The sequence below is a fragment of the Agelaius tricolor genome, unplaced genomic scaffold, assembly GCF_023055355.1.
Source record: "Agelaius tricolor isolate 1412-34295 unplaced genomic scaffold, bAgeTri1.0.p SCAF_1, whole genome shotgun sequence".
NCBI lineage: Eukaryota > Metazoa > Chordata > Aves > Passeriformes > Icteridae > Agelaius > Agelaius tricolor.
This window is the reverse complement of record NW_027269261.1, coordinates 58,277,722-58,421,900: the sequence shown is the minus strand read 5'-3', so window position 1 is coordinate 58,421,900 and position 144,179 is coordinate 58,277,722. Positions and strand designations below refer to the sequence as shown.

The following is a 144,179-nucleotide window of genomic DNA, read 5'->3' as shown; positions in this document are numbered from 1 at the left end:
GGGAGCAGATTTCAAAATCCAGGTGCTTCTACTCAAGGCTCACCTCTGCCCAGCTCTGGGCTCCCCCTCAGTCTAAGACCCAGAACAATGAAGGAAAAGAACCAGAGAAAATGGAATGTAGAGAATGAGGAGAGAGGAATCTTCGATCCTGACCCCCTGAAGCTCATAACAGCATCACTGTGCAATGCAAGGCAACACTGATGTGGACAGATTTTTAAGGGTACTTATCAAGAAGTTGAACAGACCTGATTTTGGGCTCCTTTGTCACACACTCAGTCTGGGTTACTCAAAGGTACTGCTGCACATCGCAGAATTCATGAGAAATTTTTATTTTAGGCAGCTGTGACTAAGATAAGCCTCAGTGCTAACAAAGTAAACTGTTATTAAGTCACTCGAACTCTGTGATTTCTGACAACAATCAAAAGCCAAACTACCTTAGTATCCCAACCAGTGGTCTTTTTCTCCAAAAGGGAAAAGACTGACTCACACCCTATGAGAACCTGTGAAAATCATAGTGATAGGAGGAGGAAAATTAGCATCTTTTCAAAACAATTTGTACGTATTTCCTGGTAGCTCAACACACTCAGTTGGAAAAGCTGTAGATGACAAACATTCTAATGACCTTTCTGCCATAAAACTTACCTAGGTGAGGTCATGATTCATATAGTTATGCTCCAAAGCAATAATGCTGTCTGATCTTACTGTCCCAAGCCTCTCCAAATTACCATTTTATTGTTTTGTTCAGACACTCTAATTTATAAAGGAAGGAAGAAAAGTTACTGACAAACTGTTCAAGGTGTTGTATAGACAGTGTAATGAGATCCTGGTTACACTGTACCTCTCCCTGGAGAACAAATCAACTCAGAGTGTCTTCTTGTGGCACAGACCTGCAGTAGAGATTTTATCACAGGCTATTAAAAAGCACTGGGGATGGTTTCTTCTGGTTTTGTTTGATATTACAGCTTTGTTTTTTTAAAAAAAATGATACACTGTGGCAGTGAGAGCTGCCAGAGGAGCAATTCAGAGAGAAGAACACCAATTACTGGGTACTTTTAGTTCATACTAGGTTTAACAGACATAAGTTCAACACCCCAAAATCAAGAGAGAAGATATACCAAATAGAGAACATCAGATACCTCATAACCAGCCCACTTTTGTGTTAAGCCTGTCTCTTTGGTTTGATTGACTCATGTAGGCCAGGGTCAGTCAGGGCTGAGCAGTGCAAAGGGAATCCAGCAGCAGTCACGCGGCTTCCCTCACAGACAGGCTGGCAATAGGTTGACAGTGTTGTACAATCAAGTATAAATGACTCAACACAAAACTTGCAACTTGGAGCTTATAATTGCTTTGGCAATCCATTTCCATGGCAGCAGCTACCTTTCTGCAGCTACTTCAATGATTAATAATATCAACTATTATTACCAAAAGACACCTCTCCTCATGACTCAACTACCAGAAACACTACATGTGCCAAGTGTTTAGAAATGTTACCTACACTCCTGAACAGAGTCCCTATTGACATATGATTATATTCAGTATTTCCATGCTTTCAAACTTTTGTAATGAGTATTTGAAGGTCAAAGAAAGAAGAATCATCTGAGATTTACTCAAATAAGCCTAGCTCAGCAGCTTCTATGGCATAGGAAGAATAACCACAGTAATGCAAGGAAGAAAAGGAAGCTCAAGGGGAGACCTAATCATACTCTACAACTACATGAAAGGAGGTAGATTGTGAGGATTGGTCTCTTTTCCCAAGTAACACATGAAAGGAGAAGAGTAAACAGCCTCAAGTTGTTCCAGGAGTGGTTATATTGGATATCAAGAAAAAGATTCTTCACTGGAAGAGTTGTCAAGCATTAGAACAGGCTGCCCAGACAAGGATTCACTATCTCTGAAGGTATTTAAGAGTGCACATGTGGTTCTTGGAGCATGGTTTAAAGGTGGGTTTGGCAGAGCTGGGTTAACAGTGGGACTCAATGACCCTAAAGACTTTTCCAAACTAAACAGTTCTGTGATTCTGTGTTGGCTCAGAAAGTGTCTGCACTGGTGTCTGCTGTGTGGGCAGGAATTACACAGCAGGGACACCACTGAAGAATCTGTCATGAACACTGAGCATTCCTACCTGAGTGAAGCACTGAGGGTGTGAAGAAGGCAAACAGAACCATACCAGTGTCACCCTCCTTGGGACAGGACCTGTGTTCACATCACATCTGCCAATTCACCTGGTGTCGTTTCTGTCTGGTGCAGCATGGATGCCCTGAGAGCTGCTGCCTAAAGGTGCTTTAGAACACACATATGATAAAGAGGGGGAAGGATCTTCAGTCCTTTCTTTTTTCAGGCAGATGAAAATAAACCGATGAAAAATACATCACTTGGCCAGTTATCCCTCCCAGCACTCATCTGATTTATTTCCCAAGAAAAAACACTAGTTTGTTTCTGCTACTGAAAGGTTCCAGAAATCTGGTGGGGACAAGCTCTGATGACTAATTTATCTGCTGCTTTATTCACAGCCCACATCAGGTTTCTGGGTTTGGGAATGGGAACAGTTCAAGAAATATTATCTCTAGAGAAGCATCTACAGGAAATGTTCTGCAAGACTGATTCTCTAAAAAACAAGCAGGATTTCTTTTGAATAAGAACAATTTTAAAAAATATTTTAAAAAGTGCAATATTTATTCCAATATCCTTCAAATTAAAGTAAGAAAAATGCATTCAGTTTTAAACTGAAGCATTCTGTGTTGAATCAAACCAGAAAAGGTTGATTAATTTTTTCCATTTTGCTTTGGTTTTAATCACAGATGATTTTTTTTTTTAATCAGCACAATTTTATCCCAGGGAATTTAGACTAAATAACATTAAATCAATTTTAATTAAAAGCTTTAGCTATTTCCCTGCAGGTTTGTTCCAAAATCAGAAAGAGGCATGGAAGTTATTGGCGCTATTCAGCAAATAAATTTTTACTAAAAGTGTAGAAAAATTTGGGTTGGAGGGAATCTCTAGAGGTCATCTGGTCCAATCTCTCACTCACAGCAACAGTGAGCCTACTGAAGGCCTCCTCAAGCTGCATTTTCAAAATCTTCAAGGATGAAGAGTCTCTAACCTTTCTGGCATTAAATTGCCTTTGTCAGATATGTTGCTCCATGAAGTAGTTTTAGTGGTGGTCTCCCACTGTGGGATGTCACCTGCACAGTTATCAGAGGTAAAGTTATAATGGCTGCAAGCAGAACAAACTTCACCTGTTTATTCCTCTGGATTAGAAGTAAACATGAACAGCTTTTAGGGAAGCTTAAACCTTCAGTGAGGTTTTCCTGAGCTGCAAACTTTCACAAACTCTTCTTCAGGAAAGCAGCAATTAATGTCCTCATAAACAGCAACAGTTCATTAGCTTACCAAATCCTCATTCAACTTACTCTTAGCATTATAATTAAAGAATACTAATAGCTTTTATCCAGCACATCCCTGAAGTAGGATCTGAATCAGACTCTGGAGGAATCAATCTCCCTTTGTGTGGAAGGAGCTGCCAGTCAGTGAGGGGGCAACCTTGATTATTTGCCCAGATAGGGTTAGGAGGCATCAAGGTCAACATGTATGTCTTTTAGGAAACATATGCCCTGTACTTTCATCCAGCAGTTAAAAAGAAACTGACAGTTTGCCATTGTTTTCCTTCTTTTCAGCTGAAAGAATCAAGCAGCTGTAACTACAACAGCATAACAGGAAAATACAAAACCATTTAAATCTTTTCTCTTGTTGCGCATTTCCTGTTCATTTTTGGTGTACTCATTTCCACACAGTTACCAAAAATTTCTCAAAGCTTCCAACAGTACTATCGTAACAGTTTAAAAAGCAAGTTACATCCAGGTTTGTCAGATGCCAATAAAGACTCAACTGTTTTTCATCTCTAAAAATAAAGCCCATGACTCCCTACATACCGATAGTGCACAATGGACCCATGATAAGCAGCAACATACCAAAATTCTGGAGTTTTTTTGTTCTGTAATCTGCTTGCAAACTCCTATTCAACTGGGATCTTCAGATTAAAACCTTCGACATGTTTCAGATACTGATACTAATATCTGGTAGGAGTCCTTGACAATTTTCTTCCCTTGATGCCTCTAGATCCTTCATCTGGCTTCCTTCATTGCATATTTCTTTCTGCTCACCTTCATGGTCCTCCCCGCATCCCCTGCTTTCATCTGTTATGCTCCCTTTTTTCCAGCCATACAGACTACTTTGCATTTCCCAGTATTTTGTCCTGTGTTTTTTATTCTCTGTCCATAATTGCTGCTAACATTCTTTCCTGATGGGCACACTATCATTCAGTCTTGAACATCCACTTCTCTGAAGATGTCTATAAACCATAGCTCTTCTCCTGAGAAATGCTGATTGACCAAATGAGTTAGAGAGAATGGATGTTCTTGGGGGTGAGACTGGAGTCAGCAGAGCACAGAGCAGAAGCAGCAGAAGCACCTTTCTTTGAATATGGTGCATTTGGCAGCAGGTTTCTGAGATCATAATTTTCTAATTATCTGTAAAATGCCTCATTAATAATAGTAATAATAACCACAGTAATCAGTTCTGTCCAGTTGATCACAATTATCAGTCTTAAAATTTTCAGGGAGGTTTTTCCAAACTGGCAGCAGTGCACAGGGCAACAAAACCTCAATGCTTTACCACTCCTTGCTTCCTGTTTCTGGAACAGTCATCCTGCAGAGCATCTCATCTTAACAGCCTCATGCAAGAAGGGTCAGTGTCTTTTGTACAGTTTTAATTGGCTGGAAAGTATTTTCCGATTCTCAAGTCTTTGAATTCCAGCTTTGCCAAACAAAGTAGTCCCAGCAGGGTCCCAGTGGTTATTTCTGCATTGCTTTATTTGAAAGGCTCATTCACTTGAGAATGAATTATAACATGTGATAGTAATTAGCTGCGGAAGTCTCATCAAATTCTAAATAAATTCCTTGTGATCAAAATCATATTAGGTAAATAAATACAAAAAAATTGATAAACAAAGGCTTCTGCAGGAGTTCATTGTATGAAGAAAAGTTAATGAAAGTACTGTGTCCTCAAGAACTTCCCTGAAGAATGGAAAAGCAGTGGGACAAAAAGGCAGCAATAACAGCAGGATTAACATGCTCGTAAAAGGAAACAGAAATTAAAATAAGAGAGAATTGACGAGCTGGCCAGAGGATGTAGATGGCAGAAAGTTGACTCACTCAAAGACTCCTGGGCCTGGAGGTTACATGATCACTCCTCAGCCTTCTTTAAATGCTCTGAGATGAAGTAGGCTAGATTATTTGGTGCAAAAAATACAGACCTACTGATCTCAGTCTACCTCACCAGTGTAGTTCTGTTTTACACCAGATGAGAACCTGTCCTACTCAGTAGACTCATTCTTGATACCAGCAGGTGTTTTGTTGGCTTTACACCAGACATTACAGAACATCTCTTGCCCATTTAATCCAGATTTTGAAATAAAATAATCCTAATCCATTTGGTTTTTAAAAAAATATTCTTTACACTCCATGCAGGAAGCTGGGGGGGTGGGGAAAAGGGGAAGGGCAGAGGCAGGCCTTTTGCAAAAGGATGAAAACCATTTGAATTTTCTATATTGTGTTAAAAAGAAAATGAAGTGTGAAATTTAGAGGAGCAAATTTTCTCAGTGAAAATCAAAATCCACTGGACTATGATACAAGTCTCAAGTTATCCCTTAGGGGATTCATAAATCTGTTAATTTGAGGAAAGATACCCTCTAGGGAGATAATACTTTTAATGGAATTGACAAAACAAGTGGAAAATGTCTTTCCAGTCAGATTCACACTCTTTACTCTGGAGGAATGAAGACACAACTGAGAGCTCAAGGCAAGGAGTTTTCTTGAGGTTTCTTAAGAACTGGAAGCTGGAATAATCATCTTAGTCATCAAAAGATGAGTATTTAATTGGACCAGCTATGTCCTGGATTTTAGAATCAGAGCATGCAATGCTACCTATGAGCCATATTTATTGAAGACAGCTTTGTCGTTTGGAAGAATATAAATAGAACCTTCCTAAAGCAGAAGAATTTTCTGTCCAAAAAATCTCTTTCCTAATTTGAATGTGGAAAAAACAAATATGTATAAAAGCAAACAACTGAGGAGCAGCAGGTAAATAAAAGGCCCTTCAATGAAATATTTCTCCTCTTATTGCACAAAGGTTTCATGCTGTTCATCCAATAATGAATGACCACACTTCCAGTCTAAGGATATTTTCTCTGAAGGATATTTTCTCTGAAGAGAGTGCTATTCAGAAGACTTCAGCTCCATCTCTGAAGCAAGGTACCTAGCTCTGTGTCAAATAAAATAGTGCCAAATTTGTTGCTGTGATGATGGGACAGTCCTACAACAAAGACCACACACAAGACAAAGCAGCCTGGTTTCCTGAATGGTACTTTGCCAAATCATCTATCTCTGGGCATTAGGGAGGAGAAACATTGAAACTTTCAGCAGGGAAAAAGAACATTTCTCTACAATGGAGAGGGGAAGAGCTCAGTCATGTCAGGGTTGGATAAATTCAGAAGCTGGAATGGACTGGGCTCTTTTCTGCATCTGTGATCTTCACCAGATGAATCAATATGAAAACATGACCAAAAACTTGATATTTGGCAGCCAGCTGACTGGATTTGCTAATAAATCAGTCAGAGCATTTATGAAGGTCTTTGTGATGATCTTCAAGATTCAAGAATAAAATTCAAATTTCCTTGAATTACATCTTCAAACCAAACAGACAAAATACATTTTTTACAACCTTCTTTCAAAGCACAACCATGGGTTTTCAGCATGATATAAACCTTTCCTCTTACTGGAATATGATATTCAAAGCTACAAAGCGCTTTCAAACAATATTATGTTTAAACCCCAAATCTCAGAGCAGCAAGGACATACTCAGAGTTAATATAGCCAAAGCATTCTTGACACCACTTCATTTTTCCCAGTTGGTGTGCACACTGTCTGCATGCCAATAGTTCTTATACAGCAAAGTGTGCCTGGAATAAGGCTCTAGGCCAGCTCTCAGAGCTGCTGGAATGATCAGGCAGGAAGGTTTTGCTGCTAGGTCACTAATTAAACACTAGCCTTGAGATAATAATGACTAATCTCTTTTAGCTGGTGTTTAATAACACGTGCAAAGCAGGGCAGTGGCTTCAGCCCTGTTTCCAGCAGCTAGAAGTGACAACACAGAACGCACTAGCACACCAGGAAATTTGTTGGTTAGTTTGTTTATTTGTTTGTTGCATTGAAAGTCTCCAAAGGCAGAAGGATGTAAAGGACATGGAAAAGAAACTCATCAGGCACAACTTTGACATTTGCTAATGATGCAAAATGTAAGAACAATGGCATGGATGAGCTTCAGGACTATCCATAGGCCTAATTAGCTGTCTCACTCACTGTTCTGTCAGGTCAAGAAACTGTATTCTAGTTTTCTTACACCAGAGCCCAAGAAAATCAGTCTTTTCTTCTACTGACATGTAAAGAGGGTCAGGACCTATGTTCCCTCTCTCCCATTCCATTGTCCTGCAGCAACACATGCTACGTCCTGTTCTTCAGGGATGTCCTCTCTCATCTCCTGTCTAAAATCCACCTTCTACACCTCCAGCTCAGCCCCATTCCATCTTCTTTAGAAAATCAAAGGCTTTGCCTTGATTTGGAGAAGCCCTGAGCTGGGGGTAGGAAACCTGACCTGCTCCTGTCCCAGTGAAAGGGAGAGCTCACCCACCCCATGCTGTGAGTCTGTCTCCCCGCACGCCCACCCCAAGCTGGCTGTCATGCACCACTGCCTGATGTCTGACTGTGGGACCTCCTCCACCAGTCCCTCTGCAGAGTTTTCACTGTAAGAGTTCATAAAGGAATTATTCTATTATAAGAGCTTTGCACTGCCAAGTGAAACATTAAATCCCACAATTACTTACAATGGTATCTCTAAATGCAATTTGAAATCCCTTTGGCATTTCTTCAGGTATGCTGCCCTTTTTTTTTTTTCTTTCTTTTTTAATAAAGATTAAACTGCTAGAAAATTTACTTCTGAAGACTTGACCTTGGAAAGAAATTCAAACCCTTACATGCCTAGACTGTGCAGTGGAACCAGTTACTTCCTCTTGCTAGCTCCAGCATTTCTCAGAGAACTCAGTTTAAATAAAGGAAGCTGGTGACAAGGAGCAGTCAGACAAATGTGTACACTTAGGATACCTTCTGTCTAGAGGATTTCAGCTTTTTTCCTACACTCCTTTGATGAAAATATGGAAATGTCAAACTTCCAAAGCAGCCTGGACTTTTCTCTGTACCTCTCAAGAGATAAATGTACTCAAGACCTGGTTAGGAAATGACCTTTAGAAAACCCACAAGCTGTACCCTGCAAAAACTTACCTACTCCAAAACCCTTGCTGACGTAAAAGAAGAGAAAGAACATGAGCTGTTTTTCAATATCAACCCCGTTAAATGACATCTTACAAGCACTTCAAAAAAGAAATCCACTCGACTATACAACAGCTGTAGGAATTTACTTTGCAGGCACGCATTAAGGCACACTGAGAGCTGTGCTCAACATTCCTGCCCAGTCACATGGAAGGAAGCTGGCTGCTCCTGTGCTCACACACGTGAGGCAGGAGCCCTTGGCTGCAGCCTGTGGAACGCTCGCCCGTGACACGTGAGGTGGCTCTCCCCCAACACCAGACTTCCCCCTGGCTTTTCCTTCCTCCTGCAAATATCAATCCCACAGTTATCCACTTCTTAAAAATATTTTCATTTATTTATCACTGCTATTTTGAACTATATAACGAATTCTAAACCTGTCTCAGCATACACATGAAGGGGTCTTTTTGAACGAAAACCTCGGAGGAGACAGGGAGTCTGGAACAGCCATCTTAATGCTGAGGGAGCCTTGCAGCACAAATCCTCACAGGCTGCTTCATTAATTAATAATCTGTAAGCATTTAATTGGTACCACTGGATATGTTCAGAACATAGAGAGTCTGGGAAATGAGGCAGCAGGGGTAGAGCTCTTTCAGGAATGCACAGGAAAACTGTGAACATTTCTGTATCTTGTAGCCTGACACTGGAACACAGCTCTGCCTTCCACATAACATACAGGGTGTTTCTGTGGGGTGCACATATCTCATGTTTACTTCAAAAGCTGTTGTTGGTATTCTTGGGGCTGTGGAGCAAGAAAGGCCCACCCTTGGGCCCTGCCCAGAGGTCCCAGAGAGCAATGGAAAAGTTCCTGCTGACTTTGAATACAACTTTTCCTTAGCATACACTCAAGATGGGGGATGGGTTTTCTGTCTAAGGGCTTGAGGGTGTGCTCCAGCCAAAGGTTTTGGTGTCAGTAAAACCTTACCCAGCTGAAGGTCATGACAGTGCCCTTAAAAAGTCTTTTATTACCTAAGGGTAAGTGTTAGACTTGTTGAGGACTGTTTCTAAAGCATCAGGGCAGAAGGCTGAGCCCCATTAGGCACAAGCACATCACTTCCCACTCTTCCTCTTGCTAAATATGTGCATGACATAAAAGGAAGCACATACCTTATTTTCTGAAAAATATAGGTGACCAATACAAATTAGGGCTGCTGTAAGCAGGATTGGAAAGCATCTTGGTGAATTTACATCTTCAAGTGTATAAAATGTTCATTGATTCAAAATCCTTCATTAAAGTACTGATTTGCTTCCTCTACAAAAGGAACCATGTCCCTGCATTGAGGCAAACTCCCAAAGGAGACAGAGTGTAGGAGTGTGAGCATAGCTGCACCTTCCCAGCTGGACTGGCAGGTGTGCCAGCTCTGTAGAGGCAGCTCAAAGCTCAGAGCTGACGCCAGGCCAAGGTGGAAGCTGCCATGGTGCCCACTGCAAGACCAGAAGGACCTGTGACATGGGAGACAAAGGTGTGAGAGGGGGAAGGGAAGATGCCTACTGCATGAAACCTCCCCTCGGCTCCTTGCCTCAGAACAATCCCACTGCACAGAGCAGGGACAGGACTCCTTCCTCCTGCCACATCTCCAGGAAGGACCCAAGAGGACTCAGAGCTTTGCCTTGTGGAAAGCTGTTGCATTCAAAACTTTTTAAAAAACACACTGCAGTTTCAGAGAAGACATGTTTTGGTTAAAGTGCTTTGTCAGATGATTTCCAACTAACTTCAATTACAACAAGAGCTTTCAAAACTCAACAGTCCCCAGTGTCTTGAGTTGTTCTGCTAATCTTTTACATGGCCTCTCCTTCAAACTTCAGCTGGGCTAGAGCATGACTAACATTCTTCTTCTGCTAAACCCTCTAATTTGAAATCTTCTCTGCAGTTTCCTACTTTCCTGTGACTGGTATGAAACAAAATTTAAGCTCTGTGCCCACATTATTCAGGTTGTTGCTGACTAAAAGTCCCCCTGTGCTGTCTGACCTACTGACTTTGGCTTTCAACTACCCACTCACCATCTCACCCAGGTCTTTACAGACAGCTAAGAGGGTGATTCAGCTTCTGGGTGATGTGAAATGGTTTCTATTTCACTTTGCACCACATGCAGCCTAAGAGGGGAACTTGAGCCCCACTCCCTGCCCTGTGAGCAGAGCATCATGCATGGAGCAGGCTCTGGACAGGAAGGGTGTGGGGGTCTCCAGGCAGGGCAGGTGTGGGGCTGCTGATCCCGTCTGTCAGAGTGCTCAAGGCACACATGGTGGGCATGCACTTCCAGGTAAGTTATCCTGCATAACTTAGGTTGCCATACACGAACCTCCTTCTCTGTTCATGGCCTCGTTTTTCAGCTGGGCCTTTTGGAATGTTGGCCTTTCCCTGCCTCGAGTGTGAGTCATGGCAATATTGAGGTGAGCACAAAATGCCTGGCTTCCCAAATCAGGGCACCTGATCCCACATGCCTGGGCCCAGATACTCACTCAGGGAGGGAGCTGCGCTCTTCTAAAGAAAGATGATCAAATTCAAGGTTGAGTTGAAGGGCAGGATTGCTTATCTTTTCAGCTAAGTTCCAGCTAATTCCCACCTTAAGTACATAAGGCAACAGTCTTCTATATCAGTCTCTATGGTTATTTAGAATTTGTCTGTACAGTTTGCATTAGGAAATCTGATTAATTTGTCTGCCAAAAAGTATCTGGCAAATATGAGGTTAATGTAAAGACAAAAGACATTCCTTTGAATGCTTTACAGAAGTGGTTAAGGAATTTACATTATTTTTTCAGAGGCATTACCTTACACCTGCTGAGTTATGACAGACAGGTATAATAGCAAGGACATTCTAACAAACAATGACTCCTGCTGAGGTAAATAATATTTGCTCCTAAGATAAACCAGGCAGGCTACGTTCTGATCGTCTGCTGACAAGACCTTGTAAGTGTGTATAATAACTGCCAAAGACATAACTTCCAGAAGGCAGTGATGTGTTCTCAATGTGTGACAAATTTCTAATCTTTTGTGATTTTGCCACGTTTTTTTCTTATATACCCACTATTATGTTGAATTTAGTGATAAATACTACTTGTGGACAGCAACACTTAAGTCAATCATAGCAATCAGTGGTCACAGCACATTAGCACCATTACAGACTAGAGGGCAATACAGCAGAAATGATTACATATTTTATATTAGACACTCATTAGATTACTCTTTAAATTACACCCACCTCACACCTCCTTTCTCCCCTGCTGCCCCAAATAAAGAAGACAACTTAAAACCTAGAGTGACAAAACTAACCACTAGAGTGTTAATTCAAACATTAATCTACTATTATGAAACCTGTGCAATCACTTTCTCATAGGAGAAAGAATTATAGGCCATAGGAACACCAGTTAAATGTATCAAATGGCACTATAAATATCTTTTCAAGCAAGAGAACATCTGATAAGTAAGCAGTAGAGAAGAAAAAGGTTCTTTTAGGGATATTGGAAATTGTTTTATATATGTTCTACTTTTTCACATAATGTTGTTTCTGTCAGATCTTTCTCTAACTGCATTTTAGAGCAATTTACTAAGGTTTTATCTCTGTTCAACCTTGTGTGGCAAACTTTGCATGCCCCCACCTCTCAACACCTGCTTAACAGTACGGTGAGACTGCAGGTGCCTTCAGACTCCTGATGAAATTCTAAATGCAAGGGAGGGGAGAATTTAGAAACTGTAAATGGACACATCAAAAAATACAGCCAACAAAAAAATCCGTGCAAGGTGTTTAAAAAAATTTTTCAGAAACCTCTCTTCCTTGCCTTACTCATGGCATTTGTTACACTGATAGCTCATTTCCAATAATAGCAGCTGCAGAGTTTGTCATACATGATTAGGTCACACATGGGGAGCTTTCCCAGCCTAATTCCCTGTGCTTATCCCTTCTCCTAGCCTAGATAACTTTTTTTTTATTGACCCAATTTTTTCTTTCTTCCTTCTTTTTTTTTTTTTTTTTTTTTTTTGTTTTAATTCAGAAAGTTCTGCATGCTTTCATTCATCTGAGGACTTACATCAATTCTTTATCTGTGCTCAGCCTCAATTCTGCTCTGGGGATACAGCTCTGTGTACCCAGCTCTGCTCCTAGCTACACAGACTAGCCCAGTCTATAAAGCCTTTATTCAGCTGAAAGTCCTCTAAAATAATCAGCTCCCTAATACCAAGGCTGGCTTCCTTTTCCTAGAGATGCAAAGCCGAGAAGTTGCCAGAAATTTAATTTCTGGAGATTTAATTACCAATTTTAATTTCAGATATATCTGAATTCTGATGTCTTCAATGGGAAGGTTTCTGACTTAACTTGTACCTACACTTTGAAGTTGACAGCATTTCCTGTCTCACCTAAAGTATCAGCTTTTTAAGTGCATCTTCTTGTCTTGGTGGCCAGTACCGCTGGCTTTGAGGATGTACTTCTTAGACCCAGGAGGTTGTGGACACCCCTTCTGGAGCTGGGCTCAAACTTGTTCAGCTGCTGGTCCTATGCAGTGACATAGGACAGAATTTCTGAGTTGTCTGATCTCTTAATTCTCTTCTGACAGTACAAAGTTGATATTCATAGTTTGGGGATGTAGCTAGAGGGTAATTTTAAGGGGCAAATGTATGGTAGTGATAACTGATCAATGACCAATGTTTTACTGCATTAAAGAAGAAGCAAATTCATAGCAGCCATAGGTTCTATTCAGTCAGGTCTATCAATAGAATGCTTTAGTTTCATACTGCTGAACTTCCTGAGCCACATACTTCATAAGAAAAGGAATGAATCTGACCTCTGGGTATTATTTGTAGCTCTCCAGTATTTGTAATTGAGCCAAAGTCTTGGACAATGTTATCTGTCTAACATAGTCTTGTATTTTCTATAAGTTTTGCTATGGGGCCTACCATTTTTTACAGAGATTTTCAAGAGGCTCATGGAGCAGAGTTCATCTGTCAATAGCTATTACAATTCTTTGAGCCTCTGTTGTGAAGAAGTGTGCTATTGTCTTTTGAGCATCTCTTAACACAAGGTTTTTAATTGTTCTGCTAAATCACTTTCCTAAGATCTGAGTCACTAATGTTGTACATCTGGTGCTGTCATTCACCTTCCAAAATAGTGATAGATTATGCAATTTCACTGTTCTGATTGGTAACAAGCCAAAAGATTCATTATATTATTCATCCTCTTAAGATGCAACCCTCTCTCTAAAAAAAAAAAGCGAGATTACTTCAGCTGGCATAACATTCACTTGCCCTAAAATTTCTCTGATGTCTCCTGCTGGTCCAGATATTACAGATAGAAAATGCCACTCTGGCAATTTGGTGCAGAGAAGTTTAAACTTTAATCTAAGAAGGCAAGATTTTCACTGAAGCATAGTGAATGGTAAGAATTTTCTATACCAAAGCTGATCACAGGTTTTTCAGAGCATTTGTGAACATCTCTGATCTTTGCAATTAAAACAATGCTATGCCTACACTGCAGTCACCAATCTCACTTCTTGAACAGCAGATTAGAGAGCTCAGTGTTGCCTAACCTGCCATTCCCAGCAGCCACCCCAGGCACCTCACAGGGCTGACAGGCAGCACAACCCTGGCTGACAAACTACTCCAATGAACTAGGCAGCATTGCTGGAGACCAACCAGAGCAGTGGCAGGAAAGCTTCATTTTCCCACGGAGCACTTTTACCTTTTATTTCAGTGCTGCCTTTAACGGCTCATTTAAATTGTGCTGAGCAATTGTGACGTTCCATTAAACCAGGTCCAGATGTTCCCTTGCTCGAGCCCTGTGACCACCCCCCCCTCACATATCACAACCTCTTCATTCTGAGCCAGCTTCCCGTCTCACCCTCACGCTCAGCAGCTGCTGCCAGCACTGTCATTCCCTGATGCCAGCTTCCAGCCTGCTTAGTGGCTCTAGGTGACATTGCAGCAGATGTCACCCTTTAATAAAGGAGAGAGGTTATATATATATTCTCCTATCTAGAAGAAAGGATGGCCCAATGTATATGCAAATAACATACAAGTGAATTTCACCCTTTCATAAATACAAATGATTGCAGTGCCTTGAGAAACTGAATTCAATTAAGAAACATTTACATCACTGTTTTTTGCTCTGATCCTCCTCTGTTACAGTTCTCCTTGGAAATCTGCCTTCCTAGCAGAGAGCTGCACTGGCATAGGCACTTTATAAAAGCACTTTGCAGAGGCAGCCACTTCTAACTTGATACCTGGGCTATTACATAGCAGTTTTAATGAAATCATGTAATTCAAAGGAAAAATTAGAACAGCTTCTGCTTTCCTCTTTTAAAAACAAAGTTTTTAATGATGGAAAGCAGACACATATGCTTAAGGGAATTTCACTGCGTGCAGTCAGTGGAATATGTGAAACCAAGAGCTGTTATGGGAAACACAGGTAAGAGGGTCACTGTTGCCAAGGTTTGCATGAAACATAACAGCTGGTTTTGCAGAAAGATTTCTTTTTGTATTTCACTGCTACTTGATTTCTCTGTGGTCTGCTTTCTACTAGACCAACACCAGATAATCCACTGTTTCTCTGGTGTCCTATGCAATCATCTCTGGAATTTAAGATTATTATGTTGCTTACCGTAACTGCCTGTCCCTTGGTTAATGACCACAGTTACAGATGAACAAAAAGCCTTTCATGTACTTACACAATCTGCCAGACCCACGGCAGTATGAAGCAGGGTTCAAAGTCCAATTGGTTCTAATTCCACACACTGGTAATTTTCACAGCAGCTGTCCTCTGATGATCTTGCAGAGCCTCCCTATATGTTCATGGGAGGCTCTGATTGGTAACAAGCCAAAAGTGAGAGTGACATGACTCCTCCAAATGCAATAGCAGACATAAGTGTCTTACCACCCATACAGCACTCACTGCCTAAGAAAGGCACATTCTCTGAAGAACATCATAACCATCCTGACTATTGCTACTCCCACCACAATGGCAGCCCCCAGAGCTATCAGGAAATTATGAGAGTTAGTTTTGATGAGAGAGTACTCCCAATAATGAGAGAAAAATACTTGATCCACATCATTTCAAGTGAGAAGAGACATATCCAAAAATAGATGGTTAACCAAAATGTGAATCAGATGTTGAAAACTTTGAGAACTTCCCAGACTCTGGGGGCAGAATTGAATTTTGGTTCCCAACTGCTAGCAGTGTTCATAAGACTGCAGATAACCTTCCTGAAACCACATCTACCACACAGTCTTCTGCCACAGAATCAAACTGTACACAGATGAGTCTTGGGTGCTGCTGGCTTTGTCTAAGTTACAATGGAGGCTTCTCTATTTTGCTTACACCCAGGCCTGTCAGCCAGACCAAAGAATGAATGGCAGCGTGTTTGCACACACCCTAACATAAGCGATATCAGAATGTACTCCAGGTATCATTTATCCTGAACATGCAAGTAAATTATACAGCTCAGACAAAAGTTTTTAGGGCCAATCTGAATAAGACATGGGATGAATGAGCACTTCCCAGGATGGAATCCTGTGCTCTCCCCAGTTGTGTCCTAGCCCAGTGCTAAAAGGAGACGTGGTTGTGACCCCTCCCCCTTACACCTCAGAGTCCCTCTGCGTGGCAGAAGGCAGCCAGAGCATATCCAGGGCTTCTTTAGCTGTCAAAATACACCTGTATTGCAAATATAATTGTGAAATGCCAGAGTCTTCTCCTGAGTGCTGCCATCTCTACAGCTTCTCATAAAGTCATCTGACATCAGAAAAACTCTGCAGCTCTCAATGCTCAGCCTTTGCATTAGAGGTGATCAATCTTTAGCCTTTGAGGAGGCATGATCCACTAACACTATGGCAGAGATCCTTAGAAAATGAGCATATGCCTCAGAGAGGAGAAGAGAGTAAGCCCAGATGCTGGTTTTCTTATGGTTCTACTGCATCATTTTATAGTGGATGCCAGTATGACAAATTGTGGGATTTTCATATACCTACTGATGTAAGCAGCAAATCTGTGGCACTGCAGACAACAGAAACTCTTTAAAACTGTGTCATAGAACAGCTCTCTTAGTGAGCTTATAGAACAAAGGTGCACAATGAAGTGTAACGCTGCACCATTTCTCTACCACTGCCACTTCCCAAGCACACCCTGTCAGGAGGAATCCACTCACTGGGCTGCTTCTGATTCTCATTTTGAAGTTATTATTGCAAGTGCAATCCCCAGCAATGAGGTAACAGAGGTATTTTAGTTTCTCTGTGGGAGGCCTCTACATATTAGGCTTGTGATTGCAGGGATCTTCCAGAGCATTACACCTCCCTTGCTGACAAGTGTATCACATCAGAGGCATGCTGGAGGGGTGGAGAAAGCAAAATGATGCTCACACAGCAATGTCACCCACAGCATCACTCTGCTCTGGTAACATGGATTGGAACTCCTGCAACCAAACTGAGAGGAGCTGAATTTCTATCAAAGGCACAGCCTCAGGGAAGGAGCCTTACAAAAGGAATCCTATGAGATATATGTATACGCATATATTTATATATATGTGCATGTATATGTGCGTGTGGATATGCATTTCTGTGGGTGATGCCATATGGGATGCTGTGCCTCTGGCTGGCAGCCAGCAAGCAGTGGTTGTTAGAGCCTGGAGTGAAAAACCTGCCAGCTTCCAGTGCAGGGCTGACTTTGATGCAAGATTGTCCTTGAAAGAGATAAGGAAGCATGAGGATAGTTAACCTGATCATAAGCAGGCCACTGAACTGTGTTATGATTGAGCAGGTATTATAGAAATGTTTTTCCTTTAGTTAAAATTCCAGTCCCACAAGAACAATTGAAATTTCATAGACTCATTTTTTATGTGTAATGTTAGGCTGTAAGATGAGTGAAAAGAAAATCAGTTCTGCTTCAAGCCCACAAGCTTTCTACAGTTTCCTATGATAAAATATTGTTTCTGAGGCACATTGTTTCAAGGAAACTTGTTTTCCTGGAAGTGTCTGGGAGTTTAGAAATAATCAAGAATAAGACAAAAAATCAAAACGACCATTAGGTTCACCAATCAAGCTAAGTAAGAAGAGAAGCTTTTGAAATCCTTCAAGCAACAGTTACAGGAAAAAAAGGAAGTCCTCAGAGACATGACTGACAGTTTTGTCATTTAATCCCAAAAGCTGATTTTGTAAATTTTAAAATTTTATGCAATTAACTATGGTCACAGAAGGCTGTTTGGGGGGTAACCTGATTTAACTATCAGTAAGACATATATGCCTCTAACATGCAGTACAGGGCAATTAAACTAAAACCTTTGTTTATTAAAGGTGGGTTATAAAGGTGAGTGCCAGTTTTTACTATTAACAGTATTTAGCTTTATGTCATTATTTTTTCCTTGAGAAACAAGCAAAGCCATTTGCAAATCTGAGTGAGTGAAGCCTTGCCATGCCTTTGCAGTCATTAGTGCCCCTTCCCTGCTGAAGACACCATGCTGTGCTCTGTACACCAGCACAGAGGGGTAACAGGACCTTGCAACAGCAGCAGAGAGGCTCATTGTCAGGCTAGAAACAGGACCAGGGTAACCTGTCCTTGGCATGCATGCTACATCCAGAGGCTCAATCTGAGTCTTGCTTCCCATCTAACACGAGCAGAAATAAAATGAAAAATGCCACAAGGCTTCAGACTACACCTTATACCAATATACCTGTCTCCCAGATGGCAATACCCTCCTTCCTTTGGGTCACCCAAAGTGGGCTGGCTTCTCCTTCCCTCACCAACAGGAAACAAAGAGCAAAGCTCAGCTGTGTCTGTTTGGTGGCAGCAAGGGCACACCAGGCACAGAGTCAGCCCATTACTGAGCACAGCCTGGCCTCCTCGTGCCCATGAGGAGGATGTGCAGCATCCTCGTGGCAGTTTAAGCAACCTGACCTACAACCAGCACATTCTTGTTACCAGCAGGAGCACAGAGATGGTTTCCACAGTCACCCAGTTCAGCCCCTGGCATAATGGTTATTATGAAATGCAACCTGAAATCAATAACATTAAATAGAGGAAAATGTGTAAAAGGGCTGGAAGTGAAATTCTGAGGTTAAGTTCTAACTTTACTACCTCCAGGTACAAGTATAGGGACTTGAGACAGACATTTAACATTATTTTTTCTACCATATCTAGATTTCTAAGCATAATTCTACATTTCTCAAGGCCTTTCCAGAAGAAAGAATGAAGATGAACTTTATGAAACAAGAAAATTTCATCTGGAAAAAAAGGACCATTTTATACTGAGAGAGAATAGAGCTATGTAACTGCACATATTCATTTAGAGCAGGGAATATGGTGAAGCAAAACAAGGAAAACTAAAGCACAGACATGGTTATCAGTATGAAATCTTCCCATTTACTTCCCACTGTGTAATTTATTCATGTCATAGCATAAGGGAACATCAAGAGAAACAAGGAAAAAAGTGGTTTGTCACAGTTCAATCAGTGCTGTTGAAAAAGAAAAAGCCATCTTTCTCCTCTAGGCAGCCCTTAATTGTTGACACAGTCCAACATTCCTACAAGGATGCTCATCGCAACTTCTCAAAAATAATTAGTGTGGATAATATTCACAATTATCAATTTCAAAAAGGCCAGAGGAACTGAGACATCAGTGTGAATCCCAGCTTCCTGCTGCACAGCATTGGAACAGCAGCAGACCAACCCAGCCCGTTCACCTCTCATTATGCTGCTGATGGGGAGTCGTGTCCTCTACATCCCCCTCAAGCTCTCACAATGAGGAGGAAACAGGTATGCAGTAAGGACAGTCTCTCTTTGTTGAATATTTTATGGGAGTGGAGGGATCCAGCCACTCTATTTCCTTCCTCTGCCTCCAGTGCAATGAAAAGGAACTTCAGGGCAGCAGAGAGTAATGCCTGAAGAATTTGATTCCTCAATTTTTTATGCCTTTTAAAAGTTCTTAAAACCCTCATGCATAAGGATAATGGCATTTTCTACCAAAAGTGCATTGCTGCTGACAATGGCAAAGCATTGAGTATTCAGCCCCTGCTTTTATCCGATTCCCCTCTGTAATCTCCCAGATAAGAGCAAGCAAAGCGTTTTACTTGTAGACCTTTCATATCCCTCCTGGGAAATTAAAAGTTGCAAAAATCCGCTGTGGGATACTGGGAAGCTTAAGGGAGAAATAATGAATGCTTGTTAGTGAGAAGGGAAGAAGTCTGAGGAACCTGAGGACAGAACTGTAAGGAAAGTCAGCCATGACGGAATGGCTCTGGGGAGGAGGATGTTAGCCAGCAACACTGAACAGACCATTATGTTCATGGCCTTGAGGGACTCCACCCAGAGGTAGCAGGGAAAGTTTCTGCAAGACAGGAGGGAGACAAAGTTGCTCATCCCTTTCTTTCAGATTCATGAGAGAAAAGGAGCATCGCACCCTAAGGATGGCTCCATGCTGAAGGACAGCAGTAACCCATCTGCCTGCAAAACTGTTGAGAAGGGTCAGGCTTTCCAACTGAACTTCATTTCAAGTAAAGAATTTACTTTGAAGAGCCACATAAATTTGGCATCCCTTCATTTTTATTGTTGCAAGTTATTTGCAGCGGAAATAAAGAACAATGACAGAGAGGATATACTCAGTTTTTGAAGGAATGTTTTATTATTTATAGCTGAGGAATGAGCACCAACATGTTTTACATTTCCCACTTGCAGATGTTGTTTGATGCCCGGTGTTAATGTCCAGGTTGCCCACTGTAGCCTACCTGTGGCTCTGGGCTGCTGGGCAGTAAGAGTATTTCCTAAGAGTTAAGTACACTCACATGGACTGGGGCAGCAAGTGCTCCCAGCAGAGGTCAGCTCCATCTTCCCACCCTACAATGCCCAGCACTGTATGAGACTGATGCAGTAGAAAAAAGCAGAGGGAATATGTACAAGGGAGCTCAGAGTCTGGGAAAAATACATTGGGAGATGAGGGGCGAAGTGAAGAGCTGAATATCAGCTGAGAAACATCACCTCATGTGGTACCATAATCCTTACTTTTACTATTACTGATTGTTCTTAGCACTCTGAAACACACACAGATCCATTTCAGGTGAGTCTCAAACCATGAGTGTAACAACATCCTGATGTACAGGGTTCAGGCAGGGTCCTGTGTGCTAAGACAAGCCAAAACAAGAAGTCACTCCTTATGTGTCTGTCTATAATAAAATGAATCTGAAAATTCAGAGTGTGTTATTGAATAGCATGCAGCCATTAGTGAAATATAAATCTATTTTTCTAAAACCTTAGATGACAACTTTCTAACCTGAATAAAGATGGCTATTGACCTTATTATAGTAATATGGGTATAATGAGTACTGCATCCAGAGAGTAACCATTTCCTGGGTACAACATATGGATGAAGAGGTCATCTTCCCCTCTACAACTTAGCCTTGCTTCATAAGCAGGAACCATGACCGAATCAAAGGCAATCAGAGAAAGTCCTAGTTAACAGTGTTCACACTTCTGTTTTTGAATAGCTAATTTGAGGATAATCAAGAAGAACCTGACTGATAATGATTAAATACTTCCAGTTAATTTGCAACCAAGTAGGCAGAATATTATAGAATTTTAATTGGAGACAAATGGATGATTAGATCAAGACAATTCATACCATGGAGTGCCAAAAGTGATGAATGAGGTGCTAGCTGTTGAGAAATTTTCATGCATCTGAAAATTTCAGATGCATGTCAGTGTCTTATTTTTTTACTAAAGCTGAAATTGAGGTAGTTCATTTAACCATGGCTGACATCAGTTTCAGGCAGAATTATGGCAAACTAGGCCAGGAGTTTATGACTAACAAGATTGGAGTGCAATGGAAAAACAAGCCCACTGGAATGTGGGCATTACAGTGAGATTTCACATCTGTTTGATAAAGTTACCAGCACTGGTGTAGAAAATTCTGGTAAAATCAAGAGAAGTAGCAGTACAAACTTGTGATGAAGGAAATGCACCCGTAGCCCTACAGCCCCTCAGGTAACAGAGAGGGAGTGACACAGATGTGGTTTTACATGCCCTTTGGAGCTGGGTTGCAAATTCAGTTTGGAGACTAAGGACCAGAATGGGAGCCTGACACTCTTTATGGTATGGATGTTTCATGTGGTTATAAAATTAAGAGTATCGTGGAGTATGGAAATGGCCTTTGATGCCAAAGTTCAGACTGATACAAGAAGATCCGGCAACAGCATAAGAAAGGAAAAAGGAGGAGGGAAATATGCCAAAAATTGCAAATTAACAGTTATTTATAGGAATTGTTTGGTTGATAAGAAAGGAACTGTGGTTGATAAGAAACGAACTGTGTGGAAGATACACACACTGTCAGATTCTATCAGGTTCATAAATCCTCCCCTTTTGACTAATAACCTTAGCTAGTAAGCAAAAGTCTTAGAGGCATATACACAGTTGGGAAATGAGCTTTTCAATGCACAGGTGGGCCAAGCCCCAGAGGGAATCAGCCCCATGTGGGACTGGGACAGGGATGCAAGAGGACACATGGGACCTTATGGCTGGCTCCCTGGAGATGGGAATCTAAGTCTAGGCCAGAAGAGATCTGCAGCTGCCAGCTGAATCTGAAAGACACTTTCCACAGATTAGACTTGAAGTACTCCCACTTTAGAAGGGCAGAGATGGCTGACCTGACTTCAGGCTCAGAGGGAACTTAGAACATTTGTGATGCTGAGCTCATCTCCAAATTCAGGCATGCTGGTCATGAAGCAGTAACAGAGACTTTCTGTATATCTCAGTGAAGAATTTACTCTGGTGTTGAAATTTATTATTTAAAAATAACCAATGCTATTTCACCTTTACATACAACTATATCAGGACATGATTTTCCCAGGCACTGATTTGTGAAACATGCAAGATAGATAGATATGAAATATATATAGCCAGTGATTATTGGCCAAAAAAGTAACCTTCAGATTCCATTTGCAGTACAAATCTGCCACAGTAATCAATAAAGGCTTGTTAAATGCTAGTGAAGAGAGAACAAATGGGGAAGTAGCATACCAGAAAGATACCATTTAGATTTCAATTAGCTGTCAAACCCTTCTCTTTTTAACCTCCAGCAATTCAGCATTGTTTGGCATTGTCATTTGTCTCCTTTACTTACATAGTCACTCTTTGAATGCCTGCAGCAGTCTGATGGGAAACATTAGTGGAAAAAGATATTTCTGAAAAGACTTTGTTGTGTTTGGAAGAGCCCAATTCAATAGCACTAAGAAGAAAATGTGATTCAAGAGGGCCACATACATGCTTACATTTTTATTTTCAATCACAAAACCAGAATGAGAACTAAAAAAAAGGTTTGGAGTGTTACTTTTTTTTTTTTTTCCCAAACAGAATTTTAGTAGAGAAGTGGGAAAAACTGACTGAAACTGGTTAAGAACAGCATATCTGAGCAGTATTGTCTTCTTGTTACCTCGAGTTCCCTCTTCTGAATATTCTTCTGGCTTTAGCACATGCCCAGGATACAGCACAGTGCAGCAGTGAATGCCTCCAGCTTTGAACAAGCTTCTTCAGGCAGCCCAGCAAGTCCAACAGACTGTGCTGAACTTCATGCTCCCACTCTGGAGAGGTCAGGCTCACCAGCAGTGGGTCACAATATCAGCAGCAAGATGGTTGCTCACAGACTGAAACTGTCCACAGTGATGCCACAAGTCTGGCAGTCCCCAGGACATGGGTACTGTTCCCACATGACACCAAAAAAGTAAATGTGCTGTGTTATAGTTCTCCCAAAATTCAAGATCTTTTGAAGAATTCAACCAGCCTTACAAAATGCCTCTCTTCTCAGACAGATCCTCTGTTACAGAGGAGAGAACAATTTTTAAAGAGGGAATATTCTCCATTCAGTGGGTCTCTGTAATATAATTAACCATTAACATGATGAGGAGATGAAGCCCCCGAGGATGGTGCAGCCACATACCATTGCTCATTAACTACCAACAGCAATGCAAACTGAAGCCTAACTGGCAGGATTTTTAAACTTAATAATTTGACATTTAACAGCTAGGAAATGCACCCAAAGGAAAAGGATTGGCGAGTCAGGGTGGTCACCAGGGAGCAGGATACTAAAAAAGAAAAACAAGTAATGATTCATAAACTGCTGTAGTGCCACTGAATGTAGCAGAGCTCTACTGGTCCATGTAAGCTCAGGCTCTGTCTGACAGGACCAGATCCTGTCAGGTCTCTACAACAAATAAGTGGGCCACACTGCCCACATGCTAACTCCTCCTGCTGTCCCACAGATTTTCCCAGTCTATCCACCCCTGCACAGCTCCTTTGACAGCATGGTTTTGCAGCACAAATATACACATGAAATACTGCTCACTATTGATAAAGGATCACACTGTCATTTTCACCCAGGACAGGTGCCAGGGAACTACTGCTCAGTCTAAGTGGGGAAGTAAGATATGCTTCAAGGAAATAAATCATAAGCAGTAAATTAAATACACTGAAAGTTTCCTTGAAGAGTCATCTGCAAGCCCTTGTGCTTATCCAGTGCTGACTACACAATGAAAAGCTCATTTGATTAGGAAAAAAGGCTGACAAATCCATGTGACTAAGAAAAACACGTCCTGAGGAGGCTGTCCCTGCTACAGTACAAGAAAGCACATTGTGAAACCACCGTGATGTGGGTGGGAGAAGCAAATTCCAGAACTGCAGATGGTATGTGGCAGCATATTGATCACAGGACTGTCCCAGCTCCACACAGGCAGTTTGCTTGAAGGAAATAGAAAACAGAGAAGCAAATATTCCTGCAACACAGGAACTATTCTAAATGGTTCATCACCTGCAAGAAATTGTCCACCATGGTTAGAGCTGTTTAGTTTATTCAAAAAATCTTCATACTCCTGGGGTTTGGGCTTTTAGACTACAGAGACTGTGAAAAGGACTTTCCAAATCAGCTGTTAAACTGCAATACATTTACTTTAGCTCATTATATAAAAGTAGAGGTTCTGTTATTATAATAATGTAGATTCCTTTGTTTGTCTAAAGCCCTATGTAAACTGTTAGCTATGTAGCACTAAATTTCAGAAGACTTGACCTTGTTCTTCATAACAAAAACATGTGGTAGGGAACCTCTAAGATGAAAGGCCTGCATTTCAACCCATGCACCATATTCAGCTGTAAAAACAGTCTTCACACTCCTCTTGAGAGCTATTGAGCAGGTTTAGCAGTATACTGCCTCAAAAGGAATTGCTTTCATGGCCCAGAGAGCCAACAACCCTGTTTTAGCTCATAGTGAGGGAGAAATCTGAAGGGAATGCTGCTGAAAGGCCATCACACACTGGTAAGTGGAAATGGGAACAGATTCAAGTACAGACATAAAGTTTTTGCTCCTCATGACTGAGGAGCATATGGGCTTTTTGCCCACATTTCAGGCTTTGTTTGACCCAAATCTTCCCAAGTCACGCACCTACAACTCACAGCCTGAGTTCAAACACTTAAGAGATGGCAGCACCCCCGAGTCCAAGAAAGCAAATTACATCTGGAAATGACTGCCATGCCTTCTGGGAGACCTGTGGTGAGTCCTGGACCTGCCTCTGATCCATCCAGAGTGCCTAAACAAGCAGACTCAGGTCTGCAACATATCTGCAGTATACTCGATACTCAGCATCTCCAGAGACTGGGATAGATTTCAAGCTGTGCAGAGATGGTGAACAGATCCAGTCCTTGATCACACACCCAGGAGTTATCAAAAACATGTTCTGCTTCTCCTGCCATGTCTTGTCTGACTTGCCTGCTTGGTGGTCTTCAGTTCCCTGAGGTAAAATGACAGTGTTTCCTATCACTCTTCTCACACCTTTGCAGATAGTCACAGTGAAATTTTCTTGTTAATGAACATCAGAAACAGGCCTTATTGGAGTGAAACATATGCCATAACAGCAACAGAGAACTTCAGGATGAAGAAATATCTCCAGCTCAAACCAGATTTTGTCAGTGCAGATGCAGATTCAGGCTCCATCAGCCTTTCCCCCAAGCTCTATCCAAAGCAGGCAAAAATACTGTTCTGCTTCCAGCTGGATCAAGCAAACAGCCAGCCAACAAACAAACACGCAAAGCTCAGTGATTTAATTTTGTAATAGCCAATTTTGCTAAACAGCTATTCCACAGCAATAGGGATGATGTTTCATATCAATACATCATCTATACAGGCACCCTGACACATTTTTGTAAGGATGAAAGATTAAGGTTTGTGGTAGTCTATTTCTGTTAGGCAATTGGACCAACTCTCAGAATTATCAGATGCCATTTAACTTGGATGCCTTGTAATCTGGGGGCCAAATTTAGGACATATTGACACAGGTTTTCGGGTTTCAGGCACCAGGTAGTGGCAAGATGGTTTCAGATCAGTGGAAAATACAAGCTCTCCACACCTCAGAAAGGATACTGACCTCTTTATGTTTTAAACCAGGTGATACAGATAGGGGCAAAAGATCAAAAGACAATCTTTCAGGTACACAAGCTTTTGAATGGAATGAAAGGAAACTCTATTTGCCTGCTGCTGTGCACCTGCAGACTGAGTCACATCACAGGGCAGATGTACTCTTTTACATCATGGCTCAAGGAGCTGAAAAAGTTGTTTGCTTGTTTTACGTGACAGCTACTGATGTCCTATTGAGAAACAGAACCACTCTCTTTTAAGCTTCTTTCTTTGCTTTAGTCACTGGATCGTGCTTTCTCTGTTGGAAGAGCTCAGTGAAGAGTGGGAGGGCTGAAACACAAACACCAAATGGTCGGACTTTTCCTCCAATGGCACTTTAAAAAAGTAGAAAGCCGTGGTGAGGGGAGCCAGATGATAAAATAGAAATACAAATGTACTACGCTACTAGAACAGTGGGGAAATAAATGAAGGCAATGAAGGAATATGCCTGCTCAAAATGTAGTCATGTCCCAGTAAAAATGTACCCGTATAGAGCAAGGCACACTTTTGGTTCTATCACAAGTCTACAACCTCATGAGTTTAGGACCTCACAGACAAATATTAGCCCTTACTGAAATAATTTTAAGTATTTCTAATGATGTGTACTGAAAATTTCTATGGTCCAACTTAATGATTAGGTGCTAGATAACTTAATTTTTAAAATTCTAAATAAAGGAAAAAATCCTCCTAATTAATTCTAGTGCCTGTTAAATTGTTCCAGTACTAATTTGACACATTCCCAACTAGGCTGAGCCATTCAGTATAGGTTCCTGCAGTACAGATAATAATATTATCCTGTGCACACTGTTTGTTACCTCAAAAGCTTTTAATTCAGGCCATAAAAAACAGTTATAGATGGAACAACAGGGCCTCATGGGCTTGGAGAGGCTAGAAAACTGGCAGACAGTTGTTTCCTCCCCAGCATGGCCGTACCCTGACTGTCTGGGCAGGGAAAAATCCTGATAACAGGTGGAAGTACACAGAAGTGAAAGCATCTCTGTGCTGTCAAAGATCATACTTATGGCTTTCACTGAAGAGCTGCGAGCTGTAAACTGTGCATTCTAGCCATTCTGCCTTCATTTTTAATAAATAAAAATGCTCTCTTGCAAAAATCAATGACTCAGGGAAAGGTTTGTTTGTTCTCTGAGTGATTTGGGAAGGCAAAGGAGAATGCTGTTGGGGAGTTCTTGGCACAAGTTTACGGTGTGGAGACAACAGACTGCAATGGAAGCTGTGAAATATTTAGAAAATTTGAAAGCAGATTGTTTTATATTGTTCTTGTCTCAAATGATGTGTGGATGGTGTTCACCTCCTGGTGGGAGGGACGGGGGTGAATGGCTGAGGAGGGAGCCAGTGGAATTCACACACTCCGGTCCTGCTGGCCTCTCCTTTGTTTTGGTACAGGGGAGGATGGAGGGTGAGGAAAGGGCACTGCTTGTACATCTGAGAAATAAAGAGGTTTTTTAACTGTTAGGAATATATTGTCTTGTATTAATAGTTTATGAGCAAGAGGTAATAGGGAGAAAAAAGGTGGAGGTAATTTTTACCCCTGAACCAGGCAGCACAGGAAAGCACATATTTAGATGTGCCAAAAATTTTTGCCATATTAAATTTTGCTAAAATTCTGCCCATTTTGCAAAACAGAAGCTGTCATTGTTTTGACAGGAAGGAAGGAAGAGGGTGGGGAAGGGGAAAAAAGTAAAGAAGAGAGGAAGAAAAAGTACATGAGAACAGACACATGTAGCACTTCCCAAACAGTTCAGAAAAATACGCATAGCTTAAGAAGAATTAGAGCGCTTCAGGAAGTTTGGGGTTCAATTAGGATCACCTGGCAATTTAACCAAAGCAGCCAGTCCATAGTGACCCCTAGTAAACCACCCCAGATTTTCACAGATTACAAGAGGGCATTTTCACATGATTGTTAGCCCTCCAATTACAATCAGTGATGCCTTGCTTATGTAAAGTTACTCCTATTACATAGAAGTAAAGCAGATCAAGGTATTAGATAAACCAAAGCCCAGTTGGCTTTGTTTCTCAGCAGAAATCTTGTATTTCAAGATCACTGCAGTTCAGGCTTCCAGGACTCCTCAGCTCAGAATGCAATGGGCTGACAGTGGCTGTAGAAAAGAGCCAAGTTTTCACCTTCCCTGCCTGCCACTGGCTGCAGCAGTCACAGACACATGGCAGGAAGGGAAGTGGAACTGCCACATGTGGTTACAGAGCAAATTGTTTTTGCATGGTTCATAGCAGCACTACAGGCCATTGCTTAGGGGGAAAGACTGTTCGGCAATATCCAGGCATCTAGAATTTAAATTCATACGGAGTCAGATGTGTGCTTCCCAATGCCCTGTGCCACAGAGCCCTTCTACATAAACCTTCCTCTCCCCTAGACTGAGAAGGAGCAGGCACTTGCCTGCCTAGTGCACATGCAAGTTCTCATCACATCCTGCTCAACCAGAGGGATCAGTGCTAGATTTCAATATTTGCAACCTCCATTTCATTCACTTATGTGATCTATGGGAATGCTTAGGGGAGTGATTGCACAAGCTAGTCTAAAAAATAAGGTCAGCCAATGCTAATCTGCTGAGAAACTGGCAGCCCTACGAGCTCATAGCACCAGAACTCATTTGCTTTCAAAAGCAGCAACGTCAGATGCAAACAAGATCAGGTCAATAACCTCCAGTTTGGTGCCAGTGTACATCATGGTCAGACCAGAATGGACAGTCTTGCTAAATGGGATAAAGTGCCTTATCGTATCTACCCTGGCATCTAATTTCCAGGTTATCCCCTTGCTGAGTTTTGTATCCTGCATGCCTTAAATATCATCATGATGTGGCTTAACATAGCTGGGAATGTCTCCATGGTAGAGTTACCAGTTCCAGGCATTTGTTTACTGCACACTAATTGTGTCATTGAGTCACTAACAGTCTAATATATGTGATGCACTGGCTGGTGTCTTTCAATGCATGGTAAACCTACAGTAGCGTTAGGTATTGCTGTCATTATGGCCAGCAAGAGCTCTGCCAATAAGTTAGGGTGACAAATCTTAGCTCCTTGTAAAAAAATATAAGAAAAGTTGTTTACTGCTGTGTTCACATTTTCTTGTGCATTTTTACTGGAAGCAGTCAGCCAGCTATTAAATTAGGCTACAACATCTGCAGAGATGGAGCTTATGCTTACACATGTGGGCAAGGGTTTTACATTTTTACCTCACAAAGTTGTCACACCAGAGACTTGGTTGCAATCATAATCTCACACTTGAGTGCAGAGAAACAGTGTCTCTTATCCTATTCAAACTTTCAGTCCTGAGCTACAGAGTTTGCATTTTGCACTCTCAGTTCTGAAAACACAGGGTCAACAAAAGCCAGGAACAAGTTTGTGAAATAGTTTTGATTGATGACGGTAAGTTTGTTCACAGTACATTGCCTCACTGAGCAGTAGGAGGCATTTCTACAGTGATGAGTCAGTGTCTGTAGCTGGAAACTGAAGCCTAACAGCAGGTTAATACAAAATCAAACACAAAGGGATCACCAAGGACTAAAAACCATGCTAGCACCTTCAACACCAAAAAGTTGCTGCAGGAAAATATCCTTAAGTATGCTCTTGTCACATATCCCACAAAAGCATTTCTCCAGACTAGCCCTTCATGGCTTTCTGAGGGAACTGTTGGCAATCAGGACTCCCAGGTGTTTATTTAGGGTTGTGATTACAGGGCTCAGCTCCAGTATTCTCTGAAGTACTCTCTGAATGGCAGCACACAAAGAATGCCTGTTGCCCTGAACTCTTCTCATGCAGATTGGCACATGGACATGGTGGCACTCTCTGAGACACATCTGAAAGCAAAAAGTGATGCAAGCCTGCATCATAATGAGACATCAGATGGTTAGAGGTACATCAGGTTCTGTTAGTGGGTTACTAAACCCTTATGGAACAAATAGTACATTTAACCAGTACTTCCTGAAAAGACCGGGGGAGCAAAATAATCCAATTTATTTCCTGTGTTCCCTTACAGGTCTTGCTTTCTAAAGACCCATTTTTTTTGGCACAGTTGTCTTGGCAAAATTCAGTGGTTTAAATACTTAGTACAGATGAACAGTCACATTTTTCATCATACACACATTTGGATACAGATCTCTCTATTTTTCTCTTAAGAATGGATAGTAGGTGTTATCTTTGTTTATGGTTTAAAATGTAAAAAACACTCAGGTGCAGCATATGCCAAGAGGGGCATCTGAATTAACACACAGCTTTGAATGAAGCACTAAGTATTATCCCATGTTTCACTTGTATATGCCTGCTCAGTCCTTCCGTGCTCATCATGGAATATCCATTGACTTAATTCCATTCAGCCCAACTGAGCAAAAAATTTAGCAGGTAGAAACCTGCCTACTTTACAGTGAAGATTGGGAGATACTTGTTGGTTGGATGATTTCAAGTATCCAGCTTGAGAATGTTTTCATCTGTCCAGGTTTTGAGCTGAGATAATCACATTTTATTGGCTCTACACCAGAGCAATTCTCCCAATTGAAATATGATAGCTAGAACACTCATCTGCTGAAAAACAGTCCATCTGGAATGATGAATCATCAGCTCTTGTCTGCCAGTACCCACCCGTACAAAACGTATGTGTCAACCATCCTTTGGATTTACCGAAAGTGGATTTACCACACTTGTTTCCAAGGAATCCACTAAATTAAAAGCCCATTCATTAAAGTACAGCTTTAATTCATTACAGGCTCTTTCATGCCCTGTCATGTTATGGATATTCCTATTTCACAATCCAAGCAAGCAAAACAGAACAATCCATCCTTTGATTTGTCCAAACATTGACTTGAGTTGATGACAAATATCCATCATGGAAGAAATAAGAGCTTTCACATGATGCCTAAAAAAGAAATGTTCAAATGGAGTAACTTCAGTAAACAATTTAAGTTATTTTGAACAAATATTTGTGCACATCAGGAAACAAAACACTCATTTTATTTTTCAGCTACTCATTATAAACAACAAAAAATGAAGAACTTTTGTGAATTCAAAACCACCACCAACTCCCTTCTTTCCCCTGATGTTTGTAAATTGTCTGCAGCAATGTCCCACGTCCGCTGAGCAAAACTGCTGATAGCTGTCAAAAATGAGACAAATGGTACTACAGAGAAAATCTTAGACTGAAGACGAGGTGATTGACCCTTCCATCATGCACTGTCTGAAAAGGGGCTGCTGCTGATTTGTGAAGAGGCAAAACAAAGGAGCAGGTTTTTCTGATTCTTGGGCCAAAGGGCTTGCAGCACAGTTTGTATCTCTACCCTTCACTCAGAATAAAAGGCCAGAGTGTGCTGAGCTTGTTACTCCCGGCTGCCCTTCGAGCCATGGAGCAGATTCAGTTTAGCCTCAGTTATGTGACTCAAAAAAGCAATATAATAATAACAGGATACTTGTAAAAGCTGAGGGAATTTTAGTGTCTTTAAAGTACCTCCTCTCCTCACATATCTTTTTCTCTCTCTCTTAATTTCCAGATTGAAAGTTCCCTGTTGTTAATGGCTTTTGGTCTTGACTTTTTAAACCCTGCACAGAATGTTTTAAGCTCTCCTATCTAAGTGCACTAGATCCTTTAAGGGGTTCAGCCCTGAGGACATTGACTCTCTATAAACAACAGGAAAATGATCCATCTGTTAGGAGGGAATTGTATTGCAAAACCATACACAGCAAAACTTTCATTTTGTGTACATTCCATGGCTGAGCTGACACCATTTTCTTTAAAAATCTTTTGTTTCTTTCCTTTAATTTGACTCACAGTTTGCTCCTTTGCACTCAAAGGCTGTTGGTAGAAAAGGAAACTGGACTATAATAAACAAATACAAGAACAGCAGAAGTGTCTTGGTACATTTCTTTGGTTCTAATCTTGAAAAAGTTTTACCTTTAAAAGGTCAGCAAGAGGGTACCTACTGATCATACTGGACATCATTACTTAGGTAAAACAACTCTTAAATTCATTTTTACTATGACTCATAATATTTAATATGGAACCTTTGAAATAGACTCCTCTTGCCTTGACTCACTCTTTAAATTGGCTGAAAACTCAGGGCAAGGGTCTGCTCTCCAACAAAGGGATACCAAAGTCAGATAAGCCAGTCCAGGGGCAGCAAAACTACACCCTAATTTTTCCTAACACCCTCTGGCAAACATTTGTCTGACAACTTGACAGGTGACTCACCAATACAGTGAAAGTTACATTATGGGAAAGTAATCCCAGAGTGCAGAAAAAGAGAATTTGTGGCATAAGAGGGAGAGAAGGAGCTTTCTAGCAAGCTCAAGCCCACTAGAATAGGTGGTCTTGGTTTTTCAGCTCAGCTCACAAGGGATAAAAAGAGAAATTACTTCAGCCACTTAGTTAATCAAGATTGTATTTAACTACCTCAGGTGGGAACTATCAGGCCTTAGTGAGCCTAGACCAGTTAAAAGACATGGGAAGTATGTATGAATTACCCAGATGGAATAAAGAAATTGAGTTAGATAGACAGACAGAAAGAAGGATTTAGTGTAACAGCGTCACTTCTTCTCTCTCAGTTTCTCTGCTCTGCCTCCACTCTTTTCTCACCAAGAAATGGAGGCAAAGAAAGGGTCACAGTACTCCAGAAACCAGGACAGCTGCTGCCAGCAAAGAGGTAAGAAAAATGCATTTATGTAATTTTATGAACATTTTGCTTACACAGGAAATTTAATCAGCAAAGACATCATGTACTTTAGGACTTCCTAAATAGCAGTATTATCTATAAAAGGAATGAATGCTATTACATGAATTCCCCTTCCGGAGGCAGAAGTACATTTCATCCCCTTCACCTTCTTGGCATGCCTTTAAACCCCAAAGTATTTACAGGTAGTGCACTCCAGGGCTACTGAGCACTGAATATTTGATTTGGGCAGCTCTTAACCTCTTAAGCTCTTCTGAGTACCATATGTTGTGTGATTCAAGAGGTGAGTTTTAAAAACTCTAGGTTCTTTCATACTAGTGACTTCCAAATCACCCATTGCTCTACAGATGTGGTAGCAGAGCTCCTGCCTTGTGAAATACCCTAAAATCTCTCCTCTTTCAGAGTTACACAACTGAAAATCACATTATAGGTCTGAAATAAGAGAGTCTTTTGTTCTAAACTGCAGTATCCCCAAACATTTCCCAACCCCAAATCCATTTGGTGAAAAGAGGCAAAGCCATGTCCATATGCTCTTTGGAAAGATATAGATCTAGTCAGGGTTTACGTTCAGGCTTTCTTGACAATCTCTTGTGGTGCCAGAAGAGATACCAGGAGGGGAAAAAAAAAAAAAAAGACTGCCATAAGCTGACTTATCCTGTTATATCCTGTTATATTCTTCTCTGAGTTTTTTTATACAGCTAGCTTGCTGGAAAGCTCTTTAGGGAGCTCCATGTCACTGCCACATAGGAGCTAAGGAGCTTCTTAGCATGTCTTACAGGACTCTGCAAGTCCCTGGGGCTTTACTACAAAAATTAAAATATTATGAGAAAGACTGCTTATATTATCATTGTAATTCTTAAAACAACACTTCTTATTTCCTGCTTATCAGGGAAGGAAGAAACTAGAAATAAATCAACTACATATTAAATCCTTTGAATCTCCCTCTTTTTAACAGTTAGACTACACAGTACCTGTAATGTTTGAACAGGAGCCTCTCCTACCTACATATCCATATTATATATATATAATATCTATATGTAGAAGCACGAAAGTCAAGCTTGTTTCATGTACATAAATTCCTTTCAACTTTGTCAGAAAAAACATATCCTCTCCTTTCATTCCTGATCCTGAGGACCCCCCTTTAGCTTTATACCCCTGCTGCCCTAATTTTCAGGGCATTTCTTTCAGGGTTAGTCCTGCCTGCCTGTTTGATTTCTTTCCACTTGGCTCACCATATTGTGAAGGATGTTTATGCACAGACAGGTGAGACTTGTTTAGCTCCTCACATTATTAACTGACAGGATTTGTAACAATGACTACAGCCACTGATGTCACTGGTACCCCAGCTGGGATTTATTCCCATGGGCTCCAGAGCTAGCCAGAAGAGAAAATGCCACTTCAGTTAGAAAGCAGGCTCTGCAAGGGGACTGTAGTGTTCTTCCACCTGTGTGATCCAGAGAGGACAAATAAAAGATCCTCTAATCCCAGTATGTGACAACAGAAATGAGGAATACAATGCTGTCACAGAGGATGAATTCAGACAGTGACCAAACAGAGAAACAGATGAATTAATGGGCAAAACCTATTCTGTCTTGCAAAATCAGTGTAAATAAAAAGAAACAAAAAGCATCAGAAAGGACTGTGAAGATATTCAGGCAAAATTGTTCATCGGCATTTGATGGATGTTGTGGTATGATGGAAACAGCAAGTCTTTAAAAACAGCACTGGCACTCTTCAGGCCATGCATCCAGTGAATGACTGTTGTGTTGTGTCTGTATAAGTTGGGCTGTTCTGTTCCCCCCTATCATGCAATGGTTCTGCCCTGGTTCTCCCTTCCCTCCCTTGTGCTGCCAGTTATCCCAACTCCTCCCCAGTTGCTTTGGAGATCAATGTACCCTTTCTCAAATCCCTCCCCAGTGCCCTGTCCATCACTCGGTGCTCCCACCCTTCTCTCTAGAACTCTCTAGAAACTTCCAGCTAGAGTGTCGAGTGATTGGCTCAGGGGCCGGGCCCCACCTCAAGTTATCCCCATTGGTGTTCTCCCTATGTCAATCTTTTTTATCCCACTCCCCTCTAAAACTCTATTCGTCCAAAGACTGACTCCTCCCCTGTGCCCCTCCCTCCTTATCAGCTGTTGCAACCTTTCCCTCTTTCTCTTTGGCTGTCGGTTCCCCTGAGACTCAAAAAATCTGGATTCACCACAGCTGGAGAGCGCTCTCTTCTTGTTTCTGCTGACTGTAGCCGTAAGCCAAGCCACGTCCTACCACAAGGTCACGCTGCTGTCATAGCACAGAGCGTTTGCCTTAGGTGCTGTCCCGAACTATGGAGATCGGGATAGTGCCCCCGTACTGCTAGCGGTGCTGGATAGCTGGCCGGGATGCCCAAGAAGGACCATCGTCCTCCAGCTGGACTGCTTCAAATGACAGCATCCAATGCAGCCTTTTCTAGATGTTCTCAGCCCTTTTATCCACTTGAGCAATAAACTATTACTCATTCATATGCTATCGTGTCAGTAATTCAGTGTGGGTATCACTACACTTGCTGGGGAATTTCCCAACAAAATAGATTTTTATTGAAGACTGTTGACCACTCAAAACCAAGAAATTTTAGGCAAATTGTAGTGAAAGACAGGAGCTTGTCCAGAATTTGTCCTGCCACTTTGCCTTTGGGGCATCTTATGGTATCAAAGGTTCCAGCATCTCAGCTTCTTGAGCATTTTGCCATAACCAGGACTAGCTCACCCACAAGGTCCCAAGCTTTCAGGCTTCTTGACTCGATTTTGGATCATAAGGAAGAGTCTCAACTACCGGATCTCTATCAATTTTTCTTCCTCTATCTGTTTCCCTTGCATAGTGCTACAAAAAGTTATCCCAGATGATCAGCTTCACTTAGTTCACTTTGCATTTCACTTTTTCAGGACTGCATTTTAGTTTTAGGAACAGCCTATGCTGCAAAAATACAGAGACACTACAATTTGTATAAGGCAAGGAGCTTTCTACTTGAGAGCAAGTTACCTCCCAAGACATTGAAGGACAAAAATTGAGAAAACTTCTCATTTCACCTTATGCCAGTGTAATATTTGTTGCAAATATCTGAAGAGACAATGTCTTCTTCTCAAGGTGAACATTAAAACTTGATGGGCAATATGCTGGCCAAAATAAAACCACACAGCCATATTAAGCACTCTTAAGGCAAACGAGCTCTGCTTGTTAAGCATGCTGTTGAAAGAACCAGAATGAGAATTAGAAGTGTTTGAAGACATCCCCTCAGGGCTAAAAAGAACAAGCTGAATTGAATTTGACTTGTACCATGAAAAGTACACTGCCTAGAGCCCTAGCAGCAGAAAGTCAGTAAATGAAAGCCGTGCTATGCTTGGGCACTACAGGAGAAACAGAACAAATGTACAGCACATTAATTATGTCTGTGTAATTGCTCATTAATCTGAAAAGAGAGAAGTGATGTTCATCATTCATCTACTTCAATGTATGACATCAGAATAAATCAATACTTTCATAAGCCTGACAAATTTGGGGAAGAAAACATTGTGTTCTGAAACAGAGAAAGCCTGCAGATTCTACTCCAACCCATTCCAGTGAGTGACAGAGGACAAGCACAGGTGTTTGTTGCCCTGAGAATTAGAATAAATCAAGGGCGCAAGGGGAAAAACAAGGAAGGCTTCCTCATTCTTCACTGATTTTAGGTTACAACAGGGAAAAAAAGAAGTCCAGGTTTTGATCTTATGGAAAAATTGACAAGTTTACCCAATTATGTACTTTGCACTGTTATTATTATTTTATTATTTGTTCAATTCCTGTTCTCAGGTGTGGATATAATATTGAAAGAGAATAATAGGAAATCAAAGTTATCATCCTGGAGTCCAGAAAGGATTTTAACTGTTACCACATTTTACTACACATACAACTATGCCACAGTGAAAATTGACTACTTGTTAATAGCAGCACTGTATAAAACAGACTGACTACAAGCCTCTTGGGAAATCTTCTGAGGATTGTAGTTCTCCTCACATAAGTTGTTAAGATGTGAAGCTGAAATACACAAGCCAAAGCTCTTAAGCAGGCTCCTACTAATTTATCAGGTGGCATCAAATAAACAATCAACACTTCAGATTAATTCCCCATATTCTAAGGGAATGTCAGTGTGGAAAAACACATCAGATTTTTTTTTTTCAAATACTGACCAGATGTCTGTGTGTGTGTGTGTGTGTGTCCCCAAAAAGAGGGAAATTAAAGTTTTAAAATCCCAGCCTTTCAACACTAATTTGCCATTAAAAAAAAAAAAGAAAAAGACAAGAAGAATGCTTCTTTTCCAAAAATGAAAGTTATTTTGCTATTTCTGTTAGAAAGAGGTAGGTACTCCTTTCAAGACAGCATCAATACTGCAGTTCTTAAACAGGAGGAGACCTTTCATTGTTCTGCTGCCAGTTTACTTCTTCCACAGCCTCCATTACACATCTCTGAGCACTGCAAAATCTTTTTATCTGTTTATCCTTATGGCACCCCTAAGAGACTGCAGAGCACTGTTATCCCCATCTGCCAGGCTGAACTGATGAAGGGAAGCCAGTCCCTCAGGAACTCACCATGTGCAGACCAAACAAGGGCAGAGCAATATCCTTCCAGCAAAGTGGTAGGAGACTTTATCCATGGCTAAGATGCCCCACCAGACGAGGAAGACTTTGAGCCTTTGCTCCCAGTTATGCAAAGAACTGAATTCTCCTCTTTGTCATCTTGGATATTTTCAATATAGTCCAGCAGCTACTCATGCATATTGTTTGGTACCACATTTGAGCAATGAGACAGCTTCAGGAAAAGGTGGGAACACATAGGAATGCTATAAAGTAAGTATCCACTTCTGGCAAGACTCTATATGTTGGTGCCAAAAAAACCTTCCTGTGTATTTTGCACATGGTTGCCTCTACACAGGAGGCTGCTTCTCCTTGCAGGCAGCGTAGGAAACCTCCACCTTCAACACAGTGCTTGGAGTGGCCCTGAAGGAGTCAGATCTTGCAGCACTGAGGAGCAAACCTGAGTACGGCACCTCTGAGTAGTCTGCCAACAGTAATAGGAAAAAGGTGGCTGAAAATGAAGCAGAGATATAAAAATAGGCATTCCTGACTTTGCTTGTTAATTCTGGTGTTCCAGCCCCTGGACTATCCTCACTGTTGGGCCATATGGATTTTTGAAAGGAGATAAGAAGCATTCCTGCCCTGACCAACCAGGAGTGTTTTTATCCAGGAATATATTAAAAATTTCTTCTCTCGACCATCTGTCAAGATGAGCACACATGGGCTGGGAATGTTAATCCATGACATTGTCTTCCTTCACCTCCTCCAACTGATTCCTAGAGTATAGAGCTATGCAAGTCTGACTTACGTAGAAATAAAATCATTAAGCATGGTTGACTTGGCCAAAAAGCTTCTAGGACTGAGGTAGGTGTAAGCATTTGGAAGGCATAAAAAATAAGTAAGGAAATTAACTGGCTAGATTAATCCAAAGGAGTGGAAATTGTTCCATATGGTGATGGTTAAGTACTATCAATTTTTATACTAGACTAATACAGAGACTAAAACTTGCAAAAAGTCCTATTTTGTCTTACAGCTCCCAATAAGACATGTATTGCTAGAGTAAAATAAGGTTGTCTGGGTTTCAGTATCAGACTCAAAAAGGGCATAAATAAAGGACAAGTATATGGCAGAGATGAAGGGATTTGACTTCTGGACCAGTATACACAAGGTGCAATATATTAAAGGCTCAAATTGCTGCCTGCATCTTTTCCACCCAAAGGCAAAATGGGCTGCAGTCATCCCTATTTGCTACTTTGCCACATTTCACAGCTCAGTCAGCATAAACCTCAAAGGTTTTTTTCATTTACATTGAAGCCAACACTTCAGGAGAAAGCAGCAAGCGCTTCTGTCTATCCCACCACAATAGTACACGTTTGCTTTCCCTCTTCTGCATTCTATTCTCTAATTCTTTTGTATTTCAGACTCACAGGCTGATCAAAGTTGAATGGGAACTCTGGAAATGATCTTGTCCAAACCCTCCGGTCAAACAGGGTCATCTAGAGTTGTTCACCTAAGTCTACACCTAGATGTCTTTTGAATAAATATATTTATATTGTCTAAGTTCTTTAATCAGCAGTAAAGTCTAAAACAAATTAGAGCTAGCATATATTCTAGGAAGTAAATGTTTTGTGCTTCTAGGCATAGCAATCATTTAAGTTACAGATGACCTTAGAGAGCCCACACGTGGCAACTGACTATGCACCTACAGCAAACTTGGATAGTGACTGTTACTGACTGTCACCTACGTTAGATTCCCTTCATGTTCAGTCTAAAAAGATACAGTGGATGAATAGAAGATCTGCCCCTCTGAAAGTTATTTGAGATTTTAGGTGATATTGATGGGTTGGACCTGAATCTCTGACCCAAGATGTTACAGTGTAAACAAAGCTAATGAACATGGAAAAGGAGAGCCAAGAGTAGAAAAACATGCCTCTTCCATCTTTCAAGAGAACAATGGCACAGAGAACAGATGAGTTTCAACTAACTTGCACCAAGTTCAATGCCTTGTACCTTGACCCGAGGTGCCTGGATCATGCAGTTTGAAAAACTGATCATCCAGCCTTTCTCAAAACACCTTTCTTTCAAAGCTGTTAAAAATAATACTGGTTACCTATGAAATATTGCTGTAAACAAAAATTCAAGTCTCAGACACAACATTTTTATGAATAGTTCTGTGAGCACATACTGATGGAGTTTTTACAGAGATTGATCTGAAAAAAATCATGTTTCCCTGCTATTTGGACAGGTTTTACTACTACTGAAAGCTTTTGCATTGAATGCAGCTCATCACACACAGCACAATGTGCCCCAGGTTCCAATCAGGCTCCTACATAGCACACACTGCTTTCTTTATAAAAGCTTGACTGATAAGGCGAGCGTGCCCCCTGAACCAGAGAAGCACATTAGCAGTAAACTTGCCATGCAGGCATAGGCAATGGCTGTAAACAGCAGATTAATGGAACAGAGTCAACAGGGATCTCACAATCCATGAACTGATTGTGCAAATGTCCTCTGACTGTTTACTCCAGCCATTCTAAGCATGGCCTAAACACAAAGTACATGGAGTTTTTCGAATGTGAATGAGACTCTACTAAACATCTAGATACTTTCTTCTTGGGGGTGTTTTTCTCCAGTGCATTTGACTTTTTCAAACCAGTAAGTTAAAGGTGCAATTGCCACTGGGATGAGGAGACAGCTACTTGGTATCCTTCAGAAACAATGTTCTTCTTAAAATATGTCAGAAAAGAAAAAAGAAAAAAGTGCATTATGAAGCTTGAGGGGTAGCTATTGTAAATCTTGATGCTGAAAGTGATCATTTCAAACTACAGACTCATGTACCTATAAAAGGCTACAATAGCTGGTTTTTGGTTTGTTGTTTTTTTGTTTTGTTTTTGTGGTGCCAGATAGGTAGTTTTAAATGGAGAATTGTACTTCATAGACTTAATATAATGCTGGAAATTGTGAGGCACAGCTACAGTACTATGGATGCCCAGTTCACATTCCTGCAGCTTATGTACAAACGCTCCTTTCCATCTCTCTAACCAAGCATATATTCTTTTTCAGCATATGCAAACACTCCAGAGCATGTACCTGTCCCACCTAGAGCTCCAGTCCTTCAGTATTCCTGGTAGTCCCACATAACAGATGTCAAGATCTGAGGTTTGACATCCATGGTCTGCATGCCGCAAGAGGTGTTGAAAACTCTTCCATGGTGAATATGGGATGGGTGGCAGCAGCAGCTCTTGACACTGGCTGCACTGATTTTTCCCCAGGAGCTGCTGGATAAATCCCCCATATTTCTCACAGAGAAACTGGGAGTTGAAACAATTAGCAACCAACACAACTGTGTCTTTAATGATGTCAAGAACTTGGCAGAATGAGATAGGGATCATTGGATTAGGATGGAAGGAAGGCCAGATCATATTTACCCCTGAGGTGAAAGAAGAATAGCAATTAAGAAGGAAGAAGGATAGGATAGGATAGGATTGGATTCCTCATTTTGGCAGACAGAAAAAGAATGGACGGAAGAAGCCAGAGAGTGAACTGCTGCTTAAGGGTGTGTAAAACAAGGAGCTTAAAACTGGGAAGGGAAGATGGGTGGGAGTGAAGTCCTGTTTTGGAAAGCAAGCAGGGACATGCAACTTGCCCTGAAAGTTAGCAACTGCTGCTGCCTTGAGTAGTGCTTCCCAAACAGAGTAGAAAGTGAATTTCAGAACAAAGGGTTTATGGCAAGGAACCTCCTGCCCATTCTCCCATCCCTTTTCTTTTATAGGAAGAGAAATCAAGAGAAAGGCCCATCTTTGGAAACATGGCTCCACTCCCAGTCCAACTAGTGTCAGAACCAACACCCCAAAGTGCACCCACAGGACTACAGGGAACCACAACAGCTCTGAGGGCAGGGTATCTATCCCATATTCCCTCTCAGGTATGTTGCCTACTGACATGATGCTTTTCCATTGAGACTGGACTACTAAGAGAATACTGTGGAGCAGCTTCCAGGTCTATGAAAGCAGAGATAACATTTGCAGTAAAAAAACCCAAACTCACAGTGCATGTGCACTGGTAATAATGCCAGGGAATGGCAGTCATCAGTTTTTTTCTTTTTTTTTTTTTTTTTTCCATTGACCACTAATGCACACTACAAAAATTTGATATTACTGAAGAAAAGCTCTCCCTCAAATGCCAATGTAATTTGGCCTAGTTAAGCAGGTGGTTCTTAGCCCTGACTTCAACAGAAATCAGTGATGAAAGTTAAACCCATCCATAAGCATCTGCAGGATCAGAGACTGTGTCCCCATAGTCAGCTGTTCCAGTACAGTTCGCAGCACTGCCAAAGAATCATATTTAAGACTGTATCTTACTATATCCAATCTACTTAGCTGGTAAGTTGTGCATGTCAGAATTGATAATTTCCACAAAATATTGTTGAAGATTTGCTTTTCTGACTCCCAGTTGTCCTGATAATCTGCTTTCTTTTTTTGTCAAGATGTGATTCATTAAACTGATTTAAATGTACTTTGATTTTTTAAATGTTTACATCAATCATGTTTACTGAATTCCATATTTGTATTATTTGTGGTATGTATAATGTTTAGAAACACATGAACAATACACTCAGTAACGATAGAAATTACCAGCTACAAAGGCAGAAAAATGATGTTCATTCCATTATCTAGATTCACCAACAGAAATCTCATAGATGAACTCTATTCTAATACACAGCCAGATAAGCAATCTTCTTATCTCATAATGATTTCTTCTCATTTAAATCTCCATTACTTCTGCCATCTCACTTTTATGTAATTTCCTTCTTACAGATGCTTTTATGCTAAATTTCCCCAAGCAGACAGTAGATATTGTGTTTTCTTGATATCTATTTCAAAGCCTTTTATGTGGAATGAAAATAAGTGTAGAGAAGCTACAGGAAGGTTTTTTGTTTTCATGCACTCCCCAATTATACATATTATACACTGCAAACTCCTTCTAGATGGAACCTACACTCCTTCTTCTTAGAAACAATACCATTTCCAAAGGTAAAAATTAGGAAGCTAAGTTCCAGGCTTAAAAAACTTTTGATATAATAGTATTGCTCATAATACTGGGCAAAAAAATAAAAATCCAGAAAGTCCCTGTAGCTTATCAGCTGAACCATATTACACAGGATGAAACAATATCATCCTTGAATTCACTCCTGCCCATCAATACAAATTTCTTCCTCTAAAAATCCTATGCACCTCATCACATTTATCTTATCAAGGTATAAGTTCTGGAATCTGTTTCTAAAAGATGGAGGAGAGAAACCAAACGTGAATGAAGTGCAACTTGCCCTTGGCAACTATCATATCAACTAGCCTAACCTGATAATTTTTCTCTATGAACTTACTGAGGCTGCACTCAATCCCCTCATCCAGATCATCAATAAAGATATGAAACAAGGCTGGGCCCAATATGACCCTCAGGGAACCCACACTCATGATCGGCTGCCAGCTGGATGCAGCCCCATTCATCACCACTCTCTGGGCTTGGCCATTCAGCCAGTTCTTAACACAGCAAACAGTGTACCTGTCCAAGCCATGGGCTGCCAGCTTCTCCAGGACAGTGCTGTGGGTGACAGCACTGAATTCCAGGCAGACAACGTCCACGGCCTTTCTTTCATCCACCAGATGGGTCACCTGGTCATAAAAGAAGATCAGGTTGGTCAAGAAGGACTTGCTTTCCTAAAGTCATCCTGGCTGCGTCTGATCCCCTGGTTGTCCTGTATGTCCTACATGAGAGCACTCAAACCTTCCCCAGCACCAAGGTCAGGCTGACAGCCCTGTAGTTCCCTGGATGCTCCTCCTGGCCCTTCTTGTGGATGGGTGTCACACTGGCCAGATTCCAGTCATCTGGGACCTCCCTGGTTATCCACAACTAATGATAAATGATGTGCAATGACTTGGCAAGGTCTTCCACCACTTCTCTCAATACCCTCACATGGATCTCATCCAGCCCCATAGACTTGAGAGTCTAAGTGGCCCAGCAGGTCACTGACTACCTCCTCCTGGATCACAGGAGTTCCATTCTGCTCTCCATCTCTGCCTACCCACTCAGGGGCCAGTTGCCCTGAGAATAACTGGTCTTTCTGTTAAAGACTGAGGCAAAGAAGGTATTAAGTACTTCAGCCTTTTCCTCATCCATGGCGACAATGTCCCAAGTGCATCCAATAATGAATGGAAACTTTCCTTGGCCCTCCTTTTGTTGTTAATGTATTTATAGAAACATTTTTATTGTCTTTCATAGAGTGGCCACATTGTCTTCTAGCTGAGCTTTAGCCTTTCTCATTTTCTCTCTCTGTGATCTAACATCTTTACTACTTTTTCTGAGTTGCCTGCTCTTTCTTCTAAAGGCCAAAAACTCTTTTTCTCCCCTGAGTTCCTGTGAAAACTCCATGTTCAACCAGGCCAATCTTCCCTGATGTCTTCTCTTTCAGCACATAGGGATGGGCTGCCTCTGTACCTCTAAGATTTCCTTCTTAAAATATGCGTGGCCTTCCTGGAGCCCTTCACTATTAAGAACTGTTTCCTAAGGGACTCTCTGAACCAGTGTCCTGAACAAGCCAAACTCCACCTTCCACAAATCCAAGGTTGAGGCTTTTTTGACCACTTCCTTAATCCATCGAGAACCAAAAAATCCTGTAGCTCTGTGGTTGCTCTGCCCAAAGCAGCCTCTGACCACCACATCTCCCACCAGCCCTTCTCTGTTCATAAAGAGCAGGTCTAGCAGGACACTACCCCTGTGGGCTCCCTCACCAGCTCTCTCAGGAAGTTATCCTCCAAATGCTCCAGGAACCTCCTAGACTGACTCCTTTCCACTGTGTTGGGTCTCCCACAGGCACTGGCAGGTTAAAGGCTCCCACAAGAACAAGGTCTAGTGATGGTGAAGCATCAGCCAGCTGCCTACAGAATATTCCATCTGCCTCTTTATCCTCTATCTTTATCCTGGTTGGATGGTCTGTAATAGGCTTCCACTAGGATACCTGGCTTACCAGCCTTCACCCTGATTCTCAGCCCTAGGCACTCAATCTTACCACCACTATCCTCAAGCTCTGTGCAGTGAAAGCACTCCCTGAGCTACAGAGACACCCCACTGCCTCTTCTTCCTTGCCTGTCCCCTTGAAGAGCTGGTAGCCACCCTCTGCAGCACTCCAGTCATGACAGTCACCCCACCTCATTTCCCTGATGGCAGCTACATCACAGCTTTCCTGCTGCAGGATGCCTCTGGTTCCTCCTGTTTGTTACCCGTACCAACTGCACTGGTGTAGATGCAATTGTGACTGCTCTGCTCTCCTCCAAAATCAGCTTCTATGTGTCTCAGGTTCTGCACACCTGAAGGGAATTGTAAGCATTTGAAATAATGGTCCTTAAATCAATGAATAATTCTAACCACTGCATGTTGCTGAAAAACAAGAGTGTGTATGGCTCAGATAAGTTCATGTATGTATTTTGAGACTCAGAAGAGAAGAGGTTTTGAATTAACAGGTTTGAAAAACGGTATGAAGAACGTCCTGAGGGCAAATGATCTAACAATTGTGTCATGACATGTATTTTAGTAAGAAAAAATATTAACTGCCATGGTGAGCTAAGTCATCATTTAGACATTTGCAGACAAAAGAACCACTGCCCTGCTGAGTTTTCAATGATTTGAGAACAAAAGCATCTCCAGTTAGACACCAGAAGCATTTGACCCTCACAACCCACTGTTGCTGTGTTCTAGTGGTTGTGCCCATACTGCCCTTCTGGTTTAGTGTTGAAGTGAAACCTTGACTGTCCTAATTCACCATCTGTCAGTTGGATTGCAGTGTGGTTTTAGCATATTCAAACTAGATTATCTGAGCAAGAAACCCATCCAAAAGCTCTTTTCCATCCAACCATGCACCATATTTACCCCAGTCTGTAATGGAGACAATAAGTGGCTAAATCGATGACTTGTCCTTCAGACAGCCTCAAACTACTGAATGATCAAGACTGCTGTGAGAATTAAAAGATATGGTATCAAAACTTGCAGGGACTAGAGACCAGGTTTGAGTTACCCATCCCAGTTTGCATAAGCAGATGTTCAGAAATGTAGGTTGCATTTCAGCTTTGGGAATAATTCTCAGTGTTCCTATTACAAAACTCTAATGGATGTCTCCATCTCATCTGCCTAGCACTGCTATAATTTTATAGCTAAACATATTGGTGTTTTCTCCCTCAACAATCAGTCTAGAATTACTCTCACAATATTGCAAAGTTGGGTCATTTCTGATTCTTGTTTCCTCTTCCATTTCAGCTGCAGCACTGAATCATGCCACCTTCAGACCATGTAACTGGTTACCCACATGCAAGCTAAGTAGCCTCACAAAGCATGTAATACAAGATCCAAACGGGGTTGCCTAATGCCAAGGTACCCCAGCAACAAAGTACTAGGAGACCCCTCCTTGCTGCTGCTTCTCTGTGCTCACTATCCTGAGTTCTCCCTGCATCCCAATGTGCTGAATATGACTATACTTTGCAACTGAGCAAAGCAAAGGTTTAGTGGCAACTGAAAAAACCCTCTTCCATGATAATTCTTGGCTACCGCCCCAGGAAGTATCATCCATGGGAGCTCCAGGTGAGGATAATGCAGGGCACTGTGGGGGCAGACTACTGCAGCTGCCTTCCCATTGCTGCTGTGTGCCAGGCTGCACCCGTGCTTGACCCATTTACAGTTGCCATGGAGAAAATGAAGTGTATGGAATTATCACTCCTCCAATGGCAATGAGATCTCATGGAAATAAATATCTATTTGTGAATTTAAAGGGGAAATACAATAAAATAATTCTGAAAATCTATGTCCAGTGACTGCTGACAAACATGCATTATTTGACAAAGCTAAACTATCATCCTTTGTTATCAGCAGGCTGCAGCTCTACCTGAATCAAACCTCTTCACGAGAAAAGAGAGGAAATTGGGCACAGTGGTGGCACCATTCCTTTCAAGACTTTCACATTCAAAACGCAAATGCTTTTCATCTTAATGGTCTTGTAACACAAAAATGGATTAAAGCAGCATAAAGCCAGAAATCAGATTTTTATGTGCAGTGTAATTTCTTGCAAATTCTGTGAATAGGTTGGTCCCCCTCCTAACAATTAGATTTCTCCCTCTGTAACTGTGTTGCAGCTACAGCAGTTACTAAAGAGAACAGCACAGTGAGACTGATTCTCTGAGATAGATTCTCTCAGACTGATTCTCTGGAAGAGCTCCTTCCAGGTGCTACTACTCAGCAAGGTTTCTTAAAGAAAGAAACACTACTATGTAAAGGGTTATTGAGTTGGTAAGAAATGACCAAAAATGTTTCATTTAGGCTTCAGTAAACATTTTATACATCTTAATGATTCTTTCATTAGTTTATTCTCTTTTTCTGGTAAAATGTGAATTTGTGAATTTCAAGGATGTATAAAAATGTGAAGCTATTGCAAGCAACTCTGCAATCATGAGACAGCTCAATTTTGCAAGCTTGGTGGCTGAAGGTAATTTTGGTCAAGCCTCCAATTAAGGATATTTGCAGCACAAAATAGCAATAATTTATTGAAACTATGGTTCAGTGAACAATGATATCTACCCTCACATGTCAGTGGATGGCCCTTGATTAGCCATTTATGTCCATGTAGCTAGGTACATGCATTAGTTTTTACTTTCATTTGTTTAAAGAACTTAGAAGCCTAGCTGGGGATCAGCATTCCCAAACATCACCCACATTTGGAGAGTTGAGTCTTACACTAGAGATCTGATCCCACTTTTTTTTCTCTGAGCCTTCTGGTTATTTTACATTTGTGATAGCAGGGAGAGACAAACAAGTTAAAAGAACAGAGTACAAAAATCAAGGCATATAATTTATTCTAACCAGAATGTCCCACAGGGAAATGATTCAGGGCCAGCAACCCTGAAGATGGAGGAGGGGAAATTGTGCTAAAGCACATTTGAGTGACACAGACCCAGGCTGTGGGTTTGTGAGGGTTTGGGTTTGGTATTTTTTTTCATTTTGTTTCCTGGTAAAGATTAAAGCAGACAGCTGAAAACTCAGAGGTAGGCAGTGACTTTCATCCATCTTAGAGACAGGGGGAGGTAGCTTGTCCTGCGGTAATGCAGTGCCATCTACTGATTCCTTTCTTTAAGGAAAAAAAGGGGAAAAAAACCACAAAAAAGAAACCAGACTAAATTACCCCTCGTGGTAGGGCAGGTGTAATCAGTGGCTGCAGCATCAAATGGCAGGTCTCCTGATTCTTACTGTGAGCTTTGCAGCACTGCAGCTTACCTGTCTCAACTACCCTTAGTTTACTACAGCTAAACACAAAATATTTATTTCACAGGTGTGAAAAACCACAAAAATGGGAAGGAAACTTTTTTTTAAAAAGAAAATAAACCCAGAACTTCTCATCACAGAAGACTTCATGACGTACAGTGATCTTTGGATGCTGGCAGTTACTCTAAATCTGATTTATCCCCATCCTGTGAGTTGAGGTTCAGGTGCAGGCGCCTTCCAGAAGCCACTCATTCCCATGAGCTAAGTGCTGGGCTACATGCCGGGAAATTCCACATATTTCATTTCTGCTCCCATTTGGCCTGAAGACACCCATCCCTTTGTATTGCTGTGTAGCTGCCCTTGGCCAGGAGGCAGCTGCAGGCTGCACAGAAAGGTGGGGAGTGGGATGCAGCTGCATGGTCCTGACTTTGGTATGTGATCACCATGTGTGTCCAATGCTTCAGCTGTGCTATATGGGACTGCTATCCCTCACCAGCAAATCTATTTTTTATCTTCCTTATTCCTAACTGAGAGGAAGATGAGTGAGAGGAAGACCAGACAACAAGCCTGGGATTTAGAAGTGCCAAATACACCTCATAGCTTCCCACAGACTGGGTTTTTTCCCATATTCTTTCAGTGAGAAAGAGCAATTCCTAAAGCAAAACTTAAAACTTTTGCACATTTTTGATTGAACAAGTTTTTGTGGACTGGTGCAGCATTTACCTTTTCCTAAAAATAACATATTTTTTTTCTTTAACTTGAAATACTTTTTTGAAAGCTATTGTTTGCATATTGGGCCATAACAACACCATGAACATACAGAGTCTGAGACGGTGTATTAAAAACAATGGTGAGCAAGGTTCTGGAATAGTAGAAGGGCAGATCCTGAGAGCTTTAGTAGTTCAAAGCTGATCTATATTCACCACTAACACATAATTTTCAATTTACATGCATATAGGAAGTAGTCCTTTTGCCTTTTTCTGTCCTGGACAGCTCTCACTTGAATACCAAACCCAGTATTTGGTGCCACCTTCACAATGTGTGTGAAGAGATCCAGCGGAAAGCAGGGAACAATGAGAGATCTGGAAAGCATGGCATGCAAGGAAGACTTGCATGAGACAATATCACCTTAAAATATCTTTAAAAACTACTGAAAAGAGAAGTAATAAAATTTTCCATCCGTCACGGATAGGAGAAAGATGTAATGGCCTTCATTCACAGTTAGGAGAATTCAGGTTGCATGCTAGCAAAAAGCACTTCAGCAGCAGAGGTAGAGATAGGGGAATTGGGTCCCTGATAGTCTGTAGACTCCCTTCAAACAGAGGGAGTTTAACAAATTTAATAGAAAAAAAAATTTCCTTACTAACAAATTTTATAGAAAAAAAATTTCCTTACTAACAAATTTAATAGAAATACAGGTACAATTACTCTGGCTAGAAGCAAAGCCTGAAACAAGTTCATGAAGTTCTTCAAGCCCTCCTTGCTCCATGAACCTCTGATGTTAAAATTCTAGCCTACAGAAAAAATGAGCTTCCTTCCAACCACTAATGCAGGGTCAAAATACAGAAACAGCCTGATTTCACACATACTGGTGTAAATCAGGAGGTACCAAATGAGGGGCAGTGGAATTACACTGCTATAAAGCCCAAAAAGATGGCCTTTAAGATATTAAGCTAGTGGGTTTTACTGTAACAAAAGGCAATTTCCAGATATTTTTTGTACCTATTCTAGTTTCTTTGTTATGTTCTATTCTGGGTTTTATAGCAGTACTGATATGATCACCTCATTGACCTGGTATCTAAGTAGTGTAACAGATGGAAAAAAATATTAGCCAGGAGAAAGATAAGTTGATTTGATGTCCCTGCACCATATTTTAAACCTACTGATAGAAGAATGGAAATGAATACATTCTTTTTATTAAACTCTGCTTAGTAACCCAGTTTCTCTGCCTTCTGTGGCTAAAGGTTTCACACCTCCTTCTTTTCTGAACTGGCTAATTTTGTGTAGGAAAAATCTTAATTAAAAAGTAAACCAAAGGGCTTAGCTAAATCTTTGATTTTTTCTGTGCCCCAGTTGTTCATTTGTAACAGATCATAGCTTTCTCACCCCAGACATCTGCTGTATGATTCATTAAGATTTGTAGGGTGGTTTGCACATTTCCAAGTTATTAAAATAGATCACAGCAGATAATCCAAACACTACATTAGAAATTAGTTTCCCTTTACTGGACTTTTGACAGAATGCAGAAAATTACTGGTAGATCTGTGGTTTTTCTTCCAAGCTATACAGTCAGCTAGTGTGACTGCCCATGCTGAGCCCAGCAATAAATCTCTCAGCAGCCTCAGTGGGAATGGGATCAGCTCATAATTTCCCCACTTTTTCTACAGGAAGCCTGACGCCTTGCCCACACAATGAGCACACTCCAAGAAGTACCTCTACTTCTGCCTTTGCATCCTCTCCCAGTGGATCTCCCTCACTAGCACCTCCCAAAAAACTGATCTGCCCCTTTGTACATAAAAGACAGCTTTTATTGCACACAGGAGTATTTAAATGTCCTTTCTATTTAGCATGAAGGATGAGCAGTCAGTACAACTTTAGTTTTGAGCTAATTTACTTATTGACAAGGATCAGCCTAATATCACCTATTGCAGGGTGGAAATAAGTTCTCTTTGGGGTAAAGGGGAGGCACAGTCTGCCTGGGTGCATGAAGAGCATCTTCCCTTGTAGTTGTGATAATATTTAACTGCCCATGTGTGGACACTCCTACCCTAGGAGTAACAAGTGCATTTTAATATTTAATCCACTTCTGAGGATAAATGCTGAGTGTGAGTAAACTAAGCAGGAAGAAGACACTCATATGCCCGGAGCTGATAAAGCAGAGTTTATCAGGCTTAGCATAAAGACAAAGGAAGACACACCTGAAGCTGTGGATATCAAAGCTGAGGTTCCAGGCATGAACAAATCACCTTAAAGCATTTGACCACAGACGAGTAGCCTGCAAACCTGGAAACAGGTATTTGGAAGTGTGAGGCAATGGCCACTAACTTGCCAAGGGTATCGGGACAAAGTGTCAGTGTCCTCACTTTCAACTCTTGATGCCATTGACCCCAGACAGCTTTATTTGTCATGGGTGTTCACTTCCCCATAGCTGAGAGGGTACCAAGCAAGGACAGCTTCCACTGAACACTGCAGCAATGCTTTTGCTCAAGCAGTGCAATACCTTTGCTATTTCTCACATTATTTGATAATTGTGTCCTATAGATTTGCTGCAGCAAAGCTGCTTAGTTTCTACAGTTTCAAAATATAATTCTGAAAAAAATGAAGCCTTAACTTTGAGTTATTAACTATGAATGCCAGATTATGATTTCCATTATTTATTGCCACAACAGACTATTAAAGAGGCATCTCCACCCAGCTAAATGCAAGATTTTGTCTTCAGGCATAATAATATCTCTGGGAGCTGCTCAGCTCTAATAAGTATTTAAACATATATTTAAATTTAAGCATGCAAGTTGTCCTCTGACGTCAGTCAGAATTCTGTTTAAAAATAAATCACTAAAGACTTTGTTTTCTTTTACTCAATACAGCACAGTTGCTATGGCAATAATCAGTAGCAGAGCACTTGTGGTGAAAGGCAGAATGTTTTGATTGTCATGTGAAGATTCACACCTTCAGAATTCAATTCTTTTACTAGCTGCTGCTGTTCCTCCTGCTGGCTCAACAGACTGCAGAGAGTCTTTCTTAGCTCTGACAAGCAGCACCAAGACAGTGATTGTCCAGCTTGCTCTGAAGGCCACTGAGCACTGAAGAATTAACAAGGCACTCACTCCCTGTACAAACACCCCAAAGATGATACTACAGGTGTTTAATCTACAAAGGAACTTCCTTTTCCTTGGTAAGGAAAGCTTTTCATTCACTTCCTCTATAAAGAACACCTGATGGACTCTATTACGCAAATGCTAATCACCATCAAAGCAGTTGTAAGAAGGGATATCCAATCCCTGATCACAAGTCTGTAGTCTTCTTGTGTGTGCACAATATGTAATCAATTTTTATAAGAGTTTTATGGAGCAAAGAACAAATATAGTACCAACTTGTTCACCAAGAACAGAGAACATTCCCAGCTAGTCAGACGGAAAAATAGGTATGTGGGAAAGAATAAATGAAAAAGTATCAAAGCAGACAGAATGGCAAGACAGAAGTTGCTGTTTAGCCTTAAGGTCACAGGCAAGTTCATAACAATTTCTGAAACTATTTGCTATGTTGAAAAACCTGAGACCTCCTAAACTACCTGCTTTTATAAGGTGCTCTCAAGGCTGGCCCTGAGCTACTTCTTGGGAATTTTAGGAGGAAAACTCAGTTCCCCAACAGTGTTCTCATGACTCAGTTGAAGCACAGTTGGACTTCTGCAGCTTTCAGATATTCCCTCCATCCTTTCAGTGACTATGCCCAGTATAAAAAAGTCAGATGTCCTTCCTTGAGGTCACTGTAGGACAATTAAAGACCCAATGTCTTGCTACCACCTGCCAGAAAGGCTCATGGCCTTTATAGGCAATCTGAATACAAGCTGCTACAAAAGACAACATCCCCACAAACAGTGAGGTCCCAAGGGTGACCTGGGATTAAGCAGGCTCTGATGCTCTGTTTCAAAAGTAAATCACACGCAACGTCCCTGAAATTCAATGCAAATACTTCTCTGATGGCAAGAAACATACATGAAGCCTTTGAGATTATAGCTGGAAAAAAAAAGGTAGGTACCTTCCATAGCATGTTCCTAAGGAATCTGTATTTATTCTGACAGTTTTCATATTAAAGAATGGTTACGTGTTAATACAGGAAAGTAAATAGGTAAAAAGAACAGTGTTAGTAAGAGCTACTTTACAGTGGATCTGAAAAGTCACTTTATCTCTGCCTAACTCAGCTGGCTCTTAAATGGGAGCACACCAGTGGAATTTTTTTTTTGCTTCTGCTACCTATTTTTGGACTTGTCAAAAACATATCACCTAGATTTTTCCAGTTTTCAGCTGATAAAATGCTTATTGCTTTCCCCTGTATACTTTCATACTGTTAAGCTTTTTCATACACAGTAACTGAGCTTGCCCTACCTCAGTTAAACTCTGTTTCATAAAGCCTGACATCTATGGTCCATTTCATAATGTTAGAGTTGGGTCTTACACAACTGTAACTGTCCAACACCCTTCCATTTACACACTACACTAGTTTAAAGTCTCAGCATAGAAGTGGAAACTGAAAAAAAAAACCAACAGAATCTGCTACTAGAAGTGGCTGGACCTTTTTACAGGCATAGGTTGACACCAATTTCAGGAAAATATAGAAAGATTTGTTATTTCAAAGTATATCACATCTGGATCCGGTCTAGTACCTGAACCTGAAGCCTTAGGTACACAAGTTCCTCACAAGAAAATCTTTCCTGCTACCTTTTTACTGCTTTGTCTTTTTGCTGTATTGTACTTCAAACTTGCAGAGGCAAAGGTAAAGCAGACAAGAAAAACTGTAAAAAGATGAGAACAAAGGGGGTTTTTAATAATCAGAACAAAATTTAATTTCTAGCAGTTGGTGAGCTTTGGTAACTAATTAAAAAAAAATCTTACTTATGATTTTAAAATATTTTTGAAGTCTTTCACTGCCTTTAACACTGGACACTGACCCCAGTGATAAAGACAAATAAGCTTTGAGATGGAAACCAATATCTTCTCCTTGTCCAGAGAAATGCCTGAGAACTACTTTCTGGGAAATCATCTGTGACAGGCACATTGGAAAGCCTTGTGGAAATGTTCCTCACAAGCTCAAAAGTAGGGAGGCCTTCCAGCCATACACCTTCCACAGCTTGAAATAAGTATATGTGACCCGGTATGAGAACTTGGTGTTCCTTTCGTTTAAACATTAATCAGCTTTTGCAGAAATAGCAGAGCAGTTTCGTTCATTCTCTTTTCAATTTATATAAATATTAAATTTGTAAATACATAAAAAATCACTTTGCACTTCTAAAATTTAAATTACTACAAACCTGAAATGTAACTTCATACAATACTTGAATAAAAAAAACAACAAAAGCAGGAGGGAAAGAACTGAGAATACTTTCCTAATATATATGATCAGTCAGATAAGTTTTCTCCAGCTAGCAACAAATTTGCTTCAAGAACATTTCATTTGCAGTTCATCACTATTAAAATGCCCCTAAACTTAGTCCTCCTTGCTGTGTATTACAACTGCCAGAATTTAGTCTTGCTCAAGCAAAAAAAATCACAAAAACACATACAGCACCACCACTCCCTGCAAATTACTGTTTTCATAAAATTTTTGTTTTGCTTAAGGTAAGAGATATAAAACCACCTTAATCCTGCAGACTAAGCCAAACTATTCCTCCAGTAAAGAGCCACCAGGCAAAAAGGAAAATTCCTTTCTTGGCTCAGAAGTTTGTGAATGCTGAGAAGGAGAGAAGACCTCTGCGGGCAGGGGTAGTTCCTCAGCCTCCTCCCATCCCATCCAAATCAATCAGCAGGACAGCTCTACACACCCTTCAGGGCTGGTTTATATTTAGAAATTAATAAAGGATAAAAAATAGCAAATCATACACCCACTCTGCTTTGGGGAAACAAATGTGCTAGTCAAGGGAAGATATAAATAACCGCACGATGACACAACGAAACGCCTCGTCCGGTGCCTTCAGTGCAAGCCGCTGTCCAGGGCCAGCAGAGCTGCTGGATGCACTCCATCAATCCCTTCCTCTAAGTGATGGATTTCTTTTTTTGGGAACAAGCCCAGTTCACCGAGGAGTCATTTTTTCCCCCATCAGCTGAGATCAGTCACCAGTAACTCATCATCACTTCTCATCCAGCCCGTGCTCTTCCCTTGTAGCTGAGCCTTTCCAGCAGCGATACCACAGCTGGCCTGCAGGAAACACCCCCGAGCTCCCTATTCAGAGTCTGGCAAGGGCAGAGGAAGGAGAGAGCAGGCAATCAGATACAGAGTGATAGGAAAAGCGTGACCTTTCTTTCCCTCCATAGTCACACCATTTTCTCCCTTTAAAAGCTTTAACCCTAAAAAGCTTTAACCTTTTAAAAACATTCAAGAAGCCATGTTAAAACTCATAACCTTCATGCAATCTAGACATAATAACTCAAAATGTTTAGATGCCAGAGAAAATCCATAGTGCTGGGTATAGATATTAGGCCAGAGAAGGTGAATGTGACCACCAGCTCCAGGGAAGAGTCATTCTGGGGTATTACTCCACCAACTACAGGCATTTGTATTAAAAACTGGCTTTATGTTTCATTAAATAAGTTTGACATGCTGTCCTGAGAGCAAGAAAACAGGAATTTTGTGTACCTAGCTCTCCAGCTGTGAGACAGTTTACCTTCAGGGAATGTATGAAAAATAAATGTTTATCAGGGACTTCCATGCCCCTCCCTGCCAGCTGCAAGTGAGGTTGGCATGAGGCAGAAGTCATAATGCTTCTAGACACTCATAGGAAAGGATTAAGAAGCCTGGAACATTCAGATGCTAAATGCAGAGAGGATTCAGATGCTAAATGCAGAGAGGCAAGTTTGTATGGTGGCTGAGTAGAGGCCCGGGAAATTGCAATGGAAGTCACTCAATGTCTTGCCTTGGCCATCCAAAGCTGGCTCTGTCAGTCTCCTCAGCTTCACAAGAACTTGCAGACACATGACTGGAGGTGTACAGGGACAGAAGAGCAAAAAAATGTGATGGGCTTATCGGGAGGGAACTAGGATTTTTACTGCTTTCCAGCTGCCTTACAAGAAAAGAGAGCCCGAATGGCAGGCTTGTGCTCTCGGGGTGATCCACAGCAGGGTGTAAAATTGTTGGGAAGTTTATTTACATGCTCAGTCACTCTCTCTGACCTCTAATAGGAGCAAAAGCAGCATGAAATGAGGCCCTAGCTACTGTGAAGAATTGCCAGATAATGGGATTTATGGAAGAGTAAACATGTTTATGCACATCCCTCAGCAGCTAACCACTGTATCGAGCTAAAGACATGCTGCCACTTAAAGGGTTAAAACAGATTCATAATTAGAAGGAAGACTACAAGACCCTGGTGCAATCCTGCTGCACAAGACAAGGAGAAGGGTGGTGAGTGTGCACACACACCTCTTTCTGCTGGCAGCAACAGTATTTTTATTCACGTTCCCAGATAACAGAATCAAAGAATCATGGAGCAGTTTCGATTGGAAAGGACCTTTAAAGGTTGTCTAATCTAACCCATCCCCCCTGTCATGAGCAGAAATACCTGCATTAGATCAGGTTGCTCAGAACCCCTTTCAACCTGGCCTTGAATGTTTCCAGGGACCCTAGAGCAGCTATAAATTGCAGAGCTTTTTGTTAGCTGGGCTATCACTGCAGTCCTGGTTCAAGTTAGTGCTGTAGCTCAAAGCCTGTGCTGCCCAGTGCCTCTCTGAGGAACAGCACAAAGTGAATGAGTTTGATCCCAGCCTTGGCATTAATATGGCACCTTTGCTGGCAGTTTCTGGGCACATAGAATTTTTCTTAGTCCCAGCAGGGCAGAGCTGAGGCACTACAGCAGAAGACATTGCTTGGTCTGCCTCCATTTGGGGAGGAGTGAATGTCGGTCTCTTGGGCTGTAAATTCTACCAGCATTTCTCCGTATTTTTACCTATGGTTTTCTCAGAATTAGGGGTGGTGGAGGAAACAACTCTAAATAACCACAATGCAAACACTTTACAGTAGAAAATGCACCACCCTAAAAATGGCACAGAGCCATTATTTTAAATTACACAGGGCAAGAGCAATGCCCCTTTGGAAAGTGTCATTTCAAGGTAATGAGGATGTTGAGGAAAGACTGTGTGACCCTGCCCATATCCATCCTCCCTAATAGGTGGGGATGTGTCACAAATCACTGTTACCAACCCCAGCCACTCCTCATTCCCACGTGGCAAGCTCTGCCTTGCCAGCAAGGGACAAAGCACAGCCACCACCATAACTATTCCATGGCAGCAGCTCACAGCCAGTTTATCACTGTGAACCTGCAGCGAGGAGCCAGCAGTGCCAAAGGACAGAAATAGCAGCACTCCTTTTATCACCCAGGGTTTCACAATGCACAATGCCGTGCCAAAAGGTCCATGGATGGGGTGGGGAGATTCCCCTCACCTTTTCCCAGGGCTCATCACTTAGTCTTGACATTTACAAGAACTGTAAGAAAAGGTTTCTCATTTCCAGGTGTGGCAACGTGACCCTCACCTCTCAGTTCAGGATATGGTCTTTACAAAGATTGGATTGCACAGGATTGCACCCTGAGGAAAGGGTGCAATGCCACTCTCTGTGACTGCTGCCTGAGACCATGAGCTGTATTAACCTTCTGGAGGGAAAGTGGGGAAAGGAGACTGCCCCTGATCTGAGATATACAGTCACCTTTAAACAATACTTTGGTCACACAGTCTGACCATCTCTTTACTCTTGCTCCCTCCAGGGAGCATTGCTGCTCTAAGTGGAAAGTTAAGAGCTGGAGCTGTGCTTGGCCAAACTTCCTATTGTGATGACTAGAAACCAAGTTGAGAATGGGCTGAGTCCTCCCAGCTCTACAGGGCTGGTCTGAGCTCCCCCCCACACTTACCCATCCAGAGCAAAACTGTCCCTGATGGGAAAAAGGCATCCCCTGATGCTGGAAGAACAAAATGCTGCATTCAGCTTCTTTCCTAGGACTAGAAAGCACTTTTCTCATTCACATTTTTCCATCAACAAAATATGTATCCATCTTCCCTACATTACCATTCTGATGTTTCAGATACCAAGTGTTCTGCATGGAGAACTACAGTACTGCAAATCATATCTATTCAAAGCACGATAAATTGTTCAGGGCCACATAGAATAAAACCAAACCAAAATTCACATGAATTTCATTTGTGAAACCCCAGGAAACTTCCAGTTTAGTTAAGAACTAAACAACCCTGATTTGGCACACCTAATGCACCTGCTGCTCTGATCATGCAGGGCTTAGTCCATGCACGATCACTACTTTGAGTGTTCACATTTCTTAAATTTAACTCAGAGGATAGCTAAGTAGCCACATGTGGAAAGAGAGAGTGCTGTGAATTAATCATAAAAATTACCTGACTTAGCTTCAAGGAACAGAGTTCTTTCAAGAGCACTCAAAATCTCACAGCATCCCAGTTACAATTCCATGGAGTACAATTCCAGCCCTTAACGGCTGTTTCCTAAAACCAAAGTAAGTTAAGCTCTTATATTATTTCATGGCAGTGAAATCCAAAAGAAAATTTTGTATTGTTCAGAATATTGCCATAGATTTATTATTTTCCTGCACACAGATGAGTGTCAGCAGTTGCCTTTTCTCTTTCTACGTGATTTGAATGATCTCAAAGACAAAAGCCAACACCCCCCTAAACAAGTTATTTAATCCTTTTCTTTTCTTAGCTTCACCCAAGTCCAGTCCTCACTTATTCTGCTTCTTTACATCTGCTGTTACTTTGAGTATCTTTATTATTTAGAGGCATATAAATTGATTTACAATATTCATCTACAGTGAAACAACTAACCAGCCTTCCTGAATTAGTGTCTGCCCTCCCAGTGATGCACACTGAAATCTTTCACTCTTTCTTCCTCAGCTCTGCTAACTCATCCCTACCAGACACCCAGCAGCCAGAGTACACACCAGATGACACCTTTTTCCTGGAGTTCCAGCAGTTAGTTTTCCAGGATACCTGAAGACAACATAAATCATATTACCACCAAAGAAAGGAATAAGCAAGAAAATTTCAGCCAGGAATATTCTGCCTCTTCCTTACAAAGCAACTTTCTTCTCTGCCAAGATTAATCAAACCATTCAGAACATGACTACATGAGGGAAAAAACTACCCTCAACTCACTTTGAAGAAATGTCTTGCAGGCATTACAGTATAGTCTGTCCTTAAATAGCCTCAGCAGCAAGAAGAAAAATGGTTCACATTTCCAGATGTAAAATGTGCAAAGAAGGTTAATTAACTAAAGTTCATACCCTGCTTTGAAGGTGGAAAGACCTTCAAAGGAAGTGTTAAGAGCAGATAACCAGAATCCATCTTCTCCAACCTCATAAAAAGCAGATCAGTGCTGCATAGAATGTGTACAACAGAGAAATTGTCAAATTGTAGGATTATTCATCTAAGTTTTACTTAGAGCCTAAGGGGTTGCTTAGAAACTGATGTTTCCCAGCTGTACCTCAGTCAGAGCTCTGATTTCACTACCTATTTTTTGACAGGTAACCTAAATGGGACATTGGAGTCAATATGACTGAACATTACATTTCTTCAGCACTCAGGGCTCATAGTTTTAAAAAGCAGATTTCTGACAGCTCCCTCAAAAAGTAATTTTTTCTGTGTCTGTCCAAATACATAACAGCCCAGCTAAAATGCTGTTTCTGTTGCACAGTATGCCCATTAAATAATTCATATCACTGACTAAGACTGGTGAGAAGCGGTAGGTAGTAGCAAAACAACAAGTGAATCTGAGTACATGGCAGCACATTTCTAAATATTAATTAGGAAGGAAAGAATGAGCATATTTAAAAATCAAACTTAAATGTACCTCTTGCTGTATTTTGTCCTTAGACAGAACATTATCATCCTTACATCCAAACTGCATGAACTGCAATAACGTAGCCAAACCTCAAGAAGAATAATGGGAGGAATTACTTTCCTCCCCACTGGTGAACAGTTACATCTCTCAGGCAAAGAAGCACAATTTGCTTTGGTAAACAATGCTCTAATTCCACTGTGGAAAAAAGAGGTATCAGTCAGACCCTGGGAGGAAAAGTGAGTCTTAGGCAGGATGACAGCAAAACCAGAGCCAACTGACTATCAAAGGTAGACATTGATTTGTATCAGCTGAGAGGAATGTGACCTCCCCTGAACTCTTGTTCTCAAAATAAGGTAGTTTAATTATTTAGATGAGTGGATGGTGTTAAGTAAAACAAATATATACCATGTTGTGCTATAGAGAGCTCAGGAATCTAAAATACTTGTTTTCTTTCAGGCTGCTCATGGAAAGAAACTGAACAGGGAAGTAAGGTCTCAGACCAGAGTGAGAGTTTCTTTGGAAGCACTTGTATCAGTACCTCAGCTTGCCCTTCTAACTGAAGCACCACACTGTGGAAACTGCATATCTAAACAGTTATGCACATACACATACTTATGTTTTGAAATGTTTCAAAACATATCTCCAACAGAGGAAGCAGCCTGAAGCTCCTTGCAGGGGTCAACTGATTAGAAGAATCTCACAGCACTGTAAAAGCAAATTTCTCTCTGAATCATCAACAAAATCTGGTGCATGTGGCTCCTGTAGAATTTTGGTTTTCACCCCTGTCCCATATGACTCAAAGCCATAAAAGCCAGAGATACATTTGACCATCCAAAAAACCTCTCCACGCTACACATTTGAATAGACAAATTCTGACAAATTTCCTGACAATTCGGGAAAAAAATTATTAACTGTAGGAATATAATTATGGGTTACAAAAGTATCCTTTCCAACCTCAAAAAGCTTAGTGTAGTTCTGGAAGCAAACCAGCACAGGAAGGAGGTAATTTCCTAATCAAACTTCTAAGGTTATCTTATCAAACCTACTCAATGTCCTCTACTTGGAAAACTGGCTCCAGTGTCTCCTTGGAAAAGAGTGACTGAAATATAGCCATTCAGCAGGACTGAAATTACCTACTTTCAGCTAATAAGTACTCATGCAAAAACATGGATATTTCACCAAAGAATCCCAAAGAGAATCCCAGACAGACATTCTGCTGTTTCCACCAGCAAACATTTTGGCATTCATCCTGAGGACAAGAGCTCACATTTTCATCAGTGAAACACAGCCAAGTGAGTGTAAACAAATCAGTTTTAAAAAATTAAGGCAACATTAGGAAATGTTCCTTTTTCCTTTTTTTTTTTTTTTAATAAGTCAACCTTTGAAAATGTCATATTACAGCTGCAGAAAATGTGACTTTGCCTGACTTTTTTGTTGGGTCAGCCAAACTTGAAGAAAAACATGAAATCTTTCTGTAACCAAGGATATACTGCTACTTTAATAGGCACTGCTCCCAAAGGAAGAGAAAATCCAATTACTAAAATGGTAGCATAATCTTCTCATTATTATTTCAGGAGTTCAGAGTTAATTGGACAAGTTTAGCACCCTGTGAATGAATGTGTGTCCTCATTTCACAATAAATAGTCTGTAATTACTTCCCATTCTCTGAAACCAGGAGATAGCTCTCATTAGCAATGCCCTGGAAGAAGCCTTTTGTGGGTTTGACTAATATTACAAACCCCATCATTATCATATCTGGGCACCCCACAGAAGCTCTTACACACAGAGAAATGTTCTTATTTCACCTTTCATGTAACTACACAAAGGCCCCATATGCCTATGGGGAAGCTGCACAAGTGCCTTTGCCTCAGCCTCCACTGCAGCCCAGCATCTGTCTGCCACCTCCTCATGTCCCAGTGGGCTCCTTGGACCAGGCACTCCTTGCCAGGCTGCAAGGTCCAGCACACCTTCCCAAAGCACAGGACAAAACCAGAGTGGTAGCATCCAGGTGAGAAACTTTGGCCTGATCCACCTGACAGGTCACAACTTCCATCTTCCTCTTTCCACCTTAAACAACTGCCCATCCAGGACCCTTGTGCCCTCTTCTGTGGGAGCATCTGCATTTTCTAGGATGTTATTAAGGACACCTGGTGCCAGAGAGAAATGCCAAGGCAGGCTGTGCAGTGCTTAAAACGTCACCCACCAGAGAACACACCAGTCAGGTGCGCTCCACCACTTCTTGTGTTTTAAGAGACAAAACTTGCTGTTCAACACAGAAGCCCAGGAGTGTGCATCTGCCCCTCTAGACTCATCACTGACCCCTGCAATTTCTTCCTTGCATATGAACACACACACACACACACATACACACCAGTTATCTTGGTAAAACAAGTGTTTGTGAAGCCAAAAGGTGTTGCAAAACATCATCCAAGTCCTGGACCTCTTTTCAGAATTTGCAGTCATTTTCCTCCCTCCAGATCTCTTAGTTAAAGAGAAAAGAAATAGATGCACAACATGACAGTAATGTTATATACAAAGGTAAAGACTATTTGCAGATTTAGCACAGTTCTGCTTATTCTCTCCAGCATCATGCTGGCTCTCCTGTTAATTGCAATGATGTGGCAGAGCTCAGGCTGAGTTCTACACTGTTGGGCTGCTTTGGCTGAACTGGTATTCTCACACTGATTGCACTTTCCCTCATAATCTCCAAATCCATTTCAGCTGCTCCTTTTCAGGAGGCAACACCATACACATATTTTCTGGCTGCATAACCAACCTTCAGCTGCATTATGATGCATCCTGTTTAACCAGTTATAATATTGCAGGACTTCCCTCTTTTTCTCATTATACCCCAATCTTCACCTAAATTACAACTGTTACCAACAGAGATTTGATGTATTCTAGAAAAAAAAACCCTTGTGCATTGTTGTCCCTTAAGTACAAACATCACCCTCCAAGCACAAAAACAAATGCTTGGAAAGGAGGGGAACAGAATTCAATGAAGAAAATGTCCCAGAATTTCCTGCAACTGTTGTTGGTTTCCTTTATTCATTATATTTAGCTTTCTATAGCATATTTAATTACCATCTAGGGTGGAAAGTGGGACCCTAGTCTTACTTTAAGACTAAGAAAATTTCATTCCATTTTCATTTTTCACTCTCCCACCACACAGAAAATCCTCTAATTTAATAAGAAGTTTGAGGACAAGTACTTGGACACTTCAGCCAGTATTCTTTCTAGAGCTGAGACAGGTGTTGAGCTCAAGCTTCAAGTCTGAGCAAAAACTTAAACATAAGCCCTGAAGACAAGCCTGGAAAGAAACTCCTCACAGTTCCCTCACAATCCCACTGTCTTTTTCCCCCCCTTTTTCCTTTATTTGATGTTGTTCATAAGAGGAAAGTCTTAAGTATCTGACTCTACCTGTGAAGTTGAATCTTAAGGGATAGCTTTCTGAAGTTCAGAAATTCAAAGCTTGGGTTTTAAAACCAGTCTAGCTTACTGGACTGGTTTACATTCTTGTTCTGCTCATTTAAGTTACACATGAAACTTTCTCTGACCCAAACAGTCAAGTCTGTTTTCATCCCTGAGAGTTTTAAAATGTCTTGCTTTGCCTAAGTTAGAAACACTGTGGGAACATGGACATAGCTTGATTTTAATATAAACATTAGAGCTGATGTGTCTCCTCCCCAAACTACATGCAGAGTCTCCCTAAGCAAAGCTGCTTTCAGGCATTATACAATAACTGGGTACAGACATAAATAGGCTGAGAAAGGATCTGAAATAGAACAGAAATAACCCTATGCTAATTGAGAGCTGTAAAGGATGGCAAATATATTAATACCTCCCCATGTAAAGTAATCATCTCACACCAGTGAGATAATCTTCTAGTGTTAAACTGAACTGTACTCACTCCATCAGTAAGAATTAACAGATGGAGCAACTCTTTGAGATTTACATAACAGTAATTAAACAAATCCTCACAATGGCCACATGATTTCATGCTCAAGCCAGGGCAGTCTACAGAAAAAAAAAAAGCTTTACTGTCATGTTGGAAAATTCCAGAACGTGTAGCCTGAAGAGCTCTGCAAGAGCCATCAGCCTCAAAACTTGGATCAGCCTGACTCATCCTCCAGGATATCCTCTTCACTGTCCACATAGAGTGAGAGCAGAAAACTCTGAAACAAAGCAGCTGTAATAGACACCTTCATTAGCTGTAGGAAGAAGTCCTTGGACTGCTTAATCTGTTAGATGGGACAGTTATCCATACATGTTGCTACACTGGAAGTTGGTCTGAATAAAAGACATGGGAAAGCTCATGGCTCTTGGTATATAGGAAAATTCTGTGTGCCCACAGAGAGCTCCTGGCACAAGCAGGTAACCTGTCCCATGGCATCTGCCTCACTGCCACAAGCACCAGGAGCTCCCTTTGGGGCTAGGACCTGAGGCTGGAGGTAGGCATGGGAAAGGCAACAATTACCCATTACTACTGGCAGGAAATGTCCCCACTGGGTAACACCCTCACATCTGTACATGTGCAAATGTAGAGTAATCTAAAAGGGCAAGAAATAGCAGAATGAGCAAGGTACTTGAACTGCACGTTAACTGTAGAAGGAAGGAGTCCACCCATTAGAGATGGAAAATACAGAAAGGGACAATATTTTGTATCTTCACATAAGCTCTCCCTCCTGCCCAAAAGTCAGCAGCATCATTAGCACCAGCAGACTTCCCTTACCTCTCTGAGGTGCTGGACACAGGGATGATGGAATGGGGCTTCCCAGAAGTTCACCTCTGAGAAATCTTCACAGCCATGCTGGACAGGGGGCCACCTCCATACCCCACATCTGGGGGTCCTGCAGAGCTCTGTCCCCACCCAACCCACTACTCCACTTCCGATGTCTTGGGCCAGAATCACATAGATGACACACAGACCTTTGTCTGCAGCATGTGAAAAACATCTGGAAATCTCCCATCACATTTAATGCAAAGATAAAATCAACCCCTGAAAGCAAATTCATCTCATTAAACCTGAACCTAGACCAGATCCAGATGGGGGAAGGTATTAATCCATTTCTACTAATTGTGCAATATCCCATCTGCTGTTGCTGAAAATGTCTGCTCCCCATGTGCCCTCATCACCCCCCAGCTAATGAAGTGTTCCACAGCTTTTGGTTCTTGTGCTCTTCCAACAGGATGTGTAAATAGAAAAGAAATCAGCAGAATGAAACATGTACTGATATAGCTGTTTATTCCCCTCCCAGCTGTGATTAAAAACACCAAAGCAGGTGTTCTGCTGCCACCACATGGTCATGAATAGACCTAGGCATTTTCAAAATAAAATGCTTATGCTTCTTCAGAATACATCAATTCAATAAGCCTATAATTTTTACATATATTCCTTAACATGCCTTCAGCTGGGGGTTCTTGTACCAAATCCATCAAATGCCCACAATTCCAACCTGGCTGCTAGGGCTGCCCTGCAACCAGGTGGCATCCAGAGATGTGGAGGTGTATCCAAGTCTCTCTTTTTGTTGAAAGCAAACAAGTTTGTGAGATACCTGATTAAAAATTATCTGTAAACAAATGGGGAAGAGTTGGAAGTGGTTTTATATTTTGGTGATAAACATTTCCAACAGTTCATTCTCTCAGGAGTAAATTCTGGGTTCTCTTAATGAAGAGTGATGCTGTTTGTGATGCAGCCAATATTTTTGTGCTAGGATGTAAAAACCACCATCACTGAGGTCTTGAAGTGACAAAAGGCTTTAATTTCAAAACAGAGAACAGGTATTAGGATGATTCAGCTACCTACCAAAAAGAAGGTTATAATTAAAACATTTATTGTTTCCATGAATATCAAGAGAATGCCATGACCCCACGGTTTAAAGCCACTTGGTTAAAGGTAGTTCCTCAGGCTTTCAGTGTAGTGTAGTATCAATCCTTGTCTGATATCAGTGAAATGCAACATGGGTGGATGTGTGGACCACACTGTTTAGAGTGAAAATGAGCTGATTCCCCTTTACAACATCAGTCTTACCATGTGCTTGCTACTTTGCCCCTCAAGGTAATTCACAAACCAGAGCGACTGTCATATACTCTTTCTCAAATTTGCCTTAAAGGGACAGATTTTTGAGGCAGGAATATCAAAAATATCAAAAATATTTAGGATCTGTAAGACAGGCAAGTCATCTGGCTTGGGATGGGTTGATTGTGGAGTCCACACTGACCTTCTCATTCAACATGAAAAACTGACTTTAACATGAGCATTTGGGATGATCATTTTCAGCTGTCATTGATATTGACCAAAGTTCAAGAAAGGAATGGCCATAATAGCAGCCTGTATTCTAAGGAGCCATTTTTGGTAACTCAAATTGCTGTCATTTATTTCACTCTAAAATACTTCTGTTGACATATGTCAGTGCTTTATCGTGATGGTTTTGACCTCAGTGAAGAACTCGTAGGAATCCTTTGCTCCCTCCCTGCCTATGCCTGAGGCTTTCATCCCACCAAATGGCAAGTTCAGGTCTCTCACAAGCCAGCAGTTGGTCCACACCAGTCCAGACTGCAGCCTGTGTGCCACCCTGTGAACGCGCCCCACGTTGCTGGACCACACCGTGGCTGCCAAGCCGTACTTCACACTGTTGGCTCTTCTGATCACCTCCTCTTCTGTATCAAATGCTACCACACATGTCACAGGACCAAAGATCTCTTCTTGCATGCAACAAGATTCATCCTTGACTTCAGCAATAACTGTGGGCAACATGAAATAGCCTTTCTGGTTGCCAGGTGGGAGGGCCAAAGGATCCACTCCCTCTCCGCAGAGGACTCTGGCTCCTTCAGCCTGGGCTTTCTTCACATAGGTCCTTACCTGGGGAAGATCAGAAAAACATCACTGCTAAAGGACACCAAATTCCAAGGGTTCACACATCAGCAGGAGCCCTGAACAACTCAAGCGGGAACATGCTGCCCTCTTACAACAGAGGGCAGCATTCCCTAAATTTTGGTGTTGTGCTTCTTTGCATGCAAAGCTGAGTATTTCTTGCTGAAAAAAGCAATTGTTTGCTCTTTCCTAACACTTACTAGCCTAGTAGACAACACTGCTGGCCCTTCCCACTAAGTATCAAAAGGGCAGGACCCTTGGAGAAAATACAAGTGGTTCCAGAGCCTCCCTCCCTTCTCCCAGGAGCAGTTTGCCATGTACCCCATGCCATGGTTCACTCATTTACTCCAAGGAATCAGTGGTATTTTCCTGCTTCAAGGCAGAGCTTTTGAATGTTTACATGCCACTAGGATGATGAAGCCATGAATGCTACAGAAAATCTCATCAATAAATGAATTAAGATGTTTCTGTGGCTGCTGCTACCATAAGCTTTCTCCCTTGAACACATGTTCTTGTACTGTTGATCTGCTTCTGCTGTTCTGCAATCATTGCCTGGCTTCTCTCCTTACAGAAAGACCACAGAGATACCACAGGACTTCCTTATCTTTTTCTTCTTTTAGGTACTTTCATAGGTAAAACTTGGAAGTTCTCTGTGGTGCTACAAAGACCTCAGGAAGTGGGTGTTGCTACCACTCTTCTTCAGAACAAGAGAACCTGGATAACCTTCTGAGGCATCAGGGAAGCATATCAAAGGTCTGGCTTTCTCTCACTCTGTGGTTTTTTTGGTCTGCTTCTTGCGTCAGAGAGTTCTGGGATATAAGCATCTGCTCTCCCTGAACTCTGACACCTTTCATTTCATATAAGCCACTAAAGCAGACTCTGTCTGTGCACCATCTCAGCTGCTGTCCACACACAGACCATTACAAATTACTGCAAACAGTTCTAGGAAACTGTTCTGTACAAGCCAGAATTTGCCAGAAGTAATATAAAAAATATAACTTTTACCTTGTCAACTAACTTATTAGGTAAATTAGCAATCTTAGCAAATGCAGTATTAAAATCCAAGAAAATGTTGTTGAACTCTAAGATTTGTGAATATAAATTCAGGACTTAGAAGACATTATAATGATCTCATTTAAACAGGAGGAAATATTCTTTTGCCACTTTAAATTATTTCCCCCAGAGAGTTTGATTTTTTTTCAGAGTAATCACATGATCCCAAGCCACAGGCAACAGAAACCTCATTAAAAAGATACCTTATAATGGCTTTGAGTTATCATCCCTCAGAGCTGATCTTGGAGATGACAAGATCCTTTCCCACATAGTTCTAAAACTACCTTTTAGCCCTCTAAAAGATGAGATGAAATCACATAAACTCCATGTAGCATCACCTTTTCAAGATGCTCTTTACTTATTAGTGCTCCCACATCGATTGTAGGATCTGAGGGATTCCCAGTCTTCCACTTCTTGGCCTCTGCCACAAACCTCTTCAAAAACTCACTGTATATTCCCCTCTGAACAAAGATCCTGGAGGTGCAGAGACAGATCTCACCCTATCAAAAAGAAAGAAACAAACTAGAAATCAACAATATTGGTTCATATTACATTGTACTATTGACATAATTCCTATGTATTAGGAATTACATAATTTCTATGTATTAGGAATTACCAGCCAATTCACTTGTGTCCCTGCATCCTCAGGAGTGCAAACTACATTAACCAGCACTGCAAAATGGGATTTTTTCCCAGATTAAAAAAAAAAAAAAGGAGAAGGAAAAGGCAAAACTGAATCGGTATCATGCAATCACTACCATAAGTAAATTTAATTTTATAAATTACATGTTTTCTTCTCCAACATTTTTTATAGGTAACATGATTTCCAACTCTGAATGATCTCTCTCCATTTCCTGATAATCTCTCTCTGATACCAAGCTATTTTTCTAACATTTGCCCAGATACAATTTCCTGGCTTTGGTGCTCTCTCCTGAGGGTGGTGATGAGGGAAGAATAATGTTAGTAAAATTTTGGGGGAAGTCCCCTAATTTAATTCTAACAAAACAACAAGCTTCCCACTTTCTTACACAGTGGAACTTAAAGCAGCTGCTTCCCTGAGAGATAAGAAATGTATGTACTTTGAGAGGAGCAATAACACCTTGTTATCTTCTGATGGAGAGCACAAAGAAGAGCCTTTTATTACTCTGTGTCCCTCCTTGTGGAATAATGAAACCATTTTCATATTTTCCTACTTAGGATTTTCTCCAACATGATCTTGAAATAGACCTTGACAATTTGAGATTCAGATCCAAAGGCAGGTGCAGCATGCACACAAGCCCTCAGACACGCGCCCCTCCTGCTGCCAACGGGGTTTGTGTGTTACAGGGGTGGGAGGCACCTGGTTGGCAAAGCTGGACCTGACAGTGGTGGGGATGCACTGGCTCAAGTCGGCATCGTCGAAGACGATGGCGGGGTTTTTGCCTCCCAGCTCCAGCGAGAGCCGCTTGCAGTGCGGAGCGCTTCTCTCCGTGATCCGCTGGGCCGTCTGCGTGCTGCCCGTGAAGGAGATCAGGGGCACGTCGGGGTGGCACACCAGGGCCTCTCCTGCCCTGGCCCCTGTCCCAAACACCACATTCACCACTCCAGGAGGCACCCCTGATGGGAACAAAGGCACACGGTCATTGTACGCTTGAGGGTACAAAAACACTAACCCTTAACTTCAGTAGTAGCTGAAATGCACAATGTCAGACAGCTCTAGGGGTCATGGGTTAAATGATAAAAGCAGGCCCACTAATCAAGCTTGTCTGATGTGGATCACCAGAGATGCAGTGTACAGTCATTCAGGGAACAAGCAATTGTTCTCCCAGTTTTAACTAATAGTGCACCAAATACAGCTGTCACAGAGTGACACTAATAAGTGAAGAGCTCACCAAGAGCTGATTCTCACTCCTTTATTCTCTCATGGCTCCTTTGCTTGCACCACAGACTTAAGGCATCTGTAAATGGAGTGCAGGAGGGGCAAAACTTTCCATCAGAAGATAGTGGAAAAAAATGAGCAACAGCTGGATTGGGGAGACAGGATAGTATGAGGACAGAAAAAGCCTTTTGGTCTCCAGTGCAATATTTAGCTACAGCAGTCTTTCCCAGAGCCTTTAAACACCTTCTGATTTCTGCAACTAAAAAAAAACCCTGGTGCACAGACAAGCACTTCCATTCTATTCCTGTTCCTTAGCATGCTACAGGACTTACCTGCTTTCTCCAGGAGTTTGCACATCATCCAGGCTGTGACAGATGTCATCTCACTTGGCTTGGCAACCACAGTATTTCCACATGCAATGGCAGGAGCTATTTTCCAAGTCAACAAATACAGTGGCAAATTCCAAGGACTGATTAAACCAGCTACGAAACAAAACCACAAAGACAGGAGGTCAGTCTGCTGGGATACAAAACTCATTTCTGTGACCTCAAGAATGATATACACCAATTCAGATCTATGAAGGGAATTTGGCCATAGCTTTTATTTCCAGACAATATGTACAATAAATTTGCAGCATTTCTGACAGGGAGATAATTTCTTAAAAGACCTGTGCAAATGATTCTAAAAGTGATCAGCTGAACTCTCTGAATAAGTTTTGCTGCGTCTTCAGGGCAGAATCTTATATTCTCAGGAAGTTTTTTATTGTTTTGCAGGAACATTAATGCAAGGTTAGCCATAACAATAATTTGCAACAACTTGCCTGTAGGTGCAGTAATAGGCAATACTTTGTGTTAGCAAAGAGCAACGAAAGTAATTATAGAATGGTTTGGGTTGAGAGGGTCCTTAAAGATGATCTGGTTCCAACCCCCCAGAGACATCTTTCACTAGACCATGTTGCCCAAAGCCCCATCCAACCTGGCCTTGAACACTGCCATTTCTTCAGGCAACCTGTACCAGTACCTCATCACCCTCACAGTAAAGAATTTCCTCCTAACATCTAAACCTACACTCGTTCAGTTTGAAGCCCCTTGTCCTATCACTACATGTCCTTGTAAAAAGTCCCTCTCTATTAAGCTGTCTTGCAGGTCTCCCAAGAGCTTTCTCTTCTCCAGGCTGAATGTGCCAGCTCAGATCATATTCCTGCTTTCTCTTGCTCTTTAAAGCTGTTTTTTATTTTTCAATTTTAATATTAGCCAAACTCTGTATAACATACGGTACACATTTTCCAGAGAACTTTTAGTCTAATTAATGAATGCCAACATTTATCACTATATAAACTGTTGTTCCCATGAATTGCTGAATGACCAGAATTATTTTCAGTAATTGCCTTTAGGAATATTTTCACTTTACATATTAATAAGAAATTATGAAAAAAAATCTGTAATTGTCACATGTGCCTCCTTACAAAAGTCATGGGATTTCTTTCTGTTTGATGGAGTAGATTGAGTGAAGGACTTTTCCTTAAGAGAATAATTTTACCAGAAAAAGTCACGTCATCCACTGCTCAAGAAAAGATTTAACAGGGTCCTCTAAATTAGCCAATTTTACATTTTAAGTACTTCAAGTGTAAATGTGGAGAACTCACATATATTTAATGTTAGATGTTATTTATACTACTATGTGTAACATAAACTAATAATGAAATCATTACAACACTGTTACTTTTCAGCTAAGTCAACCACTTAATTTCCTGAAGAAGCAGCAGCAACTAGTGGCTGAGTTCAGCAATTCCCCAGCTAGAGTAGTTTCTTCACCCAAGTGCACTCAGGTCACAGACTACTACAGCTTTCCCCAAGGAGAGGGGGATCCCACTCTCCCTGCTAGAGCAGGAGCTCGGTGCTCTGCACGTCGCACTGACCCACAGCTGTAATGCTCACCCACAGACACACATGAACAAAACACAAGAGAGACCGTGAAGGTGAGAGCAGTAGATGAAGCTTTTTAGGTATGCAGTCTTTTTCTCGTTTTTTTGCCATGAAGTCACGTAACTGATTTTACATAGAGTTGCTGATGCTTTAGCAGACAAGCCCATGTTTAGCACATGACTGAGAGATAATAAATGCTTTCAAAAATCTCTTTGCTGAGCCCCTACGGAGGCAGACATTCTGCCAAGCTTTTCAGCACGTGAGGATCATCATACCAACTCCCACAGGCGCCCTCGAGGTGTAGTGCACACAGCCCATGGCTGGCATTTCAGTGCACTCTGTGACGTGATGAAGGATGGAAGAGGCGAAGAATCGGAAGTTGTGCACAGCCCGAGGGATGTCCACTGTTCTGGCAAATGTAATCGTTTTTCCTGAAACAAAAACAAACATGCTACTGTCATCATGGACAGAAACTTTTTAAAGTCAACTATAAATTGCTTTATAGTCTCTCAAAGTTGATTTGTGTGTCTTTTGGGGAATGTCTTTTGTCCTGTGTCCGAGTAACCACCAGCACAGAACAAACATAGTCAATGACAACAGCTCCCCTCTAGTAATTCCAAATATCTGACAACTGAAGTCAAAGTCGGTAATTCCAAAAAGCAAGGATCACCCAGGAATCCCAAATCCAAAACCTCCTAAAGGTTCATGCACATCTACTCCAATTTGCTCCAACAGTTCATACTATAAAAAAAAATTTCATCCAAATCCTCCATTTCAATATTCAGCAAGGCACACTTATTTGAGATCAACAGTTCCAGTTCTTACCCTGATCCTTTGACTCTGCTTGTGCAAATGCTTCCAGGTCATGTTCAATCAGGTCTGCCAATTTGTTCAGGATCTGAGATCTTTCCAATGGACTTTTTGAGGACCAAATTGGGAAGGCATCTTTAGCAGCTTTGACAGCAGCTTCCACCTAAAAAAGCAAAAGAGTGATCGCGAATGCTAATGAAAGGCTTAAGAAAATATTAAACAGATAAATTCAGCAGATAAATTCATATTTAAGAGACTAATAATCCAGACCACATTGCTGGGGAGATGACAATTCCTTAGAGCTTCTCCATTGTTTACAAGACACTACCTCATAACTCAAGAAGTGTCACTGAAACAGAATATCTAGAAAAGAAACTTCCACTGGAATTCTTGTTTTTCTCCAAATCACAGGAACTTGTGGGCCACCCTCCAGGCCTAGAAGAAATACTGGAATGGTCAACTGGCACCAGCAGGTGCCACTGGCCAAAACAAAAAGAAACTTTTTTCTCATGGAGGAAAGAGCAAGAATCTCCCCAGAGCAAATGCAGCTTCAGTCTAAACATGCACAAGCCTTGCAACACAACAGGCAATGAGGAAATGCTGGATGCTCTGCTAGCTCTTGATTTCCACCATTTGGTTCAAGTAAGGACTAAGAATATATTTAAGGAATGGACACTCAGAGGAAAATTTTATCTTACCTGTTCACAGCCAGAAAGTCATTAATGCCCTCACAGAAAAAAATAAAGTTCCTTTTTCAACGCTGGGAGTTTAGTCAGTTCTCTTACCAGACACCTAACAAAGCCTAGAGGTAAGAATCATTACATGCATTTATACAGATACACACCACTCCTATCAGTATTTTGCTTGAGATGTACATGACAGCTGCACAGTCCTTCAGCCTGACATTTCTGAGCAGTGGTAGATTACCAGCACTTTTCTGAAGCAGACCCATCTTCAAAGGATTAAAATTCAGCAGAAGGCTTTCTGTCCCATCAGTCATTTCCACTGGATTCTTGAATGGAAGTTACCTGCATCATTCATCTGTTGATTTATAAGCAGTTCCTTCTGCATGTTTATCAGTTTCACACTAACTAAAGATGGTCATCAATATCTTTCCATACTTTAATTAATTGCCCAATTTCCCAGCTTTTGCTTCCATACTTATGCCATACTCCCAAAATCTAATATATGCATCAAAGTGGTGGTTTAGTCAAAGCTTTGTTCCTAAAATTTTGCTCATACAACTTCTTCAGTTTTGGAAATCTGCTAAAATCAATAACTAGGAGGATGCTGATGTAATATTGATCAGACCATTATCACCTCTCTGAATGTTGCCATATTGCTAGTTCCCATGAAGTCAGTGAAGGCTCCCTTCCACCAATTCCACAAAAATGAGTTCTGAATTTGTTCCTTCAGATTGTGACAAGTCTTATAAAAACCATCACAAAATAATTTACAGATACTCCGAAGACTTTTTACTAACGAGGGCACAAAATTTCAAGCAAGCAAAAAAATAAACTCTATCTACCCCTTCTCCTTCCCCCTGCAACACACATCAGAATTTATGGGCCCTGTAAAAATAACACCCAGAGTTTGAAAGCCAGAACACCACCAGTGCAGGGGGGCAAGGTGGGAAATTAAACCAATGTGCAGAGAGTCGCATGGATCACTGGCCAAGCTCAGAAACCCAGACTCTTCTCTTTCGACTGTAGTTCAACAACCTCCTGCTCAAGTGCCCATGGCAGCAGGCTGTCAGCCACTGAACAGCTGAAGCAGGACCAAACTAGGCCTGGGAAAGGGGAACTGCAGCTTCCTGAGTGAGTCCAGTGCAGATGCCATGCTAGCCTGAAAACATTCAGCCTCTGTGAAACAATAGCACCTTCACTAATTAACTTGTTTTTCCACCCTCCCATCCTGTGCTGCTCATCTGTCCTCTCCTCTGTGGCCTTTGCCACCAGGTGCTGCCAGGAGAGGAGATAGTCAATACTGTCTATAATAGTCAATAATGTCTGCATTTTTAACCCTTCAGTGGGTTTAGAAGAAGGACAAAAATACTGCTTTTTCACAAACAGCAGAAGAGAAAACTAGCAAAGGAAGGAATTAAGTGGCAGTAGATTAATCTAAGAAAATATAAGAGGAAAAAAGGAGATTCGTAGAGAAGAATTAAGCACACAAAGGTTAAACAATTACTTAGTTTGACTAGCAAAAACCAGCAAAGAAAGTAAAGCCACAAAGAAAGCACACATAAGAATTCAACTATGAACTCCTGTGTCTGAAACACTTCCTTCTGCTTTCCTCTTCTGCATGAGACAGCCACAGAGAAACAACACACAATTCATACTCATCATAAAAGGTTGCTATCAAAATACCCCATGCTGAACTGCCCTCAGGACAAGATGTTTGCTTTTGCGAGGGATGATGTGCAGGAGCCAGGTTCTTTAAAGAGAAGTGGTTTTTAAAGTAGATATTTGCCAGCACTAATTAGTCTTCATCAGCCTGTCTTTTGGATATACAGGGCACCTGCTAGTCTTGCTGTGGTACTGCTATGTAGAATTTAAGGTATCTAGCTGGGGAACAAACTAACCCCTAGAAAAAAAAATGCATTCAATGTTTTTGGCAGAAAGTGGCTAAAATGGCCACAGCAGCTGACCTGGTGTTAAACTCCAGGGTCAGCAACAAACTCACTGTCTCTCCTTGTTTCACCTAACTTCCCAGAAAAATTTACCAAGATAATATGCAACTGGACATTGAGCCTTGCTAGAAACCAGCACCCTGAGTCCTTTGCTGAACTCTGGTCTAGATGCTTATTTGGTATCTCTAGATAAGCTCAAGTCGTGTGTGACTGCATTTTCTTCAGCATATTCCATCAGTCCCCAGCGGATGCCAGTTCTGCAGAGCACAACCTTCTTGTACAGCTGTCTAAAGGCAGGACTAAAGCACTCACCAAATTTACAGGTCTTTAAAACTGGGTTCCCATTGCTACACACAAACACTTACTCAGAAAGCTGAAAGAGAAAAGCATTGCTCTTAGGATGCTTGAACTATATCTCTAGAGTGACCAGCAGCCTCTGGCATTCTCAGATCTCTCTGGTTTTAATGATTTTGCAAATGAATGGACAGGAAGATTTCCACCTGCACATCGAAGAGCAAATTTTTCAGGCATAATTAGAAATGGAATGAACTTACACAGATATATTCCAACAAACTCAACCTGTTACTCTTTAACCCTTGGTCATCAGCATCTAACAAATATTTACCCAGTTGAAACTACAGTGCAAAGGTTTCTGCTGAGAGAAGCTGTCAATAAGGCTGAAATGCAAGCAAAGAGAACAGCTACACACTGCAGTAGTCTGTTTTAAAAAACATTTTCAAAATGCTATCCATATTTGACAATATAGTAGACAAGCCCTCTGTGCTATCCAAGCTTGTGCAGTCACTTTCCTCTTCAGTAAGTCTGAAACACTATTTTGGACACAGACTTATAGGCCCCTTATAAAGCAGCATCAATGAAACTGCAGCTCCCTTGATGAACATCATTGCCCATCCACACGTGATCCATACACCCCATCCACATAGTATGTTCCAGGAAACATTCCCCCCAGTAGAGAGCACAAGACCTGGAAACCCTATGAATGCAGAGGACAGGGTATGTTATAAGGAAAAACACTCATCACAGGCACTGAATAACCAACTGCTAATATCAAAACCAGAGAGGTCTGAAAGCTTTTTACCATTTTCAGAGAAGAGACAGCAAGCCAAAAATCCTTTAAAATGAAAACTGCAAATCATCAAGACACTAAGGGAGAACACAGTTGCATATGGTACCTCTAAATTTATTTACAGAAGAGATCAATAAACACTGTTCTCACAGATTGTTTATATTTACAGTCTGTCTGGGTGTTATTGTGAACTTATGCACAAGGCATCTCCCACCATGTGAGCTGAAGGAGCTCCATTCAAGTTACTGAAGCTTTGTTGATTCACACCAGCTTAGAATCCAGACCATAACTTTCTAATAGCAAAATGTAAAAAAAATGACAGCATTTGCTGCCACAGCAGTGGATTATGCAATACTACAATATAATCAAGAATTTACTTGTTTAAACATTGAAGTCATCATTTTTCTGTTCTCTCACCTCCAGCCTCTCTCTCTCAAAAGGTTATTGTTACATGCATTTAACATTTTTCCCTTTTTTGTCCATGTGGATAGTACTCACCTCTTCTTTGCCACTGTCTGGAACTCTGCAATAGACATCTCCAGTGGACGGATTATAGGAGTCTATGTAGGAGGAACAAGGAACAAATTTGCCACCTATGAAGTTTTCCAGTACTAAGAGAGCCTTTGAGTGAGCCATTGTTGGCTGTTTGCTTCACCTGTGACTTTTTTCAACGAGGCATCAATTTAGATTAGTGTGTCTGTATGTATTTGCACAGTGAGTCCGAACTCCTCCCCCATCTCTCCATATTCCCTGCACCACTTGTTTACAAGTGGGAACAAACCCTGGCAACAACAGCAGGAAAGAGCAAAGGGGAAAAAATTAGTATTACTGTGACACTTGGTTCTTTTCTAGGAGTTGAAGCAAGGAGGGAAGAACAGCATAGTTGCTGGCAACCAGCTTTTCTCTTGTCTGTAGGAAGTGAAGGACTGAAAAAAAAGAGAAAAAAGATGGTTTGACAGGGAATTTCTACCTGTTACAGTTTTTGAAGTTACAGTTTGAAGACGTTATTTTGCAACAACTAGACAAAATAATTCAACACTCAAACATCTGGCCAGGAACCTACTTCCACGTGTCAGCAGACAAAAGACACTTCAGACCAGCATGTCTGCAGCTCATGTTCACTGTTCTATCAATACTTTTCCTTGTATCCCCAAAACCAATGCACCTATCAAACCAAAAGATTTTAAGCACTAAGAAACTCTTTTTCACCAATATTGCCAAACATCAAACAATACAAACAGCTGAGTGACCCCTCAATTCAAATAGTTGAGAAGCAAAATCCTACCTGGTACACTCCTATATGTTGTCAGAAATTCATCAGGTTTTTTCTCCCAAGAAAAACAAGACACTGGCTGTCATGCTTTCCCTTCCATAGGTATTCCAGTGGAAGCCACCTTACTACAGAGAAGCCTTTTACATATAATTAGTTTTTCCATTTTTTTATAATTAACTTCCCAAGAACCTAAACTGCCCAGTAAGAGCTGTGTAAAAGACATTTTCTCCAAGAAAATGCTGAGGATTATCCAATTGTTTTAAGATTAAGATTGCCTGCCACCTCCTTGTTCTCCACAGATATTCAAAACACTACACCCAGAGAGCAGTATGGTCTCACCAGGAGATTGTGAATATCTCAGTCAGGAGTTTAGGAAGGTTTTGCATCCTAGACAACTGGCAAGCCATCAAGTTTCACATGGATCAACATGCAATCATATTTTGACTGAACAAAGGTGATATGATTCTATTGCACAACAACAGATCATTTATGCTTCAACCAAGTGGCACCTCTGGGCAGAGTTCAAGTCGGTGTTGAAAGGTAGTGCAGTCACGTTGAAACTGGATTATGTAATACCTCTACTTCTCCCAAGATGCAAACTGGGAAAGCATGCAGTAGCTTTTCAGTCATCACAGAAAAGTGAACCTCAAAATTTAATGCAAACATGTGTGAGAAGAGTTATCAGAGGTTCACCCTGTATTACACTTCCTTGTCCATAAACAGTAAGGAATTTATGCAAGTCTGAGAACTGAAGACTGTAACTGCCCCCCGACTTCAAGGCAACCTAAACATTTCAATGTTTGAAGGCAAACTCAAGTGGAACTGGTTCAGTGCAGCAGCTTGGCAGTATAAATCTCTGAAATCCAACAAGGGCACCCAAACCTTTACAGTGGCATGTTGAAACTGGTAAATATTTAAGTGCAATTTTTGGTCTATAAAAAGACATAACAAATAGTGGTAATTCATAAAGTTGGCAGTAACATTTTCCAGGTATTTCAGATTCATAAGCTTTTACAAAAGTAATTCCCATATAAAGAATTACTGATACTCTACAAATATCCATGCAGTCAACAGTACAATTCATCAATGTGGTCAAGTGCAGGTAGCTGCTGAACTGGGGCTAAAGCACCTAAGCACAAAAAAGTTACCTACCAAAAAAAATCATGTGGGAAGAGTAGGTACAGACCATACAGGACTGTGAACTAAATAACAGCTATAGCATTTTTGTGTTCTTTACTACTCTGGACAGAGCTTTACTTCAGTTAACCCCCCAGACCAATGCTCTGGAGGGAGTGCTTCAGCTCCTGCCTCCCACTGCTAACTCTGGGCAAAGTGAATTGTCTCCACTCTGCACTCACATACAGGTCCTGAAATACCTGAGGTCTTCTCAAAATTCCTACCAACATAACTTGCAAGTTGTAGTAAAGTGTGTCTGTTCTGAGCTGGAGGTGGCAGAAGGACCCTCCTTTCAGCTGGAAGGTTTCAGCCCCATTACTGAAAAGCAGGAAGGAGCTATAGGCATAAGTCAGCACAATTTGGCTTTAGCAGACACCACAAGATTAAACTGTCAGCCTTTGTTCAAAAGAGCACTAAGTCTGGATGAAAGAGATGTGTATGCGCAGTGGCTGCACTGAGTAACATGAGAAAAACTGAAATTATTTCTTCAGAAAGCCAAATTGGATGCCAGTTTCGCATTTTAACTCATAAGTTTACTCTGAAACTTCTCAGTTATGGTAAGTAAAGAATGATTTAACACAATTTAGGAGTGTTTAAATAACAAAAAATTAGGGAGACAAAAATGCTCAGACAAATTTATTTTATTATCCTCACTGTTTAAAAAATAAAACTAGCCAAAGTTGGCACAGCTTCCACTACACAGCAAAAGAAAATTTCTTTTTTCTTAAATAAATTTTGGGACAGGGAAAACAATCCCATGATAATATTACATGCCATTCTCTTGAAAACAAGGTAAATAGGTTTTTTTCCCCTGAATATGCATTCAACTCAAACCTAAAAATATTTTAGACCAATAAAGTTACTTTACTGAATTAATGTGCAGCAAAAAAGCAATCAAAGAAAATATGTAAACAATTTATGTCTGGAAGTAAGAAGTTTGTTTCATGATAATTCATCATCTTTTTCTCTAATTCAGCTTTCTAATATTTTTCCATCAACTTCTCTAAGGACTAAGTTCCACATGGAGAAACTCATAAGATTCTTGAGATCAAGAAGTGCAACACTTGCAGTTCCTTGTCAGTTGGCATCTTGTTCTGCAGCAGGAGAGACTGATGAAGGGATCCCCAGATGTCTCACACAATTTGACTTTTGTCACCACCATCTTCTCCCCAGTTAATTGCACTTGTTCCTTCAACTGAAATAACTGGATTCTTACACAGAAGTTTGAGTATCTGATTGAGTTTTGCTTGGACGGTGGAAATTCTGTCACCACTGTCATTCTTTAATCTAAAAACATAAGCAAGCGGAAAAAACCCTATGGTGAAAAATTAAGTACTAAGTGTAAAATGATCTCAGTGTTTTTCAGTATTATACAGTTGTGGAAAAAAATAATTCCTTTTCCACTTAAATTCTCGGAACAAGAAGTACTAAAATAGCAATTCCCAAATAAGATATCAAAGAGGTTATTTAGTCCCAATTCTACAAACATGGATCTAGCTCTAAACATTGCAGATCTAAATAGAATACCACTCGCCTCAACTTGAATTTAATGAAAAAATGGGTTCAATCCATCCTATTTCTGGATCTTATTTAAGACCAGATAGATTTTTAGGAGCATTATACATCCATAAGGCCTCTGACTGACCTAGCACATCATTCCTATGCATACATGGAGAAACCAGAAAAGCTCATGCTCTAATTTTAAGTTTTGACATTAAATTACTCAGCCTTAAGTTCTCAGTACCAGAACTTGGTTAATGTGCAAGATTTTTTTAAAGGGACAGATAGAAGGACATTCACATTTTTTGCTTTTAGTAGAAGATAAAACATTAGTGTTTAGCCCTACAGTCTTTGCTTCCTCTCACACAGGATCAGAAAATGTTTTTTGGCATCAGTAAGAATCAAATGTACAATTGTCTTTAATTTTAACAGAAAAAGACAATGGATCCAACCTAGACACAGTTAAAATGGCCAACACTTCTTATTTAAAAACTGCTTCCAGAATATTCATACAGGCAGATGTCAAAAAGACTGATGTATTTCAACTCAAGGAAAAAGAGGGGAAATTCTAAACACAATAAATTTTACTTCTAATAAATTAGACAGAATCATGACAAGGTTTCCTCACATCTTGCCGAAGCATTGTCTCTTTTTTAGCAGAAAAAAATTTACTCTTCAGGCTAGGGGGTGTAAACAGGTCTTAACCGTAGCACCATTCCTCTGCAGTACAGAAAGTCTATCACAAAAATGCCATACCTCTGTAACAACTCCTGCAGCAATAGTGGAACCACTGTAGCGTAACATAAACCTCCCCAGCTCTTTAAAATCTTTGTACAACTCTAGAGCAACAGGTCTTTGAGTCTGTAGTTCTATTAGAGCATTCTGGCCTTTAGCCAAGAACCTGCAGGTAAAAAAGCAGAAAACTCTATTAGAAATGTATGCACAGATAAATGAAGAAAATAACAATGAATAAATAGGAAAAATAATTTTAGAAAGCCCAGAGTACAACTATCAAACTTGATTTCAATTATAACCCAAGCCATGAGACTGAAAACTCATTTGCCTGGAGTATACATTTTAATAAGGCAACTAAGTTTTCTTCAAAAACCTCTTGGCACTCACCAGAGCACTTAACAAATTGTTTTGAAGCTAATTATCCCATTAACACCTGTTTTTTCATGTCAAGTGGAAATCAAATCTTGTTTCAATCCCACAGCTAAAGAGCTTATTCATTACTTTGTAGAAGTTTGCAACAGTTTCAGCCATAAAATTTCTGGAAAAGGATTATTCAGAAAATGTTGTATGTCTCAAAAAGCATTTCTATATTATTTTTAAAATCTTACTTTAAATAACTAGAGGCCTGTTACTGTGGTTGTATGGGAAGATTGCCTAAATTTCTTTTGCAGTGACACATTGTCTAGTCAAGCATGTTTTAGGTAGTTAGCCATCTGCAGAATTATAAAAGGATCCCATGCTTTAACAGTAAAAGAAGAAATACTGTTAAAAAAAAAAAGAGAGAGAGGGAGAAAAAAAAATTCCTTTAAGTTAAGCCTGCTGATCTAGGATTCATTTCCAATTATGCAAGTGACCTTAGGCCTAAATCACTGTACTTCTCAGGTGCCCTGCAGTTATCAAGAGGGCAGGAGGTTTTTCGGTTTACAGAGCACATTGAAATCCAAACATGAAACCAACTAAAACAATAAAAGCATATTCTTATAACATACAATTGATTCATAGTAGAACCTGTTTGATATACTGTGTATTAAACATCAACCCATTTCTTGAGTAATTATTAACTATTCATAAGACTTACTTAGGTTTTTTCTTTGTCACTTCACCAGTACTTTTGTGCAGGACACTCAACAGTCTTGTAATAGTAGCAGGTTCACTTACTGTTTGATAGTGTAAAAGCACCTGAAAACATTTTTTGCAGTTATTAAACATCCTACAATAATCAGTAATCCTAGGTGTTAAGAGTTGAAAACAGCAGCTTGCTTTAAGACTGTCTTTTTTTAAAGAAATAAAACTTCTCTCACAGGAGTGTGTGCCTCACATCCAGTAACTGTTCCTAGCTCCTAAACTTTGTGATCACAATCGATATGACACAAAGGCCATATTTTATGTCATCATAAATGTATTTTTCATCCTTTAGTGTTTTGCTTTTGCCACCTCAGTGCAGTTCTGTAGCATGAACTGGTATTTTATTCTTTAAAAAAGTATCTTAAAAGCTATCTTACACTTAAGTGCATCATTGTATTTCCACAAGATGTGAGCTTCTAAAGTCTAGCTGTGGTGGAACTCACATTCTCTGAAATGGCTCAGCTATGTATTAAAAGCCAGTAAGAATATGCATAAACAGCCACAGTAGCCCCTTCTATCCATGTCAAATTACAGAATAATCTGTTTCCTCTGGAGAGACAGAACCACTTCTGGATTCTGACTGTGTCTCGTATTCAGGAGGTCAAACAGAGAGAGGAAAAGCCCTTAACAACCTGCCATGAGCACAGTTTTCACAGAGACTTACAGGAAATCCTTTAGTGATTGGAACCTCAATATTGAAGATGAGAACCCGAGCTCTGAACCGAGTGCAAACTTTAATGGGCTCCTTGGGATCACAAAATACACAGCCCACACTAGAAGAGAGAACAAAAAACAAACAAACAAAAAAATCAAACAAACAGATATCTCTTGACATAGAAGTGTTAAATAATTGTCCTTTTCCAGGGCAGTGATTAAGACAAGCAAAGGAAAAGCAGCACCACTTTAATACAAGCAGGGTGGTGGCGGGGGTGTAGGTGTGTGGACCTCCAGGAACACTGCATCGAAAGCTATAACAAAATGCGTTCCTAGACAATGTCTACCTTACTTTGTGTGTATGCATGAAGGGCTCTGTCTAGTTCAGTGAACAATTACCTCCAGTGCTAATCAGTTTCTGAAAATGTCATTGTTTCCTGTGCGTAGATATTTTTAAGAATTAGACTTTCATTCAGAGATTCAGGGTTTCCGTTCAACAGCATAAAATACTGCAGGGTGCCCAAAATTGCAGTACTGCTGCCTGTGGCTCAAGTATTTTCTGGATAATAAGGGGACATCATGATCAGGATTCAAAACCTGAGCTTTCAGCAACACTCATTTCCAAAAAATTCTACTTGGAGTCACAAGAAAGCTGCTGCTTGTTACAAGTTGGTAAGTAGCCTAGACACAGCTTACTCACAGGGCCTATTTTTAGCCATCTGAAATGAAAGGAAAATTAATCCCACACAGGAAAACACAACAGAAGAGAAAAAACAGCATGATTAAACATATACATCAAATTTCATAAATATCAAGAGGACTCGAAAATTCATAGCTTTTTTTTTACAACTCTAACATATCTCCAAAAGATGAAGACATCAGCGTAACAAATTGACTCAAGACTTCATTCAACAACTAGAACAAGACTTCCCTCAACCTTTCACCACTGAGAATCCCACCCCACTATGAAATGGCAATACAGAATACCTGTACTTTTCCCTTAAATCAGAGGATAGATTTGAAAAACTATAAATGCAAGGAGATTTTCCAAGAGTAGCTTGAAAGTTTGCTGTCTGAAGTCCAACTGAAATGTAAAAAAGATGAACAAATTGTGGATCCAATTATCTGGCCTGAACAACAACTGACACTTAAGCTTGAGGCTAATGCTTAGCATGAATCCTACAGACTGGAGAAGACACAAAGAGATTTGCTGCACCACACTATTAGACCACCCCTTAGCAAAACATTTAGGAAAATAAACCTTACAAGTAGCTAAATGTGTTGAATAAGCAGGTTCCCTCAATTCCACTTGTACAGATTTACTTATTAGTACAAATGACAGTTGTTTGCATGTGTCCTGTTAGAATGATTGATAATTTGAGAAGTTCTTTAAAAATTTTCTGGTTTATTTAGCAACATGGGTTGAATTTATCTAGCAATTAAAATGTCCAAGGGGTAGTCTAAAAGAAAAGGGCTCAGAAGGTTACTGGTGTCAGCACTAGGGCAAAGGATGAAAACTGACAGTATTCTTCTGAGGCTGCCGTTGCACATGCAGCAGATGTTTCCAACGTTTGTACATGCAAGCCAGGTGATATGCATCACTTTGGTTTTAAATATCCTGGTAGCCACATCATTCTTCAAGTAAACTGCTGTAATATAGCCCAGTGTAATAGTTATACAGCTTTTCATTAAAAACAAACCGTTACTTAGACTGAAACCCAGCTTTGCTCACTTGATTTTGATGATATCCATGCCGGTCAAAGTGAGACTAACGTGATCTCCTGCTGCAGCCCAATCAACTGGTTCATCGTGCAGTGTGATTCCTGGAAATGAGTAAGAACAGAACCTCACAGTGAAGTACCTAGGCTCTGAGCTACAAACAAACAGCTCTGTTTGGGCCATTTGTGCTTCATCAACCATTACTCATCAATTTTCAGTATGAATGGGTTGAGAGTAAAAGCTTTTTAACTGAGAAGCCTGAGGAAGCCTTTCCTTCCCCTTGGTGAGGATTCACTATTCTCTCTCACCACACCCTGCACCATAACATGGTCTTATTCGAGCCAGAGGAGAGGACCTGGCCCTTGTCAGCAGCGCAGATGACGCAATCCTGAAAATGCTGCACTACTAATATCTCCATATCTGCCCCACCCATCCTTTGAGGCACACGCACACCCTAGACCGCATCTTTCATATACTTTAATGGTACTGTGTCAACTTTCATTTACCTTGAGTGGGTTTGCTGACTCTTTCATAAAAAAGTGTAACTGAAGCCTTCCGTTCGCAACATCGTGTCTGCTAGAAAGCACCTTTACAAGCAATTTAATTCTGGTTTTTGTGTATTTTAATTTCTTTAAAAGACCACCTGCCTGATGGGTGAGGGCAAGACTAATTAGCTCTGACTGAACATCCTGAGGTTTCTGGTGGGCACCAAGAGAGAAAGAAAAAAAACTGGATTTTTAGAAATACTGCATATATTTATAGGATCTAGTTCTATTTTGCTGCAGATTGTACCTCTTGACTTGCAGATTTGTTCCCAAAACGACTTGCCAAAAACATGCCAAAAAGCATGATTCAACTATAATCATGTTAAGTACCATTTTTTAAGCAGTGCTGATAATTATTGATGTATCTGTCATCACCACAGAATGAAAGAAATTCAGCCTCTTGAAATGCACAACTTGAATCCTATGTGCACATTGCCTTAAGTAAATACTGTATGCTAAATTAAATTATTACTTCTTTACATTGAACATAAATAGTAAATGCTTATATGAACTTATATGCCCAACCTTCATTTGCATTTCAGTCATAGGAGAGGCAGTACAAAAGAAAAACCATAGAATCGTGCTGCAGGAGATACTCAGACAAAATACATCTGTTTCCATGGTACTTCCTCCACTCCCCTCACAGAGGAGTGACTACAGTGGTCTGCTACCCAAATTCATCCACATTATAGTAACATTCCTGTGCACGTGAATAATGTGCATAGAACTGTGTAAGTTGATAGACTGAAGAGCTTCCCAAATTAGCACTGAACAAGCTGGATTTGACAGACAATTAAACCAACACATTGCTGTATTCAGGCTAAATACTTAGATACATAAACCTATTCATCTCAAGGACTCAATTTTTTATTCACTGGCTAATGTAGGAAAATCATAATTTTATCTTTCTATTTGCATATGAAGCAAAACCAACTCTGCAGTACAAAGACAGCAAGCTTAATCAGGAAACAGCTAAGCACTTAATGTCTAGCTATTTCTTTCCAGAAATCAAATACATTGAAATTTAAATCCAATTTTCTTCTATTTTCTAGTTGTTCAAGACAACTATATCCTGAAAATTTGATACTATGAAAGGATCAGTGACAAATCTTACAACATCAAACAGGAGCGATGACTTTATTCTCAAGCTTTTTCACAACCAATTCATAAGATTAATTTCTAAAGGTTATTCAACACCCTCACACTTCCTACCAGAAGAAACACTCCACAGTAAAGCTGAATACTAATGATTCCTGTACTGAATATCTTTATAGACATTGCTGGAACTCAAATGCTTTTACAGGCTCCTCATAAAACCATGTCAAAAGCCACAAGGCTATAACATTTGGATTATCTGACTTCCCTCAGTAAAAAAAAACATGCAAGATTTCACATACTCTTCACAGACATATTTATACAGACACAGTCACATCTAAAGAAATTCGTTTTATGCTTTCACAATTTATGTTTGACAGTTAGTATCAGTTTGACAGTCTGTTACCATTTCAGTAACTGTTTCTAGCCCAGTATTGACCTGAAAGTAAACACGCTTCTGAAGACTGTACCTTTTGCAGTGCAAGTTTCATTGGGAGGCATTGCCAGAAGTCGTTCTCCAACCTGAATATAGCCTGCTTCTATTTTACCAGTCACACAAAATCCTGAACCTTGGTCTGTAATAAACACAGTAACAATTTCAAAAAACTTCATAATACAGTCAGTTTCTCATCAGAAATTAGTCCTTCACCAATGCATAGACAAGTTTTTAATATAATGAAGATTTTTTTCCCTTCTCAGCAGTGTTCAGTACTTGCAAGTTAGCCAGCTGTGCATCATAATGAAAATGAAACATTAAATTCAAAACCTCTAGATCTTATGTTTTTCAGAACTAAGGAAGAAATATTTGTCTTTAAGCAAATGTAGGTACATAAAGAAATATATTTTAGTTTTTTCAGTATTAGACTAAGTCCCTAAATTTCTAGCAATATTATTTAATTCAGCACTTTCTCACTATAATTACAGATAAAAGGAATATGACAGACCTCTCATAATAATTCTCATGCATACAGGTGCAAATTCCTATGCCATTTTACTGTTTAACTGAGTCAGAATCCTACATACTCTGTCTGCATATTACTTTTACTCCTGGAAAAGTGAAAGAATGATTCAGTACTATTTAATATGAGAAACTATTATAACTGGAGATGATTAAGTATTTCTGAATAAAAGATCTGCAAAGTTTTCATCTTCAGTGTCCTAAGAGCCTGTTCATCATTTGAATGATATGCCAATTACTTTCCAAAGATATGCTACACATAGACATTTATGCACATACACCTTAACAAATGCCTCATCTTCTTAGCATGTGTTTGCAGGTGCATTTAAAAAACAACTCTGAACTGATTCTACAATGACATTTTAAGTATCCACACAAACAACAAATAATCTTTTGCTGAACATCAGAATTCTGTGATATAAGCAAGCATCTTAGTATTTTGTGTCTCACATTAAATTAAAAGCTGAACTTAGAGCTGAATTTAAAAGAACAAGTTGATGCTTCTGTTTAGTGAATGCTTCCATCTTTCTATCTGGAAAAATATTACCAGTATGCCTGCATGCTGGTTTTCCTCTATTCATTCCAGCAAATGAGATGAAACACAGACAACTAACAGATGACAGAAAACTGTCAAAGCTGATATTGGCTAGAAAAAGAATACCCAAGTCACGTTACAGACACCACCTCAGTACAGTACACAAAACAACCTGAAGCTGGCTTTGCAAGCACTTTTGGCAACCAGACACATGACCTGATTCCAGGTTCTCAGCCACTTCCAAGCACAATTGAGAACCATTTATCTTTTGTTCACATCATCACCAGGTTTGCCTTGGTAAACCAATCTGGTCTTTGAAGCTTCACCAACTCCCATGCTGATTGCTTCCTGAAAAAGTGTCAAGTTCCTTCAGTTCCCCCTGAAATCAGTGCAAGTGCAAAATGGACAGTGGGAGACAGAATCAGGGCATAAAAATGGCCCAATTTCTGTGCATCATGATACTGGGTTCTGCCAGGACATGCTCTTTGTACTCAGGATTTGGTTGATGGACAAGGCATTTCTAGGGTCAGATCAGTCATACCCTAGACAGAATTATAATATGGTAAGTGGAGACTGATGCAGCACCAAAGGGATTTATTCACTCAGGGATCTCTCAGATCAAGAAATAGTTAGCCTGGAGAGAATGAATATTAGGAGGACTGTGGAGGATAACAGCTAAAAGCTGGCTGAGGCAGGTGAATGATATGTGAGCAGCCTTAATAGAGAAAGGGGTTTTCCAAACTATGTAGGAGTACACTCAGCACTCTCACTTTTTACACAATTCTATGGACAGCTCCTCCTGGGCATGCACTGGTATGGAACTGAGCTGAGAACAACTGCTGCTTCATGTACTTGTATCTGCAGCTACTTCCTCTGGTGGCATCAAAGCTGATTAAGTTTTGAGATCATAACGTAAGAAAAAATAGTCTAAAAAACACCTAAAAGGCCACATTTAGTGATAAACCCTCTATACGTAAATTGTGTCCCTTCCAAAGTCATATTTTTTGCATACTTTAGCAAAATAGATGTAGTCAAAACTGCTCATTTTGCAAAACTTTTCTCAATCCAAAAATGATTATTGAAGCTGAAAAGCTGTGATATATTATTTTGAAAGATCTCAATCAATAATCCTAACATACTTTCCCACAGCTCATGAAATTAAAGAGGAAAAAATAAACACAGAGATGGCATAGATGACAAAACCAGTGATATCACACTGGGGTAATTTCCCATGCAACTCTTCAATATTTAGCATTATGGCTTTAGTTAAATCAGCTAACTAAGGGCATGCACAATATCTAGTGTTTTCTCAAGGGCCCACATGAAAATTGCACAAACCTGGTATTTCCAGGTTTGTACTACTTACAATCAGTATTTCAATCTGATTTTTTTTGTACTTCCCCTATAAACATCCTAAATAGAAAGCAAAATTTATTAAAATATGAATTTCAATAATAATATTTGATTACAAGTATTTACAACAGTTCAAATCATGCTGTCATTTGGTTTGCAACATTTCTCAAGGGATCTTCAGAATGTTTCAAATGGGCTGAGTCTAGAAGCCTTATTTCTTCTAAGTTATCTGCAATTGTAAATCATTAAATGGAAAAAAAAAATCAAGTTTACCATGAAAACCTTACAGGCTCAAGGCATTCTATTTCCACCAGACAATCAAAGTAAGAACTAGTTATAGTTCTTGCTGTTCCTATCTTTATTAATGCTAGGGAATAGCTCACTGCCTTAAATCTTTGGCTGGTTGTAACAGTCACAGCACTATCACCATTTTCTTCCACCTCACCTGCCCAAATTTTTATACAAAATTAAGGAACATATCATTATTCACGACTGCACCAATGAACAGAAAAGGAACAAGACAAACTTGTTTAAAATCTAGGACTGGAAAGCAAAAGAGCCCAAAGCCACACTCATAAAAAGTTCGAGAAATATTGATTTAGTCCAGCAGAACCAGTTTGGGAAAGTCCCACAGAACCATGAACTCATTACACAGACAAATAATTGGTCATGCAGATTAGCTTCCTTAATTTCGTTTCCAGGGTGTTTCACCTTCAGCAGTACTATTTAAAATTTGGCAAGGAATAGAACTTGAAAATGTCCTTCTCTGGTCTAGGACTACACATGAAGTTCCAACTTTAAGTCTTATTTTGACAGCACTTTTAACACTTGTGTTAAATATCGGTAAAAACACTATAAAAACAACCAACCTTTAAAAACATCAGCAACACACAGTCTAAATGGTTTATCCACTGATCTCTGTGGTGGCTTGAAAGAATCTGCAAATAAATTGATAAGATCTTTTAGAATGTCTGTATGTAATAACTGTCTCAGCAACTTCTCCGTTAGAGAAATTAATTATGTTACATTTCATTGAGTTTGTCTCACATTTTACCCAAAATAAAAGTTTTAACACACACAGGACTAAGAGGTATTATTTTAAATGAGGAAAATTGCACTTACCAATTTGCTCCAACAAACACTTTCCTTTATACCATTGTGTGAGGTCACTTGACTGACCCCTTGTGACTAGATTTTCTCCACCAAGGCCACTTGTTGGGATATAAGCCACATCTGATTCCTAATAAAGAAAAGAAACAGATGTGAAGCATACATTAACAACAGGATCTCCTAGAAGAAGTGAGAGGTGCATTTTTTCAATGTTATGCATCTAAACTTTAAAAGCATAGTTGTCACATTTGTATTTCCCCTGGAGAAAGCAGGTTACTTATGGATCCATTTCCTTTGTGGTTACCTCTAGCCTGATCACTCTGCTCCAACAAAGAGTTGGAGATAATTAAATATGATGGTATCAATGCTGACAACTAGAAACTGAGTTCAGGTAATAAACTCCTCCATGTTTGACAAGAAAACTTTGGTTTGAATTGCTGCTTTATGCATAGGGATTGCAGGAAAACCAGCCAGTCCAAATGAATAGTAGTTGGAACCCAGAAAACATGAGAGGACAGTTCTCACGAGTTCATAATCCACACTGATACCTGCTCAAGTATAAAACTCTCTACTGTCATTCATGTAATACTGAACATTAAGATAGACAATTCTTGCTCTCTTCTGCTTTATAGACAACAATCCCAAGAAACTACAAGTGATCTGAGTACCCCAAAGATTCAACAGACCTAAACAAAAATGACACAAAGAGTATTAAAGAACTGACTACCCTTATGCAGGGTTCAGTATCACTCTACCAGGAAGAAAAGGCGTTTGCTACATTATGTGCATGTAGCAGTGGCAGGAAAGTGACACAAAATAACCTGACTGTAGGAAAAGCTCATCCCACCCAAATGCTTGAACAAAGCAACAAAGGCCTCACAAATATATTACCTTAAAGCCAGCTTGCTTAAGAAATTGGCCAAGCTTACTTGTAATTTCCTGAAATCTTTCCTGTTGCCAATTGACCTAAAATAAAGTACAGATTATGATATGATAATAAAATTATAGATTTTTAACCATGACTTGAACATACAGCTGCATGTCATCAATTCTGTAGTAGAAACAGATGTGTATTTATAAACATGAGATTTCCAGGTGCATTCATACTTGAATATATAAGAGCATACACATTAGCAATTACTGATCACAAACACCACTAAAATTGCAAGCCCTTTTAATTTCAATTTTTTACGTTTACACAAAATTCAGGTTCAGTAAGATATATTCATTATAGGAGTAACTTAAAACGTAAATAGAAATATTTAACATACTTTACACAGTTAAATAAAACTATTGAGGTCTTGACCTAAATGACCACCAAGATGATCTTACAGATTCCACTGACATTAATTGTTGTGAGATTTCCACAAGTACAAAAGGGACCCCTGCTCATTTTAGCACCAAACTTAATCTTCTGTGTACTTTGAAAATACACCCATAAATAAAAAGAATAGCATTGTAAAGTCTAAACTTAAGGGACAGAGCTGGAAAGCAAAGAAACAATGCTTTTATTATTGCTTTTAATTATGAGTTTCACAATAATAATAAAAACAATGCTTTTTATTATGAGTTTCACAATACTGATTCTTAAACTTAATATCTACAAATCTAGACAGATGCCCTTCACTTAAATGAAGAAACTAAACGTGTACCTGGTCCATTTTATTGACTGCAACAGCCAACTGTGTCACTCCAAGAGAGCGCACTAATAATCCATGTTCTCGAGTTTGTCCACCCGTCTCAAACCCTGCCTCAAACTCTCCTCTGCTGGCATCCACAACCAAAATTGCCACATCAGCCTACATTAGAAAGAAAGAAAAAAAAAAAAAGTGGTTAAGAGGTGGAAATAATCTGGGTAAATACCTAAATCAGTAACATTTCACACAAAACTTACTTTACATAGATGGAATTCTGATGTGCTCATGTGCTCAATGCATCTGTATCATACCAACTTTGGTGAGATATTATGGCATTATTTCATCTTATGTCACAAACCAGCACCTCCTGGTTAAACACAGGACAATTGTTGGTTTGGGGAACCTGTCCCCTTCAATCTACCCACTGTGGATGCTGCACAGATCTGAACAAAAGCAGCCTATGCTCAGAAGTTCTAGAACAATGTATGAGCACTATGTCTAATTCTCTCTGCCTCAGTCTGTACACTGTCTTCTTAGTGAGAAGCTGCAAAAATTACAAACAAATCACCACATTATACAATGGGAGAACCAGTTGTACTGTACTGTTGACTGGATGCTGGGTGTGAATGCTTCAGAGTCCACTCAACACACTGGAGCATGCCAAAATCACAAGGTGGGAAAAATGAAGTAGCCTATTTTATCACCTAGATAAACCCTCTGCCAAAGCATTAAGAGCAAAAAGTCTACAGCACTGCACAAAAGTCAGCATGTAAGCCCTGGGAAAGACACAGATCTTGCTGTTAGCCTTAAATGCTGCTAATATTTCTTGTACTTTTCCTGCTTTGGTAAGTAATTGCCAGTCAGATCATCATCATGTACTAAGCAACGGCAACAAATGTGAACAACAAAGGTACTGGTGTCAACAGGCAGGTGTAAGACAATTTCAGAGGACTGAAGAGATGGACATACTGGAAAGAGAGAAGAAAAAGTGGTACTTTTTCCCTTCTCTTAAATGTTTATGCTTCAGAATTCCAGGAAAAGGAAGAGAGTCCTGATTCTGAACTTCCCTGGCCTCATCCTAGGCATGAAATGCCCAGAGCTCAGAGACAGCAGGAGTGTGAGAAGAGGAAAAGGATAACTGATGAATTTCCTCAGAGCTCCCAGCCTCAGAAGTGCACTGCAGTGAACTTCTCCTTAAAAAAAAAGACATTCTGCATTTTCTAAATTATAAAAACAGTACCTCAAGGACTTACTGAATGTGTATCAAAGTCCAGATGCTGGCCTTGATAAGGCTGATGTGCATTTTGCATAAGAGTAGTTGGGGGTTCACCTCCTAACAGCATTCTCCACAATAAAAAGACACTAAAGCCATTTTCAGCCATTGCTTCAGCACTAAGCCTACTCTAACAGGCAACAGACAGTTGCACAGTTTCAGTGATTCCTTAACAGGCTCCAGAACAGACCAGTCCCTCATCACCCTGAGAGCTGGAACACAGAGATACCAAGCTTTATTCAGTCAGACCTGTCTTCTGCTGAGCTGATACAATTGCTGAGGGATCTGCAGCTCTTCTACTTCTGTCTGTGATACTTTTCCCCAAAAAGAAAAACTATTTAAACAACAATTGTAAAAAACAGCACGTCTGAGTCAGTATTTTCCACTGCTCTGAAACCAAAGATTCACTTCTAATTTTAAAACTCAAAATTGCTACAACACATATTCTGCCATATAGATGGTTTTATAATAAATACACTATAATTTGCAAACTTCTGACTCTTCTGCAGCCTAACCACTAGGTCACAAGGTCTGAATCCTCACCTAGGCTCTGCTTCAGAGCTAAAGCAGAACTTGGGACAAACCAGTCTTCCTACCATGCAGTTCTCTATCTAAGATCATAGTAGCAGTACTCATCCAAGTACTCAACAAAGATCTTCAGATATAACCCATATTTCAGACAGTTATGACACAGACAAAGCAAAAACCTATACGCAGCTTAGCTTTAGGAAAAAAATTACTAAATCTCTACTCTGGAGAATCAATTTTATTATTTAAAGAAGGGTACCTTGAAGTGAAAAAAAAAATCATTCCTTTTATATAATGTAACCATGCTATTTTTACCCCATCTCTGATAATATAAATAATAATCTATAGAGGACTGGTAGGTGCCATACTGATTTCAATGGGTAGTGTCCAATGCTATTGACTTCACCTACTGTTCCTAAAACAAGTGGCATGCAGTCTCTGCAAATATCTTCTTCTTGACAAGATAAATGCATTCTGTATAAACTTTGTTATCTGTTTTCCCATCCCCTACAAAATACACTGTAAAACAGAAAAATGGGTTTTGCTTGATCTATAAATCATTTTTCTTTAAGCTCAAAATCACTTAAAATCTTCACCTACAATGTGACTTTCACAGAACTACTCATTGAGTAGCCATATATAATATCTGAATAGCTTTCAAAGCTCAAGTGTGGTTTTATCAAACTGCAACTTACTATTAAACTACTTGCATAATAAAACCTTCCTCCCAAACATTAGCATCAATAAAAAGCAACTACCTTTAATGTTTAACAAGCACATTCTCTTTTAAGTTTAGAAAATGCAAAGATAGGTTAACACCAACAATGATTCCATTCCATCTGAGATTTTAAAAGAAAAAAAAATTTAAGAAGCTACAAATAATACTGATATTGGAAAAAGGAAAAAGCATTTTAGACTATCTTTACCTGTGCAGCTCCTGTGATCATATTTGGAATGAAGTCCTTGTGGCCTGGAGCATCCATCAGTGTAATTACTTTAGTTGGTGTCTCAAATTTGGTCATACCCACATCCATTGTCACTCCCCTTAAATAAAGCATACATGCAATGCACCATTAAGACTGCTTTAAAACTTCACAGAGACATAAAGTAAGATATTAAAAACACAACCATGAAATCACACCCTTCATATCTTTCACTGATTTAGCCTTCACTATAGGGATACCTTGTGTGTTGGAAGAGCAGACCGCTAGAGCTGCCTTTTAGTAAATCCAGTTGTGAAGAAAAATACCCAGAATTCCCAGTATTCCCATGCACCCTTAGACTGTGTCCCAACAAGCACAGTGAAAATATGAAAATTGAACCGCATATTTAAATCACTACTAATTATACTTTTGATATTTAGTTCCTCAGAAAAATGTAAGAGAAACATAACTGAGCTAAAAAAAAAAAAATAGGTGGTATGGGACAGCTACACATTTGCAAAGATGCACAGGCACAACTCCTGATTACCAAGGAAGGATCACAGCACACTTGGACTCAGTTCCACATCTCGCTACTCTCCACATGTTCTGCATGACACACAGGATAGGATCCATATCACCAAATGCAAACACCTACCATGCACATGTCTGCATCTGGGATAGTCATCTGCATCTCCCTTTACAGACAATCAAGACAGACAGGAACTTTGAAGGGACTAAACATCTTGTAGTAGAAGATACTTTTAGTATGCTGCTCCCAATCACCAAAAAATCCCAACAACAAAATAAGCCCCCCAAAACCCCAAACATTTAGAGATGACTCCAGATTTTTTTTTTTAAATAAAAACCTCAGAGCAAAGAGAAAATAGAATCAAAAATCAATCAATCAAAAATACCAATTCAGAAAAATCACTTCTTCAATATAAAAATGCAATTTTAAATCTCACAGTTAAAATTAATAAAGGCCTTTTATAAAGCATACAAATATTGTTAATTTAATTAATTTGTAGATTTCATTTTAAAAGTAATGTAAGTCACATGTGATGAACTGACATTTCAATGCTTAGTTTATCAGACTAATATTTTCTGACAAAGCTGTTCTTTCACAGAAAAAAGGTAACTCCCATCAAAATGTGTTTCTACCTTTCTCTTTCTTCACCAGTTTCATCCAAGACCCATGCATAGGCAAATGAAGCTTTACCAGCCTTTTTAGATTCCTGTTCATATTTGTGCATAGTTCTTTTGTTCACATTTCCCAAAAGGTAGAGCAAATGACCCATTAAAGTACTTTTGCCTGCATCAACATGTCCTGTGGAAGAAAATACATATTACAGCAACTTTATTCATGAAATTTATGCAATTTAGGTGTAGCACAAGAAATAGACTAAACATATAAACATCACATGCACTAATTCTTCTGTAATCCATAGAACTTCATAATCCTGTGAGACAAAGACACAGGAAGAAGACAGGTTATAATAACTGCCAGTTAGCATGACAGCCATAGAGTACCTCCAAATTCATGCTAAAAAGAACATGCTGCAACAATGAAACCAAACCAAACATGTTCTGTATGCTCAAAGTAAACCTCACTGTCCAAGTCAAAGACATGTGAATGTACTCCTTCCAAAAAATGCAGATGCAACTGAAAACAGTATGAGATTCCTTTCCCTGGAGTGAGGGAAGGGAATTGCTTCCATATAACTTCCAGATTCAAACACAATTTTTAAACTTTATGCTTGTCAGAAATGTAATTTAACAGTATTACCTATTACCACCAAATTCAGCAGCTGCTTTCCTCCTTGTCTCTTCTCCAACTCTGCTTTCACATCTATTTGTGGTTTTGCCTTGCTTGACTTTTTTCCTGGAGTAGGCACCATATTCTGCTCTTCTGAAACCTGCACTACTTGGGGTGAAGGCGTAGATTTTGAGACAGCCTCAAGCACTCCAGAAGCTACACTGGCATCTTCAGGTAACAGTCCTTTCTGAGGTGTATTAGTGTGGCCATTTTCCTCAGCAATCGCACTAGGGGAAAAAAGAAAACACAAAGAATGCACATGGCAAAGAAAACATAGAAAAAAGGGAGAGAAATTGAGTTTTCCATTCACTAACATGTAAGCCTCAAGGAGTATGTGATAAGCCCATTAAGGTGGAACTGATAAGCAGCTGGATAAAAACCGCACAGATACCATCTCTGAACATCTTGTCTGAAAAGCAGCACTGTTTACAAAAGCAAGATAAGATGAAATCTTGTAAAATATATGAAACAGATAAACAAAGATAAACAAGCTTTCCATAGACCCTTCCTTTAACAGGAAGGGAAAGGATAATTATGCAGAACAACCACAGAGCAGGTTTCCTCTGAACTAAGAGCCCAAGTCAACTTTGAAGCACAGATCCTGAAACAGTTTCCACGTACAGTACCATTACTACAGTTCATCATAGTAATGTTTTATTCTGAGAACAGCAATGTAACAAAGAGTTGATATTAAGCACATGTAAGCTGCAATTTACAGTGCAATGCTTACACAGAACTGTAACAGATGAGTTGAGATTTATCAATGTTGAAAAAAAATTGTTTCAAGCATCAAACAAGACACCCAGGACTAAAGACATTTGGATTCTCAAAGTCCATTTTTATAACACCCTGTTCTCCTACAAATCACCATACTAATCCTAATGGTAAATAATCTCAAATATATTATTTTCTTACACTGTCTCTTTTTATCTCCAGTTTATAAATGAACATATTTTCCTGATTGACACAAGCTTTCTGAGAATATACAATATTATTATTTATCTGTCATAGCAAAGATGATCACTAAAAACAAACTCTAAGTAAACTTTTAAAGACAGCAAAAGCTTTCTTACTGCCTGATAGAGTTGCATGGTGAGGCATTAATGTAAGAAACAAGACTGGAACAGAAGCAGTAGTTATTACAGGTCTGCCAACATTCTATCACAGCAAATGTCAATATACAAACCACTGATTGTACAGAAAACTAAAATCCCTACAAAACACTATACTTAAAATTTTATCCAAGGGGAAGAAGCTTCTTCCCCTGGAAAACTGGAAATCCTTTCAAGTTCTGTACCATCATGCTGCAGACTGCTTTCTCTGGAACAGCTCTTCATGCAGGCTCTCAGTCAAGTGTTTCCACATCCACAGTGAAATTTTCACTCCACTTTCTGCCTGCACCCACAATAAACAACCCTGTTTTAACCTTTTCAACTTCTACAAACAAAACTAATTATTTTGGTACTTAAGAATCCCACATTGTGACATCTCAGCTTTTATTTGACATTACTTCTCATTTTCTGTCTGCGTAGGAGTATTTGCATTGTGTTAGCCCCTTTCCATTACATAGATCTCATGGAACAATACAGCCTCAACATGTTAGTCTACTAAAGAAAGCTGTTGAAGAGTTATGATGATGTAAAAAATTAAACATTATAAATGTTCAGATCAAATGCAAACTTAGCCTCTCATCACAGCAATAAGTACCATGGGACATTTTACAGCTCCCCCTTCTTCCCCACAGTTTCAGAACCCACCTGTGTTATCAGTACTGCAGCCAACTGATTGATTTTGACACCTTTTTATAAGGCCCAAAGCCAAGTTTTTCTCTTGATTGTGAGACCAAAGCAAAAATTCCAGCACTCATTTCTTGGCTACACAACCCAAGGTCAGGTTCTTGCCTCAAGGCTAAATACCCATTTTTTTTTCCAAAACCCAAGGTCAGGTTCTTGCCTCAAGGCTAGATACCCAGGCATGCTTCCCAAATTAGCTAAGCAAACAACCTGGTTTATGCCAGCTATGATGGCTGCAGGGGTACAGATGGTACCTGTACTTCTGCATAATAGATAAAAAATTCTGTATAAAGTCGATTTGATATTAAATAAAATATAGATGTACAAAGTCTATTTATATTTTTGTATTAAAGTATTTTCTTAAAAGAAGTTACTCTATCAGAATATTCCAAACCACATCTAAGAGAAGGACAAGTTTTTATCAAACTACCACCTTGGGTCACACAATCTTTTGACATTTTAGAATTCACACTACAAAGCCAACTGTTCCGTATCACCAACTATCACCATGTTACAGAGAGCATTGCAGCTTGACAAGCTGAATAACCTTGATAACACTTGATTCTCTAAACCAAAACCATAGTTGGTCATCATTGCTTTACATGTAGCAATGAAGAAAGTTGATTACACACAAATTATTCCACAGGGAAAAAAGTCACTACAACGATTTATGCTTTTTTTTACTGGAAAAGGGAAGAGCATTTCTATAAGACTGAACAGGAGGCTCTGCCTTTAAAATTCCTTAAATAGTACATTAAGTTTTAGATGACAACATACTTTGGAGAAAATAATTGTTTTGCCATTCCAATGTCTCTGCAGGGAAATTTTACTTCATGAAAACAGACTGGAAACAATCAAGTTGATAGAGGGTAAAATATACAGAGAATTGTGGTAACTAAGTTTTCTACATATTGTGATAAGGTATTAAAAATCATCTGAATGATGTAAAGTATAACAAATAATTTTTGTCTCCATTATTTAAGAGAGCCTCATATATTTACAATTAATTTGCATTAGAAAACCATCAAGATTAGGACTCTTCCATAATTTTCCTTTTCTTCAGGCAAACTTTAGTCTCAGCATAATATCTAGCAGCATAATACCTAGCATGTTCACATTGAAGTACCAGGACTAGTGCCAATATGCAAAGGTCACACTGAAATGCAAATATGGTATTTTACATTGGTATCAAGTTTTCTTCCTTGAAAGTCTAATATTTGAAGTTCTGGAGAAAACTATTTGTATAAGAAGTCATATCAAAACAGCCTTTACAGCTGGAAATAATTTTCTCTCCTTCTCAGTGTATGCATTTCTTCCCAAACCAAATTTTCAAAAGTGAAAAAAAAAATTAAAAGGCAGTTATTTAGATGAAGCTGAAGGTAATGTGACTCACAAACATAACTCTCATATTTTCTATAGCTTTCCAAAATATAATCAAGCATTGTCACATCAGCCTATTAACAGACAAGAATGTATTTTCATAGAGAGGTTATTTGCAAGCCTATAAATTTTATTTCAATAAACTAGGTAATGATTCTTTTTCTAATCCCAGCTGCTAAGATCTTCCAGCAGGCCAAAGCATATGTCAGTAAGGATTCCCCAAAACAAGATGGATTTTGTGTGGTAGAATTCAAACTAATCACAGCATCTGAAAGAACCATGGTCATTGACAGAGACCAAGTACTCTCTCATTTCTATGTAGCTTTCATTGCAACCACCCCTGCTGAAGGCTGCCAAATAGCTTTTATTTTGGGTGGTGCAAAGAAAAAGTGCTAGATACAAATGAAATTAGTGAAACAAAGCTCCAGCCATCATTAGGCCTTGCTATTTTTTCAAGGGTACAGTATTTGAAGAGTCAGTACACTGCTAGAGTTTAAAAGTTTCAGATATTATGTTTTGGAAACCTGGAAACAACATGTGCCACAATAAACTAGACTTGCCATTTCAGAGAAGAAACATCAGAATGGAGAGAGCATATGATCTACTTACAGAATATCCCTAATAACACAATTCAGCTTTTTGCTGACCAGTGTCAGGGAAGGGGAGAGCAAGTTTATTGCTAGGTACCTAAGCAGGAAAGCAGGCAGGTTAAATTCCAGTCTCATGGAAGTACATGAAGAGAAATGCAACAGTAAGACCCTGACAGTTACTTATGCTTCATGGCAACCAGATGAGTAGTTTATTGAAAGCCTGATAAGGGCTCAGAAAAATGCTAAGGAGCTCCACTTCTGATAGTCAATAGACAAAAATGAATGACATTGGAAATGCTCATCAGCTAGCCTCTTCCCATAAGGTTTTACAAAATTACTGAATTGAAAACTCCCGCCAGAAGGCAGTACAAGTGTGTCACTAGTGCAAGCAGTCAGGAATATAACCAAGTCAACTGCACTAGAAAGCATCTTTGGTAGAAAAGTTCAAGCTTGGTCTGAGCCATGACAACCTACCATATGAAAAAAAATTTATATTGGAGGAAGACCACTTCCTAAACCATTGCTCGCATCGTTGTTTGAGGAGTTGACAGAACTCTCCAAAGCAGTCTCAGTTTGCCAACCACTGCTATCTGGTAACATGGAGACATTGACTGATTATGTAACTCAACTTCTTTGAAAGGACAGAACTATTATGAACCTTGCATATGCACTGAGATTGCACATATATTGATGTACTCCAGAAAGCTTGACCATCAGCAATTCAGCAATAAATCTCAAAACAGTCTATCACAGCTCTTTTGGAAATCAGCAGAAAAACCAAAGCCTGGCAGGGACCAACATTTAGTCAAAATTAAAACTGCCAGGCCAGAAATTTCCTATGCTGTCTTGCCAACAAGGACCATATCAGTAAACTGAATAAAATGTTATGGTTACATTACTGTTTTCTGGGGAATATTAATAAATGCAACCTATGTTGTTATAAGAGATGTTAGAAGGCATTCAATCTCCCACAAGTATTGAAAGGTTCACACCACCATGCATTCAAAGAGGAACTTGAAAGCTCATCTGCTCTATATTAACTCTTCAGAATTTAGCTTTTAAACATTATTTTCAGTCTTTTAGTCTCGATGCTGGGTGAATTATTTTTACACAACCGACTCTTTTGGAGTACTTACAGTCATTACAGAAATGTCTACATTTATTTCCCCTTTCAAAATTATTAATTACAAAATATTGGTCAGACTAGTTAAAATAATCAACCCTTTTTTTGGTCACAACTTCTTCTGGCTTCCTTTATTACTTAACAGAAAGAAAAAGCCCAGTAAACAGTTTTGCTAGAGCATCAGTTTACCAGCAAACTCCATTTTCTGCAGACAATCCCACTAAGAATGTCCAGCAACAAAGGCAATCAATGCTCAAAGCAATGAATGACATCTAACAACCCATCCATTCCAAATAAGATTCACTGATCAATATGAGGTTATACCTCAAAACAAGACTGAATCATAGTCTGAATAGTTAGTCAAAGAATGGGGTTTTTTTGCTAACGCAAGGCTGCTGCTTTTAAAAACATGGTCCAAAAATTACCTTTAAGATCCCATATAGGTAACAACAAAAACTTGTTCATATGTACAATACAATTTCCTTCTAATGGTATCTGCACCAGCACCATACAAATATTTTGGAGTAAAAGTTGGGGGCAGAGTTACAGATGTTGCAGAATCCATTTAGAATGCTTTGAATAATTCATACTGGTGCTTTTGGTCAGTGACAAACTATATACTTTAAAAAAGCTGTATTATTATAAACACTCTGCAGTAAATTAACAATGAGACAAGAACATAAAGAATTTATAAAAAGGCTCTAAAGGAACAAGTCTTTCTTAGGTGTTAATAAACACAGACTCTTTCTGTTCCTCAACAGGTTATCCTTATCCTGCCATTAATCCAGAAGGTAACTGCAGAAGAAAAAAAACTAACCCTACTAGATTGAGGTGGAAGTTCATGATTTGTTTTTCATGTCTAGAAATAGATGATTCTCCGCTTCTATAAAGTCAATGTCATAGGCCTTGGCAGTGCCTCCACAGCAGTCTGTCAGACAAAGGAAGAAAGGAGGCCCTCATCAGACTCCTTGAAGAAGGGGTATTTAACACATGCAGGCAACTTTACCATTTAAGTTGTATCTTCTTCCATATTCACTGATTGGCTGTGCTCCAAATCTCATGCTCTTTTACAAATCATTCCACTTCTTACCTATTCCTCCCACTTAAAGCTAAACACCTAAAGTATATCCAATTTCAACAGTAAATAGAAGTTTGTTTTCAATTAGTATTTCAGCAGTACCACTGAGATGAATTAAAAACCATCTTCAGAATCACAGAATGACAGAATAGTTTAGGTTAGAAAGGGCCTTTTAATGTCATCTTGTTCAACCCCCCTGCAATGAGCAGGGACATCTTCAACTAGATCAGGTTGCTCAGAGCCTGGTCCAGTCTGATTTTGAAAGTTTCCATGAGTGGAGCATCCACCACCTCTTTGGGGAATCTGTTCCAGTGTTTTAACATCCTCACTGTAAAAAATTTCATTACATACAATCTAGACTCTCTTGCAGTCTAAAACCATTACACCCTTTGTCCTGAGAGAACAAGCCCTCCTGAAGTGTCTGTCCCCATCTTTCTTATACACCTCCTTTAGCTACTGGAAAGCTGCAATGAGGTCACTCCAAAGCATTCCCTTCTTCAGCTTGAGCAACCCCAGCTTTCTCAGGCTGCCTTCACAGGAGAGGTGCTTCATCCCTCTAATACTCTTGGTGGCCTCCTCAGGGCCCACTCCAACAGGTCCATGTCTTTCCTGTGCTGAAAACCCCAGAATTGAATGCAGCACTCCAGATGGGCTCTCACAAGAGCAACATTAAGGATGTATTTAGAGGATTTACCCACAGATCCTGAAGGCTTAATCTTTTTTCTGCCACTCAACTGTAAGCAAGCATGATACAAACTATGTCAGTGGCCCTGAAAAGAAGCAGAATGGCTGAGAACTATGTTGGAGACAACCACCTTTCATCAGAGACTGAGTCATCACTAGCCTATCCAAGGATTACTTAAGCCTCAGATGAGGAAGCATTCTTCTTATCTCCTCCTTCCCTGTGGAGCAGGCACAGGGTAAGTATCAGATACAAAATACTAAGTATCAGATACAAAATTCTGTACCTGCTCTTTTTTAGAAACAAACATTTTAAATAGCCATTATTAGAGATTAAAAGAAAAAAAATCAATCACAACTACATAGAATTAGCTAGCAGATCTTCTTCACTCACTTAATATTCCTTTCTTTTTCTAAACTTCTATCCAAATTAAATTACTACCTAGAAGTCCCCATGAAAAACTCCAACTTCTAAGAAATTTAATAAGAACAAAAGAGATGAAGGTACCTGGAACTTCATGAGTCCAGTTGTCAAACCCAGAGCCACTGATTAGTAGACAGCAAGTGAAAGAAAAAATATGCTTCCTTTATCTATTGCAATTCTCTAACAGTACAGACAAAATACTTTGAAAGTCCCAGAAATTTTTCATTTGGAGCTTATTGCATCTAAGGAGATTAAATGAAGGTGATGTCTTTTAGCAATGATATTTGGTAGCATAAACAAATAATGACATCAGTTTCACACCTTGCATTAAATGTGCTTAAGTAGATGAAACTGCTTGATTTCCACTCAGTTATCAAACATACACAAGATACTGTAAGAAAAAGACTATGCTGCCCTCTTACTTCCAAGAATGCTTTCCAGATCAGAATTACAAACACTGCAGGATGAGGTTGCGATGTTGACACTTACACTTGAGAATTTTTTGACCTCAGGATGAACTGTGGAATTTCTTGCCACAGATTAGATAGCTATTTTAAGACTGGGTTCAAAATGGAATAAGTAAGTAAGAAAAATACATTAACCATTCTTAATAGAAATAGACAAAACAAAAAAATAAATAAAAATTGTGGGGAACCACAGAACACTACTCCATGATATGTCATGGACCATATTCCCAGCATACATGCCCTGTTCTTGTATATTTCTTAAACTATTCACTGCTGGCTATTGCTGTAGGTAGACTCTGATTCAGATGTCTGTCTTCTTGCTCTCATGAGACATCCCCCTTAACAGTTCCAAGTCAGGATAAAATTAGAAGCATTAATTTAGCTATAGCACAAGTAGGACCAAACTCTACAACAGTTGTACCCTGGACACCTGTTAAAGTTAATAAAAGCTGCAGAGGAAGGCATGGTTTAGCCATAAGTGATTGTTTTCCCCATCAACTATTCTTAAATACATTACTTCCTTTGAAGAACAAGCAATTACAGTTAAGATTTATTGATTTCATAATTCCACTTATAGGACTAAATTTAAAATAAACGAACACCAAGAAAGTTCAGTATTCTATGAAGCGGATGTTTAAATAATCTGACTACCTGATATCTCTATGCACTATTCATAGTGAAAGGATTTGTTAAACTCAAAACGTGAGGTACCATCTTCTGAAAGTAATTCTGAGTCAAACAAGAAGCTGAGATGGTTAGTTCTGAAGAGCGACACTAGAACTGCTGTGAAAAATAGAAAAAAAAATAAGAAAACTTGCTACAGGTGCATCAGTCTGAAAAAAGAGCTGCTGATGTACCTTGATGTATGAGGGCTTGGCTTACCATGGAACTTCAAATCCCATAGATTGTTTCTTTCCAGACACTGTCATTTTGGCAATTTTTGGCACAATTTCAGATTCCATTCTGGCTGACTGGGAATCCCTTGTTTTTCCTAGTAATAGACAAAAAGTAAGTTTGAACTTAAGGTTGTGACTAACAGGTATTAAATATAAAGTTTAACAAGTTCCATTACTTCTCTCCAACCCAACAATACCAGTCCTTTGTGACCAACATTCACATTTCAGTGTCTTATGTGCATATATTACATAATTAATCATAAAATCTACAGTTAGAACTATTGTGAAAATCTCACCTCTATCTCCAAGCATTCACATGACACCTACACTATGCAAGAGCTTTACTAGAAGCAGCTCTGCGGGGTGCCAGAAGCATTTCATGCAACACGAGACAAAGAAAGAGTTTGCAGCTGCTCACTAGATGATTGGATTAATTCTTCTTTAGAGTTTTTCTTTTGCCTTAATATTGCTAACACTGTAAAGCAAAAAAATATGTCCAACTCAGAGAATGCTAGCAGCAGCACCAGCTATGTGTGGGCAGCAAGGCCTTCCCCGAAACCTGAAAACAGAGTTGTCTCATACTGAATTACACTCAAGAAGCCAAGCAATACTCCAAAGCTAGCTAATTTCAAGGTTATTTAGAAGTAATTACCAGAACTGAGTAACTTAATTACTTAAAGGTATTAACTTTTACCATAACTTAAATGAAAACACAATTAAAGTTCATTCTCAGTTTTGTGAAACTAGTTGCACAACTAATAGCACTATTAGTTTCTTATCAAGCCATAAAAAAAAGATAAATTATTTACTCTGCAGAGGAGGTGTTTATATAAAAGAAGTAAACTAGACATTTTCTTTGCACAGTTCCCTTGTTGTTATTTTAGGATCCCTTCTTCTTTCAAGGAAAAAACTTCCTGTATTACAGCATTTGTCACAGCTGCTGCACATTGTATTCTGAAGGATGTTACACACATGACAAAGTAAAAAAATAATCCAAATTCAGAATTAAGCTGCAATTTCTAAACACGCTTTACCTACAAGTGTATCTGAAAACTAGAAAAATGCCACTACTCTTCCGGTATTGGACCAGTTTGGATAATCAAGAGTCAAGTGAATACCAAGTTACTCTTTCAAGTATTTTAGATACACTACATTAGGATGAACTATTGGAGCCATTTGGCCTTACTCCTATATGTTAATGCTTCACTTCCTTCTAAAGCACAACGGCTACACCTTTAAACCACAAGATCAAATTGGTTTGTAGGTTACATAAATGGTTGCGGTCAAGGCTGCTGAAGATTTCAAGCAAGGAAGCAGAATACCACAGACATGTCTACAACAGCAAACCAAAAAAGCAAATAATCACAATACAGATGGGGACATTCTTATTTATCTGATGACTTGGTCTTCATCTCCCTCATTTGTCTTATCTGCTGATACTAATTTTATTTATATGCCACCTGCAGATCTCTCTGCAAGAAGTCATCTGTATGTGGTTCATGAATAGTTGCACACAAATAAGAAACAAAATTAGGAGAAATAATTCTCAGAAAATACCATGTTTGAAATCTGGCTACAAGGAACTAGTAATTACAAATAACACAATTAAATTGAAATGAGACTAGTTGAAAGAAAAGACAATCATTAGTATTATAAAACTTGAAAATAACTTCCAATCTATTAGTCCAAAAGTCAAAGGTTTTTTACAAAACACATATTCTCTAATCAATTCCAAAACTAAGCTTTACTCTGTACAAAAATGCTGTAGTGTTTGACACAGACTCAAAATTAAATTGTACAAGGAGACTTAACACATTCAACAAATGGATTACTTGAGACAGAAGAAAAAAACTTAAAAGTAGAACTTAGGAAACACTACAAGTAGAAAGAAGATACAAAACTAAAATCACAAAGAACGAGAGAAAGTAAAATAATAGTCCATTAAAGCTGACAATTTGGATAGTTCTTTATTTATATATACTTCAGTTTTATAAGTAACAACAACAATAATAAATAATTATATAAATAAATAAATACTAAAGTAGAGGTGGGGCAAGGAAGCAGACTGGGATCATATAAAGACAAATCAAACCATAGAAATAATCCAAGAATGGCGACATTCATACAGATGAAAAGGCAAGGCAAGAATTATTAGTAACATTACTGATAGAAGCATCAAATACAATTTTCAGCCTTCAATGTTTTTATAACCAAGTACAATAAAATCAAGCAGAACATTTGAGATAAGGACCAAGTCTGTCTTTTATGCATTGCAGGCGCCATTAAAGATTAATAATTATGGCTTCATTACAAAGGACAGAAGGCTGGGAAAGGAGTATACTTCACTATCTAATCTATAGGGAACCGGAGAAAACTGCATGATAAATTCTTATCTGCTCTAGCAGGCAAAGCAAAAGCTATTCGGCACTTAACACATTGCATGCAAATCCTTAAATTGCACCTTGGAACTAAAAGGAAGTCAATGCACAAAGCTGATACAATTCTTAAAACACTTCTTAATCTACAAGCAGGGTACCCTATGGCAGCTGAAGCATACTACAAACCCAGAAAAAACATAGGAACAGTAGTCCCAATCTGATTAGGACAAGAGCAGCTGTGGAAAATCAATTTTGAAGGGAAAGGATTACAAGGATATACAGATTTTTACCAAGAAGGCCTTCATTAAGTTCTTCATACCTACTGCCACTTGGACATTCTCAAACACATACCGAGGTAATTCAATGGCAATACATTTCCTAAATCAAGAGTACAGATAAAATAAAAACAGATACATCTTTCACAAACTCCAAAAGAAGTCCCAATACTTCATTAAATTTCACTACTCTAAGCATTGCAAGAAATAAATCTAAGTGTATCCCTAAAAGTAAATGCACTGATTGACATAACACTAGGAAAATTTAAAAATTTTCCTTCTACAGAAACACATAGTATACATTTATAAATCCTAAAAATTAAAACTGAAAATAAAAAAGTAAAATCTTAAAGGCTCATCAGCATGATAGTTCTTACAATTCAGAATGTTCAGAACCCCAAACTTCTAGCCTATTTTAAGCAAAGTAGCTTCCAGAGAGGTATTTGGTACTAAGACTGCACTGACATCAGAGTACCAAGGCTAAAGCACAATGTAGCTACAAGTCAAACACCACTACAAAACTAAAAGCGTACTGATCAACCTTGTCTCAGTATTAAACTGGGATCAGCCTAACTACAAAGGGAACAGACAGACTCTCCTGCCATTACTCCAATACAACCGGAGTGTATGACACCTTGACAAAGTCCTCTTCTATTATTCTTGACTGTGTTTTTACCTTTCCTTTGACTGCCAGTTGGTCTTCTGACTTAATTCAACAGTTTGCTAAGACTTACTCAAAAAGTATTACTAATGACACCTGATATAACTTCAAAATTGTTAGCAATACAACCCCAAAATCTGATGGCACAATAAACTACCTGCAGGCTGATAAATATGATGATGACATAGACAAATACATATGTGGGAAGGAAGTAAAACATTGGGATAGTCTTTAAAAATTAACACAGTCTCTCTAGCTGTTCAAGATGAAACAGTAGAAATACATAGATTTAGTCAACCACCTCCCTTTACTGTGAGCAACTCCCTCTGGATTCCTTTTCTAAAACTGGTTGTAAGCAGTACCTGTAGAAAATCTGTACAAACAAATCAAAAGATTACTCTGACCACATAATCAAACATAACAGGCTTGATAAGTCCTTTTTTCAATTTTGATACTTAACATTGAAAATAACAGGATGATAAAAATTAATCTTTTCTCTGATTCTGTTGGAGGTATGGAAGGTTTCAGTAAATGGAAGAGTTGATTGACAGTGTAGTCTGCTCCCAGGTAGTTCAGAGGTGAATGAAAAGAGGAATCTGTTGAACAGCCACTCTCTCAAGAAAGACACATTGATACCAAATGGATATTGGCATATTTAGAGAAATGCACACTAGCACTGGGTATTTAAATCCACGCTTTGTCCAGGTGACCATATCTTTCCAATAGCTGTAAAAAAATGCCACTGCTCTCAATTCCTATACACAGAAGCTTCTCCTCCCAAGTAGTCTTTCTTACCCAACAGTAAATTGGCACTAAACCTCTACACTCAACTAGCCCACTGCATAGAGAAACCTGTTTCTGATACAATGAACCATAACATTTTAAGTGCCTGAATTCAGCTTGAAAAACAAAGACAAATGTCAAGACAGGCATGTCTTGAGGTTAAGCTTTTTCAGATGGCAATTCCATTTAAATAAATCCTTGTCTACTCACAAACCAACTACTAGTGGTATATAAGCACTGCAATTCCATTTAAATAAATCCTTGTCTACTCACAAACCAACTACTAGTGGTATATAAGCACTGGCAAAGGATCACACCTTCAAAGGAATTATGTTCCAATTAACTGTAGGCAGCTTGCTATTAGTTTTTCACTTGCATGCTTTTGACATTTTTATTGCTTATACTGATTCTTCTTTTTTCAAAATTGAATGTGCACTTGAAGGCAGCTGCATACTATTTCAATTTTGAATGGGGATGAGAATCTTACATTTAACTGACACTTGACAGACAGAATAAAGTTACTTAAGCAGGTCCTCCTAATGCTGTCTAAACCAGCACTGCCATGAGAAAAAACACACATGCAACACCATGCTTTCTAATCTACAAGATACGGTTTGCATCCTTTCCTCTGCTACAGACTTTCTATATAACCACAAACAAGTCACTTACACCTCTGTCTGCTCATTGTACAGCAATAGCCACCAATTACATAAAAGAAAACAGGGCACTGGTTTTGTGCACCATGTCATGAGCTTGGTGCACATGTCATGAGAAACAGTTCTGTCTGAAAAGCAGAATTAATAACCAAGGCTCCTCTCAAGATAACACACTTCCCTTCCTATATGCTCTGCTATGATTTTAAACTAATTTTAAGACCCTGTAATTGTCAAAATATTTCAAATATAGACTATGCATGAGTGAGTCAGCCAGATGTAGACACCCACACGATCACACAAAACTTAATGCTCAGAACCATGTATCACCTGTTTGACCACACATTTCTGGGTTTATATTAATATCTAATAAATCCACCCTGTCACACAACCCACCTGAAAAACTTCAAATTTTTACATTTTTCTATTTATGCCACAAACCTCATGAGTTTTAAGACATGACTTTTTTTTAAAATTTGCCTTAAAAATGGTAGAATTTTATTTTTTATCTCTTCAAATGTCAAAGCACATGGAAAAAATAACATAAAGAAATATCAAAACTTGTCAAATTAGAGATATGCTACTGAAAATAATTTGTTTTGGTTTCATAATTAAACTGAATTATTTGACACTCATGAATTCTACAAAATGCTGTAGGTTATAGTGGTAACTTGCAGTTAGTTAAGTTTACACTGGGATGCAGTACACTATCACCAGTGGCACTGGTACTGCATATTAGTATTACCAACATATCACAATTCTGAGAACATTGTCAGAACTCCAAGACTCTTAACAATGTACCACCAGTACATAAAAAAGTCTGCATGATGTGAGAACTTCAACTTACAGAATTTCTTCCATATGCAAACTTTAGTACCTAAATTAAACCAGTTCAAAACAGCCACTTTTAGAAAACCATATGACATTATGCTACCATAAACTGCAACATACAAGTGGATGCTACTGAACATCCACAGCACTTCCAAAACCAATGGAACAGTCCAAAATAATAGAAAAGACAACTTGCTAAGTCACCACCCAGTGATGAGACACAGCCATTCTAAAGATATTACTGAAAACAATTCTCCAAACAAGAACCCTGAACTTTTTCTTTTTAAAAGAATGGTTATTTCCTAATAGAAACCACAGTCAGGGGCTTTCCAGGTAACTTGGTCTCATTGTTAAAACTATTACCTTCTCTGCAAAGTTTCAGAGGGTGAATATAATTTTTTTTTCATGTAATTCAGAGTAGGCATTTTCACTGAAAAATGCTGAAAATAAAAATATTCACTTGCACCTCACTACATGAATTTTTTTGGTTTGTTCTTAAGGTTTGATACAACAAGGGGGAAGAGAGATACAGCAGGTTCTTGAGTGGTGATATTCCTGAGTCCGTCCGTCATGGACCAGTTTTCTGGGATCCACAACTTGCTATCCCAAGACTGAAGTTCCAGAAAAGTTTGCTTCACTACATGCAGCTGCAATAACTGTGAGTGCAGCAGCCACAGTCAGAAGGGCTGGCAGCCTGCTACAGCCAGCTGGCACTCCTCACCTCTCTGGCTTTACTTTCAATGTTTGCAGTTTTCAGCAAGTTGACATCAGTAGTCCAAAAATTAATTTGTTCAAGTGAGGCTCCTGCCTGGAGCTGACTTTTTTGGTTTTTTTTTTTTACTTCCAAACAGGGAGAACAAACAAACTGGAAGATAAAAGACAGAACAGAGGGTTTTTAAAAATGGCACCTAAGGAAGGTATTATTTGCATAAACTAAATCCATCAAGTAATCTTTCCACATTCTGAAAATCCACTTGATTTTGCCTTAGCAAACAGTTTGCACATGCTCTTATGGCTTAAGTTTTACAAACTAAATCCCTGAAACACTTCATCAACATTCAGTATGTAGCTGCTAAAACTGTTTTTGTCCAGGCAGGACACAACAGTGTCACCTGAATTCAAATTCTACCTCTCCTGTGGTCTCCATAGTTTCCTACCACAACAATAAACGGGAGGCATAAATCTGTCCTGGATACATCATAAAAACAAACAAAACTGGAGGGCAAGAGAAGAAAACCATGTAGTGAGAACTGGCAAAGCAGTAAAACACATAGATTATCAAAAACAGATGAAGACTAGAAGAATGAAAACCAGTCAAGCAGAGAAGATGAAACAGAGGATAGAGTGAGCATGAAAAAAACAAAACGACAGTATTAGTGAACAACCTACCCTGAGGAAAAACTGTATAAGGAGAAAGTAAGAGACCATATACGCAATGATAAGTTACATACAAAGCTAAACACAAACAAAGGAAGCAGAAATTTAGCAGAACTAAAAGCAAATGCAAAGTATGTCTGGAAAAGAGCAAACATGGAAAATAATGGCCAATTATTGGAAAAATAGGTGGGAAACTGGGAATTGCTAGATAAGGAGATTGAAATTATGAAGTAGAAAAAATGGAACTGCAATAAAAAATGTGGAATGACATCAGGAAATAAATAAAATACTGTGTTTAGGGCACAAAGACAAATTCAATAAAAAAACTGAACACAACTGAATAAGTTAGAGGATTAGAAGGACACAGACATGTATGTTAGATCAAGTTGAAGTGGCAACAACATATTTTCTTTCCTGTTTGAAACATAGCCAAAATTTCTGGAGTTCATCACATCTCTTGCCATCAATACTACCTCCCCAAATGAAGCCAGATGATACAGAATCCAGCAGTCAATTACAGCTGCCTTCTCTTGCTCTTCTCACCTGAAACATCTTCCTGCGAGAATTTTCTCGCCATCAGGACTTACTTAATTTACACACATTCAAGCCTGCAAGCAGCACAAAATTAATGTTACCTATTAAAACTATTTTTTCCAAGTGACTCTTTACTGCAATCATTCCATCGAATGGTGTACATATAATTTAGAATATCTAATGTTGCCAGAAACACACCTCAGAGAACAGTGTATATTCTTATATAAAAGATTTTACTCATGTCTATTACTACTAGGAGCATTTTCACAACTTAAACTTGTATATCTTAATATTTTCATGCTTAAATCAACATTTCAATTTTTATGAAGTTATGTTTAAGCAACACACGACGGCAAAGAAATGCACAGACCAGTTCTATACATAGACCATTGGTACAGTCTTTCCAGAAATATGGATAATTAGTCTGGTTTGCATTCATGGTTCATCTGTTAGGGGAAGTAGTGCCTGTTAGACAGGCACTGATGCTATAGCAAAACTCTTTAAGATTTCCAGTTTCACTCAGCCAACACCTCCCCTGTAAAAGAACAGAGCTCTCCTGTGCAGAAGGGCAGACTGGGGGGTGGTGCGTGTTTTCCTTTCGAGAGAACCCAAGCATCAGCTGTCTCCTTTAGATGTTTCCGACATGTAAAGGTCCAATAGGAACTCAACGATCAAAACAGCAACTTTCTCATCCACCGAGTTTTTCAAAAGGATGTCCCTGTGATATTTCTCATACCTACTGCTTATAGTTCAATGGACTAAAATTCAGCCCTTCACATGACCGTAACTCAGCACAACTCATCCTGTAACTATTGAAACCCAATTTGTGGGAGGTGTATTGCTCTGCATTCTAGCAATGCCAACAATACCCATTCTCAATCCGTAACTGAAGCTACGATCTCCTGCAAAAATAATTTATTAGATATTTGCAGTTGTTCTGTAACAGCACCTTTACTCTCCCCCAAATACACAACCATAAGTCGTTGGTGGTGTTTTCTAACTCAACGAATTTTTCTTAAATGACTGTGAACTGTCTTTCAGTGAGATTTACAAAAAGCTCAGTCTGATATTTCTGAAGTGCAACTTCCTACCATAAATGGTCATGTAAAGAGCAGAGTCAGCACTATGGGCAGGATAACCCTAAAAAGATATCCCCTTTACCCAGTCACATAATTGAACAGAACACAGATTCCATGCAAATTACCAGAATTTCTGTTAAACCTTGGCCCAAAATGAGTATGTAAAACTGAAAGTACAGTATGTACATTCTATTACAATTGTATCAAATTTCCAAAAATAACAAATAGCAATTTCAGGTTTAATTCATAACTAATGTTATAATGCCAGAGGATGGTGCTATTTGCACATCATTCAGATAATTCAGAAACATCATACCCTTTACATGTTGACATTATTTATGCAAGTACATTCCTGTTGATTGTATTGAAGGAGTGCAAGGCATTTTACAAAAAGAAAGCTTTCCTGATCCACAACTTTTATTTATGCACTAAAACTACTTCAGTATGAAACAGAAATTTAAGAACAGTGAACACAAAAAACATAGAAGCAAACTGACACTATTTAAAAAGTAAAATCATCTTACATTTGTTCAGCTTTTCCACAACCATTCTGCAAATTTTCAAACTTTCTCCAGAAACTTAATGAGATAGCCTTTTAAAGTTGCAGAAGAAAATGTATTTACTAGCCCTACACAACTGTTTAAGCTGTAAATATTTCTAGCAGTTTTAAGGTCCAGAAAAATGCAAAAATTTTGTGTGGTGAGAACTTGTAGGCAGGACTAGCTAAAACCTTATTTAAATTTAGGTTCTCTGAATTCTCAACCCTCTCACTCTGCTGGTGACATTACAATCACACCAGATCCTCTCCATGACTTTGGGGCTGGCAATGCATAGAGCACAAGGCACATTTCAGAGGGGGTGGCTTCAGAAGGCAAAAAGCCTAATCATATATCAAAAATTTTTGATAATGAAAAAAGCAGTTCAGGGGCTTATGTAAGATGTGATTTTAAAGAAGCAAGTGTTCAACAGGTTGAGTGAGTATAAGTCTTTTAAAAGAAAAAAAACAAAACAAGGTCCAGCCGTACAGCAATTACTCATAATACTGTGTGCACACAAACACCCATCCCCTACTGTAAATTGAAATACAAATGTATTTAATCAAAAAATCTAGTGTTGTTCATGAGTACAAGGGAGAAACTCACTGACTGACTTTGACTTTTGCACTTCTGCTTGCAAGTTTATGGCAATCAAACAGGAAATCCTCAGAAATGTCCCCTTTCAGTTTTGTGGGTTTTTTCCCCTTAAAAAGACAAAAGCATAGACATATTCTACTTACATATTTTACAAAATGTCAGCCAAATACTCCCATTTTGAATGCTTTACCTATAATGAAGATAAAGGGAAAATAGTATTTACTAGAATTTCATTACAGGTAAAGAGAGTAGGAGTGGAGGTATAGGATTGCCAGCAGAAATGGAACTGAATAGATGGAAGTACATTATATGGAGCAGTTTGTATTTCAAGGGGTTTTGCTTTGGTTTGATAAAACTGACTTCTTGATCATCCTTGCCATGCTCATCACCTCCTACTCAACATAGATGGAGACATCTTCCCAAGCCAGTAGTTAGGGTACTTTTCAGGGATGTGGCAAAACTAAGTACAAAGTCTTTACTATACCTGACAGAAACTGTGGATGATATGGGTATCACCCACACCACAGTAAATGTTCAGACTCTTGATGTTTTGGGGGGCTTTCTTCTTCTACTTAAGCAAGAGACAACATTCCCACTAAAAAGCATCTCACTATAACTACTAACCAGCTTTGGGTGTGAGCCTCAGTTCAAAATCATCTTTGTGTTCAGTATTTGTTCATATACAGAACTCAAAGCAAACCTTAGTTGCATTTTTGCTACAAATACTAAAATGCCTCCTGAATTCCACAGTCCATAGCCATAGTGGAGATCCGAACTCAAGAAGAATTGCTTCAGGGCATTGTGCTGCTTTCACTAAGTAAGAAAACTGCTACAGTGGAAAGAGATACTAAGGAACAAAGATTAATAAAGTTCCAGAACTTTTTTTCTTGTGAAACATAAATAATATTCTAAATAGTCATAATATAAAAAAATGTACTAAAGAGTATTATGGTTCTCTGTATTAAAAACTACAATTAGAGACAAGAACACAAAAAAGAAATCATTAACAACAAAATACCTCTCTCTAATACAGTGAAAACAAGTGTGTTATTTTAAATCCCAAAATAAAAATCATTAAAAGGTATTACTTTGATCAAGTAAATTAGACACAGTAATTTTCCAAACTGCCAAAAGACAATGTTTAGCGTTTGGGTTTCTTGATCAGGAGCAATTTTAATAAATTGAGGAAACTGACAAGGAAAAAGCTGACAGTATTAACCAGAATGGAAGTAATGATGCTGGAAGGCAGGCTCCAGTGAAGATAAACCCAGTAAAACACAAGACTGACATTCTAAGCTCATCTTCAGAAACACCTGTGCTCTATGCAAGGCTGTTAGCTCAGTGAACCCAAGAATAAGAAGTGAAATAGGAGCCAAGATCTTACACCTAATATTTGCTCTTACTTTTTAAAGCAATCTAGCAGAACAGGGCCTGCCCCTATGTCCCCAAGAAAATGGGAATTTTCATTTTCAATGAATGGAATTTTCACTTTCAATGTAAATTTACATATGGTAAATATCTACGTACTATAAATAACTTACATTAATGATACACATGAATGGTGGAAAAGGTACCTCTGATTGGTGACAGGTGCCAATACATAACTCCCAGACCTAGGAGCTGATAGGCTCCTAATCACCAGAGATGTAATCAAATACAATAGAGTAGAAGAGATGGTATTTACAGTTGTACAAAACAGAATAGCTCAAAGGTACTGTAACTTGAAAATCCTACCTCTTTTGCTATTGCAACTAATCTCTTACCCAAAACCTCTTATTCCAACTAATCTGTTAATATCCAAAATTTAGGCAGCTTCTGAAAATGCATAACCTTGTGAAAAGTTAAATAATAGATTAACTGAGTTTATTTTTAAAAATTGATTCTTAAATCTCAGTTAATCTCTCTAATCTTGAATATCAGGTAATGCATACATCTAAAAGCTACTTGAATAATCACTCTGAAGCTAAAATGTAAAATGTTCAAATTTATACCATTCAGAAAGAGTAAATGTTAAGAAAGAACAAATCAGACACAAAAGGAACTAAAATACATTGATCTTTGCACATGCAAATTAGGTCAAATTAAACATTTCACACAATCTGTTCAAAGGAAACATTCTGAGTGAACATACACCCTTCTTGTAATAGGATTAAATGTAAAATAATGAAGAAAAAACACTTAAGAGAACGAAGAAAAATAATTAACAAGGTGCTGTTTCTCCTTTGCATTTTTTCTCCAATAAGACTAATATTGATCAACCTATTCTTCCCCACCTTAACTGTTCCAAGATTTCCAATTAAGGGATGAGGTGTCATGCTATTGGTTCAATTTTGCATTATTACTCAACATCAACATATTAAGTGGGGAGGTTAAAAAATTAACTGCAGGATCACAATTCTTCCCTAGAAATTTCAGAAAAGCAAAGTAAAGTTTAACACTTTTTCTTATATCAGATTCAGCCTAAAATCATTTTTTTATTAGATTTACAAATTATTTATATGTAGATGGGACAGCTTAAGTACTCTAGAGGCATTCAATTTTAAAAACATAATACCAGGAGAAAACACTTAAGATTTCCTCCTTCCAGCTTAATTTTATTTTCAGTGTTCTTACATCATGAAACCAAAGGTTGTAGGTGCACCATCAATATGTTATAATATGCTCAAAATCTACAATTCACTACTAGAGATTACATGTCACAATGTGGTATTATTTAGCAGAATGCTTCCCCTATTTTTTATTAGATACCACTTTAAACATCTTCCCCTCTCAATACTATTTGCCACTCATGGTGGAACATCAGAAGAGAAACAAAGGGAAACGAGGCTTCAAGTCCAGTAACACTCATATCTGCTAGTTCTTGGTAATTTGTCCGTAACATAATGTGCTATTCCACATGTGACTGCTCACAACTGGAAGAGACCATGACTGCTCATAACGATCCTGGTGAACCAGTATTTTATTCTATCTTACTACTGGCACTCAAAGCTCAGCTTTTCTGATATAACTAGCTACACCACCACTAGTATCTCTTGCTGGTAGACTTGGCAGATATTCCTGTGCTGTAAAGGACACTTTTTTTTTGCATGTACCTCCTAAACTCGAGCAACTCCAGCCTTTTGGAAAGAAAGAGTGCAATCTCAGTTTTGTCCTCAGTGCTACACAAATGAAAGTTCAATTATCATACACACAAGCCTACTCAACAGTAGCTATCTTTAACCAAAGACAAGTAATAACCAAATATATCTGCAGGAGAGGATAACCACATTCTCAAAGCTTGAATTAGAAACTCTCAGATAAAGAAGTTTGATACTACTAACTCATACTTTACTATCACATAATTTTCTTCTACTTCGTTTTTGTGAAATTTTCTGTAGGTCTTCACTGTAAAATCAACAGGTTTCATTCAACAGCTACTTTTGCTGCTTCCTTTAATTCTAATGGAAAGCACCCTACTCATTCCCTAAATAAACATAAATAGTTTGCCACACTGTCATCTTGTCCTGTTCATAAATAGAGTACATTTGAGGAAGGGCAGAAATGAAAAGGAAGCAATGGCTAATACAAATACAAAGAAAAAAAACCCAAAAAACCAAAAAAAAAAAAAACCCCAAAAAAACCAAAAAAAACCCAAAAAACCACCAACTTCAGCATTCTTTCCTATTTAAGTATCTTACTGGCAATCCAAAGAATATTCAAATGCTACGTGTGAAACTGCTAAAGATCTCTGAATTTAACTTGCAAGACAGACTTAAGCTGCAGCAATGCAGTAGGCTGATCAAAGGTATTTAATTTATCTGCAGTCCAGAACCTCCACAGTATCAAAATCAACATACTAGCAGAAAATATATAACTGAAAAAAGTTCACACAACTATTACTACAAATTTAGAGACTAATCTTAAGCTATCTGAAAAGCCATGAAGTTTTCCTGGACCATTGCTGTGCAGTTTGTACAAACACCTAGTTACAACAGATTATATACCAGAAAGATATATTTCCCTGAGGAATATATTATGTATGCAACACTGAACATTGCTAAGGATTTAGAGAACCTACCATTAATTTGGTGATTTAGTTGCAAGTAGGCCTTTGAGTGGCTAACTGATACAAAATCCTAGAATTAGGCTCTGACTGAATTTATCAGGGAAACCACTGCAAGGAAGAGCATAGATACTGGCCAAACTGAAGTAAACAAGGTACAAAAAAGCTGCGTGACATGCACAGCAGCATACATTTGAGAAACATGAAATTCAACTTTAAAACCCTACCTCTTCTGTGTTAAATTTAGGAAAAAATCATAAAAGTAGCACCACATTTCAGCATAAGAATGCTTTCTCTTTTTAACTATACCATGTTTTACATTATCTGCATTACTTATCTATACTTGCAATACTTATATATATTATTACTTTGAAAATTTATTTATTCCATATTTTCCTATGAACTCATATGGTGTCAGCCAAACTTATCTGATTTCCAGCATTATCAAAGATGAACTTGTTTAATCAAGACTAGAAAAAATTAAAACCTAATATTACTATAACCTGAAAAAGAGAGACCCATATTTAGAAAATAACAACCTATATATAGATGTAATGCAAAACATAACACTGGAGGTTCTATTCTCCGTTGCCAAAATAGTTCAGAGACACAAACTGATTTATCAAAAGCTGCATATCTGAGTTTAGAAGCAAAATTGAATACAGTAAAGTACAGCCTATAGTTTTAGACAAGCTTTGGAAGACTTATCAGACGCAGATCAACATGAGAAAAATTTCATTTTCCAGCCTGAAGCAGTGCATTTCACTCTGTCATGACTTTAGAAGGGAACTCGCATGAACTCAAGTTCATTGCTTCATGTTTTTCTCTACACTTCACATTTACAGTAGCACCTGTAAGCACAAAGATAGCACCTACAATCTTGCAATAGTTTGTTTGCATACATGTTATCATAAAAACAGCACCAAAAGCATAAAATTTAAAGCACACTTCTGCCTTGAAAAGTGTTTATTTAAGACCTTTGGGTAGCACTTTCCTTTTTTTTCAACTCAACCACAGTTACATTATCTTGCCTAGTGGACAAGCAAAGTTAGTCATTTTCCTGTTTATGTGGGTCAGCAATAGGGAAGAGGAAACATTAAAAATAGGAAAATGTGATTCTAAAACCACAAAAAGTTGCAGCAGGCACTCCAACAAGGAGTACCCAAAATAACTTCAACTCATATTTTGGAATTAATTAGATACAAAATTTCCACTTAGGGTGAGCTCCTATAGACAGTAAAAAACATAGAAAAAGAACTGAAGCAACAACCAGTCAAAGCTCTTGCATGTCTTTGACAATATGGCATTACAACTTCTGCAGACACAAGTATTTTCCACAATAAAGTCAGCTAGTTTTCCAAGCTTTTGGTATTTTAAGCATTAGTTTCTGACAGTGGACTCATGAGTTTTAATTTTAATGGCCATTTCAATCATCACAAGTATAACAGAAGGAAGGAAACTGGCACTTCACATATTTTTAAGTGTCCTCACTGAAGACTGAAAGGCTGTGAACATAGAAGCTGAGGTGATGAAAAATGGGTGATATCTTGTCACCCAAGAAGAAAACAGTTCAGGTGTAAATAGAGGAACACAAGTGGTGGCATTTCTGTTATGTCTGATATATATGTGCCATAATACACTAGACTATGGAACTAATGTGCTTTGTTACAATTCTGAATCATCCACAAAACTGAAGAAACACATCCAGAAGACTGTACAGAGATGAAGTTTGCATAGTTGACACAAATTTTCTGGGGAAGGAACAGTATTTGTAGTGAAAGACCCTTAGCATAAACATTGTGAAGTAATTTTGTGTTTAAACCCTGCAGTTTTACACCATCCTGGTTTTTACTTTTTAACTTATTTTCTGAATTTTCCCAGGTTTCCTGTTAGCACTCAAGCTCCTTTCTACCAGTAATGGCTCCCACTATTTTGGATTGGATATGCATATGCCACTTCTAATGTTTAGATGTCTTACTAGTTTCTAGAGTTGAAATGCACTAGTTTTCAACTGCGAAACACTCCCATGTCAGCATTCCCAATGGCATTCCCTCGCTTTGAGTACTCTTCTGGTACAACCTGAAGTACAGCTTCAGGTAGGATTTACAATCTTTAAATTGATCCATGAGAGCACTACAGCAGCAGTGATTCATCCATCCTTAAAACAGGATTTTTTAAAAAATCTGACTCCAATCATACATTCCCAACACTCCAGCAATCCCATCTGAGAATTTAGTAAATTCTTCACTTTACCTTCTAAAGACACTGAGAAAACCAAGTTTTCTTGGTTGCTAGTTGATCTTTACCGTGACCTAAATGGACTGAGACAGAACACTGTAAGAACAAGTGGAGCTACGGTTTCCCCAGGATCTCTGGTTCTTCTGGAATCCCAAAGTTCTAAAAAGGACACAATCATCTTTAGTTTCATCCAAGTTCTCTTAGCTTTCAAACAAAACACCCAATTTTTATACATGATACAGTCAACTATGGAAATGACTTTGTATTGGTTTACACTTCATCCCAACAAAACTAAACCAAACTAGTGTTACAGGACCATGAAGGAAAACTCAGAAAAAGCCTGGAGTGTCACTTTTTCCAGTGTAGGTGTACAGTATGTATGAGGAGAATCTCAAAAATGTATTTCAAAGGATTTTAAAAAGCTTTTCATTGCTGGTGACACATTTTTCCCTGAAATAAGCCACTTCCTTTCTAAAACCCACACAGTACCTCCGTGTCAAGATTCAGTAACTTCGCAAAGTCTGTGTATATATTTTTCTTACCCAAAACACGGAAGTCTTAAATTCGCATTTACTTTCCATGATTTAAGATATATCATGTCAGATTTCAAACATTTCCATTGAGAAAAGAACGCATTTTCTTTGTCACAGACAGAATGCATAACATATCTGAGTATAATTAAGTACAACAGGTCCTCATCTCTATAGCAGGCATTTGAGAATTGTAATGTTACAGAAAAGTTACCACATCCAACTGAAGATGGGAATAAAAATTTCTTCTCAGCTACCAATGTATAAACAATGGATTTTCAAATGAGCAAAATCAAAGCATCAGAGCCTTATCTGATAAATGGCAGTAAAACATGAGGAAATATAAAGCTAATGAAAATATATTGTACATCACCGTTAAACTTCAGAAAGTTTGCTCTTCTTTGGAATTCTCCCTATAAATAAAATCCAAAAGTATCAGTTTGTCTGGTTTTGCTTGGGTTGTGTTAGTCATTGAAGGCTCCCAACTTCATTTGTCCATTAACCACAACCAGAAGTTAAAGCACAGTAATTGCATTCTCACACTTTGCACTAAGAAGTAACCACTATCACAATGACCATCACAACACAAAAAGACAGAAAACAAATAAGTATTTGTCCACAGAAAGAGAAAAACGTATCATTCTGAACCAAAACCAAAGCTTGCTGCATTCAACTGAGTAAAAAGAAAGAGCTAATTACATCAAGTCACATTGTGGTGATGTTTGTGTGATTTTTTCATTTTTAACTGCTACCGATGTAAAGCAAAAATAAAGGAAGATACTTATACAGGAGAGGCAAAAAAACCCCCAGAAAATTAAAAGAAACATTAACAAAATGCAAGGTAAGCACCTGCCAATTTTATTTATTCTTTTCTTGAAACTGCCTACACTGTATTACCAGTTATGTTAAAATTCTGAATAAATGCAGAATAAAAGCATAAACCAAAGATACATGTCAGTGAAGAAATATCTGTTTCTCTATTAATATCTATTAACTGCTTCTCTGTAAGCAAAAGAAAGTAGTAAAGCCCAATATCTACAAACCTAGATTTGAGACATGTGCTTTATTCCTAGATTATCTGGCATGTCATGAGTAAGGCTTTTCAGCTTTCTGTGCCTTACTTTCAACTTTGACTCAACTGTGAAGTTTTATTTCTTATTAAATATTTATAAAAAATAGAACTGTTCTTGGTGCTATTCTTGAGAAATTACTATAAAACAAAATAGACAGTGCCACCACAAAGACAGCTCAATTCTAGATTCCTTGCTGCCCCAACAACAACCAAACCAAACAGAATCAGTTCTCAGAGCTTTTTATTTCCTGCAAGGACTGCACATTTACAGACACCTGACCTCTTTCTTGCTCAAGCATCACTAAAATCAAAAATCTTAATGTCATAAAGTGGTTAACAATTCCGTTAATGGTGCCTAAAATGGAATAGAACCTTGCTCAATCACCAGTATCTGTTTGTTCTATAACACTAACACAAGCAAAAAGAAATGAAAATGTAGTTTAGCTAGAAAAAAAAACATGCAGAAATTAAACAAAAATGTAGATGTTATTCACTGAGGGTACCATTTTCACAAAAATACTTTTTAGAAATTTGAATTTTAAGAAAGATTTTTCAGAAAACCCATAAATACCAGCTACATTTCCTGAAACAAAAATCTTTGCTTGTCTTAACTATAGTGAGAACAATTTACTACAAGACTGTGTTTCAAATTGTAATCTCTGAATATCTAATACCAGAACAAAGGACACCTGAGAAATGCTATACATGTCAAGAACATATGCCACCAGTCAAAAAAGGGAAATCTGTATATTTTTCATGTTATGGATAAAAAGACTCAAATTATCAAAATAATATCCATCTTCATCAGCTATTATGTCCACACATTGACAAAAATCACAAAATGACAGTATATTCTGAGTTGGAAGGGAACCACAAGGACCAAGTCCAGTTCCTGCCCCTGCAGAGCACCAACCCCAAGAGTCACACCATGTGCCCAAGAGCATCGTCTAAACACCTCCTGAACTCTGTCAGGCTGGTGCTGTGACCACTTCCCTGGGGAGCCTGTTCCAGTGCCCAACCACCCTCTGGGTGAAGAACCTTTTTCTTATATCCAGCCTAAACCTCCCTTAACACAACTTCAGGCACTTCACTCGGGTCCTGTCACTGGTCATCACAGAGATCAGTGTCGGCCCCTCCTCTTCCCCTCATGAGGAAGCTGGAGACTGGGATGAGGTCTGTCCTCAGTCTCCTCCAGGCTGAACTGACCAAGTGACTCAGCTGCTCCTCATGCAGCTTCTCCTCTTGGCCCTTTCACCATCCTCATGGCCTCCTTTGCATGCTCTCTAGTAGTTTAACGTTGTTATGTTGTGGCACCCAGAACTGCCCCCAGCACTGGAGGTGAGCCGGCCCCAGCTCAGAGCAGAGCAGGACAATCCCTCCCTTGCCTGGCTGGCCATGCTGTGCCCGATGCCCCTCAGAACATGGCTGGCTCTCCTGGCTGCCAGGGCACTGCTGGCTCATGTTCAACTTGCCACTACCGGGATCCCCAGGCCCCTTTACATGGCACTACTCTCCAGCCTCTCATTCCCCAGTCTGTATGTACTACCCCAGGTGCAGAATCTGACACTTGCCCTTGTTGACCTTCACTTGGTTGCTGACTGCCCAACTCTCCAATTTATTGGGGTCTCTCTACAGGGCCTCCCTGCCCTCAAGGGAGTCTGCAGCTCCTCCCAGTTTTCCATCATCTGTGAATTTGCTCATTATCCCTTCCAGTCCTGTGTCCAAGACATTTACAAAGATGTTGAAGAGCACAGGGCCAAGGACGGAGCCTCACTAGAGATGTCTGATGTCACTTCATTCACTATAAACCTTTGTGCCTGATCCATGAGCCAGCTGCTCACCCATCTCACAATGTGTTTATTCAGCTGCATGCTGGACTTTTTGTCCAGAAGGATCCTGTGAGAGTCTCTAAAGCTGAAATCCAAAAAGATTACATCAACTGGATTCCCTTGGCTAACTAGGCAGGTTACCTTATAATAAAACAAAATCAGACAGGACTTTCATAAAGCCATACTGGCTGTGATCACTGACTGTGCTGTCTTTCAGATGTTTTTCAATACCTCCCAGAAAAATCTTTTCCATAACTTTATCAGACACTGAAGTGAGATTGATGGGTCTGTAGTTTCTGGAGTCTTCCTTAATACCTATCTTGAAAATCAGGACAATGCTCACCAGCTTCCAGTCAGCTGGGACCTCACTGATGATGAGTAAATACTTCATGAGCAACTCTTCTCTAAAATCTCCATCTCATTTACAAAAGAGTAAAATAATTTTCATTATGTTTTCATAAGTCTAATTCTTAAGAAATGGTTCAAAGATTCTCTTTCAAATATCACTTTAATATCTACAGACTACAACCATTTTACAGGTTATAGTCATCTTCTGGTCTTATTAGTACCAGAAACTTAGGGCAATGGGTTATTTTCTAAAGGAATCCTGCCAACACTAAGCATACTAACCAATTATTTGAGCAACAAACTACTGACATACCTCAGAAGCCACTGAAAATTGTTTCTAATGGGCCATTTTTAAGCATGCAACGTAACGAATCCACAAACCAGATAAAGAACCCTTCCATGATGACACTAGAAGCTGATGAGCAGCTTCATACAGATGGTTCATCTTAAGAATTACCTAAAATCACAAACTGTAATTAGCTTTTACTTTTTGGTAATACGGTGTACTTGAACAGACCACAGAAAGGAGCAACTGCTACATAATACAGCAATAATAAAATAGAGACCTGTTCCCATTGAACTGCATTGAAATAGCAATTTGGGAAGACAAGAGTGTAATTAAATAAATAAATAAATCACCATTGGCTTTTTGTTTCCTCACACTGTTCTCCAGTGCAAATAGGTGACTTGGACTAATGTCATTTCTATCATCTGGATGCAGTAAATTGAACATAAAATCTAAGTTCATTAGCTGTCTACATTTCAACAAAATGAAACAAAAAAAAAAGTAAGATAACCATAAAAACTCAATTCATCCCTTTTCAGCACTTTAGGAAGTTTACTACATGAATTACAACAGGATGAAATATTTTCTTGAAATATTGATCCATAATCAAACCTAATACAAAAACATTTTTAAAATCTGAGAAGTTGGGTGCTTTAGATTTGAAAAATATGTGACTGAGTATCTGTATAACCCTAGCTCGTGTATGAACTACTGCCCTTGTATAATGGCACTGTAATAAAGTACATATGTCTCATAAAAAGACAAGCCGTATCCAATATTCATACAGATCTTTTGTCCAGATAGTCATTTTTGCAGTATTAAGTTTGCCTAAGTACAGATTTTCAGAAACTGTTGATTACAGAAAAATGTTTCTGAATGGCACAGTAAGGAAACAGGGCAAAACACAAGACTGCAAAGACTACGCCCCTGCACCAATTAGTGTCTTAAAAATAACATTTTGAAATACTATTGTTCAACAGTTCTAGAAATTCAAGCAGTTTGCTGCACGTGAAACTTAAGATCTTGAGAACTGTCCAAATAGATTTTGCCTTACTTTCTCCAAAGGAATCTTCTGTGCAAAGAATGCCCATGCAAACCTGGACAAGAACTGGAGCCTGTTTCCACAACAGACATAAACATTACAGAACATTCAACTCTATTTCTGTCAGGTGAGTTAACAAGAAATTGTAATTATCTCAGTCCTTTAATAATATGCATTTTATTTACATACATAAAGCAACATCCAATTTTGTATTAAAAATAGTCAGCAGCCATTTAAAAATTATGCACAAAATAGATTTGATGTACTAAATGCCTTAGGAGTACACAGTAGTACCTCTATGCAGTTTAATATTATCTTTTTCTGTTTATATGCAAACACAGACAAGTATTTTGCAATGTTAATATGTGAATTCCAAAACAAGTAACACAATTAACCCATATTAGCCAAAGATAGACAGTAGCTGCAAAATGGGGGGGGGGGAGATTATATACATGAATTAAGAAAATAAGCTCACCATGTCAAGCATAAAACAGCAGATTTAGTTTACTAGAATTCTAATATTCATTAGGCACAAACCCTTCAGTGCAAAGGCCAAACACAGTTGTTACACAAAAATGCCCCATACCATATCATGCAGTATTCCAACACAATTAAACTTGTCCTTGATACCATATACCTCATTCTCAGTAAATAATTAAAGGAATAATTAAGGAAATTATTAAAATACCTGTTTAATTTAAAAAGCAAATATAGTGACACAATACCTTTTGTTTAGAAAAACAAAACTATAAAATTGTCTAGGCATGAAAATAAATCTCTGGTGAAAATGAATTGGAATTCAGGTTAATCCACCACTTAGCTACCTTCTCCAATGTTTAGCCTGCAGGTCTGTATTAATTCAAGGCTCACCTCAGGATTCAGGATTGCAAACTGAGGAAAAATCCCTCCCCTACTGTTTACACACTGAACAGCATATACTGCCCCTTCATGACCACTAACACTAGAGTCAAATGCCAATGAAAAAGTAATTATATATGAAAATCTAGCTGCCTAACAAGATCCAAAGTTGTTTACTAAGCTAACAATCCCACAGTAAGATCAATGATAAACATACAATGCTGATGTTCTTTTTGCCCCCTACCACTTGTTCCAATGGTATCCACAGAACTTATATTTAGTTGTATGTCCAGTTCGTGCTCTAAAATGGTAACAAATGCTAAGGGGTTTTATGCAAATAAGGGCAACCAGGGGAATGAGAAAACAGACCAGCACCAAAGTTAGACAAAGAAAATAAGAAAAGATTTAAAAGGGAAAGCAAATCTGTTCAATTTTAAAGGACCCACACATATTAGAAATCTCTACTGACATTAATAAAGTCTTCTGGAGTATTTGAAACACGGGAAAGTAAAACCACCTACAAATACAACAAGCATGACAATGCCAAACTTTGCACTCATATTTTATGTTGAAAAATTAGAATTTCTCTGCTAGAAAAATAAAGCTCACTTTTCCCAAAATTGTGTGTAACTACAAACTCTGCTAACAGGACCCGTTGGTCAGTAGGAAAAACAGACTTGGATTTTTAAGCATGGGGAAGTTAAAGCTTGGATTAACTTCAGGGAAAGAGATCACTGAAAAGCACTTCATATTTTTGACACAGTAGAATTTGCTATTATGACTAATCAATAAAACCATCAGTAGTACAATCAGTATCCACCGGATTCTATAGAAAGTCTTCTCAGGAAATCAATTATGCTCCTGCTAATGAACTTATCAGATCATAGTATATACACTGGATTGTATTATTTAGTCCTTTAAAGGAACTCCAAATAGGTTAGGATAGATTAACACATCTATTGGAACATAAACACTGCAGCACTGTCATTACATAAAACTTTTATTAATTAGGGTAAGAAACATTAATTTCATTTACAAGGTCAAAGATCACACTGGTCTTAGTGCTAAGTGACAAATGCATCAACTAGACAAACAAGCAAAATAAACAGACCATTAAATTTGTACCTGAGAGAACTGGAACATGTTTTGTTTTATTTTATTTAGAAACAAAGTCATAGTGTAATCTGAAGTCAGAAATAAACCTAAAAGTTTTGTCCTTTTTTTTTGACCGAACATGCTCAAAAAAATTGGTTAAAACTAGATGAAAGTCATATGTACTGTTTCATACTAGCTGCCAAGTTCAGCGTAAGTTTATGAACACACATTTTTCAAGTTGCAGCAGTATCTCTATTGAATTTATTGCTGTTCTGAATTTAAAATACTGACAATGACACTAGAAATATATTAGATGTCATAATGTGTGCTAAAAGGAAAGTTAAAACATATATGCAGCTATTAATTTGAATAATAGGGCACCATAGTAATTCCAGAATATTCTGATTTGGATCTTTCATCTAAAGATTCAATGTAACACCAATGTGTACAAACAGCAGAAAAGAATGCATTTCCATTTCTGAAGGAAGTTTTTATCAAAAAAGACAAGAGGCAGACACAAACAGCACTTAGGCTTTGCCTTTTTTTTTTTCCCATAAAGCAAAGACTCATGCTACAGTTGAAAGTACTGAAACTTCGGCACTTCTCTGAAAGACTTGAGAATAAACAATAGAATCCTAGGGAATCTTCTTATGAAATACATGCAGCATGTACATATCTATAAAATTGCTGGTTTAAAATGCTGGATATCACATTTTGATAGCTAACTGGAGTCACGGGGCACAACAATTTAATTGCTTGCTCCCCTATAAATTTGGTCCTATCAAAAACTACGCATGTACTACCACAACCAGAACTGTCAAAACCTGAGGTCCTTGAGGCTTTTAAAAACTAAAGGCATTTCTGTTGTAATAGTGTGATCAGTATAAAGATAGAATAATGACATTGACTGGAAACATCCATTACAAGACTGGCAGTTTAATAACATACCTTTATCAGAAAATCTAACCTTAAGAACATTTAATAAAACAGTAGTAATATAAACTGAGGTTCCTGCTCCCCAAACTATACACCATATAGCAAAAGTAAATTACTTTACAAAATTCACTGTTCTTCCCAATGAACTGTATCTTCAACACCTAAAGTGATATTTCAAGAAGACTAATGGTGTTTACAGAATTTTTTACATGCATCTGTATAATAGAGTTCAAGACTTTCCAGAAGTTAAAAATGTTAAACTGTCAGTGAAAATTATGCAAAAATTAGGATATTCAGTGCAGCACTTTAAAAGTTCACATACAAATTTCTACCTATCAGCAAGAACTGTAATATGTCAATTAAAAAAAAATTAAAAAAAAAAAATCAACTCTGGATCATAAATAGGTCCTATATTGATTCTTTAAATACAATTCAATAACAACACTGATGCCTTTTTTTTTCTCATTACTGTCTTGTAAAAGCTTTTCTTTGGTTAGCTTTCACAATATCATCAGGAGATGCTGTTTTGAAGTCAAACGGTGTTATGGTTATTGTAGGACCAGTTTCCTTGGGTTTTACATCTTGTACTTGTCTACTGTATAGGAAAGTTTTGTGCATCCCAACTGTGCGCCGCTTATACCCTTTGGGAGGATAACGGAGGCACAAGGTTAAAGCAAAAGCTGAAGGTCTTGCACGCAGCGCCTTGATCCATGAAAGGGACAAATCCTGCCTCTTAAGACCACCATGCCCTTTCTTGGGTTTTCTGTTTGCTTTGGCAAAACCAGAACCTTTTCCTTGTTTTTCTTTTACAAGTTTCATTTCAGGACTTAAGGTATTTGACTGTCCTGCCACACTTTTCTCTGTAGATACACCTGCATTTTTTAAAAGGACACTTAAATCAATGCTGGTTCCTTGGGAGGGCCTCGATTCAATTACATTGTGCATGGGCAAGTCCGTCCTTTGCTGAGTTTTATCTATTTCAATAGTCTCTGCTATTAAATCCGAGAGTGATAAATTCTCAACCTCCTTTACTGGACAAACTTCAGAAAGGGCAAGAGAAGACAAAGATCCTGTTAGCTCTGGCATCCCACCTGAAGTTTGGGGTTGACTTACTAGTTGTGATAATGATGAGGTTCCCAACTTCCTATCAGTGAGACTTGCTGTTGACTGGGTGTAAAGATCAGCCAAAGAGTAACAGTGGCTAGCACTGCTTTCCTGGTGCTCCTGAAGCAAGTCAGCCAATGATGTACTTCCAGATCTTAACACTGGCAAAGCAGCCATGTCTGAAGAGAGGCTTTCTTGCTTTCTACTTTGTGCAAGTGAAGAAAAATTTTCAAGTTCATTCTTTTTATTTATAGTATGACTGACTTTATTATCAAGAGCCAAGTTTCCTAAAGCACTTCCTAAACATGGAGGACTATAAAAACTTGCACTACTATTACAATCAGAAGTTTTTGAGGAAAAAAGAGGAATGCTGCGTTCAGGACTCAGAGAATCACAAACCACATTCTGCATCAGCAAGGATTTCAAGTCCTGTGTTTCCTTGTACTTCAATGGGTTATTTCCTATCCTAGAGTAAACATCTTGACTGTCAGGAACCAAACTTACTGCATTAGCACTTTCTGGTAGTTGCTTCTCTGCTTGTTTATTCACAGAGGCACAAAATGATCCTTTACACAAATCATCACTGAACGCAGATGACAGAACAGGTGAAGAGGATTTCAATCCTTCCCTTTCACATGAAGGTATACTGGATTTCTCAAAATTTGTAGTTAAAGAATAAAGAGCTGAATCACTTTTGTCTGTCAAGTTTCCAAACACAGGTTTGTTGGTGTTGTCAGCAAAACTGTCTATTGCACAAGAGAAACTGTCTGTATCAACACACATTTCTGGACAACAATGTAAGTCTCCTTACCTTACAATAGCCAATAATTTTCAGATGGAAGTCCAGTCACAATGAAATATCCCATTTTTTAAAGTTGACAGCAGCAACAAAAAAAAAAAATCAAGAAACATGAAAAGGCATTTAATTACTAAGTGTCATCCAAAGGTAAGGAACGTTCTACATGTAAATCACAGGTATCTACTGAAATACATAAAGAACTTTAAGAATCAGCAGAGAATGCCAGTAAAGACTACAAATATTTTAGTACAAATCAGAATAAAAAAGTTACTTAATAGACACTACCCATAAAGGGAGATACTAGGGATGGGAGATGTCAGTTTACCAAATAAATAACAGAAGCACAAAAAATTTAAAGATGCTTTCCAAATTTAAAGACATGCATTAATTCAGTTAAATCATATATTATAAATGAGAAATCTATCGTGAACTGCAGATGGTCCCAGCTTGGATTTAAACTGACACTGAAGTGTTATTTTGACTTCTCGCTCAAGAAAAGCTCTTTCCTTGAAACGTTTTAGAATACACATATAGTAAGTCAGTCTTCTCTCATTTTCCAAGAAATGACTATTGCAATGATAAGTGTCTTCACAGTTTGTAAAGCCCAAATTAACTGTAGATAGAAATGAATCACCTTGAATATAAGCAATTAAATATAAGTATACCTTTTGTAGTCTTTGCTAAAATCACAGCATCCTTATTCTTGGTCTTCACATTTTGCTTACTGCCTTGTGAAAGCACAAGATCCAAAGCCTTTTGTACATCAAATTTAGCATCCAGTACTGCTTGCACCATTGTTTGTTCTGGTATGGACTCTGCCAAAACTTCTCTCATTTGATCAAGGCATGAATTAAGACGGGCTGAAAGAAACACATTACTGTTATAAGCTGCCCAAAAATATGTCTTCAATGACCTAATCTCTGTGCTAATCAGAGCACCACACCTCTGATTAGCAAACAGAAGGAAAAATATTACAATAAGGGTTAAAACCTTTAGAAATTAATTTCAATCTCATTTACTGCCCTGTTAGACTTTGTTCCCACACCCTGCAGAATATTTGACCTACTTCAGATATTTTAATAAATAATATATTATTTACTATTTATTAATCTAGGAAGTCTCACTACTGAAATATGTTGATGTTGTAAAATAACTATCTTCATTGCAGGGAAGAAATACAAATAATCACCTTAAAATTATCCAAAGCAATAGAGTAAGTCAACAAACAATCCCACTGAACAGCACATCTTAAGTGCTTACAGATGCTACAAATAACACCCAAAGTAAAACAGCATTTTCAGGGTCCTCAGGCCTTAACAACTGAAAACCTGGATCAACATGCCAGGTTTCAAACTACCTGTAATATTTACCTGTTCTGAAACTGTAATATATTTTTTGGCTGATAAAATCAATTTTCTTTGGAGTATATTTCTGCAACTACTATAAACCTTTACTAGATACTTGCTGCACAATAAGAAACTGAAAATTCACCAGGTTGCCACTCACTGGAAGCCATACAAACACTAAAGAGCAGAAAAAAATCTTCCTGAAATCCTGGTTTCTGCCAGTTCAGATTTTAGAAAACAGGAACTGAAGAACAGAAGACAGCCACATATTTTTACTTGAACACTTCCTGGAAGATGTTTAAAGAAGTTTGGGAATTCAACGCTACAGAATTCCTACCTCCATGAGGTTACTTATATTATCACCCTTTACCTGTAATTCAAATAACAAGTGAATCTTCCCCAGACATTTGCACTGCAAAACAAGTGTGGGTAGAGCTCTGCACAATGTGCTGGTTGCCATTTTACTATCTAATACCCAACAAGAACAACCTTGTGAAACTCTTTGCAGCCACCCTGGCTACATCAACAATTTTGTGTTAATGGCCAACACTACATACTGTATTAAACATAATAGGTCTAGTGAGACCACTGCTGTTTTCACAGTAGAACTGGATATTTTGAGGTTTCTTTTCTCTCTTTTTTTAGTCCAAAATGTTACTTTCCTTCCTGCTCCAATACCAGGTCTTAACTGACTGAGTCTGTCAAAAGCATTCTGCAAAGCCAGAGGACTGCATTGTCTAGATCACATGTACCATTATACTGGCTCATCCTTTCAAATTGCCCTCCACAGCTTTATTTCCTGCTGTAAAAACATGTATATTATTCCCCAATGTATCATATTTAACCATATCTCTAAGCATTAGCTTAACTTCTATCAATTTACTTGACATGGAATCCAAATTCTTTTTAATTCACTGTTCTGAATTTTCTGCAACTTTTTAAAGTATCAAATTTCAACACACTTTAGTCTGATCTTTTCAATATTTAAAAAACAATCCTAATTATTTTCAAAACATTAAAAACTGTAATAACTATTAATACTTAGGAAAGAGACTTGTGAGTCTTTTTCATAAAGCAAGTAATTAGGCCATTAGGCAGCAAGTTTAAAAAAACAAAAGCAAGAATTTTTTCCCCAGCCACTCAGCTCAGAACTCAGCTTGTAACATGGAACTCATGGCTGCAAGACTGAATGGAAACAAAAGTCTCACAAACTCAAAAGGTAAGGGTAAGAAAAGATTGTACAGAATACTGGCTACTCTTTCAAGGAAATTAGAGACTTAGAAAACCCCTTAAATACTGCTAATTGCTATAATTTGGAATGCAAAGCAAAAAGAAATCATTTTAATACTAATACTCAGGTTATAATATTCAAGAGTCAAGATTTGAGCTGTCAGTACAGCTGTTCTAATGTCTCCACTTCACATAAAATCTCATTATTTCTAGTAACAAACTAAGAACACATTTCAGCGTATGCAACCAAGTTACAAGTAGTACACAAAAGGTAGTTTTGAACTTGAAGAATGATCACTGAAGGTAGCTCCCTGAAGGGTATTGTTTTATAACAAGATTCCAAAATTTTGAGCAATGTCAGTCAAGTAAGAAACATTAATTTAAGGATATTTAAGTAAATCTTTAACTCTTGTAAGAGATTATTCTGATAGTTGTTTTCTATAATTACCTCTATCAACTTCAGTCAACTGATGAGTGGGTGTAAAACAATCAGCAGCAGCATCAGTACCTTCATAGCCATATTCTTCATCTAATGGCTCAGCAAATGTGGCTGGTTTGTCTCGTCTGGAGTAAATAAACTGAGCTGCTGCATTAGGTAAAAAACAAAGTAATAAAAAAATAAATTAATTTTTTTCCTCCTTTAAAAGCAAAACATAACTAAAGGTAAAATAAGTTAGGATGTTGGACTGTTGCAGTGGTTTCAAGGGGGTGGTGAGACACTACTGTGTAATAACTACTAACTGAGGATTGCACAGAGCATACAACAGCTCATGCTAGAATATAAACAAGTTGCCATCACAGTGAAACTACAGGCTGGGCAATATCCTTGTATGAATGGAATGCAGTAATTCTGCAAAGTTCAGCATTACAAAAAAGATTATACTCCAGGTTTGAGAAACAGTATTTTCTATACAAATCTATGGCCTAATGTCTTCAGAACCTTACACCATTTTTGAATTTGAATTTTCAACCACTTTCAGTTTGAATTTTAAAAAGTTAGCATGAAATGAGCATGGCTTTTAAAGTATGTGACTATAATATGTGACTGTTAAATTACTGATAAGAATTGAATAGAGTTGAACACACTCTTTCTTTCTTGGAATTTCATTAGAAATATAGCCCATGAGTAAAAACACATATTCACAAAAAACTTTAAACAAGTGCATGGTTTCACTCTGATTTAGCAACATTAATCCATATACAGCTAAAACTCTTTGCTGAACAAGAGCCCCAGTCATTATACTTTCTCAGAAATGTGCAAAGCATAATGTAAACAAACTGCCTTAAGCCATGTAATATTCTCCCCAGCTCTGATATCCATACAGACAGCAGGTGTATATCCAGAAGTAGCAACTTCTAGCAGCTGTTTCCCAAATGCATTCATACCACTTCATATTCAACTGCAGAAACTGAAGCAACTATTAAGACTGCTATACAATCTACATCAGATTATTTTATCATTGAAGCTTCCACACAAAGAGTTCTTAGGAAAATTACTGTGCACAGCCAGGAATTGATTCTGCCATTTATCAGTCTATACTTGAGCAAAAGGTACACATTGCACATTTTCATCACTGAAATCAACAGCATGGGAGAGGACCAGAGTTTATCTCAAGAAGACCTAATTATCTCAAGTTCCTGTGGCCAGAGGTCACACACTACATCACAGTCACGATGGATTAGATCCAAACCAGTTACCTGCAGTAGCATAGCTTCAAGTCAATACCAGCTGTACTATTTCCAGGGCCCATTCAGCTCTAGAAACACTGCCACCAAATCTGGGGAAACCCTAAACTGATAATCTTGCCAGAGACTTGACTGGAGAACACAACTTGACAGTTCTACAGCCAGGCTGAATTCAGCTGGGCTGAGCCACTCCAATTATGCCTTACCTGAGCACACAGCCTTTGCTGGTTTTAAACCTACTTTGCAACACTGCAATTGCTGGAAGGCTGATTAGCTCCACGTGATCTTGCATGAGAGGAACAGCACTGCAACCCACAATGAGACTCCCTGTCCCATATGTACTCAAAGGTGTGTAGAATTCATCAACTACCAGGTGCACAATAACAACTGTTAAGCCCAGGTAGATCCTACTAACCACAGGAAAAGACACCAAATGTTTCAAGATTATCAACACATTCCCACAGAGCAGATTTTTACATTGACAACTACATTCCAACCATCTAAGATAATACATATGTAGGACTCAAGATGTGGCCAGTTGTCTAATGAGACTTTCAAATGTCCAATACCTAACAGTACATAACTGACTGTAACAGGATTATAGCCACTAGGCACTTTTCAAAAGTGTCACTAGCTTTTAAACTTTGTTTTCATTCAGAAATAAATATCAGAACAGATATCAATGAACAATACTTGATAATTATTTGAACTAACCTGTTGAAGGAGAAATGCAATAATCATCTTCTACTGATTGGCCATACACATCATCATCTTCAAAGTCTATGAAGCAAAAACAGCAAGATTAATCTGCACAATTTCTAAATAATACTACAATTCAAAGCATAGGTTTTGCACAAGGTTTTATGAAATAATGAATTTCCTGTATTTGAGTGAGGTTCTGTTTACTTACCTAGGAGAGAAATAACCTTCCAAGTGCCAATAACAGAATTTTCTTACAATAATACAATTTAACATTTAATAGTCTATTCATTAGGCTGAAAATTTTCAAGAGCTACCATACTTCACACCTCCTCCTTCAGCAGCTCCTTGGCCCTCACAGACTAAGTCTAACTTTCTACATTCCACAAATCTTTACCCATGGCACTTCTCTTGATATTTTTGCTTGACCTCTCAGTGTTCACCCCAGACAGGCAGTTCAATTACTATTTCTACTTCAACAACTCAGGATCAGCATTTCTACTCCATTCCTATGCATTTCTCACCTTTCTTCTCTATTTTATGCTCACACCCATCCACCTTTCAAATGAAGTTCAGCAAAGCAAAAAAAAATCAATTCACAATTCCCTTTGAATATGCAAAGTTGTTTCAGGCAAAAAAACAAGTATCTTAAACAGTTACTTAAAGATAAAAATATTCTTTCCTCAGGAAAAAAAAAAAGGCATCAAGAAATACAAAGAGTAAGTTATGCACCTTTGTCTCCAAAAATGAATCCCAGTATTATGCCAATCTTAAAAAATAGTGTAATTTTCACTAAGTAATCATGAAATACATGAAAAAAGTAACAACCTATTATTAAAGACACTACTGCACTTGGCAGCTTCACAAGTAACATTTATTCTTTATTGCTGTAAAAGACAGACCACAGCATGCACTGACCATAAAAATTAGAATTTAAAAATTACATAAATTACAGAGAACAGAGTAGAAGCTACTCTGTCAAAGCATTCCAGCTGTATTGTCAAGATATTTGCAGATGGAATATCACATTTGGTTATGATCACAATATCTCAGAAAGGAGAGGGGGAAAAAATGGAACATGGTCAAATAAAGACCAGAAGACCTAAGGCCTCAGAAGTCTGCCAATGAAAGGAAACCAAAAAATACTAAGCTAAATATTTAGCTTAGAAATGCAACTCATATTTGGGCATTACAGAACCACATGCAGCATAAAAAAAACTCATACTGCATTTAATAGTGAAGAAGACACAAAGTCTATTTCATTTGGGCCATAAATGATTCTGTGTGACTACACAAGAAACGTGTGGTACAAGGGTAAAGACCTGACACGTAACCTCACAGTCATGTTTCCAATAGCAAAAAGGAACTTAATAGCTACAGCAAATTACTGAGCATCTCAGCAAACTCATTACAAGAGTCTGATGAGTGTATCAACACTGAAATTAACTATGCATTGCACGCTCAACTTCTCAAAAGCCAGCGACTCAGCTGAAATCAACATTTCAACCATTCTGTGATGAAAAATGGTCTCTAGAAGATGAAAAAAATCAAGCAGTAAAATTCTCAGTCTAGTTCGGGATTTTGCCTATATTAGGTAAATTTACGCCAGCAGAAATTTCAAGGTGGGAACACACAGCCAGCACAGCTCACATGAAATTACAACTTCCAAGAAATTCCAGTATCAGAGTGCAAGACCCCATTTGTACTACTATAATACATAAAAACCGTGTAGTCTGTTCACTCAACAGAAGAGATGGGGCAGGCTGAAGCATTTCTTGCATTTTTTTAATAATCTGACAAAGTGAAGCAACAAAATTGCTGCTCTCACAAAAGGGCTCTTTAATATGAATGGGAAGTGTGTCCATTTCTCCACAACCCAAGCCAACAAAAATACTTTCAAGGAAAAAAAAATTACTCTGATTTATGGTTTGTGTAAGTTAATGGGCCCAGGGCACAAAGAAAGCAGCAGTACTGCAGGCACAAGCCAAGTTCTTATGGAAGAACTCCTTCATTCTACGCAAGAAGTGTAAGTAAAATGAGACAGGTGCCTGAAAAAGAGATTAATCCCTAATTGCACAACTCCATCGTTAAGAATTACATTTCTTCCTCAAGTAACAGCTGTTAACGCCTATCTATCAACATCAGTAACACTTTGCTAGAGTTGGGCCGTGAATACAAATTTTTAAGTTTTTCAAGACTAAAGATGGATGGATTCAACCATACTGAGGCTTTTTTCAAGTCAGCGCCGCTACTAAAAAGCGGAGCCAATTTGGGCAGCTCAAGGCAATGCAGCTGTGGCTTGAACCCCGTACCAAGGGCACGCTCTCCCGGTGCGGAAGCTCCCGGGAGCCCCCGGCAGCAGCAGCAGGAGGTCCTGGACGGCAGAGCGGCCACGTGTACCCGACCCTCCCCACTCGAGCGGGAAACGGGCCGGGCACGGGGCGGGGAGAGGCCTCGCCCGGAGCCCCGTCCAACCCCCGCCGAGGGGAGGTGAGGGGGCGGCTTTTCCCCTCCCACCGCCCCTGACAGCCCCCCCGGGCCCTCCCCTACCGCCGTGCGAGCCCCGCCACACCCTCCTGCCCGCGGCCACCGGCCGGCCGATGGCAGGGGCACGGGCCGGGGAGCGCGGAGGGACCGGCAGCTGCGGCGGGCTCCGCAGCTCTGCCACCAGCACCTGCTCGCCATAACCGCTACCTTCGTCGTAGTTATATCCTCGGACGTTCCTGTGCCGGGACATGACGGCGACAGCAGCGGCGGCAGCGGCCTCGCTCGCCCGCCCGCAGTGACGCTGGCGCGGCCGGCCTAGGTCGCCATGTTGAAGTACGGCGGCGCCTGGCGGAATCCCCTCTTGCACAGGCGCGCGGGGCGCCGCTTCCGCCCTCGTGCGCTGCTGCGCGTGCGCACTGCCCGTCCCGCCTGGCTCGGGCCGCGCGGGGCCGGGGGCGGCTCTCGGAGGTGCTCGCGCCCCGCCCTCGCGGCGGGCCCGGCTGAGGCGGCCCGGGGGGGGGCGCCGGGCCTGGCGGGGCAACCTGCGAGTGACGGCTGGGGGCGGCACCTGGGGCTGAGGAGGGGCTGCCGTGCTGGAGACCAGCCCGAGTTTGGTGTCCGTGATCTTGGAGGCCTCTCCCAGCCTGAATAAAAGTTGCTGTGATTCTGCAGGGTCTAGCAGCATAGAGTCTGTAGTAGCTGTCTGTTTAGTAATGTGAGTTACAAGGAAAATCTAGATAGGAGATGGCCCATTTTCCGTCAGTGTTTGATTCAAGACAAAAATGGGAAGTTTTACATGCACTCATTGAAAGCAAGTGCTTTAAAGCTTATTCAAAAACAGTTGCATCATTGATGAAAAGGGAGCATTCTGTATAGGCCTAAATTAACTTATCTAAACACACTTGAAGTAAGTGTCTGTGATCTGTGTAGCAGCACAGGAGAAAGGTTTTAAGTACAAGGCCTTTCTCAGTCCTTGATCTGAAACACCTCCAGTTGACCTGGCTTTTTGGTGATGAGCAGCCATTACAATCCAGTGGCCAGGCTTAAATCAGCTGCTGTGGGTAAATGCAAGCTGTAATAATTAGGATTGCTGTTGGCAGTGTTAAGAAGCAAAATGTCAAAGCATTAGGCCCCATGGAGCCTCGATCTGACTACACTGGCACATTACTGTGACACTTCCTAATGCCGAGTTTCAGCCTGCAGGGGCATTGCTCTGCCAAGGGTTTGGATAACCAAGGAATGTCCCTGCAGCTGCTCCTCTTTCTGGGGCAGACAGGGAAGACAAGCAGACAAGACCTTTAGCTCTAGTGAGAAAGGGAGTTGGGATAGAAATCCCAATTCATGAGCTCCAGCTCTGACAGAATCTGTTTCTGTGTCTGCCAACCCAGTTGTTTCCCAGATACCTGCATTCATCTGAGGGCTCTGGAGCTGCTAGGCAGATGACGCCATTAATATTTCTAACGTCAGGTGTCTTCATCTTTAAGACCTTCAGTAATTATTTACCATCTTTTCACCCAGTTCTGAGAATACCAGAAATCGAGTCCCCCTCCAGCCACCTGCATGCTCCAGGTGTCCTCTGACACCCCAGCACACAGCCACACATCCCTACAAATACACATGCCCTGCTTCTGTACCTGCCACCTAACTATTGTCTTGTCCTTGCCCACATGCCAAAATTGTCACTATCTGCCACTCCACATCCTTCCTGGTCACTGCCAGGGGCAGGGAGTATTAACCATAAGCCAAAAGTTTTTGTTCATATACAAATAGTATGCAAAGTTGCAGATTGTTTCCTTATATTATTTGCATATTTCTAACTAATTTCTACAGAGAAGCACATGTGGCTGAGCAGGTTTAGGCTCTATATAATGACTTCCGTATGGTGCTAGGATTAAAACAGAATTGGAAACAAAGATTTCTGGTCAATACTGGTGTCTTGTTGACCTTTAGTGTCCCAAATGTTCTCTGCAGCAGAGGTTTCACAGTAGTTGTGCTAATCCTTATCTGTCCTAGTCTCTTGACATGAGTCAAAGACACAAAAGTGGAGACTTGCTATCATCTATTATTACTACAGCCAGGATAGCACACTTCTAAATTCAAAACCTGATTCCAGCATCTGCTTTCTGAGCCTTCAGTAACTTGAGACACTATATCACTACAACTATAGAGCATCCTGCCAGTCTGCCTCCAACAGCTTTACTTTGGAAAAGATGCACTTTCCAGCCTCTGAAATTACTTCAATCCCATTCTTCAAATGCTAAAATCTCCAGTAAATATTAATCATGTACATTTAGCTTTTTTTTTTTCTTTCAGGTAGAGACAGTTCTCGTTTCTCACACCTGACCATTGTGTTGCAAAGATATTTCTTTTATCCTTCTTATTGATGCTTTTTACATAAATCACCAGCTGCTTATCAAATAATAAATTTTTCATGTTTGAATTTTTTTCATTACTTCTCTTGATTTTCAGTGACTGTGACCTCCACAGATACAATGCTCATTTCATTTTCTTGATAGTCAAATGTAACATTGTTTTCAAGATTTCAAAATTAGTTCAAAACAGGAAAATAAATAACAGTTGTAAAATATAAAGGTAAGCCAAATGGAGGAGATGATATACTATGTAGTCTTTCCATGGCATTAACAGTGAACTTGAAAAGTTGCTATTTTTCTTCCTTTAAAGTGTAATAGGCTATATCATACAAGACGTAAGGAAAAAAGAACCCGAAAACAACAATTTCTTACAGGAGCACAATTTCTTCATATTATTTCATATTTCATACATAGTATCTTCAAAGAGTCATAAATACACCGTGATTATTCCTTGCCTTTTCTTAATTCTGAGACATATGTAAATGTTTTAGGGAAAGATATCCAAGAAGTAATAAGCTTTTGTTCTCAAGCCCTAGCTATAGCTCAGTTAGTGCTACTTGTGCATGAATGCAAGGTTCATGAAAAGTATTCATCTGATAGCAAAGCAGTCTTCTATAACTAAACATTATTCCTTCAGCAGCAATTAAAGCACCATCAGAGAACCTTGTCAGTCTGGCTCCAGCAGCTCTGACTGAGGAATGACTAACCAGGTCACTTCTGGCATTCATTTCCTTCCTGCCCACTGAGATTATATATTACTTTAAGGTGTGTGCCTTAAGAAGTGTACTAAGATCACTGGTCTCAATTCAGGTGGCAGCATTTCTGGTAATTCTCTTTTTTTCAGCAATCTGCTGGGCACTCCCAGCCCCAGCACTATGAAATTTTTTTTGTAACTGTAAGAATCAGTTAATAAAATGCATAATAATTTCATTTTAGCTAAGTAGAAAGTCTTTCGTATGATGTTATTTCTTCTTAAAGTGAAGCCAAGCTTTTTAGTAGTTTAGTAGTCTTAGTTACAAAACATTCAGTCTATTTCAATATTGTATTGTCCTTTTAAACCAAAGTCAAGCAAGACCTGGTCCAGGAAAAAAAGAGCATAATTCCAGATATTTTACCACGCTGCCAGGTGTGGCTGTTAAGTTCTAAAACATAGATTGTCAAGGTCAGTAAACACATTTCCAGCTGCTAAATGATCTGACTAGCTCAAAAGAACTGCAGCCAGTAAATACATGTCTGTTTTTGTCTAAAATGATGCCATGTAGTCAGAAGCTGATTTAAAAGTTAGAAAACAAAGAGTATTAATAAATTATCATTTTGTACATATGGTAAATAGCAAGTGTCTCCAATTTTCCACAGAATGAATGAGCTTGTTAAATATATTTATTATTTCTTTGGGAATGGATCAGTGCAGAACAACAAGTTTCACATATGAGTGATTTATGTTAAGTCAAGACCTTACACAGTTTCAACAGGATCTATTAACAGCTAAGTTGGATGGCAGCTGATGGCAAATGGTAATGCATTGGCAATTCAGTCTTTAAAAGTGACCTAATTGTATAGTTTAACATAGAATCATTAAAACTTGAAAAGACCTTTACAATTATTGAGTCCAATCCAACCATAAACCTAACACTGCCAAGTCGACCACATTTGTGTTCCTCACAAGTATGTAAACTTCCTGTTACAATAAGAAATAAAATATTTCAGTGGCTTTAGGTGACTCTATGCTTTCTGTAACACTTTGGTTTCAATCCCAAATTCCCCTGTCACCCTGCTGCCTCCCTGCTGGCTCTCAGACTGCTTCACATCTGCAGTGACCCAAATACAGGGCCAGAAAAGGAAGTTTAGTCTCTGCAAGGAGGGGAACTGCCTTGAACCACACAGCTGGGACAGAAGGAGTTCAAATTTGAGCATGGTTGCCAAGAGCATGGTAGCTAAAGCCACTGTGAAGCACTCAATGAAAAACTATTATCTATTGGTTTTACCCCTAAATAAAAACAATATTTTATTACAACAGAATGGCATTCACAGTTGGTCTATGAAGTTTATTCTTGGTACAGAGAGAGATAAGTGATGAAAATCACTGGGCGTATGGGAAATATCTTACATGAAGAAAGATGAAAAGGATTAAGAGTTTGTCTTACAGAGAAGATGTATAAAATGGAACATGACCAAAGTTTATACTAGGAGTGGCTCAGAAATAACCATCGGGGGTTTTTTGTCATAGCAACAGCTTTTCTCAATTTCCTTGAAAGAAGGCTAATTTTAAACTGATAAAAGTAGACAATTTTCATTCAGCACAGAATTAGACTACAAAGTTCATGAGCAAGATAAATGATCATGGTTAAAAAAATTGGCAAGATTCAAACAGTTTACATCCTTGTGTAGATGACAAGAATACTTAAACATGATCACAGTAAATATTTAAAGTCTATATAAAATTCTGCGAGGTATTAAAATTTTCATGTTAGAGATTCCATCTGCTTTTCTTGTTACAAGTGGCAGGATAAATTAAAGGAACTGCAGACCTAATGAAGAGGCAAAAGAGAAGGCTGTCATTATGACTTGGTTGTATATGATGCACGTGTCCACGCTAATGCAATTTATAGTGACGCATACACATATTTATAGTGCATATAGGCAGCATTCTGTTGTATGTGATTATATACTTCAATTTATCAAGCACTTAAAAAAATTTGTCATGGATCCTGGCTACTACCATAAACTGTGACTTCATCAATTTGTCTGTAATTACTGGATATAGAGACGCAATCAAGCTTTCAGTGAGAGCAGTGAGACCTTTTTCTACTGCATCTGTAGGAAAAAAAACACCAAAGTGAACTTAGATCCTGGAAAATGTCTTTTGAGAGACATTGCACAATTCTGCAAATCAAAGCAGGGCAAATACAGTTTGAGAAGTCCATAGCTTTCCTGTATAGAGTAATTCATGACGCAAATCTGACTGGAACATTCCACTACTGATCTCTTCTTATACACTTTAAATAAAAAAAAAATGCTGACACATGTGTGCTTCTGGGAGGCACAGCAATACTTAGCTTCTTGGGAAGACAGCTTGTTAAAGTCTAAGAACTATGTTAGAATTACTCTGATTTTGTTTTCTGTGTTCTGCACTTCTACATTTTTGGGACCTGCCTTTGACATACCCAGCTGTATATTTTGGGCCACTGAGTCAAGGAAACCCCCTGTACTTGCCTCTCTCAGAAATCCACTACCTCCATGGTTATTCTGAGTCACATTTCTTCCCACATGAGACTCAGTATTGAATCTGTAAAACTGGGATGCATCGGGTTGAAGTGATTTATGTGGTGTTATTAAGTGTGTCAGGGAGCATAATTCGATGAATAAGAAACGTGGCTTCATTCAGACTGATACTATATGTCAGTCTTTGACTAAAGTCTTTTGTTTCCTCTCCCCCCAAAAATTTCACTTTCAAAGGGTGATTCTTCAAGAAATTATCAAGTCCCTCTTTATCTCTCAAATGATTCTCATGTACTGCACACTGAAGAATCCCATAGAAGGTATTGCTAATTTGTCTTGCAATCACAGGATATAATGCACTTCAGATGCTTTTTTTATTGCTTTTTTTTTGCTTAATCATCATATTTGGTGTCTCCTAGAGTCAAATGCAGTCCTGCAGATCAAAGCAATGACTCTAGCAGAAATCTTGCACAATAATATCCCTTTAGTTCCATTTTTTCTTATCTGATAACCAGAAAGTACTTAACAAGATGCTCATTTACTATCTAGTTTGTTTCACATGTTTAAAGTATGAAATTCTATCATTTGCTACTAGAACAATGTCCTATCTTCCAGGAGCTAATCTTTAATGGCAGATGCCCTGTCTTAAATGTATAAATCTATGAGAAAACCGATCTGATAAAAATTTATGCCTGCAAAATGATGATTCACTTATATCAATGTACTTGTCACTCAGACCTTAAAAAAAAAAACATAATACCACAGAATTGGGTGGGTGCTTAAAATATGCAAGACCTCGATAATAGGAAAACATTAGCCACAAAGTGTAAAGGAGAAATACCAATTAAAAAATAAAATTACCAATCCAAAGTTTCCAAGTTTGTACACTGTCTCTTATGATCAGCAGCATGTAAGCTTTTGGTCTTAGGGAGCTGCAGCAGCTACCTCATGGGTGACAGCATGATTTCAGTTTAACTGGAGATACCTTACTCATCTCCCCAGTTTTCATATCTGTGCTTTATAGAAGCAAACATGGCTTAGACCTTATGAATCAATATTTTAATACTGGTGTCCAAAGCTGAACTGATGTGGCTGTTCTAATTAAACATCATGCTACCTCCAAAAAACTCATCAGAAAAGAATATTGTCTCAGTTTCTAAGCTCTGAGGACAGGCTAACTATATAAATATTTGCTTAGCGTGCTTAAAATTATAATTGTTTGATATTATTTTGTTGCTGATTGCAGATGTGGTGGACTTCATCTTTGTATTGAACTCCATGTGTTTTATGTTTGTATCCACTGAATGAATTCCCTGAAAGACACAATAGCATTGCAGTGTAAGCCAAATTCAGTTATCATTAATTTTTTTTTTCCCCAAACCATGAAAGGACACAATGGTTCTTTCTGTCTCTCTGCTATGGATAAAATATTTTCCCACAATACTTCATCCTGGTACCTTGTAGCAATCATTCCTGCAGACAATACCTGTCTAACACCAGAGGCTAACACCTTTTACAATATCAACTACATCATCTTGGAATGGAGGAGATCCCTGCAGCAACAGAGTCTCTCTTTGCCATGCACTCATGGAAAAAAAGTTGAAACTTAATTTCCCTTCTACATTAGTCATTTTTGTGGAGGCTTTTGTGGGGGGAGAGGTTTGC

General features: G+C 39.2%; 2 protein-coding genes and 1 long non-coding RNA gene across 6 annotated transcripts in view; all 3 read right to left on the bottom strand.

Annotated features, from left to right (window-relative positions):
* LOC139590616 (uncharacterized) overlaps nt 1-8,498 on the bottom strand; it is a 21,538-nt gene extending 13,040 nt beyond the window's left edge. Inside the window, exon 1 of the long non-coding RNA XR_011679384.1 lies at nt 8,391-8,498. This is a non-coding gene — a long non-coding RNA (uncharacterized lncRNA). The remainder of the gene's footprint in view (nt 1-8,390) is intronic.
* A 56,209-nt stretch (nt 8,499-64,707) lies between these two features.
* Nucleotides 64,708-78,193, bottom strand: ALDH8A1 (aldehyde dehydrogenase 8 family member A1). Its single transcript, XM_071436218.1, has 7 exons — nt 75,704-78,193; nt 71,502-71,649; nt 70,952-71,107; nt 69,084-69,233; nt 68,233-68,489; nt 67,232-67,393; nt 64,708-65,828 (listed from the first exon to the last, which is right to left on the bottom strand). The coding sequence occupies exons 1-7, from the start codon at nt 75,839-75,841 to the stop codon at nt 65,376-65,378; spliced, it is 1,464 nt and encodes a 487-aa protein (XP_071292319.1). The 5' UTR covers nt 75,842-78,193; the 3' UTR covers nt 64,708-65,375.
* Nucleotides 78,194-78,277: 84 nt separating this feature from the next.
* On the bottom strand, nt 78,278-137,326 carry HBS1L (HBS1 like translational GTPase). Of its 4 annotated transcripts, XM_071436202.1 has the most exons (19): nt 137,131-137,326; nt 134,452-134,517; nt 132,500-132,637; nt 130,141-130,335; nt 129,324-129,482; nt 103,579-103,687; nt 95,131-95,387; nt 94,506-94,671; nt 93,348-93,465; nt 90,636-90,782; nt 89,875-89,949; nt 88,996-89,113; nt 88,743-88,811; nt 85,498-85,602; nt 83,401-83,491; nt 81,679-81,787; nt 80,968-81,068; nt 79,911-80,055; nt 78,278-78,941 (listed from the first exon to the last, which is right to left on the bottom strand). In XM_071436202.1, exons 1-19 carry the CDS (start codon nt 137,171-137,173, stop codon nt 78,930-78,932), a joined length of 2,223 nt encoding a protein of 740 aa, XP_071292303.1. In that variant the 5' UTR covers nt 137,174-137,326; the 3' UTR covers nt 78,278-78,929. The 4 variants fall into 4 exon arrangements, with proteins under 4 accessions (XP_071292303.1, XP_071292282.1, XP_071292292.1 ...); XM_071436181.1 differs by lacking the exon at nt 129,324-129,482 and having other exon boundaries at nt 137,131-137,324; XM_071436191.1 differs by lacking the exons at nt 129,324-129,482; nt 132,500-132,637.
* Between the last annotated feature and the right edge of the window lie 6,853 nt (nt 137,327-144,179).

Coding starts and splice junctions, on each gene's coding strand:
- ALDH8A1 (XM_071436218.1), bottom strand. CDS start 75,841: ATGGCTCACTCAAAGGCTCTCTTAGTACTGGAAAACTTCATAGGTGGC. Junction 68,490..69,083: donor CAAACTCCTGGAGAAAGCAG/GTAAGTCCTGTA, acceptor TGTTCCCATCAG/GGGTGCCTCCTGGAGTGGTG. Junction 67,394..68,232: donor GGTCCAGCTTTGCCAACCAG/GTGCCTCCCACC, acceptor TCTTTTTGATAG/GGTGAGATCTGTCTCTGCAC.
- HBS1L (XM_071436202.1), bottom strand. CDS start 137,173: ATGTCCCGGCACAGGAACGTCCGAGGATATAACTACGACGAAG. Junction 93,466..94,505: donor ACTGGTGAAGAAAGAGAAAG/GTAGAAACACAT, acceptor GCTTTATTTAAG/GGGAGTGACAATGGATGTGG. Junction 89,114..89,874: donor TTAAGCAAGCTGGCTTTAAG/GTAATATATTTG, acceptor TTTCTTTATTAG/GAATCAGATGTGGCTTATAT.